This window comes from Theropithecus gelada, chromosome 13, assembly GCF_003255815.1.
Source record: "Theropithecus gelada isolate Dixy chromosome 13, Tgel_1.0, whole genome shotgun sequence".
Lineage (NCBI taxonomy): Eukaryota > Metazoa > Chordata > Mammalia > Primates > Cercopithecidae > Theropithecus > Theropithecus gelada.
This window is the reverse complement of record NC_037681.1, coordinates 102,752,466-102,896,644: the sequence shown is the minus strand read 5'-3', so window position 1 is coordinate 102,896,644 and position 144,179 is coordinate 102,752,466. Positions and strand designations below refer to the sequence as shown.

Genomic DNA, 144,179 nt, shown 5'->3' with positions numbered 1-144,179 from the left:
TGTTCTCAGTGATATAGTAGGGAAAAACATGGGTAAAAAAAAAAATCCTTAACCATATAAGGCTCAGATTCTAATAGGGAGAGTAAACTCAAGCATAAGCATGAGTTTCTGACAATCAAAATGAAAAACTACTTGTGAATAGTAAGGACTTCCTGCTTTATTTCAACTAAGGGATATAATGGATAAGGGTCAGGGGGGCAGAGGATCAGTTAGGGATCCCCCAAGTAGTTTAGACAGAGTGTTTGTTGTCACACTGTGAAATGATATTCATATTATTGGCAAATGGATTTTATTTTCACAATTAGATATATTCCAGAAAACAACCAAAAAAAGTTTATTTTCAGTATAAATTATTGTCTCTAGAGACAAAAACCTCTCCTTTCAGATTGGCTTATCTTCATTTTGGATGGATTATACGTCATATATCCTACATGTAATTATCTATGCCTCTCAGCCCTTGACTGCAGCTATTTATTTATCTGAGTGTGAACAAAAAATGACCATGTAGAAAATCATTGCATGAAGAATCTTAGATAAAGCATTTTGTAAAGTGGAAACTCATTTTATAACACAGTTTACCACTTCTTCTTTTATCCACATTATAAAATAAGATTTGTGTATGTGGCATCTTCATTAAAAAATAAAATCGGGAGGGTTCACTTATAAGTTGTCTAGTAATAATGATCTGAGAAATAATAGAATAATAAATGGTAAATACACGTTCTGATAGATTATTGCCCTAAATTACAGAATACAGGGAGGTTTTTTTTAGAAAATCCAAACCTCTTATTACAGAGAGAATGTTTTATATAGAGCTCAACCTCTGAACTGTTAGTAGCAAAACTAAGATAATTAATATTTAGTCATGAATTACTTTGGCATTAAAAGAATTTTTTTTTTTTTCTGAATGGATGAAAACTTCTTTATTCTAAGTAAAAATAAAAGACTGATGGACCTTTCATCTCTGATAAGTTCCCAAGTGGTATTAGAAAAATATAGATAAAGGAGTCTCTATTTTGATAGTCACGTGTGACTATGAATGCATACTTTATTTTTTCTTGATTTTTAGTAGGAGAAAATGCTTTTATTCTTCTGTTTCTAGAAACTACAACTGGGAACAAAGACTGCAAAGTGAATGCACCGACTTTTCCCACAATTTAATTGGATTAGAAAATATTTTTGAAGTAGAGAAGATTTGTGTTTCTTTATTAAGCTTATACAGAGGAAGTGTCCCCTCTAGGTGAGACTGTGGTAAAGGTCAAGGACTTCAACACTCATTGTCAGGTTCTACCTAGCCCACAGGGCTCACAGGCTCTTTTCCCGCAACTCAGCACTGCTCAGGTTCGGGACCTGGGGTTAGAATTGTTTAAGAACTCAGTTGAATGCATTGGCCTTTGGTAACAGTGTGAGTGATTATCCACTGTTCCATGACCTGGTCTGTCAGTCTTATGGTGTGACCCCTTATATTTGAAGCTAGATTTGTCTTCCAATGACTGTCCCATCCCCACTAGACAGTCTATTTTTAGGCTTTGCAAACCCACAACTTGCTCTGTCTTCCTATAAGCAACTTCATGCCTACTTCTCTTTCCCATATGATATGGTTTAGGTCTGTGTCCCCACCCAAATCTCATTTCAAATTGTAATTCTTATAATCCCCATGTGTCGAGGGAAAGACCTAGCAGGAGGCTATTGGATCATGGAGTGGTTTCCCCCATGCTGTTCTCATGATAGTGAGTGAGTTCTCATGAAATCTGCTGGTTAGGTAAGTGTTTAAGAGTTCCTTCTTCACACACACTCTCTCTCCTGTCACCTTGTGAAGAAGATGCCTGCTTCCTCTTCACCTTCTGCCATGATTGTAAGTTTCCTAAGGCTTCCCCATCCATGTGGAACTGTGAGCTAATTTAACCTCTTTTCTTTATAGATTACTCAGTTTCTGGTAGTATCTTTATAGCAGTGTGAGAAAGGATTGATATAGTAAATTGGTATCAGGAGTGGGTACTACCTTAAAGGTAACCTGAAAATGTGAAAGCAACTTTGGACCTAGGTAAGAGGCAGAGGTTGGAACAGTTTGGAGGGCTCAGAAGAAGACAGGAAGATGTAGGAAAGTTTGGAATGCCCAAGAGACTTGTTGAATGGGTTTGACCAAAATGCTGACACTGATATGAACAATGAAGTTCAGGCTGAGGTGATCTCAGATGGAGATGAGGAACTTATTGGGAACGGGAGCAAAGGTCACTTTTGCTATGCTTCAGCAAATAGACTTGCCCCTGCCCTGGAGATCTGTGGAACTTCTAACTTGAGAGAGATGATTTGAAATTGGACTTATCACCAAAAGGGAAGCAGAGCCTAGGATGTTTGGAAAATATGCAGCCTGACCATGTGGTAGAAAAGAAAAACCCATTTCCTGCGAAGGAATTCAAGCCAGCTGCAGAAATTTGCATAAGTAACAAGGAGCCAAATGTTAATTGCCAAATCACCAAGACAATGGGGAAAATGTCTTCAAGGCATGTTAAAGATCTTCATGCAAGCCCCTCTCATCACAGACCCAGAAGCCTAAAAGGAAAAAATGGTTTTCTGGGCCTGGGGCCACCTGCTGCTCTGTGCAGTGCTGGGACATGGTGCTGCTTCAGCTCCAGTCATGGCGAAAAGGTACCCAGATACAGCTTGGGCTGTTGCTTCAGAGGGTGCAAGCTCCAAGCCTTGGCAGCATCCATAGGTGTTGGGCCTATGGGTGCAGAGAAGTCAAGAGTTGAGATTTGGGAACCTCTGCCTAGATTTCAGAGGATGTATGAAATGCCTGGATATCCACACAGAAGTCTGCTGCAGGGGTGGAACACTCACAGAGAACCTCTGCTAGGGCAGTGTAGAAGGGAAATGTGGGGTTGGAACACCCATACAGAGTACCCACTGGAGCACTGCCTAGTGGAGACTCTATGAGAAGAGGGCCACCATCCTCCAGACCCCAGAATGATAGATCCACTGACAGCTTGCACCGTATGTCTGGAAGAGCTACAGATAATCAATGCCAGCACATGAAGGAGCTTCCCAAGGCCATGGGAGCCTACTCCTTGCATGAATGTGCCCTGGATGTGATAAAGGGAGTCAGAGGAGATCATTTTAGAGCTCAAAGATTTAATCACTGCCCTACTGGCTTTTGGACTTGCATGAGGCCTGAAGCCCCTTCGTTTTGGCCAATTTATCCCATTTGAAATGGGAGCATTTATGCAATGTCTGTAACCTCATTGTATCTTGGAAGTACTTAACTTGTTTTTGGTTTTACAAGCCCATAGATGGAAAAGATTGCCTTGTCTCAGATGAAACTTTGGACTTGGACTTTTGGGTTAATGCTGGAATGAGTTAAGTCTTTAGGGGACTGTTAGGAAGTTATAATTGGTTTTGAAACATACAAAAGATGTGAGATTTGGGAGTGGCCAGGAATTGAATGATATGGTTTGGCTCTGTGTCCCAAATCTTATTTTGAATTGTAATCCCCATTATCCCCACATGTTGAGGGAAAGACCTAGCGGGAGGCAGGTTCCCCAATGCTGTTTCCCCCATTCTGTTCTCATGATAGTGAGTTCTCATGAGATCTGATGGTTTTATAAATCTTTGACAGTTCCTTCTTTACACACACTCTCTCTCCTGTTGCTTTGTAAAGAAGATTCCTACTTCCCCTTCACCTTCCAACATGATTGTAAATTTCCTGAGGCTTCCGCAGCTATGCCAAACTGTGAGTTAATCAAACCTCTTTTATTTATAAATAACCCAGTCTCTGGTAATATCTTATTGCAGTGGGAGAACAGACTAATGCACCGTAGTTTCCCAGGATTTTTACAGGTTCTGTATCTACCAGTCTATATTCGCAGATCCTGTTCTATGAACTGGACCCCACCTTTCTGTCTCTAGCTGCCAGTGAAATTCAGTCTCCTAAAAAAGAATGGATAAATTAACATGTTTACTGATAACAACTCTGTTTATTTTCTATCCCATGAGTATTATTTATATGTGAAGGAGATTGAATTGGGAAAGCTTATATCTATGCTTTCTTCTATTTACATCAGATTTTTAAAAATTTCACTCTGAGTTTTATGGGCCCTCTTCCTATTTGAAATCAATTTAAGAGAGAAATTCAACTTTTTACATAGTACAAGGGAATATATTTTTTAGGAGAGTAGGAATAGTGGCATCTTTAAGAATTAGCTCTTACATATTTGCTTTAAAAAAAACAAAAGGAGAGTTTAAGTTTTCTTTTAAATTTTTATTTGTTTATTTACTTATTTTTTGAGACATGATCTCCCTCTGTTGCCCAAGCTGGAGAGCAGTGGTTCTTTATAGCTCATTGCAACCTCAGTCTCCCTGGCCCAAGTGATCTTCCCACCTCAGCTACCAGAGTAGCTAGAACTACAGTCATGCCCCACCATGCCCAGATAATTTTTTAAATTTTTTCTGTAATGAGGAAGTCTCACTATGTTTCCCAGGCTGGTTTTGAATTCCTGAGCTGTCTCTCATTCCAAAGTAACCCTCTCATCTTGGTATTACAAAGTGCCAAGATTATAGGTATGAGTAACCAGGCCTGACTAAGTTTTTTTTTTTCTTTTTTAGTGGGGGGTGGTGGTTAACAAAACCTTTTGAAAAAAGGTAAATGCTTGCTTTAAGAAAGTAATTGAACTTTGGGGTCATTTGAGGTCAGAAGTTCAAGACCAGCTTGGCCAACATGGTGAAATACTGTCTCTACTAAAAATACAAAAATTAGGTGGCATGGTGGCACACACCTGTAGTCCCAGCTACTCGGGAGGCTGAGCCAGGAGAATTGCTTGAACCTGGGAGGTGGAGGTTGAAGTGAGCCAAAATTGCATCATTACACTCCAGTCCGTATGACAGAGTGAGACTTTGTCTCAAAAAAAAAAAAAAAAAAAAAGGAAAAAGAAAGTAATTAAAAATTACTCTTGTGTTTGCAAAACGTGAAGTTATGTTTAGAGTATGGGCCAATTTAAAAAGTCAGTGTGGTTAATTTGCCTTAGCATGTTAGAGGAGATTGTCTCTTCCTTGCTAGAGGGCATCCTTGGTTTTCCTTCTTATCTTTTAGAGAATCTGTCTTAGAATCTGATAAACATTGCTGGAATGATGGCTTTGTACTGTCATGTGCCACGTGACAATATTTCAGGCAATGACGGACTGCAAATACAAGGGTGGTCCCATAAGATTATAATGGAGCTTAAAAGTCTGCATCATCTAGTGACACGGTAGCTGTGGCAATATCTCCACTGTATCACCCACTTGGTTGTGGTGATGCTGGTGTAAACAAACCTACTGCAGTGCAAGTCTTATAAAAGTATAGAACATACAATTATGTATGATATATAATACTTGATAATAAATGACTTACATTACTAGTTTATGCATTTACTATTGTTTTTATCTTTACACTGTACTCCTACTTACATATTTTTTTAAAGTTAACTATAAAACATACTCAGGCAGACCTTTCAGGAAGTATTCCAGAAGAAAGCATTGTTATCATAGGAGACGACAGCTCCACATGTTATTGTCCCTGAAGATCTTCCAGTGGGACAAGATGTGGAGGTGGAAGACAGTAAATTGATGATCCTGACCCTCTGTAGGCCTAGGCTAATGTGTATGTTTGTGTCTCAATTTTTAACAAAAGAGTTTAGAAAGTAAAAAAATAAAAAATATAAATATAAATATAAAAAGTACATATTAGGGATACAAATAAAATATTTCTGTGTAGCTGTACAATGTGTTTGTGTTTTAAGCTAAGTGTTACTCTAAGAGTGAAACAGTTAAAAAACTAAAAAGTTTACCAAAAAATACAGTAAGCTAAGGTGAATTTTTAATTGAAGAAAGGAAAATTATTTTTATGAATTTGTTGTCACCTAAGCATTCAGGGTTTATAATATCTACAGTAGTGTACAGTAATATCTAGGCCTTCACATTTACTCATCATTCACTCACTGACTCACCCACAGCAACTTCCAGTTTTGCAAACCCTATTCATGGTAAGTACCCCACACAGATTTGCCATTTTTTATCTTTTATATCATATTTGTACTATACCTTTTTTATGTTTAGATATGTTTAGAAACACAAATACCATGGTATTACAATTGCTTACAGTAACTCAGAACAGTAACATGCTGTTCAGGTTTGTAACCTAGGAGCAATAGACTATATTATATAGCCTAGGTGTACAGTAGTGTATAACAGGGATCTCCAACCTCCAGTACTGGTCTGTGACCTGTTAAGAACTGCCACACAGCAGGAATTAAGCAGCCAGCGAGAAAGTGAAGATTTAGCTGTATTTACAGCTGCTCCTCATCACTCACATTATCACCTGAGCTCTGCTGCATGTCAGCTCAGTGGTGGCATTGATTCTCATAGGAGTGTGGGCCCTACTGTGAACTGTTGTACGAGACCTAGGTTGCATGCTTTTTATAAGAATCTAGTGCCTGATGACAGATGACCTATCACTATCTCCCATTACCCTGAGATGAGACCTTCTAGTTGCAGGAGAACAAGCACAAGGATCCCATTGAATCTACATGATGGTGAGTTGTATAATTATATCATTATATATTACAATGTAATAATAATAGAAATAAAGTACATAATAAATGTAATATGCATGAATCATCCTGAAACCATGCCCACCCTAAGTCTGTGGAAAAATTATCTTCCATGAAACCGGTCCCTAGTATCAGAAAGATTGGGGACCACTGGTGTATAACATCTAGGTTTGTGTAAGTACACTCTATGAGATTCTCAAAATCATGAAATCATCCAGCAATGAATTTCTCAGAACACATTCCCAACACCAAAGGGACACATGACTGTATTTACTTGTTCTCTCATATCTTTATGGAACCTCAACCTCTCTATGCTTCAGGGTTCTCTGTTTTTTTGTTGCTATTTGTTTGTTTCTTCCTTTTTGTTGGATTAATTATACTTGTCAAATGAGGAAAAAATGTATCATTGTAAGTTCAAATATAATGTCTGGCTTTGTATTTAACAGAGTGATAAAGAAAAAAAATAGTTGTTTCCTGTCTCCTCACCTTGTGTAGCTTAAAAAATTTCCTCTTAACTCTCTTCCTGTGTCCTTTTACTTTTTCTCTTCCATTTCCTCTCATTTATTCTTTCAAATTATTATTATCTTACATTTTTACATCATTCCCCCAGCCATTGTCAATATTCTTCTTTTCTCTCTTTTTTTCCTTCCATCTGTCTCTAAAGCAGAGTTAACCTTTCTGCTGTCAGTGATTTTTCTAATACTAAACAAGTATTAAGGTCTGTGCTGCTCATGCTACTGAGAATGATAAGCAATATATTTGACGTCCCTAGTTAAACGAGGAAAGCAGAGGTAGAATCTTTTTAAATTCACTTCATAAACAGACAAAGATTTGTTCTCTACTTGAAGAATACTAAGGCAGCTGCTTTTGTAATAGTAAATAGAAATGATTGTCAAGTTTGAATGACTGAGAAAAAGGCCAATATTTTGAGAAATACAACTTAGAATATTAATAGAAACGTTTATAGAAAGCTCCGGGCCACTGGCTGACTTTCCCAGGGCAGTGAGAAACTTGAACTACAGAAGGAATTGAGGAAGCACAGAAACCCACCAGTGTCTGATTGCTATTATACATAGACAGTATCAGGGATGTATAAATTAGGTATTGCAAAGAAAGAGAAAGGATTGAAATCACATGCAAATCAGACTATCAGGAAGGAGAATAAACTGAATTTAAGGGTAGGAAATAATGAAGTGCTTTTTAACAGACAAGGATGGCTATTTGCAAGATTTGACTCTTGAGTTCCCCTAAGGGCCTTGGTAAGATTAGCCTAGGAAAAAACAAAGAAAAGACCTCTTCTCTGCCTGACGTGCCAGGGTGCAGGATAGGTGGTTCAAACACTGCCTCTTCTCTAACTTGCAATTACATGTTTCACTATATGGTTAAGTGTTTCTTGGCGTTGCTGTTGGTTTGATGCCATTGATTCCGCCTGAAAATATCCTCCTTATTGGCTTTTTATTTTGTATCGTCTTTATTCCATTTCACATTCCTACTGTGCCAATCATAAATGGTTTAGCTGGGAAATAATGAAGCCATTGTCTATAAAAGGCATCTTATGATTAAACCCTCTTTTCTTTATGGGAATGATCCTCTTGCATTGTTTCACGTGTCAATTTAGTAGGTTATAAAAAGCAGTAGTTTTTCACAGTTTTGATTTATTTCTTTAAAATCTTACATGGAAATTTAGAATTTACATCTTAGAGGAATTCAATTTACATCTTCAAGGTGCTTTGCAGAGTGGCAAGAAAGCAGGATCTCCACTGTCTCTTCACTTCTGTTTCTCGAAAATAGCTCTTATGTTACACCAGCTCAATCTCTGAGAGTCGAGATTTTGTTAATACAGTTGACCCTTGAACAGCATGGAGTTAAGGTGCTGATACCACGCACAGTCAAAAATTCGAATACAAACTTTGACTCATCAAAGACTTAACTAATAGCCTACTGTTGACCAGAAGCCTTACTGATTACACAAATGGCCAATTAACACATATTTTGTATTCTGTATGTATTACATACATGTAATTCTTACAATAAAGTAAGCTAGAGAAAAGAAAATGTTTTTAAGAAAATCACAAGGAAAAGAAAATATGTTTGCCATTCGTTAAATGGAGGTACATCATTTCATTGTCTTCATGTTCAGTAGGCTGAGGAAAGGAAAGAAGAGGAGGGCTTAGTCTTGTTGTCTCAGGGGTGGCAGAGCTGAAAACAAATCCATATATAAGTGGGCCTCAGGCTGTTCAAACCCATGTTGTCCAAGGGTCAAGTGTGCATATTTCCTAAACGTGGAGGGATATTTACTACCTCCAACTTAAATTTTTGGTCATTTTTAAAGTAGATAACTTGTAAAATACTAGCACAGGGGCTTGGAAAAACTGGAAATGCCAAAAATTGGGAATATTACCTGATTTTAATAGATTTGATTAGAGGCTGGAAAAGATTAAAGCAAAGAAAAACTACTGCAGAAGAAGATAACATTGCTAAGGCCTGTAAAAGTTCTGTTCAGGTTTAACATTTTATACATGTAGAAACAGAATGGTGATAACCAAATATGTGTGATTCAGTGAGACAGCACACAAGATTTTTAGTGTCAATAATCAAGAGTCAGTTATAGTTATTTTATTTTCCTATCAATTTCCTCTCTTCTGCCCTTCTAGCAAAACAAAAACAGTCACAGGAAAAGTCTAAGATGATGAAAAAGTGTGTTAGGTTTGAAGAAATGAACAGATTTAACTACACAGAAGAATAAAAAATGACTTTCCATCAGCTCTCTTTTTAAGCTACTCTAAATAAACACACTATTTGTGTAAAATTGGTGTGCTTCCCTGAACACACAGTGTCAAGAGAAATTCCTCACAGTTCCTCTTCACCTGCTACACAAATTGCCATCTTTATATAAATATTTTCTCTATTAAATCAACAAAAGATCTTGATTGCTATTATAAGCCACTGCGTATTAGGTATGAATTTTTAGGTAAGAAATTCAGTTTGGCCACTAGAGACAGTCCTGGACTTATGATAGTTTGACTTAGGATTTTTTGACTTTATAATGGTGTGAAAGCAATACACATTCAATAGAAACTGTACTTTGAATTTTGAATCTTGACCTTTTCTTGGGCTAGTGATGTGCAGCAAGATACTCTCTCCTTATGATAAGCAGAGGCAGCAAGTGCAGCTCCCAGTCGCCTCCACAGTCACGAGGGTAAACACCAGATCTCAACAGTGTACTGGGTTGACAGATGATTTTGTTCACCTGTAGGCTAATGCAGATGTTCTGAGAATGTAGGTTAGGTGTATTGATATGGACAGGAGACAGGGAAATACTGGGCATAAGAGGGCAGTTCCCCAGCAAAGGTTCCACCCTCAAGCCTGGAGACCCACGGCCCTAAGAGGGAACAGGCATTTCTGTTTTCGCAAGTCAAATGTTGTCTTTTGGGCCCTCACGCCCCCCTATTCTGTACCCATATAAATCCCGAACCCCAGGCTCCAAGAGCAGATGGAGAGAAAGGAAACTAGCAGATTGAACAGCATGATAGAGAATGAGAGAAGGGAAGGGACATCTGAATGCCGAGAGAAGTTCGACTACCAGTGGTGGGAGGGGAGTTCAGCTGCTGAAAGGCCAAACTCCAGGGAAAGATCATCTTCCCACTGTATCCCCTTCCAGCTCCCCATCGATCCCACTGAGAGCCACCTTCACCACTCAAAAAAATCCCACATTCACCCTTCAAACCTGTGTGTGACCTAATTCTTCTGTGACACTGGGCAAGAGCTCAGGATACAGAAAGCTGTCACATCAGCCCTCTGACCTTGGGAAAAGGCAGAGGGTCCACTGATCTGGTTAACACTTAAGCCATCTGCAGATGGCAAGGATAAAAAGCACTGTAACTCTGGGGCCTCAGGCACCCGCCTCTAGACACTACCGCAGAGCTGGAGCCAAAAGCAGTTACCCAGGCTTCCTGCACCTGCCCATCTGCATGCTCCACCTCCCATCAGGGATTTGAACAGGCAAGCCACGCCCCTTTTGCACATCCTGCGAGGGGATCAGGAAACTCTCCCATTTCAGTATTAAATACATTTTTTAAATTATAATATGTTAAAGTTATCATAGGTTTATCAGGACATAACCTAATTGTCTACAAGTCCAGAGCATGGGTAATCAGTGTCTTCAGAAGCCTAGAGTTATTGTCCTATCTCAACATGGATGGGAACTCATTTTTGTCATTTCTAACAGACAGTGTACTTTTCTACCCTTCATTGGTAGAATTTTCTAAAAGACTAAAGAGGGTACATATTCTGTTCAGTCTGCTGAATGGCTTATCAGAGTAATTCATGGGAAAGATGGCAGAAGAAAAGGACAGGGGACTGGGCATGGTGGTTCACGCCTGTAATCCCAACACTTTGGGAGGCCGAGGCAGGAGGATCATGAGGTCAGGAGTTCGAGACCAGCCTGGCAATATTGTGGAACTCCGTTTCTACAGAAAATATAAAAAATTAGCTAGGTGTGGTGGCGTACCTGTAGTCCTAGCTATGCAGGAGGCTGAGGCAAGATAATTGCTTGAACCCAGGAGGTGGAGGTTGCAGTGAGCTGAGATCATGCCACCACAGTCTAGCCTGGGTGACAGCATGAGACTCCATCTCAGAAAAAAGAAAAAAAAAAGAAACAAAAGAATAGGACAAAAATTATCTTCAACTTTTACTTGAGTGTGAGTCATTCTACCCTCCCCCATAGTTCCTTGGAGGATAAAAGGAAAGAAAGGAAAACTCTCATCACTCATACATTCTGGTTAAGCAACCATGAGGGCTACTTTCTATTTTGCTATGTGTGAAAAAATAGTCTGGTGCTGAGAAAAACTGATTTGTGTTTTATTTTATTGTACTGCTGTAAAGCAATTTTGGTCTCTAATTGAATATTTCATTTCTTCTTTATTGAATTTCATAATTGTTCTTCACCTCAGGTACTTAGTGTAGTCACACTTATATTTTTTGGAGAGAATATTTTAGCATATATAAGTGCTTATCATAAAGAAACTGATGCTTTTCAATACAAGGAATCCAGGCACAATAAGCTGGAAGTGGGTACTTTGACCCTGAAAGGGCAATGCAGCACTTGTAAAATAGAGAGGGAGGAAAGAAGGAAGAAGAGCAAACTGACATAATGCATAGCAGATCAGTGTGATGCCTAATCAATGTGGCAAAAGGGTCAAGCCTTCATGGTTGAGATGTGGTTGATAACAGACTTCATGCCTCTCAACAGTCATTACAGGAAGAATGAATATGAACTCTGCTGAGGATACAAAGGACACAAAATACATGTATAATAGATTGAAGGCCAAGTTTTAGTGTCACCTTTTCCGTCAAATACTCTCTGACTACATCAAATCTCCCTGCTCTTCCTCTTCAATGAACGTATGTATTGCTTCCTTCAATGCAACACAACTGAATAGTTAATGATTTTCTTTCTATATTTATTCTTCTTTTCAACAGTTTTGAATACCTAATGCTATTAGTTTAGGTAATTGTACCTTACTCCTCAACCAACTTGAAAGATTTTAAGGACAGCAGCCATATCCTTAAAGAGATAAAATAATGTAATAGAATAATATTAATAGAACTATATTAATTGAATAAGTTATCAGTATTATACTTAAAACATATAATCTGCATTTCACATGTTTATACAATTTGCTCAAATGTTGACATTAACATTTAAACTTAGATTTATAAAATCCTGCAGTTTACAATTATTCTACCATAAAGAAACACTGAAATTCTGTTCAATTGTATTCAGTTCTAGCCTGAATTCAACCCCCTTCTAGTTTTACAACTGTAGACATTCACTTCCTCTTTATCAGCCTCATTTGTATCATCCATAATCCGTATATAAGGACATCTCTTTTTAAAACCTCTTCATACAGTTAAGTTTCAACAAAATCATAACCTATGAATAAATGTGTAAATTAAAATGTATTATACAGAGTCAAGTATGATACCACATATCTTCTTTTGTACCTGCCCTTTATCTAGTACCTAGTACAGCACTGATTGCAATACTTTCTGTACTACCCCAGATGAAGGTCTGTGTTGACCATTTTAATGTAAGGGATTGAGTATTTTATTTATATATCTCCCAGAGAATTTGAAAGACTACAGAGGAATAGAAAAATAAGGAAAAAGAATAGCCAATTCTTGAGTTACAGTAAGTATTTACTTCTTTAAAAAATGAAAAAAATAAAAAGCTAATTATAAAAAAAATGTCAATACTGGAAATAGCAGTGACCCAATGTCTATTTCAGGAAGGAGGCCTAAAAGATACTTAATCAATTCTAGTGATTTTTTAAAAATTTAATTTCAGGCGTGTGTGTGTGTGTGTGTGTGTCTGTGTTTACTATGTTGAGCAAGTGGGCTGGGTGGGAGAGAGATAGTTTGATGTCTAGAAATAACCACATTAGCAGACAAAATACCTAAGAAACCTATTAGTTCTGCAAAATTCCGTTGTTAATACATCAGGGAAGAAAATTTAGTTACTGATTTGGTCAGTTAAAGTGATACTTGCACCCCAGAAAATAATTACTAGAAACCAATATTCTTTGTTAAAAGACATTCTGGAACATTGCCTAATCCCTATTTCCCATGTATCCTTTCCATCACCCAACATGTATAGTAATTTAACTTTAATTCATTGATTTTTGTGTTTATTTTGAAGTTATAATTATGAGAGATTGTTAGATTGGTATGCCCCTATAATCCCTGTCTTCTGGCCTTCAGACACTTAAATAGTTCTCTCCTGAACTAGTTCTGAGCCTGGCCACGCAACTTGTTTGATGAATGGGACATTGGCAAGTGTAGAGAAAGCACAGATTTGAGAAGCACACTTGGGCATATCATCCTCAAATCCCTCCCTCCTGAAAGTCAGCCACCAACCTTTAAAGAATTCAGATTAGATTACCTGAATACCCATAGGAGATACAGAAAGAGAGACACTTTGAAGGATAAGAGGTCATCTTGAAAATTTCAGTCCCAGGAAAGCTCTTATTTGAATATAATTCCATGAGTGACTTCAGGAAAAATGGGGGAGCAGAACCATATACTGAATTGGGATAGTTAATGTCATTGTTTAAAGACACTAAGTTTTGGGGGTGCCTTGTTTTGCTTCAATAAATAGCTAAAACACTAATAAAGCTTCAAATATAGATATAACACACATTTCATCCTCTATTTTCATTTAATTGGCTGGTTTTCTCTCATATGTGAGTAGGAAGGTAAGCAGAAAGAAAGGTTTTCAGTCTCTCAACCTCACTGCACTGCCCTTTAGTACCTGAAGCAAACGACTGTAGCTTAGGAAGATTGACGCACCTTCTTCAAGGACTGCAGTAGAGACATATGGAGGGCAAATTTCATTTTGTTTTTATACTGTTTTTCTTCAGCTTTATACGAAATATCACACCAAGAAGTGCAAATAACCATGAAGTTATTTCTGAGAAATTGAGCCAATGTAAAAAGTAAAACAGTATCGGAAAATTATGAAAAGAGACTGCAAAGAAAACCGCTGAAGAACTCTACTCCTCTTCAGAGTTCCCTCTTATGGTGCAGGGTGGGTAGTAATGCTTTCTAGCTTTGTATTTATCATCGACTGTCTCAAACACTTCAAAAACCTTTTAGTGTCTGGTCGACTCTCCTGCACATTTGATAATCCCCACCTCTGTTACATAAAGGGCTCTTACACTCTGAATCTCTTTTCCATCTCCCTCCTTTCTCCATCAATGTTCTCTTGACTCAGTTATCCTCCATAGATGGCACTTTGGGATTTTGGAAGGATTTTCAATTTTATCCATGACCTCTCAAATTTCAAAGAATCACATTGGGAAACCAGAATAGAGAAATGGAGAAGACATTTTGAATATGCGTCTCAAGAGGCTCTTTGCAATATTTTCCTAGCAATTAGTTGCAGACAAGCTTCTTTATTCTTGAACCTGTAATCTGACACATGTACCCTTTTCCCAGAGTCACACATTTATTCTGGATCCTGCTACAATCTAAACTTACATCAATGAGGACCATATTACCTTACTTGACTTGTAATCATTACAACAACTCTGGAATTAGTAAGCACATGGATTTGCACAATAGAATCATATAATGTAATATATGACATTTCATGTATGTCTTTCTGTACTACCCCAAGTGATGGTCTGTATTGACCATTTTCATATAAGGAATTAATATTATATTTCTATCTCCCAGAGGACTTGAGAGACTGCAGAAGAAGAAGAAAATAAGAAAGAAGAAGAAAATAAGAAAAAAGAGCAGCCAAACTGGAGTTACAGAAAGTATTTACTTTAAAAAAATAAATAAATAAATAAAAATAGCCAATTATACAAAAACAGTCAATACTGGAAATAGCAGTGACTCACTTTCTCTTTTAATTTCAAGTTACCTGAAGACCTTTTTGTTGTTCAAAGCTCCTGTTAATGTAAAATAAAATAAAATATATCTTGAAAGTTTTTACTTTCCTATCTGATTATTTTAACCTAATTCTTATATTGACTTGGAAATCTGCAAGCTTAAATCACCTAAATAACAAAGATGAAAGTTATAATTACATCAGTACCTTCCCCTGAATTCCCCCATGCTTAAGACCCTGGAATTGTTAAGGAGACTCATCTGGAAAAGTTACCACTTGAAAAACTCCTTAGCTAATAGGAATTTGTAAACCTTTGGTTTTAGAATAAATTTAGATGTACAGAATAACTGCAAAGATAATACAAAGAGTTCTTTATATACCCCACACCTAATTTACCAAATTAGCATCTTAGTATTGTACGTTTGTCCCAGTCGATGAAAGATTATTGATAATATTAACTCAAATTGTACTGTATTCAGATTTCCTTCGTTTTTCCCTAATGTTCCTTTTTCTCTTTGAGGATACAAAGTTAGGCCACTCTAGATGGTGATGGTTTCTTAGACTCTTTGTTTTTGATGACCTTGATAGTTTTGAGGAGTACTGGTATTCTGTAGAATAATACTCAGTTGAGATTTATCTAATGCCTTTATCGTGGTTAAACTCTGGTAATATGTTTTGGGACGAAGACCCCAGAAGTAAAGTACCATTCTTATATTCTATCAGCGAAATTTAGTATCTGTGATGATTCTGTTGATGTTAATCTTGATCACCTGGCTTAAGACAGTATTTTTCAAGTTTCTATGCCATACATTTACTCTTATTCCCACTTTCCTCTATACTATATCCTTTCAATGAAAATCATTATATAAATTTACAATTAAGGAGTGGGAATTTATGTCCTACCTCTTTGATGGTGACGTATCTACAAAAATTACTTGGAGTTTTGCGAGGCAGATTTATCTATTCTCCCTCCATCTATTATTTATTCAAGCATTTATTTATGTCACTGTCATAAAATTGTTTAATACAGTTGCTGCCATGGCATCCATTTTTAGGCTTGACATAAGTTGTTTGAAACCCAGTCATACCCTGTCACCTTTAGCCTAGTTAAAACTTCCCCTCGCCATGTACTTGTTTGGGGAGATATAATCCACCTGTGCTTCATTTTATTGCCCCCAGGCTCAACACATCCCACAGCTGCTGATCATGATGAAGCTTAATGGTCAACACCAGGCATGTAATTAGGTTACCCCTTTTCACCTGTTTTTTTTTTTTTTTTTTTTTAACTAGCCAATCCACACCCTAAGGGATAGCCATGGCCCCATGGACCTTAATAAAGGCACAGTCCCCCAGGTGCTCACTCACGCTCTCTCTTGCTCTCTACAGACTGTTTGAGTACTCTGCTGTCTCCAGCCTTCTCTCAGGAGCAACCCTCTGCTTTTGTGGATCTGTGAGTAATAAGTACTTCGGCTATTTCATGTTTTGTTGTGCTGTCTCCTCCGTGTTTCACCTAACAGGCACACCCATCCTAAGTTCCTCTCAGCCCTAGGAAAGCTCCCTTAAAAATTGACCATTATGGCTTCTGGCCACTTTCAAATTAGACCAAATTAGAACAAAATCACAAGTCACCATGGACTTACAGATCTTTATTTTATCTTTTGGGTTATAATCCAAACCACCTTACAGTTTTTGCCCAAATTATTCCAGCTTTGGCCATCAGACCTCTTTCAGTTATCTCCTGAGTCCACTGGCATACTTAGTGTGTTTTGTTTGGTTTTGTTTTAACACTTCATTATTTTCTGGCACTGTGTGATACTCCAGGCTCATCTCGTATGGTTCTTTTCCAAGTCCTAGAATAAGTTATTTCTCCAAGGAGCCATGCTGGTTTGTCCTATTTCAGGGTCATATTAGACACCAATTTTAGGCACCAGCTGTGCTCATTGCTACTGATGTGTCACTGTCTCGGAGCTGACAGAGCAAGGAAAGGTATGTGTGTATATGAACCCTTGTACTTACACATATTTATCTCTATGCCCATATGTAATTATTGGCATGTCTATTAAGCTAAAATGAGTTCATACTTACGCCTTCTACTGTAATCCACTACTACATGGATCATTCTAGCCTGCTTTCTTGCTTATCTGTAAGCTGGAGTGTGATCACTGGCTTCTAACAGTTGTCATTCATTTATTTAATTGCTCACTTCCAGTATACATATATAGTAGATTTAGCATGTTACCTCCGTGAGAGAAAAAAAACTTTATTAACTAAAGTGCAGTGCTTTGTACAATTCCATTTGCCTTTTGTCCTGCAGACTCCACTCACTCCTGAAGTTACTGAGGTCAGCACCTTATTATATTTTCCCCTTCAGTGAAGTTGTTGCATACATTTGTAATATATTTAGCTTATTTGGTTGTGTTCTGCATTTCCTTCAGAATCAACCGATCTGTAAAGTATGTACATTTTGCAATTTGAGTGCATTAAGATTTATTGTTTGTGTTGTCAATTTCTGTGGGTTTTGGTAAATGTTTAATGTCTTGAATTCACCATTATAGTATCACACAGGATAACTTCATCACCCTGCAAAAAATCTCACATGCTACACTTATTCAACCTTCACCCTCCGACTCCTGCCAAACTCTTCAATTAACCACTAGTGAGTTTACCCTCTACAATTTTTCCTTTTAGGAAATGTCATATAACTTGAGCCCTATGGTATGTAGGCTTTTCATACTGGCTTCTTTCATATATGATATTCATTTAAGTTCATCCATGACTTTTTGTGGCATGATAGTTCATCTAATTTTATTGCCAAAAATATTTTATAGCATGGATTCCACACAGCTTGTTTATTCACCTGTTGTAGGGCATCTTGGTTGCTTCCATTTTAGACCACTGTAAAAGAAATTGCTATAATCAGTTATCTGCAGGTTAGTATACGGACACAACCCTCTGATTCAATTGAGTACATACCTAGGAGTATGCTAGGGTAATCATATAGTAAGACTACCTTTATCTTTGCAAGTAGCTGTCAAACAGTTTTTCAAAGTGGTCATACCATTTTGCTTTCCCACCAGCAATAAATGAGAGTTCCTCTGTCTCCCGAGCTATACCAGCATTTTGTATTGTCAGTGTTTTGGATTTTAGCTGTCCTTATAGGTGTGTAGTACTATCTCATTGTTGCTTAAATTTTCAGTTTCCTTATGAAAAATGATACTGAGCATTTTTTTTAATATGATTATTTTCCATCAGTACATCTTCTTTAGCAGATATGTTTTGCAAATGTTTTCTCTGGGTGTTTTAATTTTATTGTCTTTCACAGAGTCAAAGTTTCTAATTTTAATAAGCAATTTACCAATTCTTTCTTTCATGGATTATGCTAGTGGTGTTTTATTTTAAAAACCCATCACCAAATCCAAGGTCATATAGATTTTTCTCCGTGTTCAAAAAGTCTTATAGTTTTGTATTATGTATTCTCTATATTCTATTTTTGAGCTAATTTTTGTGTAATATATAAGGTCTGTTTCTAAGTTCATGTTTTTGCCATGAAGAGAGATCCAATTTCTCCAGCACCAGTTGACTAGATCATTCTTCCTCATTTGATGTGTCTTTCTCTATCAAAGATCAGTTGACTATGTTTGTATAAGTCAGTTTCTTAGTCCTCTATTGTTATCTATACATTTATTTTTTTCACCAATACTACACTGTCTCAACTACTGTGCCTTTATAATAAGTATTAAAATGAGGTATTGTGAGTCATTTAACTTTGTTCCACTTTGGTATTGTGTTTGCCTTTCTATAAAAAATTTTAGAATCATTTTTTCAATATCAATAAATAGCTTGCTAGGATTTTGAGTGGGGTTTCATTGAATCTATAAGTTAGGAATAATTGTCAGTTTAGAAATACTGAGTCTTCACATTCGTGAGCATCAATGATCTGTTTTATTTGGATTTGTTTTGAACTGTTTCATCAATTTTTGTAAATAGTATTCATTTTAGAATTTCAAATTCCAATTGTTAATTGCTGGTATGTAGAAAACAATTGAGTTTTGTACATTAACCTTGTATCCTGTGTGACTTTTTAATATTCACTTTTTAGGTTCAGAAATAATTTGTTGTTAACTCTTTGGGATTTTCTAGCTAGATAATTATGTAATCTATGAAGAGGAGCATATTATCCTTTCTTTTAAAATTTGTAGAGTTTTACTTGTTTTTCTTGTCTTGTACTAGCTAGAATTTCCAGTATGATATTGACTACAAAGGGTAAAAGAAGACATTGTTGCCACCTTTCTAATCCTAGGGGAATTGCACCCAACTTTTCACCATTATATGTGACGTTAGCTAGAGATTTATGTATATATTCTCTAACAAATTGAAAAAGTTTCTCTCTTCCTGTTTTGCAAAGAGGTTTTATGATGAAAGTCTGCTGGATTTCGTGGGTTTTTTCCAGTGTCAGTTGATATGATTGTAAGTTTTCTTCATTAGTGTGTTAATGTAGGGGACTACATTGTTTTTGTTTTGTTTTGTTTTGTTTTGTTTTTTAATGTTTAACTAGCCTTACATACTAGAATAAGTTCCACGTGGTTGTAGTGTATAATTCTTTTTCTACATTGTTGGGTTTGATATGACAATATGTGCACGGTGCAGTGTCAAAGTTTGATAGTTATTGGTTTGTAGTTTTTCTTTTTAATATCTTTATCTGGTTTCGGTATTAGGGAGATGCTGTCCTCATAGAGTGAGTGGGAAAGTGTTTTATTTCCCGAAATATATTGTATAAAATTGGTGATATAATGCTTTGTGTTTGGTGGAATTCTATTAGTTTTACTTCACATATTTTGATGCCATGTTAGGTCCTCACCCATTTAAAAGTGTTATGTATTCTTGGAAAATTGATCTCTTTATTATTATATAATGTCCTATTTATTCCTGATAATTTTTCTGTTCTGAATCCTACTTTGCTTGAAATCAATACAGCTACTCCAACTTTGTTGGTTAATACTAGCACAGTATGGCTTTCTCTACTTCATTACTTTTAATCTATTGGCGTGTTTATATTCAGTGTGTGTTTCTTATGGGCAACATATAGTTAAGTCTTGTTTATTTTATTTTATTTTGAGGTGGAATCTCACTCTGTCACCCAGGCTGGAGTGCAATGGCGTGTTTCAGCTCACTGCAACTTCTGACTCCCGGGTTCAAGTGGTTCTCCTGCCTCAGCCTCAAGATTATGTGTGATTACAGGTTCCTGCCACCATGCCCGGCTAATTTTTGTATTTTTGGTAGAGACAGGGTTTCGCCATGTTGACCAGGCTGGTCTCAAATGCCTGACCTTAAGTTATCTGCATGCCTCAGCCTCCCACATGGTCATGTTTATTTTTATATGCTCTGACAATCCTTTTAATTTGTGTATATAGAACATTGACACTTACAATTATTGTTGGTGTACTTTAATCAATCATTATGTAGCTGCTATTTGTTGCCAAAGGTCTTTTTTTTGGCCGTCTCTTGTTTTAATTGAAAACTTTAGATGATTATATTTTATTTCCTGCTTATCAATTACACCCTTTAAAAAATTAGTGATTTCCTCAGTTTACATTCTAACTGATCTAACTCCATTTTCAAATAACACTATTCCATTACATGTGTAATGCTGGTATCTTATAACAATTCTTAATTCCTCTCTCTCATTTATTCTAGCAATATTGTTGATCTTCTAACTTACCCATGTATTATAATCATCATTTACATTTATATTTTAAGTGTCTTTTAGATGAATCGTCTTTTAAACCATTTTAAAAATAAGAAAAATAAAATACTTTCATTTATTTGTTTCTGATCTGTATTATTTTTCTTCCATAAAAGACAATCTTTTTAGTTATCAAAAGAAAGTTTTTTTCCTCCCTCTTGACTTTGGAAGGACAATTTTGCTGGATATAAAATACTAGTCTCTTTTTTTCTTTTTTCTTTCAGAATTCCAAATATTTTACTCCACTTGCATTTTCTTGCATGAATTCTGATGAGAAGTTTGCTGTAGTAATAATTATCCTCGTTCTTCTCTAGCTAAAGTGCTCTTCCTTCCGTCTTATTTCATGATTCTTTCTTTGTCTTTGGTTTACTGGAGTTTAAATATAATATTTAAAGGTTTAGTTTCACATTTCTTCTGCTTGTTGTCCTTTGACATTCCTGGATATGTGACTTGATATATGCATTAACGTATTTTTTCTTTTTGAGACGGAGTCTCGCTTTGTTGCCCAGGCTGTAGGGCAGTGGCTTGATCTTGGCTCACCGCAAGCTCCACCTCCCAGGTTCACGCCATTCTCCTGCCTTAGCCTCCCAAGTAGCTGGGACTACAGGTGCCTGCCACCACACCTGGCTAATTTTTTGTACTTTTAGTACAGATGGGGTTTCACCATGTTAGCCAGGATGGTCTTGATCTCCTGACCTCTTGATCCACCCTCCTTGGCTTCCCAAAGTGCTAGGATTACAGGCATGAGCCACCGAGCCTGGCTGATATATGCATTAATTTTAGAAAGATTTTTTTTTTTTTTTACCTCAAATGTTTCTTCTACTCTTTCTCCGTCTGATATTCCAATTATGCGTGTGTTACTGGGTTTTTTTTTTTAAATTTATTTTTATCTTTATTTTGAGATGGACTCTCGCTTTGTCATGCAGACTGGAGTACAGTGGCATGATCTTGGCTCACTGTAACTTCTGCTTCCTGGGTTCAAGTGATTCTCTTGCCTCAGCCTCCCAAGTAGCTGGGATTACAAGGTGCCTGCTGCCATGCCCAGCTAATCTTTGTAGTTTTAGTAGAGATGGGGTTTAGCCATGTTGGCCAGGCTGGTCTCAAACTCCTGACTTCAAGTGATCTGCCTGCCTCGGCCTCCCAAAGTGCTAGGATTACAGGTGCGAACAACTGTGCCTGGACGGCAAGTGTTACTTTTGAAATTGTCCCACAGTTTTTGGATGTTCTGAGTTTTTCTATTTAACCTTTCTACCATTTGCATTTTAATCTGGAGAATTTCTATTGAACTATTTTCAGACTCAATGCTTCTTTGGACTTGTGTCTACTGATAAGTCTATCTCAGGCATTCTTCATTTCTGTTACATTATTCTTTGATTTCTAGCATTTCCTATGACTCTTTCCTGGATATTTTATTTTTAATTTTATTATCCATTGTCCTTGTGTTACCTGCTTTTTTCCATTACAGTTCTTAAAATATTAGTCATTGTCAATTCCCTGCCTGATTATTTTAACATCCGTGTTATATCTAATCTGGTTCTGATGTTTTCTTTGTCTCTTCAAATGGTGGATTCTTTTCTTCTTGCCTTCTTGTATTTTTTAATAACTCATACATGTTTTCAGGTTATAGGAACTAAAGTAGATTTCTCTTATGAAGATTTTAGTTGATCTAAGTTTGCTTTGATTAATGCTTTCTGTAGCTATAATTAACAGACTTCATGTTCCTCTTGTGTACTTGTTTTGGTCTTTCCTCTTTGAGTGCCTATACGTTCTCCTCCTTAAAAAAAAAAAGTAGGTTTATTGTAGTTCTTTCAGCTATAATCAACTATTATCACAATGGACCCCTATTAATGTGGTATAAGATAAAAGGGAGTGACAACTTCCTAAACTTTTCCAGTGAAATCTGTTTTTGTGTTGGCCTCTCTCTGGTCTTCACTTTCAAGAGTATTTCTTTTTACATAGCTTTTCCACTCTCTCATTTCCTAGGTGAGACAGGAAGTCTGGATTGGGCTCAATGGGAGGAATGCCTTTCTTCCCTGGCTCAGTGACACGGCTCTGGTAAAATTTTCCTCTGGAAGGGAGGCGTTTGATAGGAAGAAGAATACAAAATATTGTACAAAGATTACTGTTCTTTCCCCCTACCAAGCTGAAGGTGATTAGTATACAAATTTTTAAAAAACCCAGCACACCTGTTTTAATACAAACTAAAATTCTTGAAATACAAAATGAAACAAAATTATTCTTATTTGATTATTTTCTCTGATAAAAGAGCTCTCACTGGTCATTTTCTGGAATCTATAGACAAATCATTTAAAAAATAGAAACTTCAGACTCAAAATTTAGGATTTCTTTTAAATCTTGGCCACATCTTCTATCGTCGCCTAAAACACAAGACTTTGAGTGTTTAGGATACGAGATATTGCAACATGTTGGCATAAGGATGATAATCCAGCTGAGATGGAAATCTTGATGATATGGATATAAAAGGGGTTGATTGCAGAAGGTGTATTCTTTGAGTGGATGAGATTCAGTGTGAAAGTACGGAGGTTTGACTAAAAGAGAAATGGGATAATTTGACTACCATAATGGCCAAGTATAGCATGAATGGTAAATTTGGCTTTGGAAGAGCCCGAAAGTTGTATTTGGTTTGCTGCTTTTTCAGTGATGTGAGAAACATATGTATCTGTGAAGGGTCAAGAGTTGGGAAGCAGACTTGAAAGTTTAAGAATAGAAATTATTGTTTCTGACATAGGAAAAAATGGCTAGGGAGAATGAGCAGGTTTTCTCGGCAGCAATAATAACTCACTTGAAGCTAATATTTAAAAGCTAAAAATGAAATGTGCTATGGTTGTCTATTTTTCTCCATTAACATTTAGATAAGATGTTTCTGGTATTGCATAGATGAAAAGTTATCAATCTGGGTTAACTCTGTATACCGTGAAAGAAATCAAAGGTAAATGTGTTTGGGGTGACAGGCAAAATATCAGGATGTAGGAATATATGAGGATTCTTCAGGTCCTGTGGTGAAGGTCATGAAGGTAATAAAGCCATTTGTATGGACATTGCTATTACTTCTAAAGGAGCTGGCAGAGAAAGCCCGTAGAAGAAAACTGAACCACCCTAGTAAAATACCTTGCAAAATAAAAGAAAATGACCTAGTCAGGTGATATTGGTAAGAAGCGGAGTAGAGTGATTTAACCAGCTGATACCTCAAAAGAAGAGGGGGCATTAGAATATGGTGCTGGAATTTTTTTGTTTTAATTTGTTTTGTTTTAGAAGTAGCAGTGGTGTAAATGTTAATATTTTTTCCTCTCTCTGACTTTTGTACATGGGGGCAAAAAAGCATGAATATTTATTGAATTATACAGGAAATGATTGGGTGACTAGGGGAAATTTGCAACTTTAGTAGATGATCATGAAATTAAGTCACTTTTGAAGACCAGTTTTAAATGTATAGCATAGCATGACAGAAATTAAACTGAGAACATATTTTTAATGATTAGGCAAAAATGGTCTCATAGAATAAGTAAGAAGTGGGCGTATTCTTGGACAGAACAACGTCCAGCTGCTTGTTCTGGTGGTCCAATAACAAGATGCAGACAGACTGGGAAAGAAAGGAGTTTATTTCTACAACCAATTACAGGGAGAAGGTCAGTGTAACTCACCAGACGAACTCAAAGTTATGAGGTTTTTTTTTGTTTTTGTTTTTGTTTTTTTTAGTGCTTATATATATTCTAAGCCCGATGCCTACCTGTGGGTGTGTACCTACAAACGGGAGTGTTTCATTCAATCTATATCTAATTTTTAACTAGGATCTGGGGTCTAGAAAGCGTTCTCTAGAGTCTTGGAAAGTTTTTTAATTGTAAATGGGCCCTGGTACAAGGTGTATTTGTAAGAATGCTTTTATTATTCTATCAGACTTAAGGGTCTGAGAAAACCCAGGCAAAGTTCCAGTGGGTTTGTTTTCACATTCCAGCCCTCATACTCGAGCAGCAGTTTCTTCAGTTCTTTAATGTTTAACTTATGCCTTCATCAAAATTGTAGTAAAGGGTTAGTGGAAACTGATTCTCTGGTTGCTAAGGGGAACCTGGCTTGCCACAGGTGGGAACGCAAATGGAAACAATCTCTTTAGAGAATGATTTTGTGTTAATAAAGAGGTGCATTCTCTGAGATCTATCAATCAAAATTCACAGTCCTGAGAAACCCTGCTACAAGTGAAAGAGAAAGCAAGCCCTCTTTCACATGTTGTCCTGAACCCTTAGGATTACTGAAAAATTAAAAACAACATAAAGGGCATTTATTGGCCTGAATAAATGGTATTACAATAGTATAGTATAATTGAAAGCAGGTCAAGAGAATAATGTACATTTACATGTGTCATTATATATAAATCTCTAAAAATTTCATGCTAATGAAGACTCCAGTTGCAGGAAAATACATGTATAATGATACTAACATAAGTAAATTATAAAATGTTTTGAGACAATATTCAATCTTAAGATTGTTTATAGACATTTAGTAAATTAATAATTTCTGAAAGGGAAAGATGAATAGGAATTTCAAAATGAAGGTTACTTCTGGTTTTAAAAGAATGACCATGAGACCAAGACAATGGTTGAAAGCTTCAATTATATGTCCTGGAATACATTTTATTTGCTTGCAGAAAGGAGAGAGGGGAGAAGGATGAAATAGAAGTAGGAAAAAGGATGGGCTGAATAAGCAATCTAAAATCTGCCACAAAATGCTGGATAGGAGGCCATACCTAGTCTCTTGAGCTACTGAGTTGTTTTGTTTGGAGAAGTGAGACCCGGAGAAGTCCTCTTTATCCATTACATTGTAATTTTTCCTGGATCACCTCCATTTTCTTTGTTCACAAAACACATCAAAAAACATCTATTTGTGCTACTTTTACATACTTTAATTTTGTCTAAATGTCAGAAGTATTGTTTTCTGAAACTATCAAGATCTTTTCGTTCCGAATAATGGTAGCTAAAATAAAAATAGCACACAATTGGAGAATTTAATGTAATAGTTAAGTGATGAAAATTTACTCTGTGCGTCCAATGGAGAACGCATGCTAAATTCTGAGATTTATTTTTACTTAAAAATACAAAAACTAAATCAAAAAGCTTTCCGGTAAGCCTATAACCTTACATACTTTTCTGTATAAGATGAGCACAGGATCCTGAGGTTGCAGCTTCTTAATTAACTGCCATGGGAATGTTTACATGTGAAATTAGTCACCAGAGGGAGCCCATAGTATTCCTCAAAAGCAATCTCAAAAGACTGAGGACAAGATGAAAATATACGTAGAGACTGGGGCAGAGAAGTTCAAGGAGAGTACAGAGTGTTCTTTTACTGTTTCTTGAATTGCAGTTTCCTCTCGATTGCAAGCTTCAGAATGAACTATCTTTGATAGATGCAAAGGCTAATAGCAAAGGCATAGAAGAAAACAAAATCCATTTTTTTCCCTTGGTGTCTATTCATCCATTGACCTTCACATTTATTTAACATGAAAACGACTTTTGCACATGCTGATTCAATTTACAGAAGAATAAGACATTTTATTAGGCTCCTGGGTAGGTTAACTGTGATGGTTTCTAAACAATGCGAATGTCAGTAATTTGCCCACTTCTTCTCAAAATGAAATCAATCTTGGTCATATATTTAGCAAGTAAAATCATCTACACATTTTGGTCTTCTAATCAAGTATGAAAAAAAGCAGAGTCTGAAAGCAGAAGAAACTCCTCACTCCAAAGCTCTTCTCATGGTAAAATTCTATGATTTTAGTATCGTGAAATGGGTAAATGGAATCTATAAATGGTTGTCAATTAATGAATTCAAATTGGACGAACAATGAAGCTCTTTTTAAAGAAAACTCAGGCCAAAACCTCAAGTACACTTTTGTTACTGTACAATTGAACCATTTTTATGCTTGACTGAAATGGAACAAAATGCCATGTACCCTATGATCTCTACAGGCTTTTCTTACCCAGGTTTCAAACTCAAAGAACGGGAGCAAAATCGTAGATTATTCAGATATTTTAAATATTATACTCGTATTTCTGTCACCCAGAATAACTTAAAATCTACTGGAACTTTTATGTCTGGTAAGTCTGCAATAATGACTTGAATTAACTGACCTGCTTTTGCATGTTGCATTCTATAGAAACTGTTTTTAAAAATGTCAGGCAAAAGAAAGTGAGAGCTGGCAGTGCTGTGCAAACCCTCAACTTTTGAATCCTAAATGTTAGTTTGTTTATTGCTATCCGCTCATTTATTTATTTTACTTTTTTTTTTTTAACCACCTATGATTGGAATAAGACAGTAGCTAAGGAGACTTCATGAATTTGGTGCATTTCTGAATGTCTGTTAACTATATTGTAATGATTATTGGATATGTGCCCTGGATCGAAAGACTTTGACTCCATCCGGATTTTAGTTGTATGGCCTTGGGGGATGTACTTGATTTCTCCTTTCTGCCTTTCCTTCTATTTTTTTTTTTTTTTTAGACAGTTTCTCACTATTACCTAGGCTGGAATGCAGTGACACGATCACTGCTGACTGCAACCTTGACTTCCCATCTCACCCTCAAAGTATCTGGGACCCCAGATATATACTAGCATTCCTGGCTAATTTTTAATTTTTTTTTAATAGAGATGGAGTCTCCCTATGTTGCCCAGGCTGGTGTTGAACTCCTAGAATCAAGTAATCCTCTCGCCTCAGCCTTCCAAAGTACTGAGATTACAGGTGTGAGCCACCACGCCTGGCCTGTTTTTCTGTTTTTAAATTGGGTTTCTGATCATTCTTACCTCATACAACTGTAGGGGGCATTAAATGAGGCATTAGCATGTGAAGAATAGGAACATGAGAAGTTCTCAATAAATGTTATTTATTATTGCTGCTGCTGACATTTTAATCATAGCTATTGGTGATGGTATATTAGACAAAGAACCGAATTATGACCATCTCATATTCTTTTTCTCTCCTCAAATTGAACTGACCTTGCTTTGTTTTTAACTTGCTTCATTTTCTTGGTTTAAACTTCAGACTTGCATGAACAAATGAAGTGTTCCTTTTCTCTTTCCAATTAGAATTCTTCCCATAATGATTTTAAATGTTAGACCTGACCTCCTTTCAAATTATTTTGTTAGGTATAGATATTCCAAAGTCATAGCTATCTATCCACTGCTACGAGAATATGAAATGGGAGTGTGTACATGAAGAAGCTTCTGTAACTTCATGCATTTGAAGCTATTTATAGGAAATGCTACTGCGGGAATTATATGGGCGTGATTAGAAGTAAAGATATTGATCTCAGTTTGAGGAACATTGATTTACAGACTGGTTGTAGAGAAGATGGGAACAGTGCTGGAGGTGGCAGGGAGCTAGAACATAACAGGATGATATGATCCAGAGATCACGGAATCTCTGAAAAGTTCACAGCCAATACGTTTTCACTATGTGGCTGCTAGAAAGTATTGTAGTTGATTGACCAAACTGGTTCATAATGCAAATTTAAAACAACTAGAAAAATTACAGTGATGTGTTTCTAAATTAAGTATGTAGCAATATAATGAATATATACATATAAATATTTCTTGCAGAAATGCTATTCAAAGAATTCTCCTGCCTTGTAGTTGTATATGACCAGAAATATCGCTTTAAAATAATGAAACTGTACGTTATTCCAATCTTATAAACTATTACTAGTAGTTCATTGAGAGCACTATAGATATTTGCTATCTAATTTTTATGGTTTAGCACATTAAAAAATATGATTGCTGTGAAGAGTGATAATGATAACATGTACAGGCAGTTCTCACTTCTAGGGTAGTGCCAGATCATAAACATGCCCATACAAATTAACCTGTGCAAATTGATCATAGCCAATGGAAAACTATGATTGTTCCATGATCTTAAAAATAAAAATACAGTATTCAGCATATTGTAATTTAAAATATAAGAAATGAAAAATCAAAGTAGTTCTTTGCAAAAAAAAAAAAAAAAATCAAGAATAGTTTGAACAATGATTGCCTTCCTTCTCGTTTTATGATATCTGCAATGGAGTGAGCACCTTTTCTATGCCTTGGTGAATCAGCATGTTTCTTTTTTTTTTTAATTTTCAATTTTTTATGCTTGAATAATTTCCCAGGGAGTTTTTTTTTTAATACTTTAAGTTCTGGGGTACATGTGCACAACGTACAGTTTGTTACGTAGGTCACTGGTCATTAGAGAAATGCAAATCAAAACCATCTCATCTCCAATGAGATTCCGATACCATCTCACACCAGTTAGAACGGCGATCATTAAAAAGTCAGGAAACAATAGATGCTGGAGAGGATGTGGAGAAATAGGAACGCTTTTACACTGCTGGTGGGAGTGCAAATTAGTTCAACCATTATGGAAGACATTGTGGCAATTCCTCAAGGATCTAGAACTAGAAATACCATTTGACCCAGCATGCTTCTTATGTTAGGATCAGCTTCTAACATTTTATCGTTTGTGCTTCCAGTGTTATGATATATTTTCAAGACTTTTAAAAATGTGAAGTTGTTTTTGTTTTGTTGTTGTTTGCTAGTATCATTTCTTCCAGGACATCTTCATTCTTTGTCACATCCACTTCATTTATGCTGAAAAAGTAGCCTTCAGTAAGTTCTTCTAGCTACATATCTAAAGCAGCAATGTCAATGTTTCCACAGTTAGCTATTGCTTCTATAACTGCATTTGTTTGATTAAAATTTCAGTTACTGTATTATCACACTTATCTTTCCTACATTTTCATTTTTCTTGGCCTATTTTGAGTTTTATAAGATGGCATATGAATTTATAACTAGGAAACAAGGAGACAACACAACTGTATGATTTGCTATCTGTAGGCAAACTGAGTAATAGATGTACAGGGCTCAAAACCAACAGACTTTGAAAGAAGTGATTGGTTTTTGATTATAATTCTTATCTGTTTTTTAGGTATTTGTGGACTGAAGAGCTATCAGAAAACTTTGCACTTTTTGCAATTGATTGCAGTGAATATACCTTGATAACTAAGATTTTTAACTGTGAAGGTAGGGGGCTGGTTTTATCTAACTAAACTGTGCTAATTAAAACTTGGCAAAATTTAAACTATTAGTGCTTCTTGGACTTAGTTTTGTTAGCCATTTACTTGTTATACCTATTGGCCCAGGCAGAATCTCAATATGCAGATTTCAATGGTCATAAAATATTCATCACCTATCTCTAGGATAAATGGATAATATTACTTGCCCTCTAGGATGTCACAACATTTGGAGAGAGATATGAGAAATAATATAAACCATAGATATTAAACAATATACTAAGTGGTAATTGCTACAAGTGAGGAATAGATGCTTAAACAAAACAGAAGTAAAGTGGCCAGAATGTAGTCAACATTCAACACAGTCTATTTTGTAATGAGAAAAATTACTTATGAGTAAATTCTAAGATGCAAAATGAATTGAGATTTGTTTTCTTTCACCAATTCAGGATAATGATGCTCCAGCTTCCGTGAGGAAATAATTTCTCATTTGCATTAAATCGGGTTTACTACTGACTAGTCAAGTTATTTGAGACAGGCTTTGAAGCTGTCTCTCATTACAGTGTCCTTGAACTATCTCATTTTAATGTATCTGCTTTTGAATAGATGCAGATAAAGGATCTCTACACTTCTGAGACCCCTTTAAGTACAAGCAAATCATTGCTGGCAGAGTTAAATGTTTTCTTTTAGGGGAAAAGTTAGTGCCTCTCCCTTCAGCTTTTCATTGAAAGACAGCAAGTTTCTTCATAGTTTTCACTACTGCTGCCTGGAAAGAACTGTTTCTTAGCTTCCCCTGTTTTCAGGTATGAAGTGTGCATGCCTGGCAGTACTTACTGGGTCTCCATGCAGTGTAGGCTCCCAATTCTCCATTACTGTGTGCATTCTGTTGGGCCTGAGGGTGTGTGTATTTGTCACAGTGCTTGTAATACAAAATTTATTCATTAGTATATTCTGTGGATGCTTCTCCCTCTGCCATGCGTTAAAGATTTGTCTGGTGTGATCAGCACAGAAATTAAGTAAAATGCCTTCATCTCGCAGAAGGACTGTATTTAATATCTCACATTTAATTTCAGGTAGTACCTGAAGCATGTTAAGAGACACTCTTACCTAATATAAAGAAATGATTGAAAATAGTTCCAACATGCTAAAATTGACTACAGTAACATAACGATAGTACCAAAAGAAGTGTTATAGGCCGAGCGTGGGGGCTCATGCCTGTAATCCCAGCACTATGGGAGGCCGAGGGAGGCAGATCACGAAGTCAGGAGATCGAGACCATCCTAGCTAACACAGTGAAACTCTGTCTCTACTAAAACTACAAAAAAATTAGCCGGGCATGGTGGCGGGCATCTGTAGTCTCACCTACTTGGGAGGCTGAGGCAGGAGAATGGGGTGAACCAGGGAGGCGGAACTTGCAGTGAGCTGAGATCCCGCCACTGCACTCCAGCCTTGGGGACAAAGCGAGACTCCCTCTTAAAAAAAAAAAAAAAAAAGTTACATTTTATATACTCAGACTTTTTTAAAATTTAATATTCTATTTAGTACAGATTGTCTTTGTTCCTCATTAAATTTCCAATTGAAATTATTTTATTTGCAGGCAAGCAAATGAAAACATAAGCTAATAAACTATAAAAAAGCACAATGTGTATCTGTGGAAACAGAAATATAAATTTGAGCTAGTGGCCTTATTTACATGGGATACTAAATAATAACTATATTAAATGTGCTAATATTTAGAAAGACCTGCTTTTACCTAATAGTATGCTAAGAGAAACTTTGGATATAATAATAAACATAGGCTCTAATTTCAATCAGAATAAATTCTTGGAAAAAATGTACTTGTCAACAAACGTTGGAAATGTACAACACTGAAAAGTGGTGTCAGAGGGCAGTTATTAACTTTCCACCTAGTCACGAGAGGTAGACTGATGAAAGAGGGGGTCATATCAAATGGGACAACTTTGCAGAGTTTGAATATGGAAAAGGACCTCACCTGAGACACAGGGTGAGTGAGGGGACAGGAGTAAGGGGGTTTGAGAAAGCATTTCAGGTCATAGCAACATTGAACAAAGGCAGAAGGGTGCCAAGCAGAACCGTGCCTTGCTGCACCAATAGTAGTACTGATGGAGCATTACAGGGATGCCGAGCAAAATATGAGGCTGCTGAGGCAGTCAGTGAAGGCAATTTTGGAATTTTGGATGTACCATAGTATGGGTATCAGAGGAACTTGGAATGCATCTCAGAGGAGAGAGAATCTAAAGAGATGCAGCAATTCAAGGAATGTTTTTCTGTTCCTGTGTTAATTTTCTTAGGATTATAGCTTCCAGCTTCATTCATGTTACTGCAGAGGATATGATTTTATTCTTTTTCATGGCTATGTACTATTTCATGGTATATATGAACTACATTTTCTTTTTCCAATCTAACGTTGATGAGAACCTTGGTTGATTCCATGTCTTTGCTATTGTGAACAGTGCAACGATGAACATATGAGTGTATGTGTCTTTTTGGTGGAATGATTTATTTTCTTACACACCCAGTAATGGGATTGCTGAGTCAAATGGTAGCTCTGTTTTAAGTTCTTTGAGAAATCTACAGACTGCTTTCCACAGTGGTTGAACTAATTCACATTTCCACCAGCAATATATAAGCGTTGTTTCTTCTCTGCAGCCTTGCCAGCATTTGTTGTTTGACTTTTAAATACTAGCCATTCTGACCAGTGTGGGATGATATCTCACTGTGGTTTTGGTTTGCATTTGTCTGATTAGTGATGCTGAGCATTTTTCACATTTGTGGGCTACTTGTATGTCTCCTTTTGATAAGTGTCTGTTTATATCCTTTTCTCATTTTTAATAGGGTTATAAGTAGGAGTTAAGCACTGGGCACACATAGACATATAAGGGAACAGTAGACACTAGACTAGAAGAGAGTGGAGGGAAGGGGAGTTAAAAAAAAAAATTACCTACTCTGTACTATGCTCACTATCAGGTTGATAGGATCTGTACTGCAAATCCCAGCATCATACAATATTCCCAGGTAACAAATCTACTTACATGCTCCCTCTATTTAAAATAAATTTTAAAAATCTACTAGTTAAAACTATTAGAGTAAAACCATAATCCTCAGCAAACACAGGAACATAAAAACAAACACCACAAGTTCTCACTCGTAAATGGGAGTTGAATAATGAGAACACATGGACACAGGGAGGGGAACATCACACACTGGGGCCTGTTAAGGGCTGGAGGGAAATGGGAGGGAGAGCATCAGGACAAATGCCTAATGCATGCAGGGCTTAAAACTTAGATGACAAATTCATAGGTGCAGCAAACCACCATGGCACATGTATACCTATGTAACAAACCTGCACATTCAACACATGTATCCCATAACTTAAAGTAAGATTTAAAAAAAACTTCAACCACAAAAAGCTATTAGAGTATATTTTTGATAATTTGAGGTTAAAGAGTCTCTACTTCTTATGGTTCAAGCTAAGGCCATTTTATTTCAAAATATGGATATAAGCATTAGAAATTGCACTAAACAAAAATAAACACAAAATATTAAACACATCATAAGAAATTACAGTATAGTCACAGTTTAGAAGTTATTTACTTTAGCTTCCTGAAGTAGTACAGGGGATTCTTATTTGGCATTTTTACTAAGAGGAAAAACACTTTTTCAGCCTCTCTTCTTCTCTTCTATTTTTAAATTTTCTTTTGTTTTATGGTGTTACTTTATATAGCAAACAAGATAGTTTTTTTAAAAGCAAATAAAACAAATATTCTATGTACATTTCTCTCTGTATATTTATGCACATACACATGTTCACCAAGTTTTTAATACTTTTATATGCCTAGTTTTAAACAAAATGGGCTCAGAATTACAGATTTTTTGGTTTCTCTTAGCAAAACATAGCATGCTTTTCCCATTAACTTTCAAATATCATTTGTAAGTACATTTTCTAATCATATCACAGAAAGTATAAAATAATAGTGTAAACAAAACTTATGCTCATACCTCTTATCTTCCAGTCCTTTCTTTCAAAACCTATAATGCTTTTTGGTATCATTCCAATGATTTAATTGCATTCATCTGTGTAACTACATATTCTTTTACATGAACAAGTTGGTGCACAGTATATACAATATGACTTCACATGTAAAGGATCCTAGATTTTGACAAGATGAAGTAGCTAAATACAATTTTAAAGTCCTAGATATTTTACCCTATTTGTGTGTGTGTGTGTGTGTCTGTGTGTCTTCCACTTTCTTCTCAATTACTGATTATTATATTGTATGGATTGTGTGGATAAATTATATTTTATAATGTTCCTTAGTATTAGGTATATCTTATTTTGTTTCAGAAAGCTGCAAATATTAAGTTAATATATACAATTTTACTTTCTTCTGTATATCTGAATACTTCATATAAATGAGTTGTTGTGTTATAGGGCATTTTAGATTTTGATATATGATACCAATTAACTCTCCATGTACATTGAGCCAATTTACACTTCCATTGGCAAAAGAGAGGGGTTGTGTCTTCATATCCCTATCTAGTTTAGAGATCAGCAAACATTTTCTTCTTAGTCACTGTGGCAGTTAAATAACTGTGAAATTCCATTCTATACATTTGGCTCTCGTTGACCATCTAATCATCTTTCATATGTTAGTCACTTTTTTCTTTTTTTTTTTATTATTATACTTTAAGTTATAGGGTACATGTGCATAACGTGCAGGTTTGTTACATATGTATACTTGTGCCATGTTGCTGTGCTGCACCCATCAACTCGTCAGCACCCATCAACTTGTCATTTATATCAGGTATAACTCCCAATGCAATCCCTCCCCCCTCCCCCCTCCCCCCTCCCCATGATAGGCCCCGGTGTGTGATGTTCCCCTTCCCGAGTCCAAGTGATCTCATTGTTCAGTTCCCACCTATGAGTGAGAACATGCGGTGTTTGGTTTTCTGTTCTTGTGATAGTTTGCTAAGAATGATGGTTTCCAGCTGCATCCATGTCCCTACAAAGGACACAAACTCATCCTTTTTTATGGCTGCATAGTATTCCACGGAGTATATGTGCCACATTTTCTTAATCCAGTCTGTCACTGATGGACATTTGGGTTGATTCCAAGTCTTTGCTATTGTGAATAGTGCCGCAATAAACATACGTGTGCATGTGTCTTTATAGCGGCATGATTTATAATCCTTTGGGTATATCCCCAGTAATGGGATGGCTGGGTCATATGGTACATCTAGTTCTAGATCCTTGAGGAATCGCCATACTGTTTTCCATAATGGTTGAACTAGTTTACAATCCCACCAACAGTGTAAAAGTGTTCCTATTTCTCCACATCCTCTCCAGCACCTGTTGTTTCCTGACTTTTTAATGATCGCCATTCTAACTGGTGTGAGATGGTATCTCATTGTGGTTTTGATTTGCATTTCTCTGATGGCCAGTGATGATGAGCATTTTTTCATGTGTCTGTTGGCTGTATGAATGTCTTCTTTTGAGAAATGTCTGTTCATATCCTTTGCCCACTTTTTGATGGGGTTGTTTGTTTTTTTCTTGTAAATTTGTTTGAGTTCTTTGTAGGTTCTGGATATTAGCCCGTTGTCAGATGAGTAGATTGCAAAAATTTTCTCCCATTCTGTAGGTTGCCTGTTCACTCTGATGGTAGTTTCTTTTGCTGTGCAGAAGCTCTTTAGTTGAATGAGATCCCATTTGTCAATTTTGGCTTTTGCTGCCATTGCTTTTGGTGTTTTAGACATGAAGTCTTTGCCCATGCCTATGTCCTGAATGGTACTACCTAGGTTTTCCTCTAGGATTTTTATGGTATTAGGTCTAACATTTAAGTCTCTAATCCATCTTGAATTAATTTTCGTATAAGGAGTAAGGAAAGGATCCAGTTTCAGCTTTCTACTTATGGCTAGCCAATTTTCCCAGCACCATTTATTAAATAGGGAATCCTTTCCCCATTTCTTGTTTCTCTCAGGTTTGTCAAAGATCAGATGGCTGTAGATGTGTGGTATTATTTCTGAGGACTCTGTTCTGTTGCATTGGTCTATATCTCTGTTTTGGTACCAGTACCATGCTGTTTTGGTTACTGTAGCCTTGTAGTATAGTTTGAAGTCAGGTAGTGTGATGCCTCCAGCTTTGTTCTTTTGACTTAGGATTGTCTTGGAGATGCGGGCTCTTTTTTGGTTCCATATGAACTTTAAAGCAGTTTTTTCCAATTCTGTGAAGAAACTCATTGGTAGCTTGATGGGGATGGCATTGAATCTATAAATTACCTTGGGCAGTATGGCCATTTTCACGATATTGATTCTTCCTATCCATGAGCATGGTATGTTCTTCCATTTGTTTGTGTCCTCTTTGATTTCACTGAGCAGTGGTTTGTAGTTCTCCTTGAAGAGGTCCTTTACATCCCTTGTCAGTTGGATTCCTAGGCATTTTATTCTCTTTGAAGCAATTGTGAATGGAAGTTCATTCCTGATTTGGCTCTCTGTTTGTCTGTTACTGGTGTATAAGAATGCTTGTGATTTTTGCACATTAATTTTGTATCCTGAGACTTTGCTGAAGTTGCTTATCAGCTTAAGGAGATTTTGGGCTGAGACAATGGGATTTTCTAAATTTACAATCATGTCATCTGCAAACAGGGACAATTTGACTTCTTCTTTTCCTAACTGAATACCACTTTTTTCTTTGAACTGCCTGCAAATACACTTTGCCTACTTTTTGTTCTATTAGTGTACTGATATTTTTATTTACATAGTTGACAACATTGTTTAATCTCATAAGTTATTTTTCCTTATGTGTCTCCTTAATTTTGACTTTATTGGTGATTTTTAGCCTTTATAAATGGTTTTCATTTCGTAATAATATGGTCTGTGAACCTTCCATTTTGCAGAATATGCCTTTAGCGTCAAATATTTAAATCATTTCGTTTAAAATAATTGGTGTTCCACCAACTTTTATCTCCTCTCTTTCCTCAAATCTTACTTGAAAAGACTATAAACGAAGACCCAAAAAATGGAAATGAAAACTTCAGTGAACAAGCATTTCAATACTTTTTGGAAGACTGAATTCAGATAAATTAGCATAATTGATTTAGAAGAATGGAGTAGACTACATGCTAATATTCTTGTAAATGGATTATGTTAGTGCAAAAGTAAATGTAGACTTTACCATTTCTTCTAATGATGAAAACTGCAATTACTTCTGTACCAACCTAAAGTAAAGGCCAAAGAATTGAGAACAGGAAGGAGTGGGTATCTAAGACCTATTATACCTAGACCCAAACAGCGATTATGCTTCTAGCCTTAACCCTAAAAAGTCAGGAAGGAAGCATGGTTTATCATAAAGATAATTTAAATCAGAGAGGCTCTACACTCAACAGTCTCATCCCAGTAATTGACAAAAACCAACCTCAAAATGATAAGGATGTGGTCTGTGAGAATCAGCACTGAGGCTGCCCAGACCTTTTCCCCATGCTCCGGTTCAGAAGTGGGACAACCATTCTAATCTCCCAGATAAGAGCTTAGGGGATTCTCCTGTAGAAAACTAAATTGCTTCCGAAAAAGACCTTGCAATACAAATATTTAGGGATTTCCTAATAAAAAGCTATTTTTGATATGGGATCTTCACTTGAAGTCAAGAGTAAGTACTGCTTACACACTGGCTTTATCAGGAAGATTTTCAAAATATCACATGTAGGGGGAAAATCATAATTGTGAAGGTGGGGAGGGTGATGGTCTATAAAGGTATCATGAAAAGATTTATCAGATAAATGTATTCTACTTTAAACAAAAGCAAATAAATGTTTATATTTGATAAAATATGATAATACAGGTTGAACATCCCTAATCTGAAATGCTCTAAAATTGGAAACTTTTTGAGTAGCAACATGCCTCTAGTGAAAAATTCCAAACCCGCTTTCATGTGATAATGTATATTACTGAAAATATTGTATAAAATTATATTCAGACTATATATATCAAGTATATATGACACATAAGTGAATTTTGTGTTTAGCCTTGGATCCCATCTCCAAGACATCTTATTATCTATATGTAAATACTCTAAAATCCAAAGAAAATTGAAATTAGAAGCATTTCTGGCCACAAGCATTTCAAATAAGTCATGCTCAGCCAGTGCATTAATACTATTTAAAAATATATAGGTACAGATCGGAAAAAAACCTGCACATGGTGGTCTGCTAATTTTTGTTTTAAATGTTTTTCAAAATGTAGACAGCATTAATTTGATAAAGTAATATTGATAAAATTATTTCTATATACTAATCTATATTTTCTTAGGCAACTATTTTTTGTTTTTCATTTACATCTTTGATCAGTATGAATTTCTTTTTTGATGAAAAATCATTTAAGGATCTACCTTTGTCTTTAATTCCAAAAAATGAGTCACCTATATGATGAATATGTTCTAGAGATCTAGTGTACAGAACGGTGACTATAGTTACTAATGATACATTGTTTATTTGAAATTTGCTAGAAGAGTATATCTTACGTTTTCTCACTACACACACACACACACGCACACACACACACACGGTAACAGTGTGGTGATAAATGTGTTATTTAATTTAATTGTGGTAATCATTACACAATGTATATGTGTTTCAAATGATCATATTGAACAGCTTAAATATACACAATTTTTTGTCAATCATACATCAAAACTTAATTGTTTTGCCAGGAAATCTCTCCAAATATACACTTATTTCCTTCAATGCTGTTACATTGAACCAGATCTTTAATTAAATGTTACTTGTCAATCATTACTTTCCTGATTATTCTATTACAAAAACATGAGTTTTGTTCAAAGGAAAAAACGTAGAAATTACTTAGGAGAACACAAAGTAAAAAACAGTAAGTCCACACCAAACACATGCAGACTCATTCCACAAGGGATAATCATTTCAGTGTATACATTTTTCCAGAAATTTTATGACTAAAGCCTTTGAGAAAATACTCCTTTCTAAAAACCTCATTTATTTTCATCCTCCTGAGATAATCATTTAAAATACACCGTTTTCTTCCACAAAAGAGTCCTTTAGGCATTTAAAAGAATTGTCCCCACTTTATCTTCTTTTTTTTCAAAAGAAAAAAAAAAGTCGTTCTTTTTTACTGTCTTCTAATTCTGTATGCTTAGAAATAAAATATGTTGTCATTTTTTTACTGTATTTTCTCATCACTTTTAAGTAGAAATTGTATTTTTAGCTTTCCATTTTTAAATTCATTTAGTAGTCTGACAAAACTTTGAGCCTGCATACTAAAACAAGCTGGAACTGTTTTATATCCTAATTATGTTGAATTTCTATTTTCTATTTATCATATTTTTTTTTTACCTTTTTGAACTTTCATTATATTCTTCTTGCAAGAGAATGTTGAAACAAGGTTGAAGCTCAATCATTTTGTCATACCATATTCTATTCATGATACATTGCTGCATCTTTTTTTCGAACAATCAACCTATCCTTTTCTCCTCCTTAATGAAAGAAAAAATACAATGTATGTGAACAACATCTCTAATACTTCACAAACTTTGATTCATTCTGAGTCTGGTCTTTTTTCAGGATCCTGGAATCATTTACCTACACCTTCTTCCATGGATAAAATCCATTTCATAATTTGCAGAATTGTCACAGGGCTTGAGTGTTTGCTTCGGCCAAATTACTCTTTTTTTTCAGGAATTATTTGCTACTTTATATTGTAAATTTTATTCTTCAGTGCTTTTAATATCTCTTATTCGATTTTCTCAGTTGAAAAGCCCATTTACTATTGTATTTCCAAAGCAAGATTTGTAATCTGGATCTAGGTTCAGTTCCTAGCTCTTATGCCTATAAACTTGGGCACGCCCTATAATCCCTGTGAGTCTTGGAGTCTTTCTCTATAAAATGATGAAAATCATGTGCACCCTGAAATTTGTTAGTAATTTTGTTTGAACTAATATTTTTACAACACTCTTGGACAAACTAGGTGTACAGTAAACAGATAATGACAGTCATGAGATTATTTCTTTATAATGTTTAAAAATTCTTTCCCTGCCTTAAAACATGTGAACTATAGCTCAATTACCTCATTTTGTGCAGGAGTATTTTGTATTTTACTAAAAGCCTCAAGATGTTATATAATAATTGTCTTTCCTGATTGGTATTTATTCTTATTGATGTGAATTAGATCCAGATAAGCAGTTTTCCTATTTTTCTGAAATGTGAATTTGCCAACATTTGTTAGTTGAGATGCTCTGATAAACTGAATTTTCAGTAGACTTATGAAGATTTTAGTTCCCTAATTATTACAAGTCTTATTTCTATGTGGGTAGTATACTCTATTTTAAATAAGCATGCCTTGATCGCCACCTTAAAAAAAAAATTATCCTACTGAGATATTGCTTTTGCTGTATCAGATCAAGTCACCCCTAAAACAAGGTCTTTCATTTGGAGAAACAAACTTTGGATTCTTTTTATGCGTCTGTCATTCTGGTCATGAAATCCATGTGATGGAAGAAAACAATTTCTAGCATTATACTCAGATCTAGGAGTAGAAAACTCCACACACATAAAAGAGGTGAAAATATCAACTATCCCCAAGTATCCTATAGCTCCCTACCTAGAACTGCAGAATTGACTTGAAGTTTTGGTTCTTTCAGCTCCATCCTTTGGCCCCTTACTGTACCAGAAGATGTTTTTATTCCTGTCAAAGGTGGCTTATCTTAAACTTGGCACATAAGACTGGTCTGGTCATCATAACTATTTGCCACATGCTAGCTGTGACCTTGTTCAGGTAACTTTTCCTCCCCAAAGCCCAGTTTTCTCATCTAAAAGGGATGCCAGCATTCATACATACGAAATATCATTGTTAACAGAAAGGGGTCCCAATGCGGACCCCAAGAAAAACTTCTTGAATCTCATGCAAAAAAGAATTCAGGGTGAGTCCACAGAGTCAAGTGAAAGCAAGTTTATTAAAACAAAGGAATAAAATGACTACTCCATAAGCAGAGCAGCCTCAAGGGATGCTGGTTTACTATTTTTGTGATTATTTCTTCACAATGTGCTCATCAAGGGGTGTTTTATTCATGAGTTTCCCAGGAAAGGGGAGGGAAATTCCCAGAACAAATGGTTTCTCTTCTTTTTAGACCATATAGGGTAGCTTCTGGACATTGCTATGCCATTTGTAAACTGTCATGGTGCTGGTAGGAGTGTCTTTTAGCATGCTAATGCATTATAATTAGTGCATAGTGAGCAGTGAAGATGACCAGAGGTCACCTTTGATGGCATCTTGGTTTAGGCAGGTTTTTTGCAGCTTCTTTACTGCATCCTGTTTTATCAGCAGAGTCTTCGTGACTTGTATCTTGTGATACCAGTCCTGCCCATCTCCTGTCTCATCCTGTGTCTTAGAATGCCTAACCTCCTGGGAATGCAGCCCAGCAGGTCTCAGCCTCATTTTATCCAGCCCCTATTCAAGATGGAGTCTCTTGGGTTTGAACACTAGTGCCATTATAATAATTACTTTTAAAAGTTTATTAAAGTTACCTAATAGAGTGCCTGTCACATATGGTGCTAATTCTTAGTTTTTTCCCCTTTAATGTGCCAGACTTTCTCGAAAGTTTTAATGAGGAACCAAAGAGAGCAAAGGATGAATCTGAATACTCGAGAAAATTAAGATTCCTGGGCTGGGGTCAGGGTACACAAGAACGACAATAACTAACATATAGGGACTTACTATATACCTGACATTCTCCTAAACTGTTTTATATATCTACCCATTTCATCCTCAAACAATGCCAGAAGGTAGGTGCCGTTATCATTTCTCGTTTATGCCTGGGGGAAATGAAGCACAGAAAGGTGAAATATCTTCCCAAGTTTTTAGGGATAGGAAGCAGTGGAACTGAAATTTGAACCCAGGCAGTATGGGTCCTATGGCTGTGCTCTAAATCACGACACTAAAGTGTCTTACTGTCAAATGGACCCAAACCTCAGCATTTTAATCTTAATAGATTATTCTCTCAATCTAGTATACCAACATAAAAATAGACAAAATTGGAATAGGAGCCACTCCATACCCCTAAAAATAGTACTGCTTTGATCTTTCTGTGCCAGGAAGAAATCACTGGCTAACATCTTTCTGTTCCCAGCTCAGCACTTTCTTTTTTAATCCTCTCCATTTTGGCAAGTAGACAAGGTCACAAAATACATAAGTGCCTCAATTTGATTTTTTTATTGTAAGCTAGACTTCTGACCAGAGTCAGTGACATTTGTAGCTTTTTAATTATGCACACATGCCCCTTTCATCTTGCATAATGCTCAGCAATAAAATCAGATGTGCCTTCTTACCTCTGGGTGGCTATTTGGAGCATAAAGCATTTGTATTATGTGTTAATCAGAACATCTATATTTTGATGGGGTAAATATGGACCAAAAAAAGTAAGTGAAGCAGGAGTTCGCTTACTCTATTGTAATGATTTTTTAGTTCTGAAAAACCCACAAAGGGATTAGAAAATATTGACTATTATGCTTTTTTAGGAAAATATATTGCCTAAGGAGATAGAAGTGCTCACTCTTGGGAAACCAAACTGGATTTAAAGGAAGCAAATTGCATGACATAAAGTAACATTCAAATAACTTTTAAGAATTTGATCATGAGACATGGAAGTCAAACAAGGAGGATAAGGACAGCATGACTTGCAAATGAGTGCTTCTGGCAAAATTTAGAGATATGTTGACTTTAAGAAACACACAAAAATTATATTTTCACTTGGTGCTTAGACCAAGCAAACAGAATTTAAGGAGCAGGTTTGCATGTCTTATTTCATAATCCAAATAGCAAAATTATTGTATTGATTTGGCTATCTCCTCACGTGCCTTCTGATATGGTTTGGCTCTGTGTCCCCACCCAAATCTCATGTTGAATTGTGTATGATCCAGAGCGCTGGGCCTGGTGATTGTATCATGGGGGTAGTTTCTAATGGTTTAGTACCATCCCTCTGGTGCTGTCTTGTGATGGAATTCTTACAAGATCTGTTTGTTTGAAAAGTTTGTAGCATTTCCCCACCACCACCCACCTGTATCTCCCTCCTGCCACCATGTATTTGCTTTCCTTTTGCCCTTCTGCCATGCTTGTGAGTTTCCTAAGGCCTCCCCAGCCATGCCTCCTGTACATCCTGTGGAACTGAGTCAAACCTCTTTTCTTTATCAGTTACCCAGTCTCAGGTAGTTCTTGATAGCAGTGTGAGAATGGACTAATACACCTTCCCTCCTAATTTTAGTACATTCTCTAATATGTCCTTAAAGGTTCTCTAAGAAATTATTTATCAGATAAGTAATTTATTTTCATAAAATACAGGAATCAGATCATTTAGAGTATTTCATAATTTCGAATACCTAGATTCCAGGCTATTCTGAATACCAAGAGTTTATTTCATGTAAGCAAAATATTTAAGTAGCTGAATGAAGAACTGTATGTAAAATACTGTGCATATTACTTCAGTTCATAGTATGTGCTCACGAAACATTGTTATATTTCTTCAAGCTGAGTTTTATCTCCAAGTTAACTGCTCAGGGTTACTTTTTGTTTTCTTCTTTTTTACTTGAGCTCTATATTTTTCTCAAATAGAAAATTTACTAATTTAAGATTTTGTGAAACTACCTAAGGTTCTGTGGTAGAAAACAAAGATTTCACTTAATACTTCTTCCAATAAATAAGTTGCAAGTCTAGTTGAGGGCATAAGCTTTAAATAGGTAAAAAAAAAAAAAAAAAAAAAAAAAAAAAAAAAAATTACATATCGAGGCAGTATAAAGTCAGTTCCAGGTAATTAATGAATAATAATATATCTAGGAGTTGATAGGAAGGAATATAAATGGGGTTATCATGACCAGTGAGGGCTTTATGATGAGAAGTTTATCATTAACTGTGTCACAAGGATAGGCATTTGGAGTGATCAAAAGAGAATTATCTGATAATCCACTGGGGATAATAATAAATCAAAATAAAAATAATCCAAGCCTTTTAAGGGATTAAAACATTAAAAAATGGAGTAAATATTCAAGGCATTGTGTGAACCATTCTGGATCAGAGATACTCTTTTGGAATGCGTAGAAATGTTTGAAACTTGACATAGTTATTATATCATTTTTAATATCAGATTAATTCCCATGACTTTGGCATTGTGGAATTTAATTTGGGAATAGGGGTTAACAAAATGAAAAGTAGGTTTTGAGCGGACATGCTATGACACATACAGTACTAAGGAGCTGCAATTAAATATAATTTAATTAAGTTTTGCAATTAATTTCAAATATTAACTGATTCTAGACTTCTGTAGTTGTCAAGTAGAAGACTATGTGTGTGTATCTATGTAAGACCACCATTTTTATTGGGCTTTAAAAATATTTGAGGTTATAAATCAAGAGGTTTGAGAAAAACTGTCTCTATGGTCCTTGTCAGTTTTTAAATACCAATACTCAAGTCTACACAAAGAAAAAAATTATTCAGTAATGTTATATAGGAAATATTTCATATAGCCATTGAATCTTAAATGTTATTTGAATAAATAGCTTGGAATTTTTTATTTCAATAAAGAAGAGGTAGGAAAGGATTTAGAATCAGATAGAATTTTTAAAGGTTTGGGGCCATTAACTATTACATTATGAATGTAATTTTATAAAAGGACTGGATATTCCTTCCTTGCAGACACTGGTTGCCTTTTAAAATGATACATTGTTGAACATTAACTTGATATATGGTTCTTTTCTCTATATGTGATGTTTTCAAACTTCCCATAGAGCTAGGCAGGAAATTGCTGTCAATGCCTTAATATTCTTGCATCTCCATGGGGTAGATGGGAAAGTTCCATGCACTAAGAAACTGCTTAGAATGGGACAGTTATCAAAGCACCACAAAACTCAAAGGAATATAGAAAAGAATTTATAAGATGGAAATAATGCGATAACAGAAACTAAAATAACAGCAATAGCAATAATTATACTTGTGTGACTTTCATCAAACATATAAAGATAAAACAGATAATTTTCAAGCTTTGGGGCATAGCAGAATATTATATTTTGACCATTTCTATAGACCATGTCAGAACTATTTAAAAGATTTAGATGATCTGTATATTTACTTTTTACTAATTAAGTGTGTATTTAGTCAAAAACAGTGAAATCATTAACAGTAAAAACATCTCTCTCAAATTCCCAATACAATCTTTAAAATGTTTTCAAATTATTATAAGCCACACATTTAGCTTATAGTTTACACTTAAATGGACACCTAACTTCCATTTAGGTGTACTCAATGTTTTATGACTTAAATATTCAGATCATGCCAACAATCATAGCTTAGCCTAGTCTACCCCAAATATGCTCAGAAAACTTATATTAGCCTATGACTGGGCAAAGTTTATCTTATAATTAGGTATTGAATATCTCGTGTAACTTACTGAATACTGTAGTCAAACTGTGGTTTAGGCAGAGCTGCTCTGAGTAGTGTTTCAAGAGGAAACTGGAGTTCTATCAGATGAGTAGAATACAGAATAGACGGTATATCTGTTATCCATACTGCACAACAAACCACTCCAACATTTAGTGACTTAAAGCCACAACAATTCTATTTCTTATAATTCTTTATCCTGGACTAGATGGTTTGTCAGTGGTTCTGCTCCTTATGGTGTATGCTAGGGGTAGAGTGTCCCAGGGATATTTTGCACTCGCATGTGTTGTGTCTCATGTGTAGCTCAAGCAGCTAGGGGATTGCTGGTCATCTCTGTGTTGCCTCTAACATGTTTATCTCGGGCTCTCTAAAAGAATAGTAATCTCAGGGTAATAAGGTTTTTACTTGACAACTACATTCCCAGGAAGAGTTTTGCAGAAGGGCCGAAGCTGAAAGTTGCAAGTCTTTTATAGCTTGATATTGGAAGTTACAGAGTCACCTCCACCACATTGTCTTGGTTAAAGGAAGCTCTAAGACCAGCTCATACTCAAGAGAGTGGAAAATAGATTTCACTTACTGATGGGGGGCAGAGGTAATACAGTTGCAGTCATCTGCCACAGAAATCTAGGCTCTTTTTAGCATATTATAGTTGTGCATTACTTAAAGTTGGAAATACCTTCTGAGAGAGACATTGTTAGGGGGATTTCATCACTGTGCCAACATAAGAGAATTTATTAACCCAAACCTAGATGGTGTAGCCTACTATATGCCTAGGTTATATGATATAACCTATGTTCCTAGGCTATATACTTGTACAGCATGTTACTGTACTGAATACTGTAGGGAATTCTAACACAGTGTCCAGTATCTGCGTATCTAAATGTATCTATACATAGAAAAAATAAAGTAAAAATACAACATTACAATTATATGGGATGACCATCATATATTGAATCCATCACCAACCAAAACATTGTTATGACACGTGACTGTAGCTGTATAATTAGTATCCATTCCTAATGTAACCTCTTAGGATAAGATACCTGGATTTGCACCTGACTAGAAGATGAAATGAAAAGGGAACATGCTTTCCTCAAAGGGCACATTGAAAATTGCTCTAACCACTTCTGCTTTCCTTTTGCTAGCAGAACTTACTTGCATGACTGCATCCAGCTCTAAAGGAAGGTGAAAAATACAGTATTCAGGCAGACATGTGCCCAGATATCAAATCTGGGGCTATTTTTCTATTGAGGGGTATAAGATATTTTTGGATTACTAGAAGTTTCTGCCACAAAACTTAGTGATGTTGAAATTTTATATTTTTCTTAATGTCCACAGGTAGAGGCTGTGTCTATGTTGTTGCTGCCTACTCTGTAGGATATTCTTCAGAAACTGCAGTATGGAATAGTGCCAGAAGGCTGTGGAAAGGAAGGTGGCTGTACTGGAGGGTATTTTCTTTCAAAGGCATACCCAGTGAGAACCTACTTTTTATAAACCTAGTTTCTGGATTGCAAGCTCCCATCCATCCTTTCCTAGGAGCTGTAGGCATTTTCCTAATTATATGGTATCCTTGGATAGATTTGAGTACAGCCAATGTGTTCTCTGCATGCAAAATTCATCTGAGCTACCAGGGAAATATTGCGCCAATGTGTGTCTCTTCACAGTTTAACCATTATTTTAATAAATCTTGAAAACGTTTGCTTCCTATTCAATACTGACAATCCCTTTTCTTCACACACAAACGACTTGTTATAGGCATTTTATTTAGGGAGAACATGATGGTATCCGTCTGAATAAGAACAAAGTAATTTCCCTCAGAGCATTTGCCAAATGCCTTAGGAACACATATTCCATCACTGGCCAATACACTCTTCAGTTCTCATTCCCTAAATTTATCCAGACAGCATATGCATCTAAAGGCAAAACAGTTCTGAATTCAGTTTTTTCAATAATTTAAAATGAAGATTAAAAGGGAAAAGGAACCCAGAGGTCACTAGCTAGATTTTATAAATTGATTCATAATATTATCATGATATTCATAATTTTCTTTACATTTTACCTATATATTTAAAACACTCTCCTTTTTGCTAATGTTTCACAATAGTTTGGACAATTTACCTTAATCTTTTTTTCCCAAGTTTTCTCACAATAGTGAACCTACACAGAGCAACTGTTTAAGTGACTTTTTAGCATCCAAATGAATATTCTCTGCCCTGTGCTTTGCTTTTGAACACCTGACTAGGTTTTTCTACCTCTGATTTTTTGTATTATATTTATTTGGTTTTGTTTCTCAGAATCATCTTTTCTGCATGGTTCTGGGTTAGAGTTGTCCAAAAGAATTGACAACACATTTGAGGGAGGGCATTTATGCTCACCAGGGTCACTTGCTGTAACAGGCAGAGGCAGAGGTGCCAGTGGGTTCCTGTCCCACTCCCCTCTGCTATGTGTCTACCTTCTCAAAACCCAGCCCAGTTAATGAGCAGCAACTCTATGCCCTCTCAGAAGTTTGGCAATAGACCCACAAAGACGGTAGCTACACAGAAACAAGGTTTTTCATAGGCTTCTCTACCTACTTTTTCTATGATCTCTCAACTCTCTCCTAGACATTTACTTCCCAGCTCTTTCCAGAATTACATAGTAACTAATTCCCATTATATATAACTTGATCATACCGATAGGGTTCAACCATGGGTTCAAGTGTTTAAGCTGAAAAAAACTGTTGGTTCTTTAGGTGGTAGGAGCCACACCAGCAAATGGACTGACTGACTACCTCCAGATGACAAAAATAAACATTTTGTAAAATTTAAGCTACTATTCATTTACTGTTTTCTGTTACTCACAGATAATGGTCAAAGGTAATATGCAGGCTCTCTAAAACTATTCCAAATAACAGAATTTCCCTTAATGCCAAAAGTATTCCTATCTTGTCCTGGCTATTGTATAGAAAATCAAATGCAATTTCATAGAATTAACTATAAGTTCTATATTCAAGAACAATATAACAATATCTATTTTCTCACAACTGTATCCCTAACATATAACAGTAAGAGACATATAGTCAAAGAAAAATAAAACACTTATTAAAAAATGAATCCTTTTTGAAAATATAGTCCTTTATGAATAAAACGTGGATAATTTGAAAAAATACGGTAAATATTTTACACCTCTAGGGTAACATTTAGTTGCTGAAAAAGTAATTCATTTTATGAATCACTTAAGTATTAACGTGCAAATTTTCAATTGTACTTCCATAGCCTAGAGATTAAGAATTAATTCAGATAATAAGTCCCACTGAAATTCCAAATTGGAAGTCATATTTCTTAAAGCCATATTCTCTACTCTGAAGTTTATAGTCTTCTGAAGAGCAGGGGACATCAGTTGTTGCAAGGAGTTCATAAATTCATGCAGGCATCAAACATCTTTAGAATTTTTAAATGTCTAGTATAACATGAATTGCCTTTTTAAAAAGCATGTGAATGTTACATGTGAATTAAACAGGTTCACATATATTTAACATTTACTAGTACTGCCTTTTTACTATATTCTCTTAATCAGCATCTACTAAAATCAGAAGTACTGTCACTTCTCTTTACAAATCATTACAGAAAAACTTATAACCAACTTAGTCATCCTCTCTCAAAATGGTAAAAGTGTGTGTGTATGTATATATTCTCATACATGCAAATATATATATGAGATTCTATATCAGTACTGGGAAACTGGCAAGGACATCCTCTGCCAATCAAAAATTTCAAACAAGACTTACAAAAACTATAGTTCAGATAAGACCAAATTAAGAAAAGGAAATCACCTAGAAGTCATTAATTGTGGTGGTGGGGAAAACGCTTGGATAATAGGAGGGTGTATCATGCATTAGAAATCCACCAAGATTTCTAGCAGTGGCAAGGTGGAGGTAATAAAATGGCTTTTGTTAGTGGGCAAATTTCAACCGTATAAATAGCAAAACCTTACTTCAACACAATGGAGCAAGAATATGTTATGAGTCTCCTAATATGATATAATGTGAAATATATTGGATCATCTGACAAGCATTTTTCTCAGATATATAAATCTTGAATCACCTTTGGCTGTTAGCTGTAGCTTGAGATTAAAAAAATTAAAAAAGAGCATCTTAAATCTCAACATGAGGAAACAGGAGAAAACCAATTCATAAAGTGGGATTTTCTGTAAGGATAGACTGGATATTTTCAACAAATCAATTGCATGAGAAAAAGTGGGCATGATAAGCCTTATATAAATACATTAAAAATTACTCATGTGACATAACCAAACAACAGTAGGTATATCTTATTTGTATCTTGATTTAAAAAAAATAATTGCTTGTACTGTGGGTACATATCAACATGCTTTAATTTTTAGAGATGAGTCACATACGGATGATATGTCTCTGTGGCAGGCAGAATAATGGCCCTCCAAAGTTGTCTGTATCCTAAATGTCCCTTTCTCAACCGTGATTATGTTGTGCTACATTGAAAAAGGATAATTAAGGCTACATGTGAAATTAAGGTTGCTAATCAGGTCACTCTAAAATAAAAAGATTATTCTGGGTTATTTGTGTGGGCCCAATGTAATCACAAGGTCCTTTAAATGTAAAAGAGGTAAACATGCAGTGTCAGGCTGATATGATATAGTCCTGTCAACACCTTGATTTCATCCTTGGGAGACTCATTTTGGACTTCTGACCTCCAGAATTATATGGTAATAAATCTTTGCTAGTTTAAACCTCTAAATTTGTGGTAATATTTCACACCAGCAATAGAAAACTAGCACTCTGAGATTTGAATTAAACATTTTAGCATAATAATTTTAAACATTTAAATAAAGCAAGTAAAACTATTTACTGAAGGAGGTCAATTTTAGTCTTTGTATTTTTAGGTATGTTTGAAAAATATACAACTTCCATTTAAAGTTATCAATTAAATATATTATAAAAATTAGAAAAATTAAACAATATGAAGTGTTGGTGAGCTGTGAGAATATAAAAACACTCATCCATTTCTCATGGAAAATAGGCCATGGTAGGCAGTCAGGAGATATGCAAACAGACTATGTAACTGAAATTTGATCCTGGATATATATTGCAAAGAAAATCTCACACAGCTCCTTTCAAGGGTATGAATGATTATGTTTACTGAGGTATTTTTTATGATTGAGCTCAGTGGGTTGGTAGTCCATTATTAGCAGAATAAATAACTAAGGTCGATTCATATAGAAGAAAACAGCAGTTAGGTGCAACAACACAAAATGATATAACAAAATGTTATTTACATAAAAGTATACACTCATCAAGGATAGTCTTCTTAAGGAAATCATGACATATCTGGAAGCATAGAAAAATAAATAGAAAATTCAGGGTAAACTCATTAGGGATCTGTAATTGCCCAACAGATTTTTCCTGCCTGGTGCACAGATAAAACCAATTCACTGAGACCATAGTATTGAAGGAGAGAAAGAGTTTAATTAATGCAAGGCTAACCAAGTGGAAGCATAAGAGTTTGTTATTGTTCAAATCTACCTCCCAGAGAACTCAGAGGCTAAAGGTTTAATAATTCAGTGAGCAGGCACCTAGAGAATGGGTACTGCTGATTGGTTTAATATGAAATCAGAGAGGGTGAGAAAAGGTCCTCTTGTGCTTAGTCCACCTCTGGGTGGGGTGGCCACAGGACCAGTTGAATCTTGAGTCATGGGTCTAGGTAGGGTCAGTCAGTTACCAAAAAGCAAAAGTATGAAAAACATCTTAAAATGTCAATATTAGGTTCTACAATAGTGATTTTATATATAGGAGCAATTGGTGAAGTCACAAATCTTGTGACCTCAGGCCACATGACTCGTGGCTAGTAAGGGATTATAGAAACTATGCCTACATCTTAGCAGAATTTTGCCCTCACCATAATCCTAATTATGTGGTTTTAATTAGTTTTACAAAGGTGATTTCAGTCCCTCAAGGAGGTGTTAGTTTAGGAAGAAACTGTTGTCATCCTTGCTTCAAAGTTAAACTATAAATTTCTCCTATGGTAAGCTTGGCCTATACCCAGGAATGAGCAAGGACAGGCAACCCGTGAGGTTAGAAGTAAAAAGGAATCAGCCACACTATACTTCTCACTGTCATAATCTTTGCAAAAGTTGTTTCACAACCACAGAAAAATAAAAGGGATAACAATATTAACTTTTAAGTAGGTACATCTCAATTTCAGAGACATAAATGAGAATAACTCCCTTCATTTATAAACAGTAGTAGAGTTTTAGTCCCTGAATATTCTTCTGACATCCAATCTTGCTTGTCTTCTCCAAACCATCCTGCACATTGCAAATGGATTTATTTGAAATAGGGGGAAAAATGGATCATATTGTTTCTTAAAACTGTTCACTTTTTCTTGGGAAACAATCCAGAATCCTTAGTCTGTCTTCCAGGCAGAGAATTAGCCTTGTGTGCTGTCATTCTCTCCTCTTTCTCTCCACTCCAACCCTCTTTGCTTCCTTTCATTTCTGAAGTTTCATGCTCCTTGCTCGTGGTCTTCACACTTTTGCTTTTCTTTGGCCTGTAATTCTCATTCAGCCACCACCTTTTCCTCAACACACACAAGTCCTAGGAAACTATAGATTTTATAGCACCTAACACAAAAACAAAAAGGAAAAAATGTTCTGACTTTCCAGATAAATTCCCTTATTACACATCTAAAGTACCATATGTCTCATAGCCCTTAGATGAATTGAAATAAAACTATATAGTATATAAAGAGTTTGTTTCACTTTTTTTTGGTTTCCATAAAATATTTCCCATCATGAGCACTTCATAATAGCAGGTATTCTGTATCTTTTACGGGATACAGATTAGGTGCTCCTGAAATATTTGCTGAATGAATTTTAAAAAACATTTATGTATCTAAGCCTCTATTATTAAAATGATTTTCGTCAGAAGTGTTAAGACAGTATCTTCCACTTTTGACAGATGAATTAAGCAAAAATTAAGAATAAAAGTATTTGGTAATCATATACATAATATAATGAATATGAATCTATTTTAAGATTTCTAAATGACATATTGAAACTCTACACATGGCTAAAAATGTACATTCTTTTAAAAATTTCTCATTGGTTTTCAAAAAAGGATTATCATTTTCACAGGGTTAGAAATTATACACACCACATTTTCTGAGTTCAGGGCAAAATATGCAAGATTAAAAACAGAAGAAAAAGCAAAAAAAAAAAAAAAAAAAAAAATCAAACCATCTGAAATACCCAGAAAGATGGAAAGCTCTTCTACATATCTCATGGGTCAAAGAAGAGGTGATTATGGTAATTGTAGTCTATTTAGAAAATTACAAGTGTGAGTTCCAAGAAAGATACAAGAAGAAGAGCACATTGGCATATTTCATGTACTGAAATTAGCAAAATTGAACACAAATAAGTAAAAATTTGAAGGGAGGATGCCTTCATTAACTAGAAAACAGAAAATTACTAAAATTCCAAACTGTCATCCTGTTGCAATATAATTTGCACCAAATAAACAGAGGTCATGAGAAACTTAGGTAGAGCAGGTATGCAAAAACTTGTTCTGGAAAAGATTAGGTTTTACAGGCCATATATGCTATTTATGGCAGCAACTAAATGCTGCTATTGTAGTGCTAAAGCAGCCAGACAAAACAGACGATAAGTAAATACACAGGTGGGGCTTGGTTCTAATAAAGCTTTTCTTTCTTTCTTTTCTTTTCTTTTTTTTTTTTTTTTCTGTGGTCTCATTCTGTAGCCCAGGCTGGATAAAGTGGCTCAATCTTGGCCCACTAGAACCTTCAACTTCCAGGTTCAAGCAATTCTTGTGCCTCAGCCTCCTGAGTTGCTGGGATTATAGGCATGTACCATCATGCTCAGCCTAATAGAACTTTATTTATGGACACTATAATTTTTTTAAAAAACTTTCACATCCAATATTCTTATTTTACCTTTTCAAGCATTTAAAAGTATAAAAATAATTCAAAGTTCTCCAACTATACAGAAACAAGTAAAGGAAAAGGGGCTGTAGCTTGCCAATACCTGACAAACTTTCCCTCTATCAAATATAAATAGTAAAGGTGACAATTGGGGTCTGGGAGCAATGTGTAAAACAGGAACTATTCTGCAACTGAATTCCACAAGCAGTTGAATTTAGGCATTCCTATATTTTATACATGTATATTGTCTGACTTATAACACAGCATAAATACCATAAATACAATCTATTCTTTCTTTTTTCTTTTTTTTTTTCTCTTTTCTTTGGACCAACCTTTTTAACTGGAAGGAGTAAGTGCCGAAGATGGCGGTGGGCTAGAAGTAAAATATGATGTACTGTAGTTCATTGACTTTTTTTTTTTTTTTTAAGATTCACATTCTCTTTCAAATATCAAATATAAAATGGATTTTTATCTTACTGATGGCTTACAATCTTTGTCAACCAATCAGGAGCCATAAAGTTGTTTTCATTGCCTTCATGTTCACAGACTTGATAATTGCTATTTCACTCTTCATTGCAATTGTTCTGGGTGCTGCCTTGTTACTGTATATGTTCAGTTTAGCTGCTCTTGAAAATGGCATGAGAAAGATTACACTGAGTCATTTTTAAAATGAAATGTTTGATTATGCAGGAGGGTTCAGAAATAAAATAACCATATTTAGGATTAAATTTACAAAATTTTTTGTGTTCATAGTTATACATGAATTAGTGATGAGTCTTATAATCAATTAAGTGCCAAAATTAATGAAATATAGTAATTAACCTAAAAGTAACCTTAAAGTGCCTTGCTAATGTCAACTTAGGGAAAATAAAACTTGCAATATATACATGAATGTGTAGATCATTATCTTTTCTCTTCTTCTGAAGATCATTCAATAGCCACAAATTTTGAAACTTGTTTCCAACTGTTGGTTCTGGAAATACTTTTCTCATGTATATGTATAAAAAATTTGTTTTGGCTTATACTATTTATATTTAAGTTTACATGAAGATACCAAAATATGGAGTATACATAATACAGAGACAAAAACTGTAAAACCCACTGTTGGGTTCTATAGTAGTCTAGATTCCTTTCTTTTTTTTTTTTAAAGAAATTGTGAATTTTTGTGTTTCTTACATTCTATATTATTTTATCGATTTTTTAAAAAGTTTCTGAGAATTAATAATTGTTCATTTACCATGTTTATTTTTTCTCACTCATTGTATTTGAAATGCTTGTTCCTGGGTGCCATAAAGAAATAGCACTTGAACATAAATTTAACTCATTTAGTAAGGTAATTTTTACTTCCTGCAGCAAGGGTACACTCACCAGCAGTTTTGCCACGAGAGTACACCAAACAAAGGATACAGGGTCATTTATAACCTGACGCGTCCACCCTACCTGCTGTGTCCGGTTTACATTGGCTGGAACGGAACCTCACGTTCTGTATTTGTCCCAATTGGATAGCAACTTAGAACTTTTTAAAAGAGGCAAAGGTAGATGAGAACAAAGGAAGGTGGAAGTAATTTGTGGAATGCTGAGAAAGGTAAACACATTTTTAAATAAGGAAGAGGAACAGTCTATGACCTCATGCTTGCTTGGACCATTATAAGCATGCCAGGGCAAATATTTAGGCTAATGGTGGGAGCTGAGAATATAAAGTACATTGATTTCTTTATTATGGATAGCACATATTTAAGAATGTTAGCACAGGTTGTTGAATAAATTTTGCTTCTAAGAGAAGTTACTGTTTATTCCTAATCAGATGGGGAGGAAAGTCTTTGAAGAGGAACCTCTACTTTCCTTTTTACAATTGACTTGTTTTACCTTTATCAAATTCTTACCTTCTCCCAATAAAATCAGTCACCCTATAAAGTGTGTCATCAATCAAGCTTCGGATGGAAATATTTTCTGATGTTTGTATCCGAGACATCTCCCCTAGGTTCCTCTTGACTCATTCACTTGCTCACTTTGGAAACAGCTAGACAACAAGCCCTAATTGTCTTATCTAGTTCAGAGTCAGGTATTGTTCTAGCAAGTTTTCTTGTGTAAGCATATTCCTAATTAGATAATTAGGAATTGAATAAATGAGTTATATAAATTGTGGATATAAAAATTGTAACTGGATCAGGAAATCTTAGAAAGTAAAATAGGATGAATATATTAAAATCGAAAAAAAAAAAACACACCTCAAAAAGCTGCAGAAAATAGAAACATCTAAGTAAATGTGTTGCAAAGAAAAGGGACTGCTCATGAAGTGGAAAACAATGAGACAATTTATGCAGATGTTCTCTATTCATTTGTTTAAAGAATGTCAGATAGCTGCATGTGAAGAACTTGCGAATGTCTGTAGTTATATCTGAGTAAACTATTCAAAGAAATATAATGCTGTGTACCTGACCAATAAGAACAAATGGAGTTTAAAAGAAACATTTATTTAGATGAACAACAAAGAGACAAACGTTTCTACTATAATGGAGACTGTGACTGCGTTGCCAAACCATCACACATGCGGAGGCTGTTGAAGGAGTAGACTGATGAGAGCTGGGTGAGCTCAATCTGGGTGGGGGAAATAATATGATGTTAATATAAGCAGAATACGCTAAACTTTTGGCCAAGAGAATGAAGGAGGCTAAGGAGAAGCTCCAGGAACAAATTCCTAAGAGACGCAGACTTTCATTTCGGTGAGCTTCTACTTCTAAATCTGAATCCAGTCAGAAATAAGATTTTTTGAGTAACAAATAAATAAGATCAGACTCGAAAAAGAAAAAATATGAGGGACAGTCAAAAGTTACTGTTTTGTTTTTTTTTAATCTCTTTTATAGAGTTTTGCCTCATACTTCTGTACATCTCAATATTGCAACCTCAATTTATCATTTTATCAGAACGTTTGGAAAAGTTACTGCAATAGGTGATATGGTATCAGCTGTGTTAGTTTAACTGGATTGAGGCAAGTTACTTTGTCCCTCTGCACCTTCGTGTATTGTAAAATGAGTGATGCTGCCCAGGAAGAATCTCTATTGGCTAGTGTTACACAATCATGCTTGTGAATTTACCCTGGATGCATTGGGAAATATCAGGAATGTGGGTGGGGAAGGGGGGCTGGCGAAGAAGTCAACAAAATAAAACTAAGAATTTAAAAGTTTAATGACACCCAGATTTGGTGAAGTTATGGGAAAACAGATTCTGTGTTGTTGTTGGCCGAAATGAAGAAGGAGAAAAAAAAATCAACCTAGCATCTGTACTGTTTTTTTAAATGGGAACCAATAGGTTAAGTCAAGGTAAAACTATCTTGGACAGACACCATACTATTTTTCTACTTCTCTCGAGAAATGAAGTTTTCTCTCAGGCTTCCATTCAAAGGGAGAATAAAAACAAAACTCCAAAAATAAAATCATTTAAAAAAGTTTTTAATGTAAGTTGTGAAGGTCCTGCCCTCAAAAATCAGTTTTACCCTTAGGGGTTTGAATCTGAGTTTAGGTGCAAGCATATAAATTAATTATAAGTAATAGGACTTGAAATGACACTCGACGCAGGGAAGAGCATCTGAGTGGGGTCAAGAGATGGAGGAAATAGACTTGAAGAATCCTAATGAGGCATGAGCTACATGAGAGGCAGAAGACATGGTATTATGATTTTGCTATGCCTCTCTAATCTGGCATAAAACCTTAAAATTTTCAATGCCTACTACATTTTTCTGTTGAAATAAGGAAATACTACCTGGTCCGCCTAACATGTGAGATTGTTGCAAAGATTGGATTCTAAATGTAGAAGGTGCATTGCAACCTGCACAAATGTGACCAAGCAATATCTTACTGTCATTTGCATTCAAGTCTCAGGCTTCCACAACTCAGTACGGATTTCTGAGATATATCGATTTTCCTGCTCTAATAGGTCACAAGAAATGCAGGAACCAAGTATAACATGTTTTCTCTTCCTTTAAGAAATTTTCTCACTATTTGAGAAGTCAATATATACTACCATAAAATGGATAATATTCTGAAACAAGTTTGAGTAAGAGGGCGAGTGTAAGCCTAAGATCCACAGTTGTTCACTAGGCGATTAGAAAAATAATAAATTGTACTACATATCTCTGTGTTCCACAAGAAGCTTAAAGTCTACAGCTGAACTCATATTTACAAGGATTCTTGTTTTCTTTTTTTGAGACAGAGTTTCGCTCTTGTTGCCCAGACTGGAGTATAAAGGTGCGATCCTGGCTCACTGCAACCTCTGCCTCCTGGATTCAAGTGATTCTCCTATCTCAGTCTCCCAAGTAGCTGGGACTACAGGTGTGCACCACCATGCCTGGCTAATTTTGTATTTTTAGTCAAGACAGGGTTTCACCATGTTAACCAGGCTGATCTCAAACTCGTGACCTCAAATGATCCACATGTCTCGGCCTCCCAAAGTGCTGGGATTACAGGTGTGAGCCACCGCACCCAGCCTTTACAAGGATTCTTATCCCCAAAAAACAAAATGCAGGATTCCATAGTATGATTTCCCTTGGTAAATGTTAACAGCATTAACAAGTCAGGCAGAAACCTTACAAAAACTTGCATACGATCAGTCACCCACTTTTTAAAAATCTATATCCTTTATCATTATTTTTATGTTTAGGCCTTTATAAATTTTAACCGAAAGCAGTATTAAAAAACCACGGTTATGGACTGTTATTTGTGTCTTCCCAAAAATGCACATGTTGAGTCTCTAAGCCCCCAATTTGATGGTACTGGGGGTAAAACTTTTGGGAGGTAATTTAGATGAGGTCATGAGGGTGGGGCTCATGATGGGGTCCTATAAGAAGAGGAAGAGACACCAGATCTTCCTCTTTCTGCCATGTGAGTACACAGTGAAAATGTAGCCATCTGAAACCCAGGAAGAGGACCCTCACCGAGAGCTAAATCATCGGACACTTTGATCTTAGACTCGCTATCCCCCAGATTTTGAAAAATAGCCTGTTTCAGCCACCTAGTCTATGGTATTTTGTTAGAGCAGCTTGAGCAGGTTGATACAATTACTACAGAGTTTTCTCACCTGAATTTTTTTTTTTTTCATTTTCTTACTCTTTTAAACATTTCAGCTATTCCCCATGCTTTCAGGATAAAAGTAACTCCCTAAAACTAAAATATAAGTCTCTTCCTCAACTGACCCTGGACACCTTGTGCAGTCTCATCTCTAGCTGTTCAGCCCAAATATTTTTGCTGTAGCCGTCATTCAAAACCACACAGGGTCGCACACTCACTATTTTGAGTGTCCATCTTTGTGGCATGTCCTTCCCTATTTCTGCCTTTCATGGCCCAAAATCTGCCCTTTGGTAATAAATTCAAATTCATCAGCATCAATCCCCTTTCTCACCAACAAATTGTTAAAAAATTTAAATCAAAATGAGTTTATTTCAACCACTGCTCTCTGCCAGATACTATGTAGGCATTGCTGATATAAGGCTATATAAAGCAGGCATAGATACTTGCCTTCATTGAGCATAAAATGTATCTGACCTTCCACTTTATTCAAGTAACAATACATTATCTAAATTTTCACACTTCCTGCAAGTTTACCCCTTACACCGGTATAGCAGTCATAATGTTTTATTTGCCTTTTCCTCATATCTTATACCTAATAAAAGTATCAATGATGCTTTTATTAAATAGGTTTTATGATTTTTTGTGGAAGAAATTATTAGGAAAGTCTATATGAAATATACTGAATTTGGGTTTTCCTAAAACAGTTAATAGGAATTGCAGACAAAAGGAAGACATTGCAGAAAGGGGGACATAGCATTAGAAGCCAAAGAAGAAAGTTTTAACTCAACTTCTGGACCACACAGTAAAGTGTCCAATCTGACTAGGACCAAGAGGACTGGGACAAGTATTTACTGTGCTGGTTCAGAACAAAAGATTTGAAATAAAATGTTCTAAAGTCGATGGTAGCAATGGTTACAGATACCTCATATTCTCAAAACTTAGTACAAATCCATGATCTTCTTTCTAGTGTATCATCCTCAATTTTCCCTTATTTCTAACCAAACACAAATTCTAAAATATTTGTGGTTGACCAAAGCCCTGTAAACGTTAAGATAGCATAGGTTTCAAAGCCAGGTTTGCATTCAAACCCTATCCTTTACTAGATAGTCTGCTTCTCAAATTTGAGTTTCCCTCATCTTTGAAATGTAGGTAATGACAATCTGAAAGGCTTATGGTAATATTAAATAATGCACATGTAAAATATATAGAACATGCCCCAGAAATGTGTTACTTTTTTGCTTGTTTCAATTACCTCATTTCCATAAATGATAATACTTAGTTAATATTTTGATCTGTTCTGAAGCACTCAGCTAGCTCTTCTGATTTGTCAATAACAACTTGACAAATGCAGGGCATCCTTGTTGTGTTCACCATTCAGGAGTCCACAGTAGATCTTGCTAATCAATTGTTTTACTCCTTCCTGCTGAGAGTAGATAGAGCCTTAGTTAGAATGTGGCCCAAGTTGGCATGTGAGTTAAAACATATTTGCAATCCTTAATGAGGTTCCCACGAGAAAGGCTTAAATTCATAGTAATAGCAGCAAAGATATGCTATTTATATATGCAATAGCTTCTGGAGACAAGGCAGTTTCCTTTACTTCATAATGCATATTGGATCTTCTTATTTTAGCCCTCACCAGTTAGGAGTTAGAAGTCTAATAACAAAAGGAGCACACGGGAACAGGATGAGGTAGAAGAACATACATAGGTCGTCCCTTATGATGGTTCAAATTAAGATTTTTACACTTTATTAAGGTGCAAAACCATCACAATTTTGGCATAACATACAGTTTTCAATAAACTACGTGAGATATCCAATATTTTGTTATAAAACAAGCTTTGCATTGAATGATTTTGCGCAACTGTAGGCTAATATGTTTTGAGCATGTTTTTAAAAGTAGGCTGAACAATGATGTTTGGTAGGTTAGGTATACTAAATGCAGTTTAATCTTACCATATTTTCAACTTACAATGGGTTTATCAGGATATAACCTCACTGAAAGTTGAGGAACATTCATATATATATATATGTGTGTGTGTGTATGTATATACTTATATGTATGCATAAGCACCTACTAAGTGTATGCTAAATGTAATTTTGTGCTAAGATGACCAAATAGAATAAAATACAAACTGATTGACTTTAATTTCTAGGTAAATTAAATATGAAAGTTTAAATCTTAATCAAATTGTAAGGACTAACAAAATATAGACCTTGAGTTATATAGGCCCACTATGCTTATAATATTTGGATATGTTTAAAAGACTATGCCAATATTCTAAGATATAATAATTGCATGAGCAACTGATAATCCTATTTAGGATAAAGAAGATTCTACCATGGATTGGAGCTCTGAGGAAATGATAGAGTTACCAAAGCCCTGAATATATATCCAGAGATACATATTTGCAGTACAACACAAAGATACTGCAGACAAGTTATGATTTATCTCCATTTAAATGGTGAATATAAAATCCTGTTTATGTGATTTATGGAGTCTGAGAAATGCATATTTCCTTTTGGAGCATTAACAAATGACTGAGCACTCTGGTCAAGAGAACCATTAATTTAGGAAGAGGATACACTTAATCTTGCACTTAATCGAGAAACACATTTCCCTAGATTAAGAAAAGAATCCAAGAGAATTAGGAATGCAAGGTTGTCTCCCATGCAGAAAGGTCAGAGCAAACCCAAGGCGCTTTATAAAAATGGCAAGCTTGGCAGAACAGTACGCAATGCCTACTGTTTCCACAGCAGTGCTCAGGATGGCCGGGGGGAAGAGAGAAAAGGATCTACCATGTTAATCTCTTGCTTAAAAGTCTCCAGTGATAACTTTTTTCTAAAGCAGAGGTTTTCAAACTTTTTCAAGCATCTGAGGCAGAATTTCACAGCCTTGACACTATACATATTTGGGCCCAGATAATGGTTTAGCAGGGTCCATACTGTGTACTGGGGAGAGTTAGCAGCATCATTGGTGACCACCCACTAAATACCAGCAGCATTTCCACCCCTTGTCACACAATGACTCCAGGCATTTTCCCTGGGAAGGCAAAATTATTCCCAGTGGAAAACTGCTGAACTAAGACTCATTCATATCCTCTCCACCTCAAAAGCATATCAATTATATGGCAGAAAAAAAGCAGAGTAGATCTCAAATCACTGCCACATACAGACTCCTTTTACTACCTATGTGCCCCAAGAAAGGTGTATCCCTTTTTTTCCCCTTTCAACATGTCTACTACAATTCAGCTCAGGTCCCAGTTCCTCTCAAGGCTGTCCATGATGATGCCAGTTTCAATTAGCTGTCTGCTTTTTTTTTCTCACTCATGTATCTTTAATGTTCATAGAATTTATCATACTGCATTGCAATTTTTTGTTAACTTGCCTGCCTTATTTTTTAGGCAGAGAGCTCCTTAAGGTCAAGGAACCTCTCACCCAACTGTTTATGCATAAAGACTTATGTAAGTGTTGTGGACAGACTGACTGAAAAAATGACTGAGAAAATGAATCAATGTGAGATTCATCTCTCTTATGTAATGTGTAACTTAAAGAAATTGTAAACTTAGATATAGATATGGAATATAGTGGCAAAATAAGTAAAATATCAGATATTCAGAGGAAAGAGGAGTTAAAGTCCCCAGGTGGGAGAAACTAAATAAAATTTCAACTGACTCATACTTAAAGAATGCACAGAGAATATAATCGCCATCTATTTTTTCTTTAGTGACTGGAATTATACCAATATGAGCTCTATGTATAGTAGAAAATGCTGAATCTGTGTAAAGTCATTATGTGGACAAAACTTAAGAATGGAAACTATTAGAGTTGAAATAAGCCTCCACAAATTTCTAGCCCAACCTCTTCATAAGAATTTCTTTTATCAATGTCCTTATTATTTTACCAGCCTACAAACCCTCCTGTTGTGAGGATTTTATATCTATGTTACAAATGATGATCATTTAGTTTCCTTAAAATACTGTGGTAAGGTCATACAACATTTTCTCTTTACTATGTTAAATATTTCTGGCAACTTCAATATTCTTCTTGTGGCCTGCTTTCTGATCTCATCGTCAAGGTATATTCAAATGAGCAAATACTGGGAGTAAACTATTGTGGTTCTCAATTTCCAATTTAGGTATTAGTTGTACAAACTAGTAAGTGCCATTTCAAACTTCCAGTATTCTACCTCCTTATCCGTAAAGTTAAAATAATTGTAATTTACACTCAGATTTTTATAAGAAATATTTGAGGGCCGGGCGCGGTGGCTCAAGCCTGTAATCCCAGCACTTTGGGAGGCCGAGACGGGCGGATCACGAGGTCAGGAGATCGAGACCATCCTGACTAACACGGTGAAACCCCGTCTCTACTAAAAAATACAAAAAACTAGCCGGGCGAAGTGGCGGGAGCCTGTAGTCCCAGCTACTCGGGAGGCTGCGGCAGGAGAATGGCAGGAACCCGGGAGGCGGAGCTTGCAGTGAGCCGAGATCGCAGCACTGCACTCCAGCCTGGGGGACAGAGCGAGACTCTGTCTCAAAAAAAAAAAAAAAAAAAAAAAAAAAAAAAAAAAAAAAAAAAAAGAAATATTTGAAATAATGTAAACTTTCAAAGTGACACTTAGCAGGTGCTTAATAAATGTTAATTTCTATGCTTCCTCTTCATTCTGTGCTCCTCTTTCTCATGTATTCTTATTTGATCTGTTATGACAAATTATCCTTCAGAATTGTCCTCTTACTGAGATGCTCAGAAAACCTTTTCATTTACTAAGTACTGCTATTATTACAATAATAATTAATTAAAAATAATGGAGACTTTAAGGTGCTTAATATAAGTCTGGCTTTTGAGGAAATACTCTAAGATCATCTTGCTACCCTCTCTCTTTCAAAGCATGCTTATTTTACTATGTTATGATATTAGGAAACTGATTCAGTTTGTTACAGGCATAAGCCCACACCTGGAGATAAAGGGGAACTAAAGCTGAGTGTAATCAGGCGGGTGAGAGAGTAAGGGAGCTCCACAATAACAAACTCAGGATTCAACATGAGGTGCTTTATCCAGTAGGGTAAAATGGAGTGGGAAGAGTGAAAAGAAAGGAAAGACAGAATTCTAAACAACTGGACTGTGACACAATGAGAGTAAAATTATTACTTCTAAACACAACCTGCTGGAGAACCAGAACTTATACATACTTACCAGCTATGTTGCCTTGGCTTTAGAGGTTCAAATGGTAAAATTTCACAGTTAGAAATTCAGAATTTAGATACTGAACTGTATATAGCAGAAACTCTAGTAACAATATTTATGGCACACTATGTAAATAGCTATAGTAATATCTGGATATAAAAATGAATAAGCCATATATAAAAAAATTAAAAGGTCACATGTAGTTTCCTTAGAATTCACTATGCTTGCTAAGCAAGTAGTAGGCAGATATATATGCTAAGAAAATATTCTTTTTAACCTTGTAATTTTTTTAACCCTGGAAAAATGTAAAAGCTAAATTAGTTATGTATTGCTACATAACTAATTATGCCAAAATGTAGTGGCTTAAACTGGAAACATTTACTGTCTTAGTTTCTCTCTGGCTTGGAGTGTCTCATATAATTTCCAATAACCTGTCCACTGGGCTTCAGTCATCTGAGACTTAACTGATGATGGATGGCCTGCTTTCTGATGGGTTACTCACTTGGCTCTTAGCTGGAGGTCCCAATTTCTTGTTATACGGACCTCTTCTCAGAGCAGCCTGTGTTTTCAAGACTGGGAAGCTGTGTTTACTGGCATAAGTGACCCAAGAGAAAAATAGTAACCAAGACAGATGCCACAGAACCTTTTTACAGCCTAGTCTGGGAAGTCACACTCTGTTACATATGCTTCATTCTATTCATTAGAAACAAGTCACTCCACACTCAAGAAGAAGGGTAAACATCCCCATCTATCACAATATACATGATCTAAAATACAGAGTAAGAGAGGAAGAAAAGGGAAGATGAGACTACATTTTATAATAGCAAAAACATCTAAGAATAGTTCATTCACTGTGCATGTGGTACGGGTCAGAATCACATTCACATACTGAAACTGAGATTGGTGGTAGAAGCTATAGGTTACTATTTTTTTCCTTTAAAAAGAAAAATTTAGACAAGTTGAGTTTAGCAAGGTTTATTTGAGTAAAGAATGATTCGTAAATTGAGCAGCACCCTGAACCAGTTCAGGTGGCTCCATACAGCAACATAAGCAGACACTATTTATAGACAGAAAAAGGAAGTGATATACAAAAACAGCTTGATTGGTTACAGCTCAGCATTTCCTTATGTGGGTGTGATGTGATGAGGCATTTGCCTTATATGCACATATTCTATCAGTTAGAAGTCTGTGATTGGCTGAAACTTGATTGGCATGATTGGCTGAGACTTGGCTGTCTGCTACAAGATATAGTCTTAAGATAGTTTTCAGTCTGCTAAGTATGGAAGCAGCTCTTGTCCACATTTGATTTAACACTCTCAAACTTTTGGCACTCCTTGGATAAGATCTTGGACAAGTCACTTTTTTTTTCTGTAAAATCCTCAGTTTCCTCATCTATAAATCAAGATAGAGTACAGTGATTGTTTTTTTCCAGCTGTAATATTTTCACAGTTGAGCTGCAAGAAGGGGAGGAAAGATTTAAGGTAAGTGCACCTAGATCATGACAGATATATTTTTTTGAGTTGGAGTCTCACTCTTTTGCCCAGGTTGGGGTGCAGTGTCACGATCTTGGCTCACTGCAACCTCCACCTCCATGGTTCAAGCAATTCCCCTGCCTCAGCCTCCCGAGTAGCTGGGATTACAGGTGCATGCCACCACGCCTGGCTATTTTTTTTTTTTTGTATTTTTAGTAGAGATGGAGTTTTGCCATGTTGGCCAGACTGGTCTTGAAACCCTGACCTCAGACCATCAGCCTGCCTTGGCCTCCTAAAGTGCTGGAATTACAGGTGTGGGCCACCATGCCCAGCCAACAGATTATTTCTTAAAAAAAAAAAAAAAAAAAAAAGTAATCTGCATTTGGCCTTTGATGTATTGCTGGATATATATATGTGTATATTGCAGAACAAACTATACCTAAAAATGTTTGACTCAAATTATTCTCTAAAATGATTCTATGGATTAGTGAACTCAGATGAATTCATTTGATTGGAGTCAGAGCTGAAGGTTTGCCTACACAGCACATAGGAGAAGGCCGACTCACAATTGATGTTTACTGCCACTGGCTGGAGTTCAGGGCAGGCAACAAGACACTCGCATGTTCTCTGTAAGTGACTAGGAGTTCTCACATATTGCTGCTAGATTTTCAAAAGCCAGAAAACAGAAGATTCTCGGTCAGTTTAGGGCTATACATAGGATTGTCACAATGTCACTTTCTCTTTATGCTACTGGCCACTTAGATTCTATGAAGTGAAGTTACAAACCTCATCTCTCAATGAGAGAGTTGTAAGGTCACAATACAGAAGGAAAAGAAGGAAGAGAGATATTTCCGCAAATATCTTTGGAAAATACAATAGACCACAATATAGTTAAGTGACAGACATAAGGATCCTTTCTTCACAGATTCTGAAAATATTTGCATTACAAATAGGAGTCAGTTGTGAATCCTAATGTTGCCTATAAATAATCATTGATCACTCTGGTGCATGGTCAGGAGAGGTGATTTAGCACCTCTTAGGTTGCAAATTTATGAGTTAAAATATAGCCAACACAATTAGGTTATCAATGTGGTCCACTAAAATAATTTGGGGTTCATATAACTCTTTGAGAAATTTTCTTGTGAACGCATGTATGTGTTTGTGTGTCTGTGAACATAATCTATTTACTTTCCAAGCACTTAATTGTCACACACATTTAGCAAAATTACTAGTGAACAATTTGACTTTTGTTTTCTTGAAATTGTTATTTAAATCAACAGTCAAAATTATAAATCCATAGATAACAAAGGCATTTTATAGTATATTTCCATAGAAAGTTAATTAGGCTTCAGGTTTTTATAATTTTCCCTTATATCTTGGCTACTTAACAAGCATATTTATAGCTCTACGTTTACTATGACAAATTCTAACTAACTTTGCCATTTTACTTCAGCTCTGTTTAAATAGTCACTCTGCATTATTAGGTCCCCAAACTTATAAAAAAATTGTGATGGCTTTGTCAAAAGTGAGGTTTTAGCTTCTAGAAGACCATGAAAAGTAGAAAATCTGTAATTAGATAAGGAGTTAACAGTAGAATTTTTAATGCTGCTTTTGCATATTATTCTTCCTCCTTTATATTAAGTTTTCAATCTATGTTTTGAAATACATGTGTAAAATCCTTTAAGTTCATATTTGGCTAAGACTATAGATGCAGACAGATCAACTCCTTAAATGATGTGTGGAGATTCCATTTCTAGCAGGAGAAGATGAGGTCGGTATGACCAACCTTCCCAGAGAGAGCAACTGGAAAATTAGACAAAAATTAAAACAAACACATTTTAAAACATAGGAAATTTTTCCATAGTAATAAGAAACTGTGATGCCAAGATCAACAGAGGGAAACTTGAGTAGCTGACCTTAACTTTTGCATTTTTCTAGGAGACAATTGTTAATACTGAGGATGATTACTAAGAAGATAAGCAGGGTATTCGGATTTGTGGGGCTGGTGGTACAAAAATTATAGATCACAGCCTACGATGACATATTAAAATAAGAACAATAACTACATCAACAAACACAGCAGATCCAGATAAAAGAATGATCAGACACAAAAAACAAATGAGAATTGTGTTCTAGGAAATAAAATACAAGATGAATAATTTCATGAGATAATGGAATAACTATAGAGAAAGATCAAATAGGATATCTAGAATTTTAAAAATATAAGTAAAAATTAAAGACAACTAAAGACAAAATTAACTTGGAAACATATCAGAAAATAATATCTAAATTGAAGCATAAAGATATAATGGAATGACAAATAATACAAGGCAATAGATTACAGAAGTCATTTAGAGAAAAAAATTTAGTCTCAAAAATTTGTTATCAGAGTCCCAGAAGGAGAAGAAACAGATAATGAGGCAGAAGCAATCCTTGAGGACATTAGATACGAATTTTACAAAAAGAAATATCAAAAGCCAGATTCAAAAAGCACTGCAAGTATTAAACAAAATATAAACAAAAACAGTGGGAATGTCATATTAAAACTGCTAAAAAGCAAAGACAAAAACATTAAAATCAGAAGAAATGCTGAATTTAGCCTGTTTAGATGACAGACTTAAAAGCTGAGAATACTACACTTTTCCAAAGAGAAGAATCACAAAAATATTTTAACTTTAAGAGTTTAGTGGGAAGATATTTTTTTTGTGGGGATTAAGAACATAGTGGACTATGGGTACAAGTCTTAGAAAGTGGTATATATCACTCTGATAAGTTATGAAAATCATAGATTACCCCCTGTGGTTTCTGATAATCTAAGAAATAGATTTCACTAGGAAGAATTAACACCTTTAACAAAAAGAAAGAAATCATTAAGATTCATGTTATGTAGAGGACACCTAATTGTATACATTAGTATTTCTTTACATTTTATTCTATATGATGTTTAAATATCTTGCAGTTCATTAGTTTCAGAAAGAACCCTATTGTTAAAGTATAATTAAGTAGTTAAGCGTATTAAGCTTGTTTGTGGGAAGCTATGATTATAAAAATTCTGGATGGTAAATCAAAGCAATCACATCTCCTTGTGTCGAGTAATCTGCATAGCAAGTATCTTAACTAAAAAAGAAATAGGGTTGAAGAGCTGGTCATGAGAACCTAAGTCTATAATGAGATGAAATATACTTTGGTTTTAAGATGCAGATTAAAAAACAAACAGCTTGTTTTTGAAAGTCAGACAGTTATTTTCTTATAAAAACCAATTTTTAACTAAGGAAGACATTAAAACTTAGCCAACACATATCTCATACTGTAATGCAATTTCTTTTATTGTGCTCCCATTTTAATACTTTAGTTTCTGTGTGTAATCACCATTTATTCAAATATTTCTTTTCCATTAGTCTACTCGGCAGCAAATGAGAAGCAATTAGTGATATAGATATCATCAGTTTCTTCATTTTATAAGTAAAAATGTGAGGCTCAGAGTGCAAGGCCTGAGGTTATGGGCTCAGAATTTTACACACATAGGATTGTAGCAGATGTTTTCTTGCTATAAATCTTGACGTTTTTCACAACAAAGAAGGTTTTTTGCTTGCATATTCAAATCACTATTGAGTACATATTGAATTTTTTTTAAAGTGAGCATGGTGCCTGACGACATAATTTGAGACAAGCTATTAGAGCTAAGAGACAGCTAGAACTAAGATATAAATATCATCAAAAAATGTGTTTTCAAGTAAACTTTAAAAATAAATATTTAATTCACTACATAAATTTAAGTATATATGGCTGGAAATAGGAAATGATCAAATATAGAGATTTGGGCTAATTTCCTCATAGGTTGTGGGTACTGTGTTAAGATCAAACTGAAGATCAAATTTCTTTTTTTTTTTCCATTAGAACTTTTTCATACTCCAGATATTTTTGACTAGTGATTTTTAATTGAACTCTGACTAGTTCAATTAAACTGGCTTAGGATCTCTGAGGTGCAGTCAGACTCTAGGCTGGGGCTGCAGTTATCTGGGACTGGAGGATCAACTTCGAGCTCATTCACAAAATTGTTGGCAGGACTTACCTCTCCTCCACAGCTATCAGAGAATTCAGTTTCTTACCACTTGGGCCACAACAGCAATGTTATATGTTGAAGCTGTTTCCCACAAAGCAAGTGACCAGAGAGAGAGGGAACAAACATGAGAACACCTAAGACATTTATAGCCTAATCTGAGAAGTGAGGCATCTTCATGTCAGCAATATGCTATTAGTCACATAGACCAACGATGGTATAATATGGAAAGGGACACAGAGGGTGAAAGTTCCAGGAGGCAGGAATCATTATAGATTAAGTAGCAGCAGGACAAAGTCAAATCCTTTAAATGAGCTCTTAGGATCTATTAATATCTTCTTTTACATTTCAGTTTTATATTGAACACATTCCCTAAATTTTAGCAGTACGTAATTTTTCTGGAATATCTTAATTCTAATTTAAGACATATTTTATCTATAAAATGTATTTAATATAGTATATAATAAAAAGAGCTTGTTTTAAATATAATACAATTACGAAACCAAAAAAATGTAAAGTTTGCTTAATAGCATGCAATTTCCAGACTGTTTGGTTTTTCTGACTTGTTTCTCCAGTCCGTAAAACTCCACATTATACATTACCTACCCTTGTGGTCATCTCTGATTTCCACCTATTAAAATGGAAAAACTGTTCCTCTTCCTAGGAAATGTCAATCTGTTTATTAGTGCTCTGAATTTTATTTGAATTTTATCTTCTCAGATCCTTCATCTATCTCTTGCAATGATTAATTTTATGTATCAACTTGACTGGGTCGCTGATGCCTAGATATTTGGTTAAATAAGAGTCTGGGTGTTTGTGAGGGTTTTGCTGGATGAAATTAACATTGGAATCAGTAGACTGAGTAAACCAGATTGCCCTCTGTACTGTGGGTGGGCCTTCTCCAATCAATTGAAGACCTGAATAGAACAAAAAGGCAGAATAAGAGGGAACTCCTGCTGCCTGACTGCTTTAGCTGGACTTTGGTCTTCTCCAGGCTTCAAATTCTAACTGAAACATTGGCTCTTCTTGGATCTCGAGCCTGCTGGTTTTCAGCCTGGAACTTAAGCCGTCAAGTCTCCTAGATCACATGCGTTTGACTAGGACTGAAACATACATCAGCTTTTCTAGGTCTACATCTTGCCAACTGCAGATCTTGGGACTTCTCAGCTTCCCTAATGTGAGTCAATTCCTTGCTCTGTTGGTTCCGTTTCTCTGGGAAACCTTGACTAAAACATCTCTTTTTTTTTTTTGCATCATCACATTCTTCTCTACTAAACCATTTCCACTGGCAAATAAACAAGCTCTCGCATCTCTGCCTTTAACCTCAGTTTCTCCTTCTGTTTACTGTTCCACTTGTTCTTACTCCTTAGGTCTACTACTCTGCCTTTTTTTTTTTTTTTTTATTTCTAGGAGTGTGATGTGAAGGAAATGGGGTAGAAGGAAAGGAGGTAGAGATGGTACAGGAATTCAAAGCTTTAGGTGAGAAATCCAGGTGATAACTAAGCATATCACCTATTCTTAGGAAAATTCGAAATATACAGAAAATTTTCCTTTTGCCATTTATTTATCTGTAATTTTACTAAATTGACCTGAGGCAAACATTTATTTCCCTAGCTTAAGTCTATAGATTTTCTTTTTTCCTTTTCTTAGAGAAAAGGGTACTTAGTATCTCCTGATTCTTTTCCTTTTTTTCTATATTTAAGAAAATGTCCTCCGGACAAATAGAAAAGTTTTTAAACACCAAGATTTTCTAAGCTTGATTTTAAAACTGCTCATCATAGGACCTTGATGTAGCATGCCAGCATAACCACAAAATGTATGTCGGCTCACGCACTAAGACCCCAACGACATAGGCAAGAGCAGAGAATACATAAACACACTGACATTTGGATTCAAACAAGTTGAAAATGTTATTTCCAGATGACATATTTTGCCTTAATACAAAGATATCATTGAAAGTCATGTTCAGAGGATGACACTGCTCAGTGTAGCAGACCCCATGGGTTGATGGCAGCTGTTTGACAAGTATTCAACTGTCTCTCTAAGCAGAAGTTATGTCTACTTTGTCTTTTGGAGAATGGTGTTAAAATGGCACCCATGTGTTGTGTTGGGTAGCTGATGATGCTCTTTTTGACTCTGAATATTACCTTTTGCCTCTACTTTTTATCAAGAGTAATGTTTTATAGAAGTGGTGGCAAGATGCCAGCAAATGAAAGAGATATAATGACTAATTTATAAGCAACCTAATAGCTTGACTTACACTTGAGTTTCATTTCTATTGGTAAATGGATGTTAGGCAAAGAACTGATTCATATCCTGATACTTCTTCAGTGTTATCTTTATTGAGTTATCTTGCTCTTCTGGTCTGTTTTATTTACAAAATGAAACAGTACTTACCTCATCTTATTGTGAGGAATATAGACTACATGTATTTAGTATATAAAGTATGTATAAGTATATAGCCTAGCATAATCTCATATTTTAGTTTATATTAAGAAGCTCAGTAAAATCTAATCAATATAGTTATAATAAAATTTTAAATATCCTTATGTGTTTAATCTTTGCTCAGTAAATAATTTTAATTTCATTAATTTGAAAAACATACATAAGTTTTACCATCTTAATCAATTTTAAGCGTACAGGTCAATAGTGTTAAATACATTCATATTTTTGTGGAATCATCTCCATTAATCTGCAGAACTGATTTCATCTTGTAAAAGCTGAACCCTCTATACCCATTGAACATTAACTCCTCACGCCCTCTGATATAGCTTGAATATATGACCCTGCCAAATCTCACATTGAATTGCAATCCCCATTGTTGGACATGTGGACTGGTGGGAGGTCATGGGTCACGGGGGTGGATCCCTCATTTCTTGATGCTGTCCTCACAACAGTGAGTGAGTTAGTTATCAGGAAACCTGTTTTTTTAAAAGTATGTAGGACCTCCCCCACCTTCTCACCATGTAAGACACTCGCTTTCCCCATTGCCTTCTGCTATTATTTTCCTTTTTATTTTCTTTCTTTCTGTTCTTTCTTTCCTTTATATATATTTTGAGATGGAGTTTCTCTCTGTTGTCCAGGCTGGAGTGCAATGGCAAAGTCTTGGCTCACTGAAACCTCTGCCTCCCGGGTTCTAGGGATTCTCCTGCCTCAGCCTCCCAAGTAATTGGGATTACAGGCATATGCCACCATGCCTGGCTAATTGTTTTTTGTGTTTAGTAGAGATGGAGTTTCACAATGTTGGTCAGGCTAGTCTCGAACTCCTGATTCAGGTGATCCACCAGCTTCGGCCTCCCAAAGTACTGGGATTACAGGGGTGAGCCACCGTGCTGGGGCCCTTCTGCCATTATTCAAAGCTTCATGAGGCCTTGGCAGATGCCAGCACCATGCTTCCTGTACAGCAGAACCATGAGCCTTTTTCCTTTATAAAGTACCCAATATCTGGTATTTCTTTATAACAATGTAAGAACGGCCCAGTACACTCTCCTTCCCCAAACTCCTGCCAATCAGTAAACTTTGTCTCTATAAAGCTGACTACTCTTGGTACCTCGAATAAATGGAATTACACAGTTTGTCTTTTAGCTAGATTAAGAAAAATGACCTCAAAGCTTGTTCATGTTACAGCATATTTCAAAATTATTTCCTTCCTCTTTAAGGCTGAAAAATATTTCACGGTATGTCCATACCACAATTTGATTATCCAGTCATCTATTGATGAACATTTGGGTTGTTTCTACCTTTTGGCTATTGTGAATAATGACAATTTCAGTGAGGATTGAAACAATGGCTCCTCACCTGTGTCTGTATCTCTTCAATCAGAAGAAGCAATTAGTAATCAGAGCACTGATACCTGATGTTTGGAGGTTAGGATCCTTATTGTTCACCCTGGCTCCCACAAACCATGTGCAAGCTGCTTCAGGAAGAGCCACACAGCTTCCTACCATGGCTAGGATTGGGGATGAGTAGACACTACCCAATCAAAAACTGAAACTCACCAAAATAAACAATTTACTATGCAAGCCATCCCTTGGAAGTAGTAAGACGTGCACTTCGTATTTTCTTCATATTTATTCAATTCAGAACTTCAAAACAGTGACATCAAACAGATTCTGCCAGTACAGTTGCTGTCTAGGTGGGGAAACACATTTCTCGAGCTTTCCACTCTGCGGTCTTCCCGGAGTCATTTCCTCAGTAACTATTTTGGGAAAAATAAATTTAATAAAAATAAGCAACTTGCATTTTTTCTTCACATTTATTTAATTAATTCATTCATGGATTGAAGGTGTGCCATTTGATAGGCCTCCAGGACACTGAGGCAAATAAGTAATACAGCCTTCTAGTTTCCAGAAGTTTTAAGTCTAATAAGAGAGAAAGATAAGCAAACAACTGCAACACTGTGTGAATAGAACTTTAATTGAATACTGCAAAGGTTGAAGCGACATGCCTTCCTCTTGGGTGTGAGGGGTAGATGTTAGAGAGCAGAAAATATTTCATTTAATGCACTATCTCCTACATATAAGTAATTGGTAAAACAAGGATACCCCTTCTTCTGCCTTTCCACTTGGGCTGCTTTGCCATCTCCAAGATCCTGTAAAGGAAGCAAACACGTATTAAACGTGGGAAACTAGGTAAACCATTAGTTTTTACTTTTAATGTAAAAGTTTTTACATTCTGTTTAATCTCTTTACCTGTCTTTTTCGATAGTCCACTGACTTAAGCTATATCTTTTCTTTTTAATTCTAGTCTTCCTTTCTCATGCTCATGAATTTATTCATCAATTTATTAATTCTATAAACATTTGTTGAGCACCTAGTATGCTCCAAGCACAATGCTAGACATTTTGCTACTATCTGGCAATAGAATGGCAATAAAGACAACTTGAAAATATTCTCTGTACCATGCAGCTTGTAGTCTAGTGAGAAATATAGACATTAAATAAGTAAATCCAAGATGAATGCCATGTTTTACTTTCTGTCTCTGACACAAATCAGACACATGACAAATTAAATGTTTTTATAGGTTCTGTGTTCTAATGGACTCAAAAAATAGGACAAGTATGATTCTCTTTAAAAATTCCATTGAATGCTGCTAATTTTGTACCACCAGCCCATAAATACATTATTATTATTTTTATCCAATTTCTACATCTTGCCTGAGGTGGCACCTTGTCAATTGAGAAAGGCCTTTGCAGCTCAGTTTGCTGTATTCCTCATTCTTCCACAAAGGATGGGCATGTAATCTGTTCAGAACCTCACTGGCTCCTATTCTTATTATCCTGGACCAAATCTCGTTTTATACAAGGCCCAGGAATCAGGCCTTCACTGGAGGCAGCTTTGGAGAGCTTCTGACATCTCTGTTTCACAATGTTCTACATACGCTCAGTTTTTGTCCACTCACCAGGGACAGAAGCAGAACATGGTGCGACATCATGAACGACATTATTTAGCAATGAGTGAGGAGGACACCCCTAGAGAAGTATATAATTTTAAACTGGAAAAAAAAATGATCAAGATCCATGGGTGTGAAGAAAACAGCAGCAGCAGATGTTGTAAAACACAGGTAAGAAAGAAAGGTGACAGCTGAGAATGAATTCATTTTCCTCCAAAGCCTGATGTCCTTACTCAATCATGCCAGATGGAGAAGCAATCTCTAAGACATAAGGTCCTGTTGGTCTCACTGCCCTTATCACAAGAGAACTAGTTAAAAATGCTTTCCCAAAGCAGTATAATGATAAAAGTAAATGCAATGTTTCATTTATTAATCAAGATTAGATTTATCTCACTCATTTGAGACAGCAAGCTGTGATGGAAAATAGCAGACTTTGGGTTACAGAGACATGGCTTTGAATCCTAATTATTTTAATTGCTACCTGAATGACCTTGATGGAATTTTTCTTTCTGAGACTTGGTATTCTCACTTACAAAAGAGTAAGAGCTCACATTGATTGAGGCCTTACCTTAAGCTGGACATTTTGCTAATCAAATTGTTTTATTGTCCCATTTAATTCTTTTAAAAAAATATTTGCCCTATGTACTCTTTGCTGGTTTCTATAAAAGAAAATAGAAGATAATTTAAGGAGTTTAATTAACTTGCAAAAGTCGGCAACCAAATGTAGAAGTTAGGGGACTGAGTGATCCAGGAAGATGTGCCTGAGTTCAAATCCCAGATTCATCATATTAGATTGAACATCTTTTTAAACCTCCTTGTACCACAATTTCTTCATAGATAAAAGCAGGTATTGAAAATAGCTGCATTATATAATGTCTATGGAAGTAGATGTGATAGTATAAGTGTTTTTTTTTTTTTTTTAGTTTCATTCCTAGAATATAACTGTTCAATATATTAATAGTTTTAGTAGTTTATTATTGTTACTATTTTTATATTGAATCAATCAGTGTCTAAGAAATATCTAAATTTAAATCTAGGTCTGTTGCCCTTGAAAGCCCACGCCATACTCACCTACACTGGTGAGTGTTCTTGTTGAGGGTTAAATGCTAGAGTAATTAGTGGAAATCTTGGCAGTTATTAGGTGTGAAATACTTTGATTCCTCCTAGACTCTCTTTATTTTCCCTTCTAGCTGACAAGAGAATAAAATCTTGGATTTGATGAGGGCTGCACATCTCTCTTTTAAGTTTTTCGATAAATTTCTCCAATTTCCATTGTATTCTTCAGGTGTCTGTGTTCTGTTTTGTTTTCCAAACCATTTCCTGGATTTTTTATCCCTATTCTACCTTGTAAATATTGATGATATTCCGGTTTACATACTTGGTACAATTCTCTTCTTTTTGTTTTCTCATACCAATTATATATTAATTGCTCTGTCAAATACACAATAAATATGAACTGAGTACGATACTTTATTCAAAAGGATTATTGAAAATGGTTGGGGGAAGGGACTATTGTCATAGAAAAATGAGGGCTATTGCAGTAGGGAGAACATTAAAACCAGAAAATACGAGTTTATCAAAAGTTAGAAGGGTTTTGTTTTTGTTTTTTTAATGAGAAAGAGTAAACAAAGATCAAAAGAACCAAGTGTGGAAGTGAGATGAACAGTGTCATGATTCAGCAGATAAGGGAGTGCTTTCTTGAGGCCAGCCTATTGTGAGTGACTGTTGAAGATGGGATGTATGTTGTCATAGACTAAGGTTACTAAAAGATAAAGGACTTGGAGGAAACAGAATCTTAAGCAGAGGTTGGTTACCATTTTGTTTAGATTGATCAGTGGGGACAAAGAATTTACTAATACTTTATCTGGCAAAGGATGGGAATTTGGACCAACCTTGTCTGATCTTGTCATAGGTAAATAAGGAAGCATATTTGAGTCTCATCCAAGTCACTTAGTAAGGGTGGTTCTTGTCAGTAAGCCATTTCCAAAAACATAAAAAGTGAAAAGATTTTTTGACCTTCTGTTTTTCAGGATCACAGAGCTCGGGTCAATTTCAACAATGTCTAATTTAAAACATGATTTCCACATATGCCTAAGTATGTCAGAAAGACATGTTAAAAACTTAAGGCAAATTTAACTTAATAGAGTTTAATTGAGTAAAGAATGATTCATAAATCAGACAGCCTCCACAACCAGGATAGATGCACAGCAACTTCGGGGCTGCTACGTGGTCAGACAACATTTATGGACAGAAAAAGGAGCATGATGTATGACGCAGAGAAAATGGAAATGGGGTACAAAAGCAGCCAGACTGGTTACAGTTCAGTGGCTGCTTTTTGAACATGGTTTGAACAGTTGGCTGCCTGTGATTTGACCACTCTGTGATTAGCACAAGGGTAGGTTATAGTCTGTTTATATATCCAGTTGTTAGAGTTCATTATGTATGGAGAGAACTGTTGGCCAAACTTAAAATATGTAAGAGGGCAGCTTTAGGCTAAACTTTATTTAATAGACATCACAACCCTGGAATGACATAAACAGTTCTATTCAACATTTCCAAAATTAAAATCATCTTTACTGATAAAATTTATATTATTTTTGGATTTTTTTTCTTTTCTTAGTGGCACCTAGTTACCTAACATAGAAATGTGAAAATGAAAAGGAAGGAAAAAGGAGAATGGCTTTAGCTAATCCATCCTCTCCTCAGTGTCTCATACAGTCAACCTTCTGTAACTACAGGTTCTATATCCATGGGTTCAGCATTCACAAATTCAACTACAGATTTAAAGTGTCCATGGGGAAACAAACATAAATCCAATATAATTAAAAATAATACAAATAATATATAATAGAGTATAACAACTATTTACATAGCATTTACATGATATTAGGTATTATAAACACAGTAATCTAAAAATCATTTCAAATATACAGTAGGATATACATGGTTCATATACAAACACGATACAAACCTGTAAAAGGGAATTGAATGTTTGTAGATTTGGAAATGGGATTCAGCTTCCTGGAACCAATCCTCCAGACATATTGAGGGAAGACTGTATTTAACATATGAATTATTATAGATGAACAAGGAGATAGGCAAGTAAAAACACACTTTTAAATTGAGCAAGAAGTATGTGGAAACAAATAACTAGAGTATTATAATAGTAGGAAGCTCAGTAATAAACAGACATTTTCTAGAAATATATATTGAGCTGGGCATTTTGTAATTTTTATAAAACCTTTTTTCTTACTGAAAATACAATATATTCTTATCAAATATATTTAATAAAAAAGCATATATACACATAGAAATGTGTAATAAAACAAGATCACTTTACATATGTATTTTGTAACTGCCATTCTTCTAGTTAAGAATGTGTAATGCCTATTTTCCAGTGACATGTAAAATTATTTAGTGGTATCATTTTGAGATTTTGTGCTTTGTTAAAATACAGCCAGAGGGGGCCGGAGCAAGATGGCCGAATAGGAACAGCTCCTCTCCAGCTCCCAGCGTGAGCAACACAGAAGACGGATGATTTCTTTTTTGTTCGTTTTTTTGAGACACAGTCTCACTCTGTCGCCCAGGCTGGAGTGCAGTGGCGTGATCTCGGCTCACCGCAAGCTCCACTTCCCGAGTTCACGCCATTCTCCTGCCTCAGCCTCCTGAGTAGCTGGGACTACAGGTGCCTGCCACCGCACCTGGCTAATTTTTTGTATTTTTAGTAGAGACGGGGTTTCACCGTGGTGTCGATCTCCTGACTTTGTGATCCACCCACCTTGGCTTCCCAAAGTGCTGGGATTACAGGCATGAGCCACCGTGCCGGGCCCAGGATGGGTGATTTCTGCATTTTCAACTAAGGTACCGGGTTCATCTCACTAGGGAGTGCTGGACAATCAGTGCTGGTCAGCTGCTGTAGCCCGACCAGCAAAAGCTGAAGCAGGGCAAGGCATTGCCTCACCTGGGAAGCACAAGGGGGAGGGAAATCCCTTTTCCTAGCCAGGGGAACTGAGACACACAACACCTGGAAAATTGGGTAACTCCCACCCCAGTACTGTGCTTTACCAAGGGTCTTAGCAAATGGCACACCAGGCGATTATATCCCACACCTGGATGGGAGGGTCCCATGCCCGCGGAGCCTCCCTCATTGCTAGCACAGCAGTCTGCAATCTAACGGCAAGGCACCAGGAGGCTGGGGGAGGGGCACCCACCATTGCTGAGACTTAAGTTGGTAAACAAAGCCGCTGGGGAGCTCGAACTGAGTGGAGTCCACAGAAGCTCAAGGAGGCCTGCCTGTCTCTGTAGACTCCACCTCTGGGTACAGGGTACAGCTAAACAAACAAACAAACAAAAACAGCAGAAACCTCTGCAGATGCAAACAACCCTGTCTGACAGCTTTGAAGAGAGCAGTGGATCTCCCAGCATGGAGGCTGAGATCTGAGAACAGACAGACTGCCTGCTCAAGAATATTCAACATTCTTAAAGAAAAGAATTTTCAACCCAGAATTTCATATCCAGCCAAACTAAGTTTCATAAGTGAAGGAGAAATAAAATCCTTTACAGATAAGCAAATGCTTAGATTTTGTCACCATCAGGCCTGTCTTACAAGAGACCCTAAAGGAAGCACTAAACATGGAAAGGAACAACTGGTACCAGCCATTGCAAAAACATGCCAAAATGTAAAGACCTTCAATGTTAGGAAGAAACTGCATCAACTAACGAGCAAAATAACCATTTATTATCATAATGACAGGATCACGTTCACACATAACAATATTAACCTTAAATGTAAATGGACTAAATGGTCCAATTAAAAGACACAGAATGGCAAATTGGATAAAGAGTCAACACCCATCTCACATGCAGAGACACACATAGGCACAAAATAAAGGGATGGAGGAAGATCTACCAAGCAAATGGAAAACAAAAAAAACAGGGGTTACAATCCTACTCTCTGAGAAAACAGACTTTAAACCATCAAAGATCAAAAGAGACAAAGAAGGCCATTACATAATGGTAAAGGGATCAATTCAACAGAAAGAGCTAACTATCCTAAATATATATGCACACAATACAGGAGCATGCAGATTCATAAAGCAAGTCCTTAGAGACTTACAAAGAGACTTAGATTCCCATATAATAATAATGGGAGACTTTAACACCCCACTGTCAGCATTAGACAGATCAATGAGACAAAAAGTTAACAAGAATATCCAGGAATTGAAGTCAACTCTGCACCAAGCAGACCTAATAAACATCTACAGAACCCTCCACCCCAAATCAACAGAATATACAATCTTCTTAGTACCACATCGCACTTACTCCAAAATTGACCACATAATTGGAAATAAAGCCCTCCTCAGCAAATGTACAAGAACAGAAATTATAACAAATTGTCTCTCAGACCACAGTGCAATCAAACTAGAACTCAGGACTAAGAAACTCAATCAAAACTGCTCAAGTACATGGAAACTGAGCAACCTGCTCCTGAATGACTACTGGATACATAACAAAATGAAGGCAGAAATAAAGATGTTCTTTGAAACCAATGAGAACAAAGATACAACATACCAGAATCTCTGGGACATTTAAAGCAGTGTGTCGAGGGAAATTTATAGCACTAAATGCCCACAAGAGAAAGCTGGAAAGATAAAAAATTGACACTCTAACATCACAATTAAAAGAACTAGAGAAGCAAGAGCAAACACATTCAAGAGCTAGCAGAAGGCAAAAAATAACTAAGATCAGAGCAGAACTGAAGGAGATAGAGACACAAAATCCCTCCAAAAAATCAATGAATCCAGGAGTTGGTTTTTTGAAAAGATCAACAAAATTGATAGACCACTAGCAAGACTAATAAAGAAGAAAAAAGAGAAGAATCAAATAGATGCAATAAAAAATGATAAAGGGGATATCACCACCGACCCCACAGAAATACAAACTACCATCAGAGAATACTATAAATGCCTCTATGCAAATAAACTAGAAAATCTAGAAGAAACGGATAATTTCCTGGACACTTACACTCTCCCAAGACTAAATCAGGAAGAAGTCGAATCCCTGAATAGACCAATAGCAGGCTCTGCAATTGAGGCAATAATTAATAGCCTACCAACCAAAAAAAGTCCAGGACCAGATGGATTCACAGCTGAATTCTACCAGAGGTACAAGGAGGAGCTGGTACCATTCCTTCTGAAACTATTCCAATCAATAGAAAAAGAGGGAATCCTCCCTAACTCATTTTGTGAGGCCAACATCATCCTGATACCAAAGCCTGGCAGAGACACAACAAATAAAGAGAATTTTAGACCAATATCCCTGATGAACATCGATGCAAAAATCCTCAATAAAATACTGGCAAACCGGATCCAGCAGCACATCAAAAAGCTTATCCACCGTGATCAAGTGGGCTTCATCCTTGGGATGCAAGGCTGGTTCAACATACACAAATCAATAAATGTAATCCAGCATACAAACAGAACCAAAGACAAAATCCACATGATTATCTCAATAGATGCAGAAAAGGCCTTTAACAAAATTCAACAGCCCTTCATGCTAAAACCTCTCAATAAACTAGGCATTGATGGAACGTATCTCAAAATAATAAGAGCTATTTATAACAAACCCACAGCCAATATCATACTGAATGGGCAAAAACTGGAAGCATTCCCTTTGAAAACTGGCACAAGACAGGGATGCCCTCTCTCACCACTCCTATTCAACATAGTGTTGGAAGTTCCAGCTAGGGCAATCAGGCAAGAGAAGGAAATAAAGGATATTCAGTTAGGAAAAGAAGAAGTCAAATTGTCCCTGTTTGTAGATGACATGATTGTATATTTACAAAACCCCATCGTCTCAGCCCAAAATCTCCTTAAGCTGATAAGAAACTTCAGCAAAGTCTCAGGATACAAAATTAATGTGCAAAAATCACAAGCATTCTTATACACCAGTAACAGACAAACAGAGAGCCAAATCATGAATGAACTTCCATTCACAATTGCTTCAAAAGGAACAAAATACCTAGGAATCCAACTGACAAGGGATGTAAAGGACCTCTTCAAGGAGAACTACAAACCACTGCTCAGTGAAATCAAAGAGGACACAAACAAATGGAAGAACATACCATGCTCATGGATAGGAAGAATCAATATTGTGAAAATGACCATACTGCCCAAGGTAATTTATAGATTCAATGCCATCCCCATCAAGCTACCAATGAGTTTTTTCACAGAATTGGAAAAAACTGCTTTACAGTTCACACAGAACCAAAAAAGAGCCCGCATTGCCAAGACAATCCTAAGTCAAAAGAACAAAGCTGGAGGCATCACACTACCTGACATCAAACTATACTACAAGGCTACAGTAACCAAAACAGCATGGTACTGGTACCAAAACAGAGATATAGACCAATGGAACAGAACAGAGTCCTCAGAAATAATACCACACATGTACAGCCATCTGATCTTTGACAAACCTGAGAAAAACAAGAAATGGGGAAAGGATTCCCTAGTTAATAAATGGTGCTGGGAAAATTGGCTAGCCATAAGTAGAAAGCTGAAACTGGATCGTCTCCTTATTCCTTATACGAAAATTAATTCAAGATGGATTAGAGACTTAAATGTTAGACCTAATACCATAAAAACCCTAGAAGAAAACCTAGGTAATACCATTCAGGACATTGGCATGGGCAAGGACTTCATGTCTAAAACACCAAAAGCAATGGCAACAAAAACCAAAATTGACAAATGGGATCTAATTAAACTAAAGAGCTTCTGCACAGCAAAAGAAACTACCATCAGAGTGAACAGGCAACCTACAGAATGGGAGAAAATTTTTGCAATCTACTCATCAGACAAAGGGCTAATATCCAGAACCTACAAAGAACTCAAACAAATTTACAAGAAAAAAACAAACAACCCCATCAGAAAGTGGGCAAGGGATATGAACAGACATTTCTCAAAAGAAGACATGCATACAGCCAACAGACACATGAAAAAGTGCTCGCCATCACTGGCCATCAGAGAAATGGAAATCAAAACCACAATGAGATAGCATCTCACACCACTTAGAATGGCAATCATTAAAAAGTCAGGAAACAACAGCTGCTGGAGAGGATGTGGAGAAATAGGAACACTTTTACACTGTTGGTGGGATTGTAAACTAGTTCAACCATTATGGAAAACAGCATGGCGATTCCTCAAGGATCTAGAACTAGAAGTACCATATGACCCAGCCATCCCATTACTGGGTATATACCCAAAGGATTATAAATCATGCTGCTATAAAGACACATGCACATGTATGTTCATTGCGGCACTATTCACAATAACAAAGATTTGGAATCAACCCAAATGTCCATCAGTGACAGACTGGATTAAGAAAATGTGGCATATATACACCATGGAATACTATGCAGTCATAAAAAAGGATGAGTTTGTGTCCTTTATAGGGACATGGATGCAGCTGGAAACCATCATTCTCAGCAAACTATCACAAGAACAGAAAACCAAACACCGCATGTTCTCACTCATAGATGGGAACTGAAAAATGAGATCACCTGGACTCAGGAAGGGGAACATCACACACCAGGGCCTATTATGGGGAGGGGGGAGGGATTTCATTGGGAGTTATACCTGATGTAAATGACGAGTTGATGGGTACTGACGAGTTGATGGGTGCAGCACACCAACATGGCACAAGTATACATATGTAACAAGTCTGAACGTTATGCACATGTACCCTAGAACTTAAAGTAGTATGATAAAAATAAAATAAAAATAAAATACAGCCAACTAATCAGTATTCTTTTTCACTGGATGTCAGTGTCATTTCCAGTTGTTTTATGTAAATATTTGTATAAATATATATTTTTTCTGGAGGATAAATTCTTAGAATCAAAAGAAATAATCACTTTACCAATAGTAAAGTCAAATTGTCTTATAGGAAATGACTAGCACCTTGCATTGTTCAGGAAAAAGATTAAATTGTCTGTTTCCTTTCACAGTCATCTATAAGTATTGTACTTACAAATATATAATTAATTGGGTGGGTACTATACATTTATTTGCCTTGCAAGTTTGAGCCTTTTCTCATCCGTATTGACCATCTGTATTTCAATGTCGTGACGTGATCCACATTCTCACATAAATGTACCTTATATAGGTGGTTACGTATATAATTTCCTACAAAGCCAAATTTTAAATCCTAATTCAAGACTCTTGCCCTAGCTAGGACTTCCAGTACTATGTTGAATAGGAGTAGTGAAAGTGAGCATTCTTGTCTTGTTCCAGTTCTTAAGGGAAATGCTTTCAACTTTTTCTCATTCAGTATGATGTTGGCTGTGGGTATGTTATATATGGGTTTCACTACTTTGAGGTATGTTCCCTCTGAGTAATTTGTTAACAGCTTTTATAAAGGGATGCTGAATTTCATCAAATGCTTTTTCTGCATCTATTGAAATGATCTGTGTTTTTAAAAATATTCTATTTATATTGTGCATCACATTTATTGATTTGTATATGTTGAAACATCCTTGCGTCCATGGAATAAAACCCATTTGTGGCATATTCTTTTTGATGTGCTGTTGGATTTTGTTTCCTGTATTCTGTTGAGGATATTAACCTATAGTTTGCTTTTTGTTGTTGCTTTCTTGCCTGATTAGAGTAATATCAGCTTCATAGAATGAGTTCAGGATGAATCTCTCCTCATTATTTTTGAACAGCTTCAGTAGGATTGGTATCAGTTTGTCTTTGTACACGGTTAAAATGCAGCTATGAATCTGCCTTAAACCTCGGCTGTTTTTCTGGGCATGGAGGGGCAAGTTTTTTATTGCTGATTAAATTTTATGACTAATTATTGGTTTGTTCCTGACTTCTCTTTCTTCCTGGTTTTATCTTGGGAGGTTGTATGTTTCCAGGAATTTATCCATTTCCTCCAGGTTTTCTACTTTTTGTCCATAGAGAAGCACATAGAAATATCTGATCTTTTGTGTTACTGTGGTATCAGTTGTAATGTCATCATTATCATTTCTGAATGTGCTTATTTGAATTTTCTGTTTACCTTTTCATATTGTGTTCTGAGAATTATTTATACATTCTGGACAGTCTGTGTCTTTTTTCACTTTTCTTAGCAGTGTTTTTTGCAGAATAAAGGTTATTTTAATTAATTTATTTATTTTGAGATGGAGTCTTGCTCTGTCACCCAGGTTGGAGTGCAGTGGCGTGATCTTGGCTCGCTGCAACCTCCACCTCCTGGGTTCAAGTGATTCTCCTGCCTCAGCCTCCTGAGTAGCTGGGATTACAGGCGCCCGCCACCACACACACACCTAACTTTTGCATTTTTAGTAGAGATGGGGTTTCACCTTGTTGGACAGGCTGGTCTGGAGTTCCTGCCTCGTGATCCACCCGCCCTGGCCTCCCAAAGTGCTGGGATTACAAGCGTGAGCCATAGCACCTGACTTTTTTATTTATTTATTTTAAAGGAAGAAATTGAGGCAGCAATAAATAGCCTACTAATTTTAAAAAGCCCAGGACTAGATGGACTTTTTTTAGTTGACGGGCTATTATTCTTCTTTGTACCTCTACTAGAGGTGCAAAGAAGAGCTGGCACTATTTCTACTGAAACTATTCCAAAAATTTAAAAGCAGGGACTCCTCCATAACTCATTTTATGAGACCAGCATTATCCTGACATCAAAACCTGGCAGATATACAACACCAAAGATGAAAACTTCAGGCCATTATCCCTGAGGAACATCAATGCAAAAATCTTCAATACAATACTGGCAACCTGAATCCAGCAGCACATTAAAAAGCTTATCCACCACAATGAAGTTGGCTGTATCCCCAAAATGCAAGAAGGTTTAACATATACAGATCAATCAATGTAATTCATCACATAAACAGAGAACTAAAGACAAAAACCACATGATTATCTCAATAGATGCAGAAAAGGTCTTCAATGAAATTCAACATCTCTTCATGTTAAAGCTCTCAATAAACTAGATATTGGAGGAATGTACTTCAAAATAATAAGAGCCATATATGACAAACCCACAACCAACATCATACTAAATGGGCAAAAGCCAAAAGTATTCCCCTTGAAAACCAGCACAAGATAAAGATGCCCTCTCTCACCACTCCTGTTCAACACAGTATTGGAAGTTATGGCCAGGACAATCAGGCAAGAGAAATAAAAGGTATTAAAATTGGAAGAGAATAAGTCAAATTATCTTTGTTTGCAGATGACATGACTCTATAGCTAGAAAACCTCATTGTCTCAGCTCAAAGGCTTCTTAAGCTGATAAGCAACTTCAGCCCAGTCTCAGGATACAAAATCAATGTATAAAATTTTCTAGCATTTATATACACCAAAAACAAGCAAGCAGAGATGCAAATCATGAATGAACTCCAATTCACATTTGCTACAAAAAGAATAAAATGCTAGGAATACAGCTAACAAGGGACGTGAAGGAACTCTTCAAAAAGAACTATAAACCACTGCTCAAGGAAATCAGAACACAAACAAATGGAAAAACATTTCATGTTCATGGATAGGAAGAAATGATATATTGAAAATGGCCATACTGCCCAAAGCAATTTATACATTCAATAGTATTGCCATTAAACTACCTTTGACATTCTTCACAGAATTAGAATAAACTATTTTAAAATTCATGTGGAACCATAAGAGAGCCTATATAGCCAAGACAATCCTAAGCAAAAAGAATAAAGCTAGAGACATCATGCTACCTGACTTCAAACTATACTACAAGGCTATAGTAACCAAAACAGCCTGATACTGGTACAAAAACATAGACTAACGGAACAGAATAGAGAACTCAGAAATAAGACTGAACACCTACATCCATCTGATCTTCAACAAACCTGACAAACAATGGGGAAAGGATTCCCTATTCAATAAAAGGTGCTGGGAGAACTGGCTAGCCACATGCAAATGATTGAAACTGGATTCCTTCCTTACATCTCATACAAAAATTAACTCAAGATGGATTAAGAACTTAAATGCGGAACCTAAAACTGTAAAAACCCTAGAAGAAAATCTAGGCAATACCATTCAAGACATAGGCACGGGCAAAGATTTCATGATGAAAATGCCAAAAACAATTGCAACAAAAGCCAAAATTGACAAAAGGGATCTAATTAAGCCAAAGAGCTTCTGTACAGCAAAAGAAACTATAATCAGACAACCTACACAATGGGAGAAACATTGTGCAATCTTTTCATCTGACAAAGGTCTAATATCTGAGTCTACAAGAAACTTAAGTTTACCAGAAAAAAGCAAACCACATTAAAAAGACAACAAAGGACATGAACAGACACTTCTCAAAAGAAGACTTTCATGTTGCTAACAAACATATGAAAAAAAACTCAACATCACTGATCATTAGAAAAATGCAAATCAAAATCACATTCAGATATACTATCTCAGGCCAGTCATAATGACAATTATTAAAAAGTCTGGAAACAACGGATGCTGGCAACTTTGCAGATAAAAGGAAATGCTTTTACACTGTTGGTGGGAGTGTAAATTTGTTCAAGCATTGTGGAAGACATTGTGAAAATTCCTCAAAGATCTAGAAGCACAAATACCATTTGACCCAGCCATCCCATTTCTGGGTATATACCCAAAGAAATATAAATCATTCTATTGTAAAAACACATCCACACGTATATTCATTGCAGCGCTATTCACAATAGCAAAGATATCAAATCAACCTGAATGCCCTTCAGTTATAGACTAGATAAAGAAAATGTGGGACCTATACACCATGGAGTACTGTGCAGCCATAAAAAGAACGAGATCATGTCCTGTGCAGAGACATGGATAGAGTTGGAAGCCATTATCCTCAGCAAACTAACACAGGAACAGAAAACTAAACACCGCATGTTTCTACTTACAAGTGGGAGCTGAATGATGAGAACACATGGACACATTGTGGGGATCAACACACAGTGGGGCATGTCAGAGTGTGGGGGCTGAGAGGGAGAGCATCAGGAAGAATAGCTAATGGATCCTGGAGTTAATACCTAGGTGATGGGTTTGATCTGTGCAGCAAACCACCATGACACACGTTTACCTAGGTAACAAACCTGCACATCCTACACATGTACCCCAGACTTAAAAGTTGAAGAAAAAACATAGTGTATGTGACCTAAGCCTTGGTAATGAATTCTTAAGACATGACACCAAAAGCAATCAATCAAAGGTAAATTTTCTTTCTTTTTAGAGTCAACTTTTTATTTAATTGACACCTTGTATTGCTTATTGGTTGCAATATTATTTAGTTCTACTTCAATCTTTCTTTTTTCTTCCAGGTATGAGTTTGGTTTGTTCTTGAGGAACAGGAATACTTCATAATTTGAACTACAAAGTAAACTCATTATATGATAATACATTTATTGAAATATCTTAAAGCCTTTTACATTATTTTTCTTAATTTTTCAAGTTTTATTTTTAATTGATAAAAGTTGCACATATTCATGAAGTACAATGAGATGGTTCTATAAATGTACAGATTGTGGATTAACATATACCTTGTCTCAAATACTGTTTTGTGGTGAGAACATTTAAAATTCATTCCTTTAGTTGTTTTAAAATACACAATATAGTAGGCCCCCCTCATTCACAGGGCATAACTCAGAAGACCCCCAGTGGATGGCTGAAACCTCCAATAATACCAAACTGTACATATACCGTATGCCTTTTTTTGTATAAATAAATACATATAGTAAACTTTAACCTTTTTCCTTAAAGGACAAACTTTGTGGCTTTTCTTTGGCATATCTGAAATGCCATGATCACTACTCTTGCACTTTGGAGCTCTAAGTGTTACTTGAACTATAATATCACAATGAGTGGTCTGATAATCCAGACAGCTACTAAGTGACTAATGGGTGAGCAGCATATTTAGCATGGATATGCTGGATAAAATGATGATTCATGTCCTCAGCAAGAGAGTGGAATGAGATTTCATTATGCTGCTCAGTACATCCTGTAATTCAAAACTTATGGATTGTGTCTGAATTTTTGTTTAATATTTTTTAACCATGGTTGACCATGAATAACAGAAACCAAGGAAAGTGAAACCACACATAAATGGGCACTACTGTACATTATTTTTAACTATATATACCATGCTGTGCAATAGATCACCAGAACCTAATTCTTCCACTCTAACTGAGCTTATGTAGCCTTAGTGTTTCCTCTAGCCATGACCTCCTATTTTCCCAGCCTTGAGTAACAACTATTCTACTCTTTTCTTCTGTGAGTTCGTTTTTTTTTTTTTTTTTTTTTTTTATTTTGCACATGTAAGTGAGATCAAGTGGTATTTGTCTTTCTGTGCCTAGCTTATTTTATGCAGTGTTATATATGCTAGTTTCATCCATGTTGTTGAAAATGACAGAATTTCCTGTACTTTTAGGACTGAATGGTATTTCATTGTGTCTAAATACCACATTTTTTAATCCATTCCTCAATTGATGCACACTTCAGTTGTTTCCATATATTTGCTGCTAGGAATAATGCTTCAAAGAGTATGGAAGTACAAACATATTTTTTGACATACAGATTTTAATTCTTTGCATACACAGAAATTAAATCATGTATCATATAGTAAATCAATTTTTAGTTTGAGAAACCTTCATACTCTTTTCCAAAATGGCTATATTAATTTCCACAAACAGTATATAAGGTTTTCCTTTTCTTTACATCCTTGCCAATACTTGCTGTTTTTCATGTGTTTGACAACAGCCAACCTAATAGCTGGGAAGTAATATCTCATTGTGCTTTTATTTGCATTTCTCTGACAAGAGATGTTTACTGTTTTTTTCATTTATCTGTTGGTTATTTTATGTCATCTTCTGAGGGTCTATTCGATATCTTTACTCAATTTAAATAGTGATTTACTTTTTATTGAGTAACTTGGGTTTCTTTTATCTTTTGAATATTAGTCTCTTATTCAAGGTATGATTTCTAAAATTATTTTCTACCTATCTGTAGGTTTTAAGTATCTCTTCACTCAGTTATATCCTCTATTGTGAGAAAGTTCTCTGGTTTGATGCACTCGCATTTGTCTATTTTTGCTTTGGTTGTCTGTGGTTTTGGGGTTATGTATAAAAAGTCACTACCCAAACCAATGTCATGGAGTTTTGTATGGTATGTTTTCTTCTAGTACTTTTACAGTTTCAGATCTTACATTTATACATTTAATTCATTTTAACTGATTCATATATAAAGGGTAAGAGTCCATTTTCACTCTCTGGGTGTGGATATCCAGTTTTCCCAGTATCATTTATTGAAGAGATTGTGTTTTCTTGGCTTGTCAAAAATCAGTTGAGCACAGATGTGTATGTATGTTTCTGGGAACTCTGGTTAGTCAATGTGTCTTTATGCCAGTACCATTGCTATTTTAATTATAGTTTTGTAATTTAGTAGTATGATGTCTTCAGCTTTGTTCTTTTTGGCTAAGAATGGTTTGACTACTCAGTGTCTTTTGTGGTTCCATACAGATTTTAGGATTTTTTCATTTCTGTGAAGAATGACATTAGTCATTTTATAGAATTGCATTAAATCTGTTCTTTACTTTGGGTATTATAGTAGGGTCATTTTTACAATATTAATTTTTTCCAATCCATGAACATGGGATGTCTTTTCTTTTTTGTGTGTCCTTTTTTTTTCTTTCTCTTTTTTTAAACAAATGTTTTACAATTTTTATTGTAGAGTTCTTTCCTTTGTTAAACTCATTCCTAGGTTTTTTTTGTAGCTATTGTAAATGGAATTGCTTTTTTATTTCCCTGTAGCTATTTTGTTGTTGGTATGTGGAAACACCTAATTTTGTAGCCTGCTATTATACCACATTTGTTTATTACTTTTGAGGTTTCTGGTGATATCTTTAGGTTTTTCTACATATGAGATTATGCCATCTGCAAAGTTCACTTTGTCCTTTCCAATTTGAGTGCTCTTTATTTTTTGCTTGCCTAATAGCTCTGAACCGTGCTTTCAGTACTATGTTGAATAAAAGTGTTAAAAATGGAAATCTTTGTTTTGTTCCAACTCTTAGAGGAAGCTTTCAAAGTTTCCCTATTTAGTATAATATTAGCCATGGGTTTGTCATAAGTGGCCTTCATAGTTTTGAATATATTTTTTTGTGTACCCAATATATTGACAGTTTTTATTATGGAGGGTTTTTGAACTTTATCAAATGCTTTTTTGGCATTAATTGAAATGATAATATGGGTTTTTTTTTTTATTCTGTAGATTTGATATATCCTATTTGTTTAATTTATTTTAAATTTTCAATATATTTAGTGGTTATAAATGCAAGTTTCTTACATGCATATATTGTGTAGTGGTGAAGTCTGAGATTTTGGTGCACCCATCACCTGAATATTGAACATTCTACCCAGTAGGTAATTTTTCATTGCTACTTTCCTCTTACCCTCCCACCTTTTGTAGTCTCCAGTGTTCATTATTTCATTCCGTATGTCCATGTGTACCTATTGCTTAGCACCTACTTAAAAGTGAGAATATGCAGGCTGGGTGCAATTGTTCATGCCTGTAATCTTGCCACTTTGGGAGGCCAAGGCAGGTGGATAAGTTGAGCTCAGGAGTTCGAGACCAGTCAAGACAACATGGCAAAACTCTGTCTTCACCAAAAATCCAAAAAAAAAATAAAACAAAAAAACAACAAAAAAAAACAACCAGGTGTGGTAGCACACTCCTGCGGTCCCAGCTACTCAGGAGGCTGAAGTGGAAAGATTGCTTGAGCTCAGGAGGTGGAGGCTGCAGTGAATCAAGATCATGCCACTGCACTCAAGCCTGGGTGACAGTGAGACCCTGTCTCAACAAAAAAATTAAAAAAAATAAAATTGAGAATATGTGGCATTTCACTTTGTTTCTGAGTGATTTTAGGATAAAAATCACTAAATTTTATTAGGATAAAAAATCAGCCATAAAATCATCTGGTCCTGGGGTTTTCTTTGATGGGAGACACTTAATTTCTGATTCAATATTCTTGCTTGTTATTATCCTGTTCAGATTTCCAAAGTATTCATGATTTAATCTTGGTAGGTTACATATTTCTAGGAATTTATCCATTTTTTCTAGGTTTTTCAATTTGTTGACCCAATTGTTCCTAGTAATTTCTTATGATTCTTTGTATTTCTGCTAAGGATTAGTCTGCTAAGGGTTCGTCAACTTTGTTCAGCTTTTCAAAAAACCATCTTTCAGTTTGTTGATCTTTTTCAGATTTTTTCGTTGTCCTTATTTTACTTACTTCTACTCTGAACTTTATTTTTTCTGCTAGCTTTTGATTTACAGTTGACCCTCAAACAGCATGGGGTTGAATTGCATGGATGCACTAATTTACAGAATATTTCAGCCAAATGCAGATGAAAAATACAGTATTTGTGGAATGTAAAACCTGTGTATACAGAGGACAACATTTTGTAACCAAGGGTTCTGCAGGTCTGACTGTGGGATTGGATTATGCAGATTTTGGTATACATAGAGGGCCCTGGAACCTATCCTATCTGTATATCGAGGGATTATTGTAGTTGGCTTTTTTTCCTTTTCCCTAGTTTCTTGAGGTATAATATTAGGTTGCTTATTTTAGATATTTCTTTTTTTCTTATTAAAGGCTTTTAGTGCTATGAATTTTCCTCCTAGAACTGCTTTGCTGCCTCCCATATATTTTGGTAAATTGTGTTTCCATTTTCATTTGTCTCAAAGTATGTTCAGCATTTCTCTCAATTTCTTCTTTGACTCAATAATTGTTCAGGAGCATATTGTTGAATTTGTTTATTTTCCATGATTCTTTCTGTGATTGAATTCTTGTTTTATACCATTGTGGTCAGAAAAAAAAAAAAAAATACTTGACATAACTTCAATTTTTAAAAATGTGTAAAAACTTTTTTTTCCCTAACATATAATCTATCCTGGGGAATATTCCTTCTGAACTAGGAAAAAAATATATTCTGTAACTGTTGGATGAAATATTCTGCCTATGTTTGCTAGGTTCATTTCAACTAAAGTACGCGTTAAGTCCAATGTTTTTTTTTTTTTTTCTATTGTCGTTGTTGTTGTTTTTTGAGACGGAGTCTCGCTCTGTCACCAAGGCTGGAGTGCGGTGGTGCGATCTCAGATCACTGTAAACTCCACCTCCTGGGTTCATGCCATTCTTCTGCCTCAGCCTCCCAAGTAGCTGGAAATACAGGCGCCCGCCACTGTGCCCAGCTAATTTTTAGTTTTTTTTTTTTTTTTTTTTTTTTTAGTAGAGATGGGGTTTCACCGTGGTCTGGAGGCCAATCTGCCCACCTTGGCCTCCCAAAGTGCTGGGATTACAGGCCTGAGCCCCCATGCTTTACCAGTCCAATGTTTCTATATTGAGTTTCTGTCTGAATGATCTGTCTAGAGTTGAAGGTGGGTTACTTAAATCCCCTACTATCATTGTGTCGCAGTCTAAGTCTCACTTAAGATCCTTTAATATTCGTTTCATATATTTAAGTGCTCCAATGTTGGGTATATATCTATTTACAATTTTTATATTCTCTTGATAAATTGACTTCTCTATCACTATGTAATTACCTTATTTTCCTTTTTTTTTTTTTTTTAAACATAGATTTTGACCTAACATTTACTTTGCCTGTTATAAGTATGGCAGGAGAAGGTATCCCCCTCCTGCCCTCCTTTGGTACCTATTTGCATGAATATTTTGTTCTATCCCTTCACCTTCAGTCTGTAAGTGTCCATTAAGGCAAAGTGAATCTCTTGTGGGCAGCAACCTATAGTTACTTTTTTTTTTTTTTTTTTGATGAGATGGAGTTTCACTCTTTTTGCCCAGGCTGGAGTGCAATGGCACAATCTCAGCTCACTGTAACCTCCGCTTCCCGGGTTCAAGCAATTCTCCTGCCTCAGCCTCCCAAGTAGCTGGGATTACAAGCATGCACTACCAAGCCTGGATAATTTTGTATTTTTTAGTAGAGACAGGGTTTCTCCATGTTGGCCAGGCTGGTCTCAAACTCCCGACCTCAGGTGATCCTCCCGCCTTGGCCTCCCAAAGTGATGGGATTACAGGCATGAGTCACAGCACCCAGCTAGTTACATCTTTTTTGTTTTGTTTTGTTTTAGTGCCCACTCTTTTTTTTCTTTTAATGACTTTTGATTGGGAAATATAATCAATTTGTATGACTAACAGGTAAGGACTTATTCCTGTCATTTTGTTAGCTGTTTCCTGGGTTATTATGGGTATCCTTTGTTTCTTTCTTCTCTCTTTTACTGTGTGGTCTGATAGCTTTCCGTCATAAAACATTTTGGATTTTCTCTCATCTTTTGTGTATCATATGCTTTTGCTTTGTAGTTGCCTAAAGGGTTCGATAATTACCATATACTGAACAAACTACTTTATGCTGATAACAACTTAATTTTTTATTGTACACACAGATTCCATACTCTCCCTCCTCTCATGTTTTATATTTTTGGTGTTACAATTAACAATTTTTTGTATGTTTTCACAAATTGTTGTAATTTTAGTTGCTTTTATTAGTTTTGCATTTTAACCTTAATTCTAGATATTTAATGTTGGTTTTACTTACCACCATTGCGGTATTAGAGTGTTTTGGATTTGACAATGTATTTTTATCAGTTGTTTTTTTTTACTTTCATGTTTTTATATTATAAACTCGTGTCCTCTTTCTTCAACTTAAATAATTCCCTTTAGCATTTCCTATAATGTAGGTCTACTGGTGATATACTCTCTCACCTTCATTTGTCTGAGAATGTTTTTACCAATGTTTTTTTTTTTTCTGGGTTGTGAATGTATCTTTCCACTCTCTTCTGGCCTGTAAGATTACAGATGAAAAATCTTCTGATAATACAATGAAGTTTCCTTTGTACATAGTTATTCAGTTTTCTCTTGCTGCTTTCAAAACTCTCCCTTCATCTTTAAATTTTGACAATTCAATTAAGACATGTCCTGGTTTGGGTCATTTCTATTATTTATTTGAATGTGTTTCTGTCTTTCTCTTCTTCTCCTCCTGAAAACAAATATGTGTATGTTGTTTCACTTGATGATGTCTCATATATCTCTAAAGCTATCTCCACTCACCATTCCTTTTTTTCTTCTGCTGATTCAGATTAGAAGATTTTCGTGTATCTGTCTTCTAATTCACTGACTTTTCTTCTTGATTTCTCTGCTGTTGAAACCCTCTACTGAATTTTCTAGTTGTTATAGTTTTTTTCAGTTCTATGATACCTGACTGGTGTTTTTTGTACTTTTTATCTTACTGTTGAAATTAATGGGATTTATTCCTTGCATTGCTCTGCTGTCTTCGGAAGTCATCTTTGTTAAAGTAAACTAAATATGGCCTGAGAAGGACTTTGTACTTCTATATTTGAGTCCCTGTGGATAAACTGTAACGTAGCTTAACAGACATAATTGAAAACCTAGAGTATGGGCCTATAACAATAACTGAGTCTTGGCTAATCCCAGCAGCAATACTTCAACCACTCAAAGACTGCTAAGTGTTCAAACTGTGTTCAGTAAGGCAATGCCAACCTATAATCAGTCCAGCTGTTTCTGTACTTCACTGCTGATTTCTGTACATTATTTCCTGTTTTTTGTCTATAAATCTTCTACCACATGGCTGCCCTGGAGTCTCTCTGAATCTGCTGTGATTCTGGGGGTTGCCCTATTTGTGAATCATTCATTGCTCAAACTCCTTTAAACTTAATTTGGCTGAAGTTTTTCTTTTATCTTTATGAGCTTTATTTTGAGTTCCCTGTTGGGTAGCTTCATTCTACTAAGACTGTTTTTTTAGATATTTATTTTTTCTTTTATTTTGAATATATTTCCATGTTTTTCTTTTTCTTGATTTTTCCATGTTGGTTTCTGCACCTTATATAAGAAATATGTCTCTCCCAGTCTTTTCAGATTGTAGTTGTGTAGGAGAATGATATCAGCAATCTATCTGGCCGGACATTTTAAGGTGCCTCTTCTAATATTTGTGTTTGTATGAATTGCTTTTTCTGTTTTTGGTAGTCCTCAGAAGATTACGATGTGTGATGTCCCATCAGCACCCAAAGATTGATAAAGTTTTCCTAGTTCCTTCTCTCTTCATGGTGACGCTAAACACAGGTGTTTGTCTCTCACTTTGTACTAAGCTGGGGAAAAAACACGGGGAAGATCCGCATTCATATTCATATTGTACCATCTGACCTTGAGGAGACAGCTACTGGAAGTTGTTTTATTGTACGTCCAACCCTTTGTTTTCTGTGGTCTAAGAAGACTCAGGAAGACAAAGTCCTGTAGACTCCCAGAGCTAGATCATTAAGCAAACAGTGGAATCTAAAGTTGTTGTGGCCTTGGTGCATGCATAAAGTGTTTCCAGGTAGAATGGCTAGACATGGATTTATCACAGTGGTGAGCCAGAGAAAAGGCTTAGCAAGTGCTGAGCTCCAGCTCAGGCAGCTAGAGGGTTACTGTTGTGTCCCTGCATAGTTCCCTGAAGCAAGTTAGAAGCCAGGCCATCAAATAGCCACTGGAAGATTGTATTATAAACCCCTGCTGGAAAGAAACAGGAAGTTGTTTTCAAGCCCTGTTTCTGCATTGCTTTTAGGGGACAAGGCTCTTAAAATTGTTTGCATGCCCATAAAAAACTGTCACTTTTTTCTCTGTAGTCTGGAGAGACTCAGATATGCCTATATTTCCTCTGCTCTTGAATTTGGTGAATTAAGAGCCACACTATAGTTAGAGTGCTATATGTGTTGTCCAAACCCTCGTCTCCACAGAGAGAAGCTGGCTGTTTGGGATTCCCTCCTGATTTTATTTCACATACTGGGGTCCCTGGTCCATGCCTGAGTGTACCTCAGCATTTTTTGCTGGTTCGATACAAATGTTTTCTTAGTTGATAAGAAGAAGCCTCTTAAATCACTTCTGACTTTCTTTTAGACTGAATTAATCTGTGAATAAATATTTATTCAGACTGCCTACTGGTAGAGAGAGTCAGGAGCCTTCTATTCTGCCATGTTGCTGATATCATCTCAAACCTTCTACATTATTAATGTCCACAAAAAAAACCTATGAGATGAAGATTGTTTTTCCTATTTGATACAAAAAATTTGTGACTAAGGAATGTCAAGTCAATTTCCACAGGTTACACATCTAAAAGGTGATGGAGTGTATTAGTTAGTGCTCACATTGCTAAAAAGAGATACCTGAGATTGAGTAATTTATAAAGAAAAGAGGTTTACTTGGCTCATAATTCTGCAGGTTATATAGGATGTATGGCTTGGGGCATTTGCTTAGCTTCTGGGGCAGCCTCAGGAAACCCACAATCATGGTGGAGGGTGAAGAGGGAGCAGGCATCTCATACGGTAGGAGCAAGAGAGAGAGAACAAGTTGCAACATATTTTTAAGCAGCTAGATCTCATGAGAAGGCCTTCACTATCATAAAGTCAGCACCAAGCAGATGGTGCTAAACCACTACGAGAAATTCACCCCATAATCCAATCACCTGCCACCAGGCCCCTCCTCCAATACTGAGGATTATAGTTCAATACGAGATTTGGGTGGGGATACATAACTGTACTATATCATAAAACTTAGTTTATCAACTTCTGACAAACTCCTTATTGTATATGTTACAAAATGTCATTTGACTTCATACTTATTTAAGAATTCTGAAGAGTTTCTAAGGTTTTTACATTTTTTCTTATACAGTAACATACTTTAGTAGATTTACAATGCAGGGATAAAGAATTTTGACAAGTAGGACTGAGGGAGAAGAGTGGTGATCAGAGAAAATGGATGCCAAATATATTCCAGCGTTAGTCTTAGTGTCATTGGTACCACATAGACTCTGAACATTTTGAAGCTATGACAACCTAATCAATAAACTAATGATTGAATCACTTCATTACTTAATATTACATATGGTAATTTATAACTCATATGCCAACACTTCACAGTTTTCATAAAACATTTACAGAGTGATTTCCATAAGCATATGGTTTTCTGTGATACTAGTTGATGACCCTCCATGATGGCACCAATCTCAGGCTTTTGCATTAGGTTGACTGAGCAGCCTGACTTTTTAGTGGTTATAGTACCTTTTTTTTACATTTATCAGATAATCAAATTCCCTAAGAAATAATATCAAGTAGGATTATTCATGATCTATGTTCTGCTTTGGACCAACAGAGTATCTTAGAATCAGATTGTCTGGTTTGAAAAAGACAGCTCAATGATTTTCACAACTATTTATGGTCACCATCTTTCTGATGAGATGGACAGATACACAGGAAATATTAGGATAGACACATTAGGAAATATCTGGTTATAAAAGCAACTCCTGCTATTAAGTGGTTGGTTTCCCTTTCTGTTCTGACAACTGTGGGCTGTGTGTGAGGAGAAACATACATTGCCTTCACTCCCACCTTCATACTCTGAAACTAGATACATACTCTCTTTACTGCTGGAAGAGAAAAACTCAAATTGTTTTTTATCATTCTCTATGATTAAAAACAAAGAGGGAAGAAGAGAAGGAGGGAGGAAAGAAGGTAGGAAGGAAGAAAAATGACAAAATATCCTATGTATTTGACATCCAAACTAACTTATCTCTGGCATACTGATTTAGGCAAGAGTCACCTTCTATGCTGAATTGGAAGGAATTGCTAATTGTCATGTCTTTTGGCACATAAATCAGGAAGCCCCTGAGAAATCCAAAATCATTACCTGACTACATATGTAGCTGTAATTAATGACTGTTTGTAAAAGACTTTGAAGATGAAAAGCACTTTAATTGAAGTAACCCTCAATCATACAGAGGCAGAAAACCTAAGTAAATGAAAATATTAGAACATGAATGGATTATTTTAAACTAAAATAACAGGATTTTAAATGTGTGATTTTCTTTTTCTTGTCTTGGAATGTCAGTTAAAGTTACAAAGCTAAAATCAATATGCTAAGTATTGTAAATAGAGCTACAAACATATCCTACGGGACATAGTAAGAAAAGCTGCACTTGGTTTGACTGTCATCTCTCCTGACATACCTCAAGCCTACGTAAAAAAAGAAAAGCTACTTTGAAAGGAATTTGTAGGACTAAATTTCCTTTTGGATTTTCTTGTGTCCCAAGAGAAGGAGGGATGTGCTCTGTTCTTCTCAAATTGAAGAAAGTTGAGCAGTTCTCTTAGCAACATCTAAGACATGGGGTGCTTGCAAAATTAAAAAGATGGGCATTTTACTCAATGGATGGAAAAAAGAGATCTTTCTGTGGTCATTAGGAATAAAAAAGAGACAAATTGGCAAAAGTTATACATATATATAAATCATTATTTTATTTTCCCTTGGAACATAGGGGATTTCATGACAATAGAAATTTTGACCTACTTCCCCTATGAGTTTCTGATATCAGAAGTCTGACTAGAGCAGGCAACAATGGCAGAAAGGAAAAAGAGCAACAAATACTACACAAAATATATTTCGAATCATTTATCAGAGCAAATATCCCCCAAATTAACTGACCCTAAAATGTGTTTTTCATATAACTTAACACCAAACAAACTAGATTTTTATTTTAGAAAGTATACTTTTTGAGATTTTACTTTAGGATATACTCATATTATTTTATAATCCATGTTATGCCTGATCAACAATTTAACCTTATTGCATTAGTCACACCCAACTGCTTAGGAATTAATTCCCAAAATTAGTATTTGCTCTATTTTTTCCTTTCCACATTATGTGTACTCATTTTTTATAAGTTTGCCAAAGGCAAAAGTAGTAATCTCTACTGTTTTTGCTTAAACAAGTGGAGGTTTATTACTAGTATGACACATTCACAATGGTAATAAACCTATAGCAGCAGACAGCGATCTTTAAAGACCTTCATGATCAGCAAGAAAACCACACCAACAAGGCACAAGTATACATATGTAACAAACCTGCACGTTATGCACATGTACCCTACAACTTACAGTATAATAATAATAAATAAATTAAAAAAAAAAAAAAAAAAAAACCTTTCTATTTTGAGAAAATCAAATAATATTAAGGAATCATACCTTCAGAAATGCCTTTTTTCCAAATTCAACTTTGCATTTAGAAAAATATAAGATAATGTATTTACTTTGAATAAATGTTATTAAAATCCTGTAAAAAAAAAAAAAAAAAGAAAACATCTTGCCACTGCACAGTGGTTGGTGCAGCCACTTCCAGAGGGCAGCCAGGAAGGCATTTCAGAGGCTGACTTTCTGGTGGACATAAAAGCCATGGGTCCACTGTTGACTCCTTATTGCTTTGTTAATGTCAGTTTGTCAGTTTTTTCAATAATGTTGGAAAGCTGGCATTCAGCCAGTAGGATAAGCACATAATACATTTCAACTCTGAAAATGGGGCGATACAATCAGATCCTGATAGATCTGCAAACAAAATGCAAATATATGGCCTGGGCTATGGTGTTGTAGTGACTAGTGATTCTGGTTGGCAGAGAAAGGACTAGAAATTACCTTGGCATGAAATCTACACAATACCTATGCTAAAGAGAAACAAGTTTCTTGACTACAAAGGTCATTTTATTACTGTAAAGGTTAAGACATATGTTCCTTTCTAGAAGTTTATCATGACGAAGTATCAGGTTTGTGTAAATTTATACTTGAGTATGTGTATGTAAAATCTTTGTAACAGGTTTTGAAAATTATAACATACCTCTAAACTTTCTATGTACTGGAAGCAAGAGCTTGACCTAACTTTATCAATTATCTGCCTCTTTTAGTCAAAACTAATGTGATTTTGTAATTACTTAACATTAATCAGTTTCTCATTGTGTTTGATATATTTGAATATTATGAGAATAATGTGAGGTTCTGCTTTCTTGCACAGATTTCATGAGATACAATCTTGGGATGCTATTTTAAAACAGTGAAAACAGAGTAAGACCCAAAGTGACTTAGGGTCACATTTGGACTTTATTACCTACTAATTCTTACAGCATCAATTCATTCATTAATAATGAAAAAGAAATGTGATACTTTTCAGATTTGTTGTGAGAATTAGATTAAAAGATTATGCGCTTATGTGTCTGTATAAGATAGTTAATCAAATATTAAATCTGTTAATATTCTTATTTATAGATTTATTTTAAACCTAGGATAAGGCAAGATATCTTTCTTTGAAGTAAAATTTTAATGAGCTGTCTACCACCATTTTTTTTTCCTATCTGATCTGCTCTGATAGTTTAAATCAATTGTTTCAGCAAATATTTATTGAAAGTCTATGATGATGCTAAATACAGTGATGCTAGTTACTATAAACATTAAACAGATGAACTGAAAATGCATTCCAGATTTTAAAATGTCATGGCCAGGTGTAGTGGCTCACACCTGTAATTCCAACATTTTGAGAGGCAAAGGCTAGATGATCCCTTAAGACCAGGAGTTTGAGACCAGCCTGGGCTACATAGCAAGGTCCCTTCTCTACAAAGATAAACCTATGAGCTGGGCATGGTGGCACACACTTGTGGTTCCAGCTACTTGGGAGTGTGAGGTGAGAGGATTGCTTGAGCCCATGAGTTTGAGGATTCAGTGAGCTATGATTATGCCACTGTACACCAGCCTGGGTGATAGTGGAAAACCCCATCTCTTAAAATAGTCAGAATTCAATATGAAATATAACATATTCATAAATACTTTTACTATAAACAAAAAAGGATATTAAATCAAAAAAGAACATAAAATTTAAAATGCAAAAAGAGATAAAAGTTAGAAAAGTTTCTGGAGGCATGTAGGCATGAATAAAGAGGATATATGTACAGGAAAGTTTAATTACAGAGGAGGGTATATGTCTTAGTCTGTTTTTGCTGCTTTAAGAGAAGGCCACAGACTGGCTAATTTACAAATCTACATAAATTTATGTCTCAAATAGTTCTGGAGGCTGGGAAGTCCAAGATCAAGGTGTCAGCAGTTTTGTTGTCTGGCGAGGTTTCAGTGTCTGCGTACAAGGTAGTTTCTTGAACCCTGTCTTTCCTGAAGGAGAAAAACACTGTGCCCTTAACATGGCAGAAGGGAGGAGGGCAGAAAAGGATGAAATTTCCATCAAGGTGTTTTATAAGGGAACATAATAATTCATGAGGGTGAAGCCTTCAATGCTAAATACCCTCCTAAAGTTCACACTTTCTAATACTGTTTCATTGGGGATTGAATTTCAACATGAACTTCAGAGAGGACAAAAACATTCAAATCATAGCAGCATAAGAAAGACTTAGAGGAGAGAATGCCATGGAGGTAAATGGAAAATAGCAAAATACTCATTGTTTTTTTCTCTGAAGGAGATACGTGGTAGAGTAGAAGACGATATTGAAAGATAAGGTTTGGACAAGATCATAAAGATCATGAAATGCTAATTTAAGTGGTGTTTTATACTTTTTTCCTCATAATATTAGGCATGACGCAGTCTGTCTCCAAGATGGTCTTTAATTTTCCTCCCTGCTCTTATTCACTCTTTTGTGTAGTCCTGTTCTACAATGAATTAGGGATAGCCTTGTGTGATATACAGTGGAATGACACAATGTGACTTCTGAGTCTAGATCATAAAAAGCATTCTAGCTTCCTCTTTGGTATCTTGGATCACTGGCTCAGGGAAAGCCTGTAAACATGTCATGAGAATTCTTAAGAGAGCTCCATGTGAAGAGAAACTGAGGCCTTTATCCAGCATTCAGAAAGCTACACGTTTCATAAGGGAGCCACCTTGGAAGTGGATCCTCCGGCCCCAGTTGAGCCCTCATGTAAACCAAACCAAACAAAAACAAATAATCCAAGTCAGTATTTTTACAACTGCTAAGACTTAACAATAATCCATCTGTGTGCTATCATGTGTGTATATATATATATATTTATACATATATATACACATATATATTTATACATACACACACACCCCCTAATCTTAGCTCTGACATTGTATTGTGTATTTATTTATTTATTTATTTTTTTGAGACAGAATCCCACACTGTCACCCGGGCTGGAGTGCAGTGGCACAATCTCGGCTCACTGCAACCTCCACCTCCCAGTTTTAAGTGATTCTCCTTACCTCAGCCTCCCAAGTAGCTGGGATTTAAGGTGCCTGTCACCACACCCGGCTAATTTTTATGTATTTTTAGGAGAGATGAGGTTTCACTATGTTGGCCAGGTTGGTCTCAAACTCCTGATCTCATGGTCTGCCTGCCTCAGCCTCCCAAAGTGCTGAGATTACAGGTATAAGCCACGACACCAACTGTATGTTTTAATTTTAGAGAGGAAGTTGCTGGTAGAAATTGAGAATGGAATATCACATAAAATCCTTTCTAGGACAGTTTTTTTTTCCCCATTGAGAACCAGAGAACTAAAGTGTGTGTATACATATATAATATATGTAATATATGTATTATATATTTAATATATATGATATATAACGTGTGATATATTAAATATATATGTGTGATATATATATTCACACACACACACATATTTTGTCTTAATATCTTATTCTATTTTTGATTAATTGGCACTATCTTCCTGGGAAGATGTATGGTAGAAAAGGTTGAAGCTACATTTATTTTTGGAGAAAAATAATATAAAATGCAATGATTAGAGATGGAATTAATGAGAGGGAAAAGGAAGGCTCTCCAGCCTATCATGAATTTTCTGTTACTGTCCTTAAGTTTCACCAGTGTCTTTGTGGTAACACTTAAGAATGGTAGCTTTAGAAGAGACCAGAAAAATGGTGCACTTATTATTTTACCACAGTTCTTCAGGTAGTCCAGATCCTGCTGAAGTTGGTTAGGTACAATTAAATTAACACCATATCTGGGCTGATCCTCAAGACATGTCTGGAACCCAGGAAATGCAAGAAAATGATATATGGCGAGCACTAACCTATATGACAGTACTAACCCAAGTGGGCAAGTATGCATTGTGAGACAGAGGCATTAGTGTTTCCTTCTTTTTTTTTTTTTAGACGGAGTTTTGCTCTTGTTGCCCAGGCTAGAGTGCAATGGCACGATCTTGACTCACCACAACCTCCATCTCCGGGGTTTAAGCGATTCTCCTGCCTCAGCTTCCCAAGCTGCTGGGTTTCAGATGCCCGCCACCATGCCTGGTTAATATTTTGTATTTTTAGTAAAGACAGAGTTTCTCAGTGTTGGCCAGGCTGGTCTCGAACTCCTGACCTCAGGTGATCCACTAGCCTCAGCCTCCCAAAGTGCTAGGATTACAAGCATAAGCCACCGTGCCCGGCCTAGTGTTTCCTTGTATTGCCTGTGGAAATCACACTATCATATCTATTATGTGGTCAATCTTCAACACTAGGTTTGATTGGCTCAAAACCTTGTTATTCTTACACATCCAGCATAAAGTCCTTGATATTCTTGGAACCCTAGCATGATTCCTCTGTTTCCTAAACCCTGGCTATTTTCTAGGACCCAAGTAGCCTTGAATTTTCTTGGTTCTGGGTGTCAGACTTCAGACTCAGCCTCTTGCATAAGCCTGAAAAATTTCTCTATATTTAACTTATCCAATGTGATATTTTAATTTTTAAAAACTCTTTGCTAAAGCATAAAATGTTTGATAAACATGATGCAAGGTCTTATTGAAATTCATTTGAAAGAGCCCCCTGAAAGTATAAAATAACCATATTTCTCTGACTACTTTCACACATCTAATTATGAGGTACAGGAAGATTTCTTGTGTGTAGAGCTCAATAGGAATGGTTTAAGGATGCTGGAAAACCAGTGCAGCTGTCATGGTGACACCTCTCCAGCTGTGAGGACAGAGAGAGTAGATGGGAATAGTCTTCCCTCCTTGGAGCTTTCAGATGCCTGGCAGCAACCCATCTGTGCCCAGAATCCTAGGGGCAAAGAAGAGGAAGTAGCTAGGTAGCAGTCTAATAACATTTTGCTTAAGCCATCTGGTTCTAGAATGTGATATGCAATGCTTAAGGAATATAGAGTAGGCAGGAGAAATGAGGGCTTTTAACATCAATAAGAAAAAAAAAATTCAATTTGAAAAATGTTCTAACTCACTTTTGGCTACCTTTTCTAAGCCCTCTTTAAGCCAACCCTGATTATTATTTAAAATATAATATTTTTACAGTAAACATAATATTTGATACTGGTAATCATATTAGTAACAGAAGTGGAATCGAACAAGTGATTTGAAACTAGAGGTTTGGTAGTAAGGGAAGAGAGCTTTTGTATTTTGAATAATCGTGAATATCTGTTAAAATAGTACTTCCAGGTTTTGCTGTCTTCCACCTCCTCATCACCCTTTTCCCAACACCCACCCTGGGCAGGCCCTTATGTAATCACCTTCACTTTAATCAGGCAACTCTTTATAGAATGAAATTCCTTGATGAGAAACTGCAGTTCTCTGTTTCAAAAAGCAACGGTGTAGACTGCATGTTGTTGTTAGCAGTGGTAGTGTTGCATGGCATTTCAATGGACTATAACAAGGTTTTCCTTTTCTCCCTCCCCGCCCCTGCAAGAAAGGCTCTTGAGGGGAAAGAAGATCAAATATATCAAGTCTACAAAAGTTTCAGACATATTCTCAATGAATATACTTCCAGATTATTTTGTCCATTATTTTCATAGTTTGCCTTTGAGTATTGATGATAAACTATTACCCAAACATCAACTCACAATGATTCCCTAGCCTAGGCTTTGTGGGAGTAAACAAAAAGGATCCCAGGAACCCTTAGGTAGCTAAGTGCACTTTTGTTAACTGAAGACTTATGAATCTTGATATTATTTGGATATTTGTCCCTGCCCAAATCTCATGTGGGAGGTGGGGCCTGGTGGGAGGTGTTTGGGTTGTGGGAGCAAGTGCTGTCTTCCATAGTGAGTTATCATAAGATCTGGTCATTTAAAAGCATGTGGCACATCCCCACCCACCCTTTCTCTTACTTGCCCTTGCATGTGATGTGCCTGTTCCCCTTTGTCTTCGACCAAAATTGTAAGCTTCCCGAGGCTCCCTAGAAGCAGAGCAGATGCCAGCACCATGCTTCCTATAAGACCTGAAGAACCATGAGCCAATTAAACCTCTTTTCTTTGTAAATTACCCAGTCTCAGATATGTATTAATAGCAATGCAATAATGCCCTAACACAAATGTACTCCTTGTATGCAGAGGATCTAAGAGAAACGAGAGATATTCAGTAGAACTGTGTGTGTATAGGGAGATGTGAGCATATGGATGTTTGCATGGTTATTTGTGTTTGGAGAGGCAGGCAATTTTAGGAAAAATTTACGAGCATAAATTGGGCACTGAATAATAATCCTATCATCATTAAGGTCACTGGTAGAATTTCAGAGTGGTTGCAATCTTGATGAAGTCATAGATCTTAACCTCACTCAGTTTTTTCATTAAAATGGGTGTCATGCATGTACAGTAAGTTAGAGAAGTCTTTGAGTGCTTTACAAAGTGTAAAATGCATTAACAAGGTTTTTAAAAAAATTATTATGTCTATTATCCTAAAGTATATATCCATCTTCTCTCACATTCCAAGAAAACAAAACAACATGAAAATATTTACTTTGAAAATTCTGGTGAACTTGTCTCTTCTCTAGCCTGTCTTTCACTTCCTGCCAGAAAATTCACTGACTTATCATAAGAAATTAACATTAACCTTACAAGATTCTGGCTTAAGACTTAAATATTTAAACTGTGTGTTGAAAATATCTCCCTAATTATGGGATAATAAAGTCTCAGAAGACAAGGATATTAACATCAGCCCCATTCTATCTTAGAGCACTGACTCAGAAGTTGGGTTGGCTACATTTGAATATTCTTCTTACCATTTGCTCTTGTATAATCTACTTAATATTTCCTTGCCTCAATTTTTGTCATCTGTATCTGAGAAATAAGAATTACTTTCTAGGATTCTTGAAAAAATTTAATACATGTAACTCAATAATAGTATCTAGTAAATAGTCAATTCTCAACATTTAGATTTATTATAAATTGTTTAAGTCTGTTTTCTACAATTTGAGTCTTTTCAACCTCCTCACTTTATGATCAATAGTCATAAAAGAGTGACATCAATATGAGTTTAATCCCCATAATTCTTAAATTATTAAGGTTTGATCAATGGTGTTAATACTCTGGTTTCCAGTTATTGACTTTGGCTTTGTAAAACACATCTATCTGAAGTATCTATCCAATAGCAGATGCACCTGAAGCTTTTCTGCATTAGTTTCTTAGATTCTGCTCTCCAAAGATGGCTGCAGATTTTCTGAACTGGTTCAATGCCTTTTTTTTCCTCTGGAATTTTAGCTTCACAAATTGTAGATATGATAAATCTATAAGAAATTGATGAGGAAATTAGAGGGCAGCCAGAACTTAATATGGTGCTGAGCATGAGAGAGTCCGAGGAAAACAGGATGAATTGATTAAAAAAATAAAATGCTCCAAATAATGTTTACGAAGGCATTCAGAAGATTCTTTAATGAGCTCCAGGAAAACAATCTGAAACAGAGGAAGGAGCAAAGTGAGTCTCCAAGCGTGGTATTATATGCCAAAGAATTAGCAAAGACACCTTACCTTCACATTCCTTAGGAGCAGTCTCAGTGATTTAACATGTCACAGAGATTTTAATGACACACTACTGAAACTTTAATTAATTTTTTTCATCCATATGCAAGCACTCAATTAAAGCTCTGCCTCCTCCCCATATGCTCTAAGACTTGCTAGTTACATTTCAATTTGATGCATTGGTGCAGAGGTATAATGCTAAGAGTGGTTTTATTTACAAATGAGGTCAAAAGAATATAAGATTTTTTAAGAATCTGAGTTGCTTAGTAGAATGGGAAAGACACAAAACCTATTGCATCACTAGATCTCAATCAGGGATGATTTTCCTCCCTCTTCTCTGGGAATACTTGGCAATGTCTACAGACATTTTTCATTACCACAACTGTGTCAGTCCTACTAGCATTTAGCGGGTAGAAGGGAAGGTAGGCTGCTAATCATTCTTTGGTGCACAGAACACCCTCTCACAAGAAACTATCAGGGTCTTAGCAGTGCCAACATTACCACTACCCTGTAATAAGTAGTTATTTATGAAGCATTTGCTTTGTACTGAGTAAGCCCCATTATTTCTAACTATATATAAATAATAACTGTCTCTTTTAAAATTTATTTCATTGGAAATTAAATGATCTAGTTGAGTTCAACTCTATAATAGGCAAGGCAGGAGGTAGAGTGGGATAGAAGGAAGGCTTAGGAGTCTGTTTCTATCTATCAAATAGATGGCATATATTAGAAATGAGAAATGGGGAAAAGAAAACATTTTCTTATGATTTGGTAATGAACTGAACATTTTGAAAATAATCGTAAGGAAGACAGAAATTCATGCTGAGGATAGCACCTTTGCCTGCAATTATAATCAAAAGATTTAAGAAGGAATTGAAATTTTGCTTAGTAGGTTTCTTAAAAATACTGTTATTTTAGTAGTCTTCTGGCACTTAAGTTTTTCTTTTTTAAGAACTTAGGTGACATAAGCCTTCTAGAAATATAGTCAGGGTAAGGAGTTTCAGGTAGAGACTCAACAAGAAGGGCTCCTGTTTCTTCCTTACTATTGTCTTTGCTCTCAGCATCTCTATGAATGAAAAGTTGGTGAATAAAATCTGACAGCAGATATAAAAACTTTCTATGAAGACAGATAAGATTTAACAAAGACAGATATATGCTTGAAGAAAACTCTTGAAAATATTAGATCAGGAGTTTTTTCAGATATCTGAAAAAATACATTTAGGCAAATACAAAGAAAACACTTTTTTGTCCCAATTTACTAGAAAGACAAGCAGAAAAAAGAATTCAAAAGTCTGTGACTTAAAAATTAGTTCATATAAGATGCTGCAAAGCTTGAATCATTCCCAGCCTCTCTTTTATCTTCAATGGCACAGAATGCAGATGATATAGACTCCCCACAAGTAAAAAGTCTCTTCTAGGGAAAATAAGAAATTAAGGATAAACACTTATCCAAATGCCCTCCATTTTTTTTTTTTTTAATCAAACAGGGATAGATCTTCCCCTGTATAGGAGGACGTCATCAATTTTAGAGACTAGTTCCACCTTAATGAGTTAATGTCTCCAATTTCACCCACTGCTTTTCCTGAACCTTCTGGGAATCATGGGTTAGCAGTTTGGTTTGAGGGCTAAAAAGTTCCAAAAGACTAATAAAATAACTTATATGAGTAAATTATTTAAGATAACTCTAAGATCTCACTTTATATTAGGTTATCTTCCCATCTTTACTCATTTTTTATCCATCTTGTCTAAGTTAATGTATATTATGTAATCTTATATACATTAAGTGGCAGAAATAATCCCAAGCTACAATGTCAATTATAGAGATATGCCCTTTAGTTGCGCATGGACTTTCTAATTTTATCAAAATCAAAGGAGAAATTATGTAAAATTTATAAAAGTAAAAAATATCAAATTTATCTTGGAAGGTGAAATCTAAAGTACAAAATAGTTCAATATATATTATATGACACATTAATCAATATAGTCTAGTATAGTCTAGTCTTACTCAGATACTCAGAGTTAAGGTTCCTTCAAGTTGTTTTTCCATTTCAGCACCGGTCAAGTTGAATAAATCGCATATTCCATGCTGTTTAAAAAGTCTAAATATTTAAAGGCATATAAGATTAACACATTATTGGCCCTAAATTTCAACTGATAGACCTTAGAGCAGTTACCCTAAGGAAAATGACTTTCTTTGAAGCCAATATTTAGTCTAATCCAATTTGTGCTTTTCATTCCTGAAGAACATAGACTCCATAATACAAGAGTAGACTAAGAAATACTTCGTTTACATTTTCCAGTACATGTACCTATGCCAGTTTTCCAGAGCTTATGGCCTGTAAAATTTTAATAAATTAAGAGAAATCACTTATTAAGAAGTTAATAATTGCATTGAGAATGAAAGGTACCTATAGGGTATCACTTCCTGGGGTGATTAATGGTGATATTTAATATCTATTTTTGTTTCTCTTTTCTGGATACATGTTGAGATTATACTTTTTTTTTTTTTTTTTTTTTTTTGAGATGGAGTCTCGCTCTGCCGCCCAGGCTGGAGTGCAGTGGCCGGATCTCAGCTCACTGCAAGCTCCGCCTCCCGGGTTCACGCCATTCTCCTGCCTCAGCCTCCCGAGTAGTTGGGACTACAGGCGCCCGCCACCGCGCCCGGCTAGTTTTTTGTATTTTTTTAGTAGAGACGGGGTTTCACCATGTTAGCCAGGATGGTCTCGATCTCCTGACCTCGTGATCCGCCCGTCTCGGCCTCCCAAAGTGCTGGGATTACAGGCTTGAGCCACCGCGCCCGGCCAAGATTATACTTTCTAGCACTCTTGTGATAGTGTAGCTCCATAAGACTGGTCATGGTTAATAATTTGTGAGCAGGAGTAATGTGTGTCACTTATGGGACCTTTATTTTTCAGTATAAAATCACCCAGAGCTCTATTTTTTTCTGCAAGTCTCTTGGTAATACTCCAGATAGCAGGTGCTCCATCAGCCTGAGTCCCAGAGTAAAGAACTAAAAAAGGAAACTGATTTTTGAGGCTGGAATAATGCTCTCCATGTTTTGAAGGGGCAAAGCATTTGTCAAAACTATTATTTGTGTTTATTTGGGAAGCAGATAAGGTACTGTAGTAGACAAATTTCTAGCCCCCTAAAGCTGTCAGTGTTCAAATCCTTAGAACCTGCAAATATGTTACCTTGCAGGGTAAAAGACTGTGGATGTGATGAAGTCAAGTTTCTGGAGATGGGGAGATTATCCTGGATTGTCCAGGTAGTCTCAATGCAGTCAGAAGGGGATTTATAAAAAGAAAATGGGGGTTAAAATCGGAAGGGAAATACGAAAAATGCAGAAGTTGACATGATCCTCTCTGAAAATGGAAGAAGGAGGTACAAGCCTAGGAATGTAGGTAACCTGTAGAAACTAGAAAAAAAAACAAGAAAACAGATTCTCTCCTGGAACCTCCAGTAAAAACGAAGCACTGATTTTAGTCCTGTAAGAACCACATAGAACTTCTAATCTCCAGAAATGTAAGATAGTATATTTGTGTCGTCTAGCTGATTTGTTCTTCCTTGACAAGATACTAAGCGTGATGAAACGTCACGAAAGACATGGATCCAGAAAGTACTTTCCAGGACCATGATGTAAACCAAGGAAAGCAGATAGAGATGAGAGAGTATCGAAGCCCATAGAGAAGCAAGTTTCTTTATTAAAGATTATAGTTAAAGCAGCTGGGATAATTAAGAGGCCAAGAAGGAGATGAATAAACTACCTTTGTGAGGCAACCACCAATGCCACCAAGACATTCTGTGTCTTAAGGAGTAAATATATTTTTTAATCAAACCAAATCTTATTTTTATGGTTACCAGAGGATAAACATTAGTGTTAGTAGCTCTTTGATCATCTTTTGATAGTCTTTCAACTCACTTTTTGGTAGAGGAATATTACAGTATGGTGTGAATATTACAGTAAGGACCACATGTATAACTTGTTTGACTAGAGAAGTGTGCACAGTCTCTCAGGCTGCGTATTTTCTTTCCTGCCAGATTGTTTCCAATTGCAGTTATAAGGCTACATCAAAAAAAAAAAAGTGAGATAGATTTGGCTCTATCACATTTCTTTGCTATGTTGTTTAGTTGCTGGTTCTTTTTGCTTACCATACATTGAGAACAAAATTCAAATTGTTGACTGTGCAAAATAAGCTCCTATGTGAATAGAATTTTTAGTTTTGCTTCATTAGGAGTGGGCAATTTTATTGTCAGTGAGTGTGATACAGGGTTTTGACGCCATAAGGATACCTTCAGTTTCCAGTACTGCTAGGGATTATTCTCTAGAGTACAAGTACCACAGGCAGAGATCACCTTTGCCAAAGGTTTTTTCTTATTTTAAGTTCCAAGGTACATGTGCAGGTTTGTTACATAGGCAAACGTGTGCCATGGCGATTTTTAATGATAGGTTGGCCACTCTTAGTTGTTGGAAGGATTATTTATCATGGTGCAGACACGAGTTAGGGTAGACAAATATTTTAATGGAGATGATCATACTTTTCATGTATGGGAATTGTTCAGTTGTAGCCAAAATCCACTGTAATTCTGTAGTCTGTTTTCAATATCATGTGTCCCCTATCCATCAGCATTTTGAGTTTTCAAAGAAAAAGATGCTGCCTGGGATACAGTAACTTGAAAAAAATCAAAACCTTTGGATATCTCTAAAACTTTCAGATTTGGGGGATTTGCTACACAAAGCATGAGCCATGGAGGGACATCACTACATGGGAGTTTGTTAGATATATAGAAACATATTTAAATCCTACACTGTGTTAGTGTGTTCTTGAATCACTATAAAGAAACACCTGAGACTGGCTAATTTATAAAGAAAAGAGTTTGATTGGCTCATGGTTCTTCAGGCTGTACAGGAAGCAAGGCACCAATCACCTGCTTCTGGTTGGCAAGATTTCATTTGTGGCAGAAGGTGAATGGGTGCAGGTGAGTCACATGGCAAGAGCCAGACCAAGGGGGTGGGGGGAGGTGCTATATTATTTTAAACAATGAGATCTCATGTGAACTAACTCAGCAAGAACTCACTTATCACCAAGGGGATGGCGTTATGTTCCAATGACCTCCAATCAGGCCCCACTTCTAGCATTTGAAATCACATTTCAACATGAGATTTGGAGGACACAAATATCTAAACCATATCACACACCAAACTTACATACTCAGAATCTGTATTTTAACCAAATCCCCAAGTGATTAATATGTACATTAAACTTTGTTAACCATTGTTTTATATTTCTCATTCTAAGCAGTGACATTACTAATGAACACTGTATAAATTCACTCAACCACACAAAACCAGATACTAGAAAACTAGGTAATTTTATTCCAAGATTCAAGGCTGATTTTCTAAATGCTGGCTTGGAGGTGCTACTCTCAGACCAGAGGACAGTGCGGTCCTGAAGAAGCATTATGACTGAATGTAGAGTGGGATTTCTGGCACTAATTGCTAAAGAGAATCACCAGGTATGAGAGGTTGTCATAGACAAACTTAAAAAGCCATTTTCTTAAACTCCTTGTTTCGGACTACAGTCAATTTAGTTACTTGCCTGAGGCATCAAATTAAAAGGAGGTGTGGAAAACTGAGATCGAGATAAATAATATTTTAATGTAGTACCTTGTCCTCACTTGAATCACCCTAATCTTGGCCCTGACTGAGATGCTGACATGTCTAAAGTCTCATTTGTGGAAAGATCTAAAGATAAAACTTCCACAAATGTGGACATTCTTACTGACCTATACATTGGTGTTATTATTTTTAAAAAAAAAAACAAAACATAAGTACAATAATAAAAATAAACTCTGCTGCCAAAATTTTCCATATTTTGCTAGTGAAAATCTAATAAACATTCTGCACATAATGCATTTGAATCTTTATGGAATAGTAGACACTGCATTTAAAAATGTATTCGATGATTTAGCGAAGAAACCCTTTTAGACACCAGGTTTACTGCACTGTTACATTTTTACTATAAGAAGTAAATCTTCCTTTAAAAAATTTTCCTAAAGACTTTGTTCTTGTTTTAATTCTCTAGAGTAGAAATATAGGTGAGATCAAGCCTGAGTGTTTCTAGAAATCTAAGAAAGCAGTATTTAGAAGTGAAATATAGGTAGAGTTTACTGCTATATGGTTGAGTTGTGAGTCCCCAGCTAATAGAGCCAGAGGACTTTGATAAAACAGGTGATTGTCAAGAAGAGGCTTCTTTCACCAGCAGTGAGCATGCCATAAATAACCACACACATGAGAGGTAGAAGAAGCAAATACTATTGCTGTATGTCTTGGTCAACGATAGATCCAGGAGAATTTGTGAAGTTTTGTGGAACAATCAATGCTATGATGTCAATGTAGAAGTCAATGTACACTATGCTTAATTCAACTGCTATCTGAAGTAGATCCTGGGATGCTGAGTATATTATTCTATTTTCATGCTGCTGAAAAAGACACACCCAAAACTGGGAACAAAAAGAGGTCTAACTGGACTTACAGTTCCACCTGGCTGGGGAGGCCTCAGAATCATGGTGGGAGGCAAAAGACACTTCTTACTTGGCAGCGGCAAGAGAAAATGAGCAGGAAGCAAAAGTGGTTTAAACCCCTGATAAAACCCATCATCTCATCAGACATATTTACTATCACGAGAGTACGACAGGAAAAACCAGCCCCCATGATTCAGTTACCTTCCCCTGGGTCACTCCTACAACATGTGAGAATTCTGGGAGATAAAATTCAAGTTGAGATTTGAATGGGGACACAGCCAAACCATATTAGTGAGGCAAAATTTTAGTGAGCTACATATATTGACTCATTTATCCTTATTTCCAGAAGGCATACGTTTTTCATCAGTAGGCATGATGCGGCTCAGAATGTGGATTGATTTAACATCACTGCATATATAGTCTTCTGGATTGACTGATACGTAATTCTTATTAGACCCCCCCCCCATTTTTCAATGACCCACCCTTTCTTCATGGACAAAATCTTGCCTTTTGTCTGGTATACTGACACTTCACTATCAGGTCTTAAAACATCTTTCCAACTTTATCTTCCATTAATTCTCAGTCTAAAATCTTCATACACATTAATCAACTCATTGACTCTGCAGAATCTGATGTTTGTGTTTTCATAACAAAATTGCTCTTTCACTATATTCTATACTTATTTCTGAAATCCTGGTCTGACCAAGGCTTTTCCTCTTCCAGCTACAATTTTCTGATCATCCAAATACAAGGTGGTCTCATTTTCCTTTCATTTCTTATATATGAACATTTACATAAGTAGTAAGAATTTATTACCTTTTCAATAATGACATATTTTACTGTAATTTTGCTTTTTTCCCCCAATAAATGTGCTGTATGCTTTCTCAGCTGACATGGAACACTTTCAAAGTTAGTCACATAGTCATCTTTCTTTCTTTATAATCTCCAAAATACATTTTGAGCTACAGCAGCACTAGGCTTTTCTCAGATCTTCAGCTCATAGAAATAAACCTCCATCCACATAATTTACCATTAATTAGATCCATCCATCGAATTTACTCATTTTCCATTCCCTTGCTATGATCCCACAAAAACTGAAGTCCTTCCTGATGCCTTTCTCCTCCTTACATTCTACGTAGAATTTAGGTTTAGAATGTATTCGATATTTCACTAAATATCTTCAAATGTCTTTCTTTCTATCCCCATTATCAGTATACTTAACCAACCACTATCACTGTTTCCAGGGACTATTCTAATGGCTTAGAACCAGTATTTTCCCAACCCATTATGCACATTATAGACAAAACGGTCATTTAAAAAACTTTGTTTAGATACAAAAATATCATTTGTTTGTATCTTCTCTGATTTTTTTGAGCAATGTTTTGTAATTCTCATTATAGAGATCTTTCACCTCCCTGTATTCCTTGGAAGAATCAATATCATTAAAATGGCTATTTTGCCCAAAGAAATGTACAGATTCAACACTATGCCTTTCAAACTATCAATGATATTTTTCACAGAACTTGAAAAATTTTAAAATTTATATGGAAACAAACAAACAAACAAAAAACAAAACAAAAAGAGCCTGAATAGCCAAGGCAATCCTAAGCAAAAAGAACAAAGCTGTAGGAATCACATTACCCAACTTTATACTACGAGGCTACAGTGACCAAAACAGCATGATATTGGTACAAAAACAGATACATAGACCAATGGAACAGAATAGAGAGCTCAGCAATAAAGCCACACATCTACAACAATCTGATCTTTGCCAAAGCTGCTAAAAACAAGCAATGGAGAAAAGACTCCTTATTCAATAAATGGTACTGAGACAACTGCCTAGCTATACACAGAAGATTGAAGCTGGACTCTTTCCTTACACAATATGCAAAAATCAACTCAAGATGGATTAAAGACTTACATGTGAAACCCAAAACTATAAAAACCCTGGAAGACAGCCTAGGCAATACCATCCTGGATATAGGAATGGGCAAAGATTTCATGACAAAGAAACCGAAAGCAATCACAACAAAAGCAAAATTGACAAATGGAATCTAATTAAACTTGATAATTTCTTTTGCTGGGCAGCTCTTAACAGAGTAAATAGACAACCTGTAGAATGGGAAAAATTACTAAGAAACAATGCATCTGAGAAAGGTCTAATATTCAGCATCTATAGGGAACTTAAATTTACAGGAGAAAAACAAAAGTGGGCAAAGGATATGAACAGATACTTCTCAAAAAAGTTCAATATCACAGATCATTAGAGAAATAGAAATCAAAACCACAATCAGTTACCACCTCACACCAGTCAGAATGACCATTAAAAAAAGAAACCCATATCCACTGTTGGTGGGAGTGTAAATTAGTTCCACCATTTGTGGAAAGCAGTAGGGTAATTTCTTAAAGAGCTATAAGCAGGACTACCATTTGACCCAGCAATCCCATTACTGGGTATATACCCAAAGGAATATAAGCCATTCTACCATAAAGACACATGCACGCAAATGTTCACTGCAGCACTGTTTACAATAGCAAAGACATGGAATGAACCTAAATGTCCATCAATGACAAATTGGATAAAGAAAATGTGGTTCATATATCCCATGAAGTATTATGCAATCATAAAAAAGAACAAGATCGTGTCTTTGCAGGAATGCAAATTGAGCTGCAGACTATCATCCCTAGCAAACTAACACAGGAACAGGAAACCAGATACTACATATTATGACTTACAAGTGGAAGCTAAATAAGAACTTACAAACACAAAGAAGGAAACAGACACTGGGGTCTACTTGCAGTAGGAGGGTGGGAAGAGGGAGAGGAACAGAACAGATAACTATTGAGTACTGGGCTTAATACTTGGGTGATGTGATAACATGTACAACAAACCTTCACATGTACCAACAAACCTAAAATATTAAACTTATCAGAGCAACTAAATACATAAAGCAAATATTAACAGAACTGAAGGGAACAATAAATAGCAATACAATAATAGTAGAGAACTTCAGTACTCCCACTTTAAACAGTGGATAGATTATTCAGGGAGAAAATCGGTAAAGGAACAGCAGATTTAAACAGTCTAGACCAAATGGACCTTCTGGATATATACAGAATGTTCTCTTCAACAGCAGCAGAATACACATTCTTTTCAAGTGCACACCGTGAAAAACTGAAAGGAAAAACAAAAAAATATATATCTCTAAATAATAAAAAAAAAAAACTACAAAATCAAAGTGCACACAGAACGTACTCCAGGATACATCATATGTGAGGTCAATAAACAAGTCTTAACACATTTAAGAAAATTAAAATAATATTGAAAATAGTTTCTGACCACAATGGTATTAAACTAGAAATTAGTAAGAGGAAAATTGGAAAATTCTCAAATAGGTGGAAATTAAATGATACACTTCTGAACAACCAGAGGGTCAAATAAGAAATTAAGAAAAATAAAATGTTAAGACATATAAAAATATGACATATCAAAATGTATTGGATGCAGCAAAAGCAGCTCTGAGAGAAGTATATAGTAACAAATGCCTAAATTAAGAAAAAAGAATGATCTCAAGCAACCTAATTTTATACAATAAAAAACTAGAGAAGAAAACAAATTAAGCAAAATTCAGAAGAATAAACACAATAATAAAGATCAGAGCAGAAATTAAAAAAAAAAAAAGACTAGAAAAACAATAGAAAACATCAAGGAAACTAAGGCCTTTTTTTTTTGAAAAGATACAATTGATAAACTTTTAGTTAGACTAAGAAAACACTAAAAATTATAAATGAAAGACTTTACAATTGACAGAACAGAAATGCAAGAGATCATAAGACACAAGGAACAATTATATATCAACCAATTGACCAAGAAGAAACGAATACATTCATATTAATAGAAACATGCAACTTACTAAGTCAAAATTACAAATAGTCAATGTGAATGAAACAATAGTAAGGAGATTGAATCAAAAAGTAAAAACTTCACAACAAAGAAAAGCCCAGGACTTGATGACTTCACTGGCAAATTACACATTTAAAGAATAATTAGGGCGGTCTCAGCAGCCTCTGGCACTGCCAGGTCGTGTTCTCGAACAGCGTGTTCCATGGGAACCAGTACAAGCAGAGTCTATAGTGCTCTCACCAAGACACTGAACAGCAGCGCTGCCTCCCAGCACCCAGAGTATTTGGTGTCACCTGACCCAGAACATCTGGAGCCCACTGATCCTAAAGAGCTTCTTGAGGAATGCAGGGCCATCCTGCACACCCGACCTCCCCGGTTCCAGAGGGATTTTATGGATCTGAGGACAGATTGCCCTGGCACCCACCCGCCCGCCTATCAGGTTTATGCAGTGGAACATCCTCGCCCAAGCTCTTGGAGAAGGCAAAGACAACTTTGTACAATGCCCTGTTGAAGCACTCAAATGGGAAGAAAGGAAATGTCTCATCCTAGAAGAAATCCTGGCCTACCAGCCTGATATATTGTGCCTCCAAGAGGTGAACCACTATTTTGACACCTTCCAACCACTCCTCAGTAGACTAGGCTATCGAAGCACATTTTCCCGAAACCCTGGTCACCTTGTCTAGATGTAGAATACAACAACAATGGACCAGATGGCTGTGCCTTATTTTTTCTTCAAAACCGATTCAAGCTAGACAACGGTGCCAATATTAGGCTAACAGCCATGACATTGAAAACCAACCAGGTGGCCATTGCACAGACCCTGGAGTGCAAGGAGTCAGGCCGACAGTTCTGCATCGCTGTTACCCATCTAAAAGCAGGCACTGGCTGGGAGCGGTTTCGATCAGCTCAACGCTGTGACTTCCTTCAGAACCTGTAAAATATCACCCAAGGACACAAGATTCCCCTTATTGTGTGTGGGGACTTCAACACAGAGCCAACAGAAGAGGTCTACAAACACTTTGCTTCCTCCAGCCTCAACCTGAACAGTGCCTACAAGCTGCTGAGTGCTGATGGGCAGTCAGAACCCCCATACACTACCTGGAAGATCCGGACCTCAGGGGAGTGCAGGCACACCCTGGATTACATCTGGTATTCTAAACATGCTCTGAATGTAAGGTCAGCTCTCGATCTGCTCACTGAAGAACAGATTGGACCCAACAGGCTACCTTCCTTCAATTATCCTTCAGACCACCTGTCTCTAGTGTGTGACTTCAGCTTTACTGAGGAACCTGATGGACTTTTGTAAATACTTGCTTTTGTCTTTTTAATCACAAGAGTCTTAATGGGATGTTTCAGGAAACAAATAGGATATGAAAATGCCAGAGGAAGGATAGAAACATGGGAAGTTTCTATCATTTCATTTTCTGTTTCCAGCATGCCCTTGGAAAATACACCCTTTAGTTCACAGATCTTTTCAATTAAAACCTATAGCATAAAAGGTATTTGCACTCCAAAAAAAAAAAAAAGAATAATTAGCACCAATTCTTCTCAAACTTCTCAAAAAGACTGAAAAAGAGGGAAAATTCCCAATTATTTTTACAAGGTCAATGTTTCCCTGATACCAAAGTCCAACAAGGACACCACAAGAAAATTGAATTACAGGCCAATATCCCTGATCATAGATGCAAAAATCCTCAAAAAAAATACTAGCAAATTGAATTCAGCCACACATAAAGAGAATTGTACAATATAATCAAGTGGGATTTATGCCTAGAAGACAAGGATGATTCAATACATGTCAATCAAATATGATATACCACATTAATAAAATGAAAAAGATAATATTTTAAGATTAAAAATAATTTCCTTAATCTATTAAGATTATCTTAATGGAAACAGAAAAAGCATTTGGCAAAATTCAACATTTTTTCAAGATTTTAAAAAACTTGCAACAAATTAGATACAGATGGAATGTAGCTCAACCTAATGAAAGTCATGTATGAAAACCCCACAGCTAACATCATACTCAACAACTAAAAGCCAAAGTCTTTTTTAAGATCAGGAATAAGGCAAGGATGCCCACTTTTACCATATTTATTCAATATAGTACTTGAAATACAAGTCAGAACAATGAGGCAAGAAAGAAATAAAAGGCATCTAAATTATAAATAAATAAAATTTTCTGTTTGCAGATGACATAATTTTATATACAGAAAACTTTAGATGTCACCAAAACACTATTATACTAATAAACAAATTAAGTAAATTTACAGGATACAAAATCAACTGGAAAAATTCATGCCCTTATGTACTAACAAAGAACTATCTGAAAAAGAATTTTAGAAATCCCATTTACAAAGCATCGAAAGCAATAAAACCACTTAGGAATGAATTTAAGGGGGTTAAAAAAAGCTATAAGCTGAAAATTAAAGAACTGATGACAAATATTGAAGACACAAATAAATGGAAAGGTACTCCATGTTCATGAATTGGAAGACATAATACTGTTAAAACAGCCATACTACCCAATGCAATCAGTACCTTCAGTGCAATCCCTATAAAAATTCTAATGGCATGTTTCACAGAAATAGAAAAATATTCTAAAACCTATATTGAACTATACACACATAAAACACAAATAGTCAAATCAATATTGAGAAACAAGAACATAGCAGAGGGCATCACATTACGTGTTTTCAAAATATACTGAGTTATAGTAACCAAAGCAACATAGTACTGACTTAAAAACAGATATCTAGGCCACTGGAACAGAGAGCCAAGAAGTAAATAGAGTTATTGTCAATTGATATTTGACAAAGTTGCCAAGACCTTTGAATGAAGAGTCTGTTCAATAAACGGTGTTGGGAAAACAGTGTCCATGTATAGAAGAATGACATTGGACACTTAATTGTTACACTTGAAACTGTAAAAGTAGTAGAAGACAAGGGAAAAGCTTCTTGAAATCTGTCTTGGAAATGATTTTTTGGACATGACCTCAAACGCACAGGCAACAAAAGCAAAAATGGACAATGAAATTATATCAAAGTAAATAAGTTCTGCACAGCAAACAGAGAAAAAAGCCTGTGGAATGTGAGAAAATATTTGTAAACCTTCTGATAAAGCATTAATTTCCAAAATAAATAACAAACTCACACCATCTCAATATCAAGAAAACCCAATTAAAAAAGGGAAAAGGACTTCAACAGGTATTTTCCAAAAGAAAACATACAAATGGCCAAGTATATGAAAAAATGTTCAACATCACTAATCAGAAAAATGCAGATTAAAACCACAATAACATGCTGCCTCATACCTATTACAATGGCTGTTATCAAAAAGATAGATGATAAAGTCTTGGCAAGGATGCCGAGAAAGGGGAACCTTTGTATGCGGTTGGTGGGAAGGTATAAATTAGTATAGCCATTGTAAATAGCATTGAGGTTCCTTAAAAAATTAAAAACAGAACTACCATATTACCTAGCAGTCCTACTCCTGCATACATACCTAGAGGAAATAAAATAAAGATGTTAAACAGATATCTGTAGCCCCATGTTCACTGCAGCATTATTTGTAACACTAAGATGCATAATCAGCTTAAGTGTCCATCAGCAATAGATAAAAAAAAAAATGTGATGTGTATATACAACGTAATATTTATTCAGTCTTAACAGAAAATCCTGTCCTATGTGACCTCATGGATGAACCTTGAGAATATTACGCTAAGTAGAATAAGCCAGACACAAAAAGACAAATGCTGTATTACCTCACTTGTATGTGGAATACAGACAAGTAGAGAATAGGGGGTGGGGGAAGGGAATGAGGAATGATTAGTCAAAAGATACAAAGTTTTAGATGAATAAGCTCTGGTGATCTGTGTGCAGCATGGTTACTACAGTTAATAATAATAAATTATATACTCAATTACTGAGGAAATGCAAAATGTTCTCACCACAAAAAAAAAAAAAAAAAAAAAAAGGGATGGGTAATTAGCTTGATTTAATCATTTTACAATGTATACATATATCAAAACATCATATAATACACTGTAAATATGTATAATTCTTGTCAATTATACCCCAATTGGATTAGCCATTATAGAGTTTTAGTTTTGCAAGAGGAAAATGTTCAGGAAAGTTGTTGCACAACAATGTGAATGTACTTAACATTACTGAAGTATACACTTAATAAATGGTACATCTTATTTTGTTTTTCCAAAGTTTCTTATTTGATTGTTATATCTGTATTTTAAAATAATAAATGGTGACTATTTCTTCTTCCAATGAAAATATAAAGTATCTACATTTCCTGGTACAACAGACATGGAATTGTCTATGTGTTTCTTTAGCATTACCTTCCAATCCTCTATCAAATGCTTTGTGTTCTAGATTTACTAGCTCTTGTTAAGTCTCTGAATAAGCCAATATCCTTCCAACCTCAGGGATTTTAAATATTTTATTCTTGTTACCTACACTTTTCATGAGCAATCTCGTTTACCTTTTTGGCTAGATCCTATTAATTTATGATATGTCAGGTTAAAATTAACATCCTCAGGCAAACTTTGACATCTCTGGGAACAAGGCAGGAACAAATATATATATATAGTCTATTGGCATGTATTACTTCTTTTTTGTGTATATGAGTGTGTGTATGTGTAAGAACAGCATAACAGCTGGAGCCCTTGAAGCTCCGTCTTTGCTGACTGGTTAACAGAACCAACACTTGCATTCTTGGTCATTATGAAATATGAATGTGTACATTTCTGATACTAACATTAGGGATGAACTCATGAACCAAAATAGAATCATCAGAACATTTTATCCTCCTAGCCACAGTCTGATTAAAGAATGAGCATGTGCCTCAATATAGAAAAGTAGTAATTAGAAAATCCTTCATGATACTTTTTGGAATGATCATGAGAGAAGTCAACTGAGATTATGAATTATGTGTTAAACATAAACCTGGAAGGTAACAAATGCTATGGCCATATTGTTTATGTACTGTAGAGGAAGAAGAGCAGGAATATGAAGAAAATAAGGTAAACTTTGGAGAGTATTATTTTACTGGATCTCACCATAGCTGAAAGCAAAGGTTAACTGTACATTTTCTAGAGAAGTGAGTGAAGACTTTCCACCCTTTTCCTTAATTTTGAATAGTTAAATTTCTTTCACTTTTTATCAAAGTAATCATAATATACTATTTTGGTGTCTTGAGTATGTAACCAAGTGCTGAGCACCTAGAATCTATTCAATCTATGCTGTTTACTGAGTTAATGAATAAATGCGTGATCAAAAGATTTATGATATCTATAGCAGTGGCTTAACATAACTTGTTATTCTGATCATATATATGGAATAACTATCAAAATAGTGATTACAGTAACTCTAATATCATGTCCCATTGATTGATTACATTCTGCTCTTGGCTTAAAAAACACAATAAGGTCACAGTTGGAGATGGAGACTAATAGAAGGTTCAAGACCTAAAATAACAGGTTAAAATAAGAAATAAAAACGTTTAATTTCTAGTGTGCATTTTCCAGATAGCATTAAGGAATACAGAATATTGATCAGTGAATAGATCCCACTTGCCATAATTTGAAAATACTGATATATTCTATCTCATATAGCCTTTTATAGCAAGTGGATAAGGGAGTTTCAGCAAGTATGATTTCTTTAGTGAACTTAATATTATAGTCCAATACTGCTATGTAGGTGCCATCTATTGAAACTTCATAATGTTTAATGGCTTATGTTAAAAAGTTTATGTGGATGATAGAATTACATGAAGAATAGCATGCTAAAGGATGCCTAAATTTATCACCCTCTGAAGCAAATGAGAAAAGTATTGGCAGATGTAAATATGAGAGGGGGGAATGGGTGGATTTCTGGTGAATGGAATCAGAATTTCCAATAGCTTCTCATTCCCCAGGGTTCTTAATACTAGCAAAGTGCAAAGTAACCTCAAGGATCAATAAAATTGCAAGTCAATGAAATTTTAACGTTAGGGGGAGCAGAAAAGAGTCTACTTCAGATGTTTGTTTTATAACTGATAGAATCTGTATAGAAAAGCTTAAAATCACATATTTTTCTATTTATTGCTATTCAAGTAAAAAAAAAAATTCCATTGCAGATGGAACTATGAAGAATCTTTTATCACGAAAGCTAATAAGTTTCCTCTGTAAACTGACTAACAAAGGCAAAATAGTAGGGAAGCAAATCTCCAAGTAAGTCTCAATTTATCTACCCTTTTCAAGAATCTGGAGGTTACAGAGTAGCAAGCATTTTTAAAAAATACATTATTCTGATCTATTTTCTGAGGCCAAGAATATTGAAGAGTTTGACAGGAAAATACCTTAAGCTCTTCCCTACTCCCCCAAATGCACTTTTACATTGGTTCCACATGTGCCTGTTGGTGCATAGTTTTGATAGAATTTCAGGGTCCCTGAACAAATAAACTGGTCCATACAGAGTTCAAAGTTGTGAGTTTACCTCGGAAACCCTCATGGCAAGAAATGTAATCAGCTGGTTTCAAATGAAGCTGAATCCCCAATATTATCATTCTAGCTAGGTGTCTCTATGTGATTGCTAGAATATCAATCCAATTCTTTCTTATTCTTTAGCAAAATGTTATTTATTGTATTAGGGATAAAGCTGAATAGATTTTGAAGCCCTGTATAATTTCACTCTGGTTCAACCATTAAATACCAAATGTACTTTCTTAGCCAAATTACTCTAAAGTTTAGTTTTCTCACATGTAAGATGGATGACTAATCATTATCACATTTAAATTTCTATTAGACAATGGTAAAGAATGAACTAGTAAACTGAAAGATCTGTAGAAGTTATTCAGAAAGCAGTAAAATATGATGGGATTAAAGGGAGACTGAATAAATATCTTTTGAATATTAATAGATCAAGAAGGAAAAAATAAATTAAGTTTAAAAGTGCTATGAAAGATTTAAACAATAAAATTAACATGGGATGTTGATCTTTATAAATGCGTGATATACATTCTTTTTTAACAACACAGACTATAAAAATTGATCACAAGCTAAACCACAAAGCTAGCTAAAATACACTTAAAATCTTATCTTACCAGATCATATTCATTGTTACAAAATTAAATTAGAAATAACACAGAAGGAGAATAAAATTCTCATGTTTAAGAATTAGTAAGATTTCTAAACAACTTTGGGATCAAAGATGAAATTTTACATACATACATATTTTTAAATACATATTCTATTAATGTAGTCTATTACACTGATCAATTTGCATGTGTTAAATTATTCTTGAATTCCAGGAATAAATTTTATTCAATCATGGTGTATAATAATTTTAAATACATTGCCAAATTTGTTAGTATTTGCTGAGAAATTTTGCATTCATGTTTATAAGATATCTTGGTCTATAATTTTATTAGTGTCCTTGTCTTAGATATCAGAGTAATGTTGGCCTGATAGAGTAAATCGAGAAATATTTCCTGCTGTTCAGTTTTCCAGAAAACTTAAAGACTGGTGTTCTTAACTGTTTAGTATAATTCAACAAAGAAATAAATTCACCAAAAAAAGCTCCAGGTTTAGGGTATTTTTTTTTCTGTTTTCTTTTTTCTTTTTTTTTGGAGGAGATGTTTGATTATGAATTCAATCTCCTTAATAGTTATAGATTTATTTAGATTTTCTATCTTTTCATGACTTTCTCTGACTGGATTTTGTGTTTCTAGAAATATGTTCATTTTATCTAGATTATCCAATTGTTGCTATGTAATTGTCCAGAGTCCTATTTTCTTTAGAAACAGGAGTAATATACCCATTTTCAATTCTGATTGTAGCAATTTGAGTCTTCTCTTTTTTTTTAGTGCTAATGTTTCATTCATTTTGTTCATCTTTTCAAGGAAGTAATTTTTGGGTTTATTGATTTTTCTCTATTTTTCCTCTTCTGCTTATTTTGTAGTGACATGTTTAAATTTCTTCTTGTTGTATATATGCTTGATACCATGTGGATTACATTTAAAATTCTAAAGCTATAATATTCTATATTATCTTTGTATCAACTTAACATGAATAACATGCAAAAACTTTGCAGCTTTGTACTCACCTCTTTTAGTCACTTATGTCATAGAATTACACAGGTATACGCTGCATGGCCACAAACATATGGATAATTCTTTTAAATATATCAGTCTTAAATTATATTTTAGAAACCACAAAATGTGGAGTTGCAAACTAAAGCTATAACAAAATTAGCTTTTAAAATTATTTTTAATGTATTAGTTTCTTAAATTATGTAGAAATCAAAAAGTGAAAGTACAAACCATTACAATAATACTAATTTTATAATCGCTCATGTTCTTACCTTTGTTGACATCTTCATTTCTTTATATGGCTTCAAATTACTGTCTAGTGTTCTTTCATTTCATTTTGTAGAAGTCTCTTGAAACTTTTCTGTAGAGTAAGTCTAGTGGTAATAATTTCCCTCAGCTTTGTTCATCTAAAAATGTTTTAATTTCTTACATTTGAAGGACAGATTTCTGTAGGATTTTTGGTTGGCAGCGTTTTTGTGGCTATTTTGTTTTGTTTTGTTTTTGTGCGTTTTTTTGTTTTTGCTTTCTCTAGCACTTGGGAGATTTTCACAGTCCAATGCCTTCTGGCCTTCAAAATGTCTCATGAGAAATCTGATAATGTTATTGCTGATCTCTTGTATATAAGTCACTTGTCTTGCTGCTTTTAAGATCCTCTTTTTGTCTTTATCTTTCAAAAGATTATAAAGTGTCTTAGTGTGGGTCTCTTTGATTTCATTTTGATGTGTTTTGAATTTTTTTCATGTTCATACTTGTATCTTTTTCATTTAAGAGGTTTTTAGCCATTATTTCTTTGGTATTTTATTCCATTTTCTTTCTCTTCTTCTTCAGGGATTCCCACAATGCACGAGGTGGTCTGTTTGCTCTGTCCCACAGGATCTGTTCCCTTTTCTTCCATCTCTTTTCTTGTTTCCAAGACTCAATTTCCATTGTCTTATCTTCAAGTGCACTGATTCTCTTTTCTCCCTGCTCAAATACGCTTTGGAACCTGCATGACATAAGAAAATATGAAAGTCGTGTTAATAGAAGAGAGTAATTGTGGAAAAAAGAAAGAAAATCAATGATTTTCTTAGATAAAGAAGGGGAGCATTTTGCCCTACTTGGACCTAAGATTGAAATTGTTTACCATACTCAATTTGTACAAGCCTAATAGTATATGAGATGATTGCTGGCCAGGAGTAGAGGCCCATGCCTATAATTCCAGTTCTTTGTGAGACTGAGGTAGGAGGGTTGCTTGAGGACAGGGGTTCAAGTATAGCCTGGGCAACATTACAAGGCCTTGCCACCCCATCCCTCACTCCAAAAAAGGATAATTACTTAGACTAATATAGTGTTACATAGAATAGTATGAGTCATACAGGAAAAGTGTCAAGTGCAAACAAAAGTAGAATTGCCAGCATTCTATAGTGTATCTTTTCTGCTTTAATAGTTGCCTTTATGTATTAGACGCATCTTCTTCCACACTAGTATGTCTTATATGAAAAGTCAAAAATTGAGTAAATGAATAAACAAATGGAGTGATATCTCAACTTTGGCACTTCCTATGTTCCACAGAAAGTTTTTGGGAGGAGACTATGGGGTTGTGACATCTGTCCTTAGCACCGCTGTACCTAACTCTGTGCAAAAAACCACAAACACACACAAAACCCAAAATAAAACATGGTTTTTGATCCATTAAGGCCTGGGCCTACACTCTGTCTCCACTGGCATCATTACTACCTACGTGAGTTTTATAAATTTTTTTTCAGCCTGTCTAATCTCAGTTTCCCCATACAAATAATGAAATGTCTTAGCTCAGCTGTTATAATGTAATACCATAGATAGGGAATCGGGTTGCTTAAACAACACAAATTTCTTTTTACTCTTTGAAGATTGGGAAGTCCAAGATTGGGATGCAAGAATGGTTAGGTTCAGGTGAAGGCCCTCTTAATGAGTGGTTGATTGCCTTTATGCTGTATCCTCACATAGCGCAAAAAAAAAAAAAAAAAAAAGAAAGAAAAAAAAGGGCTCGAGGGGCAGTGAGCAAGACATAATATCCTCTCCTGTCTCTTCTTATAAGGACACTAATCCCAGCCTGATGACCTCACCCTCATGATCTCATCTTAATGTAAGTACCTCCTCAAAGTCCTATGTCCTAACAGCATTACATTAGGGGCTAAGGCTTTTATGTTAGTCTATTTTCACACTGCTGATAGAGAAGTACTCAAGACTAGGCAATTTATAAAAGAAAGAGGTTTATTGGACTTACAGTTCCACATGGCTGGAGAGGCCTCTCAATTATGGCAGAAGGCAAGGAGAAGCAAGTCACATCGTACATGGATGGCGGCTGGCAAAGAGAACTTGTGCAGGGAAACTCTCATTTTAAAACCATCAGATCTCGTAAGACTCATTCACAAGAACAGTGCAGGAAAGACCTGCCCCCATAATTCAATCATCTCCCACCAGGTTCTTCCCACAACATGTAGGAATTGTGGGAGTTACAATTCAAGATGAGATTTGGGTGAGGAAACAGCCTGGCCTCTCCCAAATCTCATGTCCTCACATTTCAAAACAAATCATGCCTTCCTAACAGTCCCCCAAAGTCTTAACTCATTTCAGCATTAACTCAAAACTCCACAGTCCAACATCTCATCTGAGACAAGGCAAGTCTCTTTCATCTATGAGCCTGTAAAATCAAAAGCAAGTTAGTTACTTCCTATATACAATGGGGGTATGAGCATTGGGTAAATAGAGTCATTCCAAATGGGAGAAGTTGGTCAAAACAAAGAGGCTACAGGCCCCATGCAAGTCCAAAATCCAAGAGGACAGTCAAATCTTAAAGCTCCAAAATAATCTCCTTTGACTCCATGTCTGGTATCCAGGTCAAACTGATGCAAGAGGTGGGTTCCCATGGTCTTGGGCAGCTCTGCCCCCGTAGCTCTGCAGGGTACAGCCTCCCTCTTGGCTGCTTTCATGGGCTGGTGTTGAGTGTCTACAGCTTTTCCAGGCATGTGGTGCAAGCTGTCAGTAGACCTACCTTTCTGGGGTCTGGAGGATTGTGACCCTCTACTCACAGCTCCACTAGGTGGTACCCCAGTAGGGACTCTGTAGGGGGGAATCTGACCCCACATTTCCCTTCTGCAATGTCCTAGCAGAGGTTCTCCATGATTGCCCTGCCCCTGCAGCAAACTTCTGCCTGGCCATCCAGTCATTTCCATGTATCTCCTGAAATCTACGTGAAGGTTCCCAAACCCCAATTCTGATATTCTGTGTACTTGCAGGCTCAACACCACATGGAAGCTGCCAAGCCTTGGAGCTTCCACTCTCAGAAACCACAGGCCAAGCTCTATGTTGGTCCCTTTCAGCCACAGCTGGAGTGGCTGAGACACAGGGAACCAAGTCCCTAGGCTGCACATAGCATGGGGACACTGGGTAGGATCCAGGAAACCCTGTTTTGTTTCTAGGCCTTCAGGCCTGTTATGGGAGGGGCTGCCATGAAGACCTCTGACATTCCCTGGAGAACTTTTCCCTATTGTCTTGGGGATTAACATTCAGCTCCTTGTTACTTATGCAGATTTCTGCAGGAGGCTTGAATTTTCTCTTAAGAAAATGGGATTTTGTTTTCTATCACATTGTTAGGCTGCAAGTTTTTCAAACTTTTATGCTCTGCTTCCAAACTTTTAAGCTGTTTCCCTTACAAAACTCAATGCCTTTAACAGTGTCCAAGTCGCCTCTTCAATGTTTTGCTGCTTAGAAATTTATTCTGCCAGATCCCCTAAATCCCCATCTCTCTCAAGTTCAAAGTTCCACAAATCTAGAGTAGGGGCAAAATGCCACCAGTCTCTTTGCTAAAACATGACAAGAGTCACTTTCACTCCAGTTCTCAATAAGTTCCTCATCTCCATCTGAGACCACCTCAGCCTGGACCTCATTGTTCATATCACTATGGGCATTTTTTGTCAAAGCCATTCACCAAGTCTTTGGGGAGTTCCAAACTTTCCCACATGTTTCTGCCCTCCAAAATGTTCTGACTTCTGCCTCTTACCCAGTTTCAAAGTTGCTTCCACATTTTCAGGTATCTTTTCAGCAATACTCTACTGATAACAAATTAATGTATTAGACTGTTTTCATGCTGCAGATAAAGACATACCTGAGACTGGGCAATTTACAAAAGAAAGAGTTCTATTGAACTTACAGTTCCACATGGCTAGCGAGACCTCACAATTATGGTTGAAGGCAAGGAGAAGCAAGTCACAACATATGTGGACGGCAGCAGGCAAAGAGCTTCTTCAGAGAAATTCCCATTTTTAAAACCATCAGATCTTGTGAGACTCATTCACTATCATGAAAACAGCACAGGAAAGACCCATCCCCATAATTCAGTCCCCTCCCACCCAGTTTCTTCCACAACGTGGGAATTGTGGCAGTTACAGTTCAATATGAGATTTTGGGTGGGGACACAGCCAAACCACCTCAGTCTTCAATATATGAACTTTGTGGAGGACCATTAAATAAATAGTGATAATATTATATTTTAATGCAATATAATTATATTACAAAATATAATACATAATCTGGGATTTTAGTAAAGATTAAATTAGACAATGCTTGTAAGTCACTTAGCCTGGTGATGAGTGCACATAAAAATCATTTAACTACTATTTTTCTCATTGTTATAAATAGTAGTAGCAGTAGTTCTGTGAATGCTTTGTAATCACTTAATCATTTTAGACCTGTAAGGCATTATGTAGTTACTTACAGTGCAGTGTTCCTATGGCCTAAGTTAATATGATCTTCCATGCTAACTAGCAAATCACTTCCTATGATCTTTTCAGTGCTGACCATACAGGCATATTATATTATATACTGGTTGATTTATAGATTTATAATTTAGTTATGGGGATAAGCAGGTTGGTATAACAAACCAGCTCCACTTTGTTCACAGACAAAGTTTTGAGGTGAGGGTTGGGGAGTAAAGCAAATGAAGTTTAGCAAACATCAGTTACCAAATTCCTAAGCAAGCTGAAGGTTATAATCTGCTCAAGACATTTTCCACCCACCACCAATTAAGGTGCACTGCTTTGACCTCTAAATGGGAAGTCAAACTGACAAAGCGTCACCCTAGAAGAACAGAAAGCCATGGAGATAAATTAGCTTTGTCTGACCGCTGCATTAGCCTCACAAAAGTTGTTAAAATGTTTCTGGAGTTAGCAGAAACTTCCACTGACCTAACCAGTGAACCCAAATCCAAAAAACCTCCTAATCTGCTGAACCCTGAACCTTAATCACATGTGTGATTTTTGTTTTTTGTTTTTTTTTTGTTTGTTTGTTTCTTTGTTTTAATAATTGCTTTTAATACAATCATAAAGATTTAAAAAATAAATATTAGGAAAAATCATTCCCTAATTCAGATAGTGGTAGCTTAGTTTACATATTTTCTAATTTAACGGAGAACTATATCAGAATACTTTAAAATGCACAAACATTAGACTGTGAGTAAATAGGAAAATAAGCTAATCTTTTTAAATTTTCCCATAGATCTTCCACAAATAGGTGGATAACCAAAGTGAACAGGGGCAGAGCTAGCCTTAAAAGCCAAATATTCAAACACCACATGTTCCCACTTATAAGTAGGAGCTGAACAATAAGAACACATGAACACAGGGAGGGGAGCAACACCCACTGGGGCCTTTGGGAAGGGGTGGTGCGAGAGAGAGCATCAGGTACAACAGCTAATGCATGCTGGGCTTAATACCTAGGTGATGGGTTGATAGGTGCAGCAAACCACCATGGCACACGTTTACCTGTGTAACAAACCTGCACATCCTGTATATGTATTCTGGAACTTAATAAAATAAAAAGCATGAAATTTAAAAAGCCAAATACCCCTTATCTTTATAATATAAAGATTTCTACTGAGGGAACATTTATCCAAGCTACCTATAATATACTTCTAATGTTTTTCTTAGTGCTTTAGAGAATGTTAAGCCCTTTCCTGGTTTAAAGATTATTAAATAATATGCAAGTCCTACTGGAATGAGAAAAAGTTAGCAATGCAGTTTTCACTGGGTAAAATTTGAGCATGATTGGATTTTCAATAATGTCCATGAGCCAAAAGCTGCCACAAAAGCAATTAATAAGTTCTGAAAGAGTAATAGTAAAAACATGAAAAAGGAAAGAAGTATTGAAAAAGAAGGTTAGAAATGGAAATGTTTACTAGGACACATTTAAAATCAGTTTGAAAGCAGAGTTTTAACCATTGTGAGTAGATGTAGGCTGTTGTATAACTGGTTCCATTGACATACTGTGATCAGGCAAAGATAAAGAATGTAACTCAGGAATTTTGGAGACCTTAATGACACCTACTATGAAGCTGAAATTGCCATCTTCAGAGGTGACAGGATCAAGAAAATGTAAATAAAAGTTGTTATAATAGAGTTATTGAGTTAACATTATCAGGAGATGGTTACTATGATACTAGTGGTATTTTTCAAAATAACCAAACTAATATCATATTAGTAGACATTAATAAATATTAGATTATTAATAAATATTTGATTATTGGCTTATGTGGAATTTAATAAGAGAAATGACCATCAGTTTGGAGAATAATCTGGGGAGGCCTGAAAAATCCTCAGTTTAAAATGAGTTCTGCTATGGACTTAGTAACCTACAAAAGACCCTCATTCCTTATTTGTAAGGCAAACAGTTTGGACTCCAAGGTATCTAAGAATTTCTTTTTTTTAACTTTATTTTGGGCATGAGGTCCTTCTTAAAACTTGGGATGGCCACTAGAGAGAAAGAAGATTTCACAAGGAAGGTGTGTGTATGTATTTTGCTCTAGAAAAGATGTTAATCTTATATAGAAACAAAGCAAATGTTTAATTCTAGACATAGGAGAAAGATTTTAAACATTCACATTAAGGTAATCAACACTAGTAAATAAAAAAAAAAAAAAAGTACCAAGAGCAGCATCTGCCACAAAAGAGCAAACTCGGATCTTTGCTGGTCCTTTCTTACCTATAGCAATGTTTATGGTATATGTTATCAGAGGAAAAATTACATTCAATCTAAAAAATTATTATTTACAATGATATATTAGATCAAGTATGTGGAGGTCATGGTTAAAACTATGTAATTTGGGGCTAAACTGCTTTTGTTTAAATTGGAGTTCTGCTAATTACTATGTGAAGCTGGGCTAGTTATTTAACCTATTAATTGTTTGATTTCCTCATTATTAAATGAAGCATATACCTACTATGCAACACAGTGATCCCACTTAAAGATAATATCCATGGATAAATGAAAAAAGTCTCAGTAAATATATATTCATATAAAAATGTCTGACAATATTTTACTCTGGCTTTATTCATAATCACAAAAAAAAAAATCCAAATATCCATTACTTTGTGAGTGGGAAAATAAACTCTGGTGCATCCATATGCTGTGATATTATTCAAGAATTCCTTTAAAAATGAATTACCGATAACATCCCAATGTTTGCATTGATAACAGCATGGATAAATACCAAAAGCATTATGCAGATGAAAAAAATCTAAAAAGGCTATATGTTGTACTATTCCATCTATATGGTATTATGGAAAAAGCAAAAGCAGAAGGACACAAAGCAAATCAGTGGTTATGATGAGCTCTAAAAGAGGAGAAAGGATTAATGCCAAAGAGATATCAGAGAACTTTTGGGGGTAAAGAGACTGCTGACTGGACTGAGATTACATGATTTTATGAATTTGCCAAAGGTCATAAAACTGTATCCCAACAAAGTGTGACTTGTATGGCAATGAATTATGCTTCAAAACACCTGGAAAAAGAGAGACATGGTAGACCTACTTCATCAGGTAGTTGTGAGTATTAAGATAATGCGTATAAAAATACTATCAATAGTACCTGACATTAAGCACTCAACAAATGCTATCACAAATCCTTCATAATCATAATGGTTAATATTTTTCAAGTGAAAATTATTTCAAAATAAAAAGCCACTCTTTGATTATGTCTTATGAAAATGAAGGGTATTTTGTTTCCTAATAGGTTAGTTTACAGTGAGACCAACCTATTGCTAACACAGTAAAGATAATCACAATACTTTCAGGGCTGTGATCCCAAGACACATTTCCTTATTGAGGCTGTACATGAGTTTTAGTAACAAATGAGGTAATCATGAGAAGAAATTAAGTGACAAAGAATGTTGCTTGCTTCTCAGGGACAATCTTTCTTTTAGGGTCCCCAAGCCTCTAGCCCAGAGACCAAGATAAGGACACTTTCTTCATTTTGCCAGGGCTTTGATTTCTTTTGCTTCTATTGCTCACCACCTATCAGCTGCCATCTTCAGTAGAAACCTATACTATGTGTAGTAGACGTGAGATTGCCTACCCTACATCTGTGTCTCATGCCTTCCAGTTATAGCCCAGTCTTCACATCTGCCTAGTTTTGGCAAGAATCTTGATTTGCTAAGCCAATTAAATTCATCTATTTTACTCAGTGGATGGTTCAGAGGTGGGTGATAATTTGATATTCCCCTGGTCATAGGTAAGGATCAGAGAAAAGTGTAGCAATTTTTCAGTAGTTCAGAGGAAGCTAGAAGGTCTCTGTTTCTGGGCATTGATATGTACATGGATAGACCCTGCAAATGCCACTATAAGGGAAGTCAGCTGTGAGATGAAGGCCAGCCTGACCCCAGTCTTTAGTATTTCAGTGGCTGAAACTTACTTTGTTGCTTAAGCCATTTGGAGTGATCATGATGATGATGATGATGATGATTTCATAGGTAACTAAAACGTCTGAACCAATACATTTATTTTTCCTTTTACTATTTCAATTTTCCATGCCCATTGAAGTTCACAAAGAGCTCAAACCCAAGTAATCTGATAAATTACATACATTAAGCCCTTAGTGACATTTAATACATAGATTATTACAAATAAACTTATACATTTTTAATAGACCACTTAGAAATCTTAGACTTTTTCAATGTAAATTTCATAAAATTTGACAGATTTTATAAAAATATTTTTAAAAAGCTATTAAATTGTCTACACATACTATATTATACATTTTTTTCTGCCTATTGCCCATCACAATTTCAAAATAGTAACACACATGTAGTTCTCCACATCTGCTTTCTGATATCAAATACATGTTTGAAGGAGTTAAACATATATAACTTTGGTTCATAAAAATAATTCCTTACATTTTTATTAAGGATGCCCAAACTGAGCGAAATTCTGATCTAATTTTGCTTAAAATTTTTAGCACAAATTCCAGTTTCTTGGGGTTTTTCTTGAGTGGAGATAAAAAGTTCTCTTCATTAATAAAAATAAAATATATTATTAACAATAAATTAAGTGTCCTAGAATATCCCAGATATTTTTTTCTTTTTTTTACATCCTATCACTTCTGAATTTTCAGCAAGACCTCTGTATTTGCAAAACTTTCTTTCCTCTGACCTTACTTATACTTGAAATCTTACCATTGGAACATTTTCTCAACTAGTGTGAATACTTTTTCATTAGAAAGCTAAAATACCCCATGAAACAGTTAGCACTTGGCTTTTTTTTTTTTTTTTTTACTAGTTTTTAAAATGCAGTGCTAATGAATTTATCAGTTATTTCCTTAGATTAAGTGTTACGTAATTAAGGACAAGTGAAGACACTGAACATTTGCTGAAACAGAAAAAAGGGGAAGAACAAACATAGATGCTCACAGTGAATAAGCAAGTTAGGGAAAATAGTAAAAGAAAAGAGTCAAGGCAAATACTCGGCCTCCTGGGTTTTCATCCTTCATCCTTGGGAAAATCTTGCTTCCCTGTCAGAGGAACCCACCAGGGGACCTCCAGGGAATCTCACCAAGTGATTAGTGTTTTAGGAATAGAAAAGAAAGGTGTGATACCTTTTCTTACCATTATAGGAGTTACAACTCATACTCCTAAAACGAAAGACAGGTTAACAAGAGAAAAGCGTAATAGATGTAATTAACCAAAGTTTTACATGACATGGGGGCTTTCAGAAGTTAAGACCCAGAGAAAATTGTCTATTTTTGTGATTAGGTTTGATGAAGAATGGACATCCATGTAGGAATACAATTGAAAAAAATAAATGATCTAATGGTGACAGGCTACATGAAGACATTCTGCAAGGCCTCTTTTCAGATTTTGCTTGGTCTTTCTGTGTGGCATTCCTTTCTCTTGGGTATATGGCAGGACTCTGCCTAGAATAAAGGTCCTATGACCTACCGTTAGACAAGGGAGCTCGAAGAATTTCTTTGTAGCCAGCTTTTACACAGAAAGTTGGGAGACTTGATGCTTCTACCTCAGCCTTCTGAGTACCTGGGACTACAGGCATACACCATCATGCCTGGCTAATTTTTAATTTTTTTTAAAATGGAAATAGAGTCTCACTTTACCCAGCCTGGTCTTGAACTCCTGGGCTCAAGTGATCTTCCCACTTGGACTGCCTAAGTGCTGAGATTACAGGCGTGAGCCACTGTGCCCAGCCGCAGTATCTTTCTGTTTATAAAGTACTCAGCATGTCAAAGCATGATACTTGGGTATCACTTTCTGAACCCCAGCAATGTGCAAGATATAGTGTGTGCAAAACAGGAAGACTGAATCCTTGCCTTCAAAAAATTAGTTGTCAAAAAAAAAAAAAAACTACAAATAAGAAAACAAATATATAGATCAGAAGTAAATTATACAAACTACCAAAAGAGGAGAGAGAGAAGGAGAACCAGAAGATATCCTAAAGCTGAGCTAGTCCAGTGGTTCTCAATCTATGTACAATTCCAGCATTGATAAATACAAATATACACTTTCACTTAAGATTTGAAATTCAAATGTTGCTAGAATAAATCAAACAAAGAGACTCTTCCCTGCTTTATTTCTACCATACACAAACTTTCCTGAAATTCTCATATTACAACTCTCCGGTTCCACGGCATCTCCTCTATCCCTAATTTCAGAATAATCAATATGATTCCACTATATCATTTCAATTTAAAGAAAAGAAAAAAACAGGCCATGGACCCAACTGCATAACTGTGAAAGATATACCCAAGATCATGTAGATAGCAAGATAAAGAACAGGAAATAAATCCTGTTTTCCTGATTGCCATATAGTAAACTTCTAGGTTGTGAGTAACAGACAGAACTACGAAAACATTCTAAGAAGTGAAAGACAGACTGATTAGGAGTACCCCCGAGTTAGACCTCCTGGTTCACATCAGGGTAACTCATGGCTGTTGTGGAACATCAGGTAAGTAAGTAATTCCTAAGTTCTAAGGGCACAGAGGAAACAAAGATCAGACGTGGACAGATTTGAGAAGTCTTCTTTAAATGTCTATGTCAGGATCTCTTACATTTTCCTAATTACCTAATTCAGTTGAAGTCAAAATAAGTATAATTTGTGATTACAATGGTAGAAATAAAGAATTTGGTATTAATAGATATTTTATTCAATCTTAAGTTTATTAAGATATAAAAATATTTTTTTCTGACCAGTTAAGATCCCATTATATTAAGGACTTCAATAATTCAGACATGAACATTACAGGCGTCAGTAGCTAATAATTATTCATTTGAACCTTATTTGGCATATGGTCTAAATTCATGCACAGGGTCCCTCTGCTGAAGTCATTGTTCCATTTTCATTTTTCATTTACTCCATCCTATAGACTGCATGAACATCAAAGCCAAAGTAGATCAAGCAGTGCTGCTAAAAACAAATGAACATAGTTGTGTGTGGATTTCAGATGTTAGGTTAGAGAAAGGGAAAATGTGAGGTTGAAAGAACATGCAGAATGGGAAAATCTGTTTAAAAGAATAACGTTTCTATTCAAATAATCCTTTAGTTGTCTAGGTTTTTTTGTTTGTTTGTTTTGACTATGAAATTTCCAAAGTATATAACAAACGGCTGATTATATGCTTGACTGTACAGAGCTCTATGACTGAAGAAATTGAGGGTGTGAAGTTTCTGTTCTCTGGAGGCTGGAGATGCAGGGTGATTAGTTGTGACATTTTGAAGGGTGTGAATGGATTTAGAAGAAGAATATAATAGACACAGATTGCATTTTGGGTTAGCTGCCAAATGGTTACAAAATCAAGAACCATCAACCAATTTATTTATCTTTCATTCTTCTAGAGATCAAACAAGAGTAGGAATATTGCACTAATTTGTTTAAAGGGTGATTGACATTAGATATTTTAAATAGATATCACAATTTCAGGGTGGACCATGACTTCACTCAAATGTAGACCTTGTAACTAAATGAGAAACTGATATTTTGTCTGTAATTTGGATATTTTGTGTTTCCCAACATTTGGGATAGTAGATGTTATGTGTAACCAAAATAAAATTGACTAGATACTTGGATGTTTTAAGGATTAGATTTTTCTCCCAACTGAAAGTCTTATTTTGATTACATATCACAAAATAAGTATGTTGCTTGGTAGCTCAGGTATGCGAAGTAGCACTGACTCATTGAAAGATTTAGCAATAGATCCCAGAAGCCCTATTCTTAATTATTTACAAAACTGAAGCAGTTTGAAAACACTTGATTTCCTGTTAAATCAAAATCCTCCTGGCATCTAGAGATTTTCTAATCTGTTTGAGTTTCTTGTTTTGGCCCACATAATTGACTCAGCTCTCTTCTTAACTTCAGTTCCCCAGGTGAGTACTATGGTTTCTCCACCTAATTTGGCCAACTTTCTAAGCTGCCAGCTGGTACCTAGCCTAGCCCTAAGAGCCTGACCACGGTGGTCACTATTCAACAGAAATAAGATAACTCTGTGATTCTGATGCATTGAGACAAAACAGGATGACACATTATTATATGGGAGCACTGCCAAAAACTAGCATTGTACAATGACAAAAGTGAACAAACATCTCTTTCTTCCACGGAACCTAAGTAACTGCTTCTCCTTATCAATTATGGCCTTAGTCCTACACTGCACCTACCATTCCTAAATAAAAAATTGCTGTACCTAATCATAAAATTACCCTTGTCTTTGGTTCGGATGCTATCAGAAAACAAGACCTAATTCTTTGGTCCATTCTCAAAATCACCTAACACCAAATTTTATAACAAATTCCTCCAGACACTGAGGAATTTATAATTATGCTGTGACTACTGAAGCAGCCATCTTTAGCTCAGTGCAGTTTTGAAGATCTAAAATCTAGACTGGAAAGCAATAAAAAATGAAATCTAAAACTGTTTGGTGATTCAACTCTTATATAACAAGGCATCAGGAAAGGTATGTGACTAAAGTTCTGGTAAGCACTGTTTCACTACAGATTATCCATTTCATTACTCACACAAGAAATGCAAAAATAAGCTATCTAGGTATAGTAAATGAAACAAATGGTTGCTATATTTGTGAAGAATGGAGTAGATGTAATTTATAGATTTACATATAAATAACTTCTTCCATGTCAGGAGGATTCTATGTAGATAATTAACTACTTATTTATGGAATAATAAATCTTCACTTAGACTTTGTACTTAAATTTGGGAGAATCTCTTCCAGATGGTGGCATTTCCTATGATAGTCATGGGTTCATAAAACACCCACCAGAAGAGCTGGATTAAAATGAAATATGGTTCACACAACCATGTGGTTATTTTGCCAGGACAAAACAAAAATTATTGTGAAACTTCTTCAATGACAAATAAGAGACCTCATAACAGGAGAAAGCCAATGAGAAACAATTTTAATAAAATCTTTAGTAATATTTCCTCTTTCTAAAAAATAGACCTGTTTCAAGCTATACAAAGTCTAAGTATCATAAATATTATAATTCTTAGTCCTGATAATCTGGATTATAAATGATACTGACTGGCCTGAGGAAAACTCAACATTATTCAGTTATGATTTTGTTGTTCCAAAATAAGAGACCAATATATATTCAAATAGATAACAAAAAGTATAAGAGATATTCAAGGTAGTACTTGGCACAGGCATACTTCTCTACCAAAAAGAATCTTTATTGCTGATTTATATTTACTGATTCTGTCATGTACTTGTCAAATTCTTTCTGAAAGCCCAATGAGACCCCAATAGGTGAGGTTACAGAGTTCAGTCTAGAAGGAAAGTCATTTTGTCAGTTCTAATAGTGAGCATGCTTCTTAACTTATATAGGCTTTCTCAGCTTCCTCCTAAGCAAGTGTCCCATGGACGTCCCAGTGGAGGCCCAGCTGAGATAGGAGAGGTCACATAATGGGGAGACACCAACAATTGTAAATTAGAAACCATTCAGGCTCACACTGCCACTACCACCTTAGACAATTTGTAAAAAGTTGTTCTACTCAGTGCAAAAGGTCACTTGCATATGCTTCTGGAGATACAAAACAAGAGCATTTCCACAGAAAATGAAGATTATCAGCCTCTGCTGTAGAATGAAAATTCCAGGATTGTTTTCTTAAGCCAGCCATCAAGTGATAGTTATTAAAAACTTCCTTAAACCACCAAAAAACTCCCACTTCTGATTATCAGCCTGAATCAGAGAATAGTGCTTATAAACCAATTGATCCAAATGAATTACCTCATCATGACTTTTAATTATAAGAACAACTCCAAAATTGAGGCAGAGCCAAGTTCAATATTTTTGCCTAAGGGAATACCAGGAAATAGTTGACTTGAGATTTGAAACCAGAGATCACACTCTTTAATCCTTGTTATGTTTTATGATATTTCAAGGGAGTATGATTAAGATTGATGGATAAAATTTACACAGAGATACATTTCAATTCAAAATAAAATGTACTTTTAGTAAATTACAGTGCTACATTAATTGAGCATAGATTTTTGATGTCACAGTTTTATATCCTTAGGTTTTAGGTCCTGAGAGTATTAAAGCAGAAATTAGTCATTTCTCACAAATGGTGTACGTGAACCTGAGCTGTGTTATCAATGATGATAAATTATTGCAGCACTTAAAGGTTAAAACTCTCTGGAAGATGGAAGAATAGAAGATCTCCTGGCATCATTTCCCGCCACAAAAGTAAAAGTTAAAATTATTCAAAGACAAGAATATCACCCTGAATTCATGAGAACTCAGGAGAGAAGTAGAGAAATCCAATGGGAGCACAGAATCAAGAGAAGCCAGAATTATTAAAAGGAATTGTCATTTCAAATTGTACCACTTTCTCTCCCAAGCTGGCATAATGATGCTAACATAATTTTTCTAGACCCAAGCTTTCTGAGGTGGGAGAAGAAAATTGGAGGTGGATGCTCAGTATCCCCACCAGTTTGGGAATCTTTGTGAGAAGCCCACTTAAGTCTCATTCCACAAGAACCATTATGAGTGCTGGAGGGCTGGACCACCCAGGGTAAAGTGGGGACTAAAAGCGATGATCACAGCAACTGGTGTGTGGATCTTAGTGACTGCTCTGTGTCCCTGTCAGCCATCCTAAAGAGACTGGTAGCTGCCATAGTTCTTCATGGAGCATGATTTCAGGAAGACCTGAATTCCTGGCCAGATTTTCCACAAAGCCTGGTTGCTCATGTGGAAACTATCTCCGAAATAGAAACAACTAAAAAATTTGCAATTGAGTTTCAGCACTTGCATAACTATTCACCAGATGATGAGGAAACAATGGCAAGGCAGCATTCAAGTTCTGGTTCTTACTATAACTTCCCCTAGGCAAGAAACAACAGTAGCACTACTGTGTAATTTCAGTGCAGCATTTAAGTTCTGATTCTCACTATATATCTTACTGAGCCTGAAAACAACAGCAGGCCAGCAATTAAGTTCTAATATTAAGTAGTCAAAGCCTAACTCCATGAAAAAATATGAGTGCAAAAGCTGAAAATGGTGTCTTTCTCCTCAAAATTGCAGGTATCAATGTGAAAATGCACGGATGGTGAAAAATAAGGGAAATATGATATCACCAAAAGAAACCAACCAAGGTCCAGTAATTGACCTATAAACATTAATGATATATGAAATGTCTAACAAATTTCAGAATAATACTTTTGAAGAACTTCAGAAAATCACAATATATGAATAACACTAAAAAAATGTGGAAAACAATCCAGGAACAATCGAAACTTGAAAAATAGAAACAATGTAAACAACCAAATAGAAATTTTAGAAATAAAGAATACAATATCTGATCTGAAAAATGCCTTAAAAACTTTTAACAGGGCTGGGTGCGGTGGCTCATGCCTGTAATCTCAGCACGTTGGGAGGCGGAGGTGGGTGGATCATGAGGTCAGGAGATCAAGACCATCCTGGCTAACACGGTGAAACCCTGTCTCTACTAAAAACACACACAAAAAATTAGCCAGGCGTGGTGGCGGGTGCCTATAGTCCCAGCTACTTAGGATGCTGAGACATGAGAATGGCATGAACCTGGGAGGCAGAGCTTGTAGTGGGTCAAGATTGTGCCACTGTACTCCAGCCCAGACAACAGAGCAAGACTCCGTCTCAAAAAAAAAGAAAAAGTTTCAACACCATATTTGATCAAGTAGAAGAAAGAATCAGAACAAAGAACACATGAAATAACCCAATCAGCAGAGCAGAGAGAAAAAAAGAGTAAATAAGACCTATATGAATTATGGGACACCAACCTCTGCATAATAGGAGTTCCCAAAGGAGATGAGAAAAAGGCTTAAAAAGCATATTTAAGAAAATAAATGGCTGAAAATTTCCCAAATCTGGAGGAAGATAACAGCAGCTAAGTATAGAAAGCTCATAGGTCACCAAAAATCAAAGACAATAAAAAATATTTATAGCAGCAAGATAAACATACCGCATTCAAAAGAGCCCAAATATGGCTTTTAGCAGACTTCTCCGCAGAAACAATGTAAGACCAGGAGAGAGTGGTGTCATATATCTAAAATGCTGAAGGCAAACTACAAATAAACTGCCCAGTTTATTTGTACCCAGAAATAATGTACCCAAAAAATCTATCTTTCCAACATGAAAAACAGATAAAGGCTCTTGGACAAACAAAATCTGAAGGAGTTTATCAACACCAGTCCTATCTTAGAAATGGTAAAGGGAGTCTTACAATATGAAAGAAAAGAATGCTAACATGTAACAAGAAAACATCTGAAGGTATAAAACTCACTAGTAAACATAATACAAATTGAAAAACCGCTAATACTGTAATTGTGGTATATACATTACGTCTTAAGTATGAAGACCAAAAGACAAAACTATTAAAGACAATACTTAATTGGTTAAGAGAAGGGCATTATAAAAATTATATATTTTTTACTTTTCTTTGTGATAAAAGTTGTCATTATGAGGTCCAAATATATGTTATAACTACAAGAAATTTTTATAAACCTTGTAGTAATTACAGAGCAAAAGCCAGTGATAGGCACACGTAGTAAATGGTATAGAAGAATTAAAACATACAAATAGAGGAAATCACTTAACTGCAAAAAGGCAGGGAAGAAAAAGAAAGTACCTACAAAACAACCAGAAAATAAGTAACAAATGGCAGTACTAAATCATTACCTTTTAATAACAACCTTTAATGCAAATGAATTAAATTCTCTAATTACAAGAAACAAAGTAGCTGAATTGATTGAGACAAAACAAAATAAACAAGATCCAATTGTATGTTGTCAAGAAGAAATTTATTTCACCTAAAAGGACACATACTGGGTGAAAGTGAAGGAAAAGAAAAAAGTATTCCATGCAAATGGAAACCAAAAAGGAATTGGAGTATAGTAGATATAATAGACATTAAGCCAAGAAAGGTATTTTTAAAAAGAACAGGCCATTATCTCATGATAAAGAAATCAGTATACCAAGAGGATATAACAATTTTAAATATATGTATACTCAACACTGAGATGCTTAATATGTAAAACAAATATTAAGAGACCTAACCGTAGAGACTGAATATAACACAATAAAAGTAGGGGATTTCAACACCTCACTTTCAGCAATAGACAAATGATTCAGATATATCAACGAGAAATATCTGTTAAACTGCACTCTAGACCAAATGGGTCTAACAGATGATTACAGAACATTCCATCTAACAGCTGCAGAATATGCATTTTTCTCAGTAACACATAGAATATTCTCCCTATAGTCCATATATTGAGTCACAAAACAAGTCAGTAAATTTTAAAATATTTAAATTATGTCAGGTATCTTATATGACCACAATAAGATAAAACACACAGTAACAGAAGGAATATTGGAAACTAAACAAATTTATGGATATTAAACAACATGCTCATGAACAACAGATGAATCAATGAAGAATTTTAAAGGTAAATTTTAAAAATTCCTTAAAATAAATGAAAATAAAAACACAACATACAGAAACCACTGTGATACAAAAAAAGCGGGTTTTTTTTTTTTAATTTTATTTACTTTATTTATATTGACACTTATTAGATGTACTTTTTTGGGTACATGTGATAATTGAATTTTTTTTCTTTATTATACTTTATGTTCTAGGGTACATGTGCACAACGTGCAGGTTTGTTACATATGTACACATGTGCCATGTTGGTGTGCTGCACCCATTAACTTGTCATTTACATTAGGTATATCTCCTAATGATATCACTCCACCCTGCCCCCACCCCACAACAGGCCCCAGTGTGTGATGTTCCCCTTACTGTGTCCAAGTGATCTCATTGTTCAATTCCCACCTATGAGTGAGAACATGCGGTGTTTGGTTTTCTGTTCTTGCAGTAGTTTGCTGAGAATGATGGTTTCCAGCTGCATCCATGTCCCTACAAAGGACACGAACTATCCTTTTTTTATGACTGCATAGTATT

The 144,179-nt window shown here is 35.7% G+C and overlaps 1 pseudogene; it reads left to right on the top strand.

Annotated features, from left to right (window-relative positions):
- The first annotated feature begins 74,479 nt into the window (after positions 1-74,479).
- On the top strand, positions 74,480-118,662 carry LOC112604517 (annotated as a pseudogene).
- Positions 118,663-144,179: the final 25,517 nt, after the last annotated feature.